Genomic DNA, 144,179 nt, shown 5'->3' on the forward strand with positions numbered 1-144,179 from the left:
CCGTCGCACTGACAACGTTCCTCATGGATGATTTGGGATAAACTACACACAGACATAAAAGATTAGTCCATTAAGAGCACCAAACTGCGCCGTCTCATTGATATTCAATGAAGGGCTAGTGGTAAAACAGATTATCGGTTGATGGGCGCGTTCATTAATTCTGTTCGGTTTTTGGGTTGCCTTCATCCTGTTTGCTTCTGAAACAACGCAATTTCAACCGATCTAATAAAATCACGAGATAGGAAATGAATAAATACTTGAACGTCTCCGGCTATGACATAAGCTGACAGCAATAAATTGGAAATTAGCCACAAAGCTGTGGTAAAAATGCCTTATTGTGCCGGAGATCTATTTGATTGGATCTGACACGGATGTGAACAGGTGCGCGTTTATCTCCAAAGTAAAATGAAGCGACATCACAACGAGCGTGTTAAAACAGAGGACAAATTGAGAGTCGTTAAAAAGGAAGAAATCTAAATGATCAAGAGGGAAAAAGTGTAACTTCGGAGTTAAATCAAAGCACCCGGTCTGCATTTAGCTCTGATTGTGCGAGACATTTTTCTTCGGTGGCCTTTTTGATATTATAATAACAGGCGGTGAGCTGGACGCAGGTGTGGTGTTCTGGGCAATAACAAGGCCTGAATAATTACTGCCGCCATATCCATAACAGCCCCAAAGCTCAGAAGTGTGTTCAGTCTGTGGAGCCCCTTCTCTCCGCTGCGGAATCCGCCCCTTCGATGGTAAATGGCAGAACTGGGATCTCTTCCAGATTTAGTGCTGCCCAGTTAGAGGGAAATAAAGCTGGCAATTCTCAGGAGGACTCTCTAATGTCTCTGTTAATTGTGAGTTATGGGTAAACATTGCAGGCTTCCCGAGGTCAGACCTGTCAGCAATAATACTTTTCAGGAGGAATTTACGAGATGGCACTGTTTATTCCGCTATAAAAGGAAGTAACAGAAGGAATTAGACACGGTCTGTTGTTGTCATTTCTTTTCGCCGATGTTTGCTCATGTCAATCCCTCTTCCTGTCATCTCTTGATTCCCGTTGCGCGGAGAGAGCTACTTAGCTGCGAAAGTGCCAGTCTTGTGGAAGTGGTACTTGGGCAAAATCTCCCACAGTCATGTCCAACAAGCTCAGCCATAATGACAATTCACAGCTTTTGCCTTATTTTTAAAGAGCCTTCTCTTAACAATGTTTGCGTTGTCTAACAAAACACACCAACAGATGGGGAGGGTTGAGGAAGTGCTTTGAAAGGTCCTCTCCTGCCCACCTGAACACAAAAAAGCGTGGTCTTAAACGCCTTGGTGTCCCTGCTTGAAACAGACCTACATTCTCGCACACAATCAGTGTTTGGGAGTGATAAATGTTGGAGACCAAGGGACTTTGTGAAGTCTTGAATTGTGTTAGTTTGAGAAGGTGAGGGCGGTCCGCTCCCTCTAGACTGAGCCAAATGGAAAGATCTGGGGATGCGTGGTTATTAAGGGAAACGGTTCTTGGCACTCTTGCGTGGGGGCATCCTCTCTGGGATAGAGTGGAATTAGAGCCGTCTAGATTCAGGCCCGGTCCATAGAGAGGTTGTGTATGAGGTAGCATTACTTTAACAGCTGTGTAAATAGCTTTAATTCTAGAATTGGCTGGCCTGCCGGCCGCTCAACAGCTCATGGAGTCAACACAGAGCTAATGATATCAAAGCCCCCCGACTTTCAACAAAATCCTCAAGTTGCACAATGAACGTCTTTCTACCTCCTCCTAAAGGCCCAGACCATACGGGCAGGAGGTGACGATGAAGACGAAAGCACACGGTGGAGAAATGTTAATAAACCCAAGGACATGAAGAACATGTGTCTTTCCATCCATCTCCATCAGCACCAGGACAGCAGATGACAACGTGAAAGACAACAGCCCCACCTGAATTATCATTCAAAAGGTGTTTGATGCAGGAAAAAAAGAGAAGTCAGGTACGATACGAGAGGAGGAGACAAAGAACACAAAGCACACTAGCCTGTGGATGTTTGATTAATTTGTTGGCTATGACGCCAGTAAGGAAGTAAAACAGGAAACACCCATGATGACAAATGTGGGTGCCATGCTACATGATATAAACGCCTTGCCAATTACCTAACATTAATAAATCATAATGAAATGCTAACTAGACAGGTTTTGTTAATCTTGAGGTAAAGTTCATAATGAATGCATGCCAGTATGTTTCATTATGTATCCATATGTGTGCCTGTTTGAATCTTTGTTTAGCAACACACAGAATATATCTTTAAATTAGCATTTTAAAATATGATATAGCTAGACAGGGACTTTCATTTTTAAGCCTTGATGCAAATGAATCATTAAATCGTTTGGGAAATGAGTCAGTTTAAAATGATTCATCAAATTATTTAAACCGCTTCAAAAAAATCAAAGTTTCCTGCTAAAGTTTAATACTCTCATTTTTGCTAAATTCATATTTAAATGTATTTATGTTGCTATTAAAAGGGATTTTAATATGGTGACCATTATGCATTTTTGCTCAATTGAAAATTGAAAATGATTAGAAAACTGGTTACCGTATTTACATTTTAGCACTATAATTACATTTAAAATGAATTTAGCAAAAAAAGAGAGTGCTGTATCCACAGGTATTACAGGTTTAAAATGACAAGTACGTAAATGATGACAGGATTTTCATTTTTGGGTAAACTATCACTTTAAGCCCTGTATGGGAAACCACCCCCAAGAATGTTCTTCTCTTACTTGGGAAAAAAATATAAAAAATCAACTAATATACAGTACATGCAAACACACAGAATATTTTTGAAAATTTGAGAACATATATGAATTGTCCAGCCCTGCCACACAGCACAACCATTGAGCCACACATTCACATATGGTTACACAAAACAAACACAAAGGCATCAGCACCTGCCCGTGTGCTCCGAGCTCATAATAATCCAAACCACCCGCTTCACAAGACACCATCTCAGGAACAAACGGTGACCCCGCGTCACCCTGTCACCCGTGTGTCCATCTCCAGTCCACTTTTCCGATCCGAGTCCCCCTCAACCCCACCTCAGCTTACTGCCAACCTCTCCACCCCTCAGCCTGCATGAAAGAGACACTCAGGCCTCTAAATATATAAAAGATGCAAATGACGCAAGTGACTGACACAGCATAAATAATCCATAAAGGCACATGAGAGGGAATGTGAGCAGCAAGACTGACTGTAATGATAAATAATGTATTACAGGAGACAGGGCTTGTTTATTTTGGTGGCTTGTGTGATTCCTCACAGACAAATTATTCCACCTGTGTGACTGAGAGGCAACCGTAACAGACAGTAGTGTAAGGAAAGCATTCATCTTCTATGTCTGTAAGTGTGTGTTATCAGGGACTTGTGCTGCACAGGTGTACAAGAACAACCGGGTTGAACATATACAGTATGCTTAAGAACATAGACAGAGCTTCTGTTTTGCATTTTTCTAATTTGATGCAATACTTTTTTATTATTTTTTATTATCAGCATAACAATGTGATTATTGGAATTAAGAATTTGATCATGTCATTGATACTTCCCCTTTAGCTTAAAGAGATAGTTCACCCAAAAATTTGAATTCTGTAATAATTTATTCAACCTCTTGTCATTTTCCTCCTGTAAAACTTGCATTCTTCTGAAGAATCAAAAAATTTATATTTTGAAGAATGTTGGTACCCAATCAACGCCGGCAACCATTGACTTGTATTGATTTTGTGTCCATACAATAGAAGTTTGTACGGTTACCAACATCCTTCAAAAAAAAAGGATTTTCTGTTCTGCAGTCACACGGTTTGAAATGACAAGATACCGAATTTTCATTTTTGGATGAACTATCAATTTAATGTCAACATGACCACAAACAGACATTAACTTAGTTGATGTTATTCCCTTATTTGAGAGTGTTTTTATTTGCTTCAAATAAAGACAAATAAATATGCTGTTTTAAACCAATCTTTTCGATTAGCAACCTTAAAATAGTAAAGGATCTTATGTATTCTAAAATGACTAAACTTTTCTTACTTACTTACTCTTTTGACCATTGTAAAAGTCTTACTATCAGATTGTGAAATGAAAGCATTAAAACACGTAAAACCCCGGCAGATGATTACAGAGATATTCCTGTTGGGAAAAAAACAACCACAACAAAACATCTCTTCCCAGAATTTAATTTCCATCCCAAGGGAGCAGTATCTAGGTAACCACATCAGTCCGTGGCTCAGAAATGGTGCTGATGGTGACAGTGTTAAATATGCCCAGTGAAGCACACCTCAAACACTGACACACACACACTTGCCACTCTGTGTCGCATCACTACTATCCTGGACACCCGGAGGTGTGAACCACGCATTGGGCTGAGAAGCAGAAACACTGTGAAATGTCCATACAGAATTAGCAACAGCAATTAGACGCATTTCAACACAAGGATGAAAAGAAAAAGGCCGGACCTCAAAAGAACCTTATCGAGAAGACTGACAGCTCCGAGACAACGTGTGCCGAGCGGAGCTGTGCGCTGATGTAAAGATGGCAAAAGCTCAGTTATCTTCTGCCTTGTTTACAACTAAACATTCTCAGCTAAGGGCAACTGAAATATTTCAAGAGAAACACAGTCCTCAAAGACTAACCAGATGCCACAGGCTGATGGGTAGGGAAAAAAAGACATAAAAGCACAAAAACAGAACTGAAGTAGAAAAAATAAAATGGGGGTGTGTGCAGAATCAAACTGAAAAGAGATGCATTTGAAAAAGAAGCGTGCATATGTGCGGGGGTTTCAGAAAAGAGAGAGAGAGATGGTGGGAGATTAAAGGGAAAGAGAGAGAGAGAATTCCATCAACGCAGGGGTGAGATGATGGGGGGGTGGTATGGGATAGTGGAGGGAGGGGGCACATCTCGGAAGGGCAGAGCAAAGCGGGCACAGGTGACTGTCATGTGTGATGATTATTATTACTGTACACCTGCTCCTCCACACTAATTAACTTTGGCTATGCAAATCAGCCCTATTGCATCATGGCCTCTCTCTCCTCCCCAACAGATAAGAGGATGTTCAGCTGCTGGATTTAATTAGGATAATGAACGGTCGGACCGCTGAGGGAGAGAGAGATAGAGAGGAGGAGGAGGAGGAGAAAGAGATGAAGAGAGAAAAAGGAAAGAGGGAGCGAGGTAGATGAATGAATATGGGGAGGTATGCGGAGATGTTAAAATCAGGGGAAATGGAGAAATATGTCAAGGGAGAGTCAAAATTAGACAAAGAAAGAAACAAAGACGACGACGGAGGGGGGAGAAGTCTGGAGTTTGATTGAAGGAGCGATAGATGGAGACAGTGGTGATGGAGAGCATAAAAGAAGCAGGAAAGTGAGGGCGGAGGAAGCGTCCCCACGCAGAAACTCTCCCTGCTTGAATTAGAACAATTCCTTTGAAAAAAGAACAAACAAACAAACAGTACACGCTGAAGAACACTCTGACATACTTTTGTAGACACTATACATGCTAATGTGCATACTTTCCGCCATGCTGATCGCTTTTCTCATGTCTCGTTGGCGGTAGGAGTGGCGAGCCTAGGGTGCTATGATGGGACTGGATTGATGAGATCTTTGGGGGAGGCTGGGGAGGAGACAGCAGGTGTTCTGACAAGGACACCGGGCCTCACGCCTTCATGCCAAAGTCTCGTATCCTTCAACGGTACGCCTCTCTGCTCTCTATCCGCAGGCGCATGGGTCCACGCCAGGCCTGTAGTTCATCTTCAGTTGGCCATACTCGCTGCTTTGTCTGCATATAGTAAAAACACCCCTGTCATACCGTAGCGACACATCTGCACCGAGACAGAAAAGTTCAGGACCTCATTGTCCAGTTTTACAGCACGGCAGCTTTTTCGAATAGCAAATCAGCTGATGAATTGACGGGCCGCAGAATGATAGCATTGCCAGCAGTTTAGAGATCTGCCTCAGACTAATTGCCCTGTCAACACCAGGGCTGGAAATAGCCCTATCTCTGAAATGGCGAGAGAGGATGAGACCACGACCGAGAGAAAGAGAGATGGAACGATAGAGAGAGTGATGTGTGTTCAAGGGTGTGTTCATCTTATTTCTCATTCTTACATGTGCAGAACACCCCTAACTATCTTCTTCTACAGGGTCAACTCTAAACTCAGATGACAGCATCTGAGTCACAGGTTATTTGAATGTATTTAAAATTTCCATAGAATTTAATTTTGTTTTGGAGAAATTAAGCATAATTCAAAACAGTTGGAAAACATAACATGTTCTGATCACAATTATTCACAAATATACAGCCACGGTAAAAAATATGGAGAAACATAACAGAGAACAACGTCAAATGTCAAAATAACAGAATTCTTTTTTTAGACCACAAATACTGCAAAGGAAAAAATGGCATATTCACTTTTAAGCAATACAACACTAATATTTGTACGTGTTTTTAGATTAAAAAAAAAACATTTGTTAAGACCTTGATTTTTTTGTCATGTGTCTTGTCATGGTGTCAGTCCTTCACATTGCTATTGGATGACTTCAAATCATTTTGTTGAAATTCAACAGAAACTGGACTGGAATGTTCAACAAAGAAATGGGTGCGTATATTAATTTACATTTTTATTTATTTACAGCTTTATTTGGAAGGCTTTCCACTGCATCAATCTGGTCATGATCAGACACAAGTGAATCAAAGAGTTGAGGGTTATGAGGAAGTTTTTCCATATCAGTTGCAAAAAATTGTTTCTGATTTTGGCATGAGACCCAATAGAAGTACGAGAAAACAGTAAAACTTGCAAATAGTAAAACTTTAATTGGGAGTAGGAGTTCTAATACCTTTGGCCTCGTAGCGTGCAGTACTTCATATTTTTGTCAAGTACATTTTCATATCCAAATCGGTGTCCAAGCAATATGCCTTACAGGAAGTGGATTACACCAGTATAGTTATCAAGTTGTTATTGTTTTGCAGGCGGACGGTTCAGATTGCCTTGCACCGCTTGCCTCTCCGGAGCGACCTGCAGCCTGGAGTTCCTCTCCCCCACTTTTAATCTTTCTGCTTCAGGTGATTGATTGGAAAAGGAATGAGCCGTTTATTGGATGCAAGGGAAACAAATTGCTGTTTTAAGTGTGTTGCCTTGATACCAGACATGACTTAAAATGAAGCATCTAACTCTCTCTCTCTCTCTTCACTCTGTGTGTCTCTCTCTCTTTCGGCAATGTGCTACGTGCAACCTTCATTTGGAGAGCTGCCAACACAAACCCACTTTCACCCGCTGCATAAGTGTGCACTCTCACACGGCAGCCATTTAACATGGCATCTGTTTCAGACGCCTTTTATCAACCTATAAAATCAGCCCTTAGGTTTCCTGGGCACGCAAACGAACTCGCGATCTGCGTGAACTGGGGATTTTGCTTCGCTCACAGAGCCGTAACCGTCCCCATGTCACTCCCGAATAATCTTGGATGTGATCTCCGGGTGAACAGCGAGGAACATGGAAACACTGATAGCTGGTCAAGGGTTATCATAAAGGATTCTGACTACAAGAAAAGCTGTCAGCTTAGCCGTACGTTCATTAACACAGGTTGGCAGATTTCATGACAACTCTACACATACCTGTCTAGACACTCCGATGGGCTTGGATAAAAGCCAGACCTCCCATATTACTGGCCCATGTTGTGTGAAGGACATATGGAGCCATCTTGGCACAGGCTTGGTGCAGGCTGCGAGGGCAAGCCCCACTGCGGACTGGCCATAATTAGATTGCAATAGGTGGACAGGAAGCCAACTGGAGATGGACACAACTCACGGTTCTCACTGAATGAGATAACAGACCCATGGCTATACGCTTAAAAATAAAGGTGCTTAAAAGGTTCTTAACAGCAATGCCATAGAATAATCCGTTTTGGTTCCACAAAGAACCATTGAGCTATAAAGAACAATCTCTTTCTTACCATTTTATAATCTGAAAAACCTTTTTTCGCCACAAAGAACCTTTTTTCCCAAATAATTTATAGTTTAGGTTACTTTATGAAACTATTTAAACAAAAAAGGTTCTTCTATGGCATCGTGAAGCACCTTTATTTTTCAGAGTGTAGCATGATACTACAGATACATAACCATCAGGCTAGAACCATAGAGTTTTATAGAATATAATAGAAAGTACACAACCAAGATCTGCCAGAATAGTGTGTAAAAATGTTAACAGTGAAAAAAGAAACATTGAACCAAAAACAGAGATTCATACAACAGTCTACAATGACAGCAGGCTGTCAAAAAAAGCTATAAAAGTGTCACAGATGATGTTAACTTTTGATAACTTTTCATATAAAAGCGTTGTGTAATAAACAATAACAGCAAACATAAACAGCAAAGTCATTACTCATGTCTAATCAAATCAAACGTAGCACAGATGTGACGTGACGATTGATAATAAGACATAAAAAAAGATAACGTTCAATGTTATTGACCTCCAACTTCCACCATAGTCAGGCTGCAGTGGAGGTGAAGATTATCAATAAATCATGACTGCAATCTTGACTAGTAAAAAAAAATGGTACGTTCACCACATGGCTTTAGAAGGCATATCATACGGTCTACTTTTCTCACACTTTAATGCTCGAAAACTGACAAAAACATCATAGTCAGTGGTTTGAATGACATGCGGGCAAACAAATATGAGGATTTTCCTTTTTGGGTCAACTATTGCTGAAGAGACTATAATTCTTGTACTGGAGTCAAACTTTCAAACAATCAGAGAAAGAAATATGAAAGTTTTCAGAGACAATATAACAGCACTACTCATTGCATTTAGATGAATCACCATGTCTTTGTCAATCAAAATGAGTTCTACTTTCATGAAATTTATGAGGAAAATCCCCCCAGTTTCTCCCTCATTTTATAATTTTCGTACCCGCTCTTTTATTTTATTCCTTCACCGCGAACAAATGTGAGCATTCTCTAGAGGAAGTTGTCACGTGGCCTACTTAACGACAATCTGTCTCTGTACTCACATTTCTCCACTCGGCTTATTTATTTGATAAAGTGCGATGCTGTTCCTTTTGTTGCCCTTAATCGGAGCTTAACGTCTTTACTCCGAGATCAATAAACGTTATGAATTATTTTGCCAGCGTCTATTTTTATGGTTCCTTTTGCTCATTAGCATGGCTGGCTTTATTAGCTGAGGCTGCCAGTGTCTTTAGCCGGTCCTGTGTTCCTTAGGTACAGTAAATATCACTCATGTTGTAATTAATATGCACACCCTCAGCACTAATTAAAACAGAGACCCCTCCAACCAGCTGGGCCCAAGCAGAAAGAGCGGTAGTCGTGCCGTAATGAACTTGTTGTAAATGTGAGCCCAGCCATCGGATATCATATCCCTGGGAGCTGACAGCATGCAACGGAGGGAGGAAGTAATAAGATCCATGAACTTGTTAATACCTACCCAACCATCCAGAAGCATACCCCCACCATCTCTAGAAAGAGAGGATATTTTAATGACACATCTCTAATTAAAGCCTTACTTTATCTCTGGTGTTTGCTTAAGAGCAAATGAACGGCACGGAGCACGAGAAAGAGAGAGATAGAAAAACCAACTTCGAGATGTTGGCAAAAACCTTTTTTATAGGCTACCTGCTGACATAAAATGCATACAGACCCCAGCAATATATATACGTATACATATAATTATGCATTAAACTGAAATATCATTACAGGCATGTTAATAAACACACAGAAAGCCAATACATAAAGGTATAACCCAACATATTAAAATGCTAATTATTGCTCTTCATAGAAAGATGAGTCAATACAATCCATTAATTTTAATAGAGGGATTTACATACCTCGCTTTTTTATTAGTATAGAAAGTTTACTTTCGCTGCATGTTATAGAGACCAATCCTTATACCCCCCCCCTGCCTAAACTGTTATAAATGTAATTTAGATCATTGAGCAAACAGTGGGAAAGGTCAAGGCCATAAAAGCAGTACTGTTGTGAATCTGAAGAAAACCAGAGCCCTCACAAAACCCTGTCTCGCCACTAGTCCCTGCTGTTGGATCACTTTTCAAGCATGCTTTACAATCCCCATATACACAGAGACCGTTTCACATAAACCTATATTCCTGTGCTATTTTACTTCAGAGATTTGAGATTAGAACGTATGTGTGCATCCCTAATGCATTTGGGCTCTTGGGGGAGCAACATATTTCATGTGATTTACTACGAGGAAAGTCATTCGGCATTGGATTCTTTTTAGTCAGGTTTTCATAATCACACATCCAATTCAGTAACAATGTGTGTGTAGAACAGTTTGAAATGAAAAGGTCTGTGTCAAAGTCAGTTAGTGACTTATTTTTGTATGAATGTATTTCTCTTGGAAACTGGTGCAATGCTTCCAACTGGAAACCTTGTGTGTGATTCTATATTCACATTTTGTAGCTGTCCTCTGAAACCTTGTACGTTGAAATTTGCTGTTTTTCAGGAAATGGAAAAAACACTGAACTTTCAATGATTCCTATTATACTGTGTTGTCAAAGTTGACAAGCACTTTTTTAATACTTTTCATTGGTTGGATATTTGCAGTGACAAACAGAAATTATGATTTATGGCAAAAAAAATGAATCATGATATATGGAGATACAATGTTTCAGAAGGATCAGTGATTTATTAAAAATAAAACGAATCGCTATTTGCTTAAGAACTAACAAAATGCATATTGAATGACAACAATGCTACAATTATTTGCACATTTTACTCACATTTTTTGTCATCTAACTGTCAATTGGCTCATACATTGTTGGATTTCAGAGGCAGCTAAAGATTAATCCGCCTTGCCATCAGACAGATTTGAGCGTTTCTTGAAGAAATCCTGGACTCTTAAAAAAGGGGAATCAAAAGGTTATTCGATGCCACAATTGAAGAACCCAATCGGTTCCATAAAGAACCTTTAACATCTGTTCCACAAAAGGTTCTTTGTGGCAAAAAAAGTTCTTCAGGTTATAAAAAGTTAGAATGGTTAGATGTTTCTTTTCTGAACCTTTGACTGAAAGGTTCTTTGTGGACACCAAAAATGGCTTATTTATTTTTAAGAGTGTGTCACCGTATGCTACCGTAGCCGCCTTAAAAATACATTTCTATACTTGTGTTTATATCAGTCAAAAAATGAGAATGGAAGACTTGAGACTTAAAAAAATGCTATGAGGTGCTGATATCACACAGAGTTTCTTTTTCGATGCAGCTAAACATGTGGTCCACGCTGAAACTAATGAAGTCTTTCTAATTCGGTTATAGTTTATTAATGTCAAAGACACAAGTCCATTAATCAAGTTATAACACAACTGTGTGCTGAGAGAAATGGCTGGATTTCACGTGGTAATAAGATCACATACATTTCAAAGGTCTGCGATTATCACTGTGGGTTCCTGAGCTCGAGTAAGAACTCCAAAAACGATTTTCATTCCGAGCTCATTAATATGCAAAATTATTCAAATGAGATTGTAATTAAGCATCTACTCAGTGGAAACCCTTTTCATGATAATTTATGATAAACTCTGTAGCTACTTTGATTGAGATTGATTTTTCGGTGCAGAGAAACTGTCATGAATACAAAAATGATTTCTTCCCCTTTCTCTCTTCTGCTCAGGTATACAGATGCAACATACCCTGTGATTATTATTATGCAGACAGCTTATAGAGGTATATTAAACTAATCTGAATAAATTCATTTGGCGAATCCTAGGAAAGACATGAAATCAATTTTCATGGATTTCAAATGTAGAAACTTTATCTGTCCAATATGTTTCTGAAGCCTTAAATACTACAAACATTATGTTTCATTTAAAAATCAAAATAAAACAAAAGCTATATAAGTTTTCTACATTTGATATATGGCTTAACATGTGCTTAGACAAGAAGTAAACGAAGGTTGAGAATGAGAGAAACAGATAAAGTAGAAAATTATTACAGCCCAGGGGTTTCTGTGATTCTCATAGTCATTCTGTGCTCCTAACAAACCACTCGAGACCAAATTAAAAGGACTGTTAACTTACGAGGTTCACAACTGAACCACACACTGTCTAATACTCGCTAATGCTTTTTGTGTGATCTGATGGTACTGAGAGGCAGTAAAAAAAGCTAGATTAATGCCCAGTGTGTGAGGTCGGAGTCAGACGGCTTGGCTGATGGATTTTTAAAAGTTATTCTAAAATAAATGCTTAACTTGTTTTTAAATTAATGAATACTTTTCTTTCCATGCCTCTCCTTTATATATTAGACTACAGCATTGTATTATGTGACCACTGACTATCCTTGTCAATCGCCCATCTCTCATAATCTAATGAAATTGTATCTGAAAAATAATTAACCATTTATGTAGAAACCTGTCGGCTAATCCTTAAAGGTGCAGCTTCTATAGGTGGACACAGAACGTGTTGAGAACAGATGAGCAGAGGCTGGATAATAATAATCATCATAATTAGGCAAACCTGAGCAAGCACCTATGGGATTCAATTTCCATTGTGGTTAAGGCAGAACATAGAAGGAAAAGGTAATGCTAAGTAAATAATATTATTGTAATGGCACACAGGTGAATATTTCAGCGTAATTCTCATAGCTTGTTAGTGCTCCCTGATGTATGCGGCGAGACATACTGTCATTCAACTCACAGTTTGATCCTATTATAAATAAAAACGAATCAGATAAACAAACAGATGTAGCTGTTGCTTTAGAATGAATAATTGCTGCTCGATTTGGGTTTATTTTCTGTTCTAATTTGGTTTGTTATTCCCATGATACAAGAAACAATGTGAACTGCTGTCATTTGGCTATAAACAGCTTCCATGTCACATTTCATAATAAAGTTAATAGCCCGTACAACCACAATCTTTGTTGCCTTAATATTTTAAGTACAATCAACTTGGCTTTACATGTCAATTCAGCTTTTATAACATTACTTCAACAACAAAATAAGTTAAGCATTTTTAACAGATTTTTAAGTTATATCAACTGAATTTCAATATTAACTCCCCACTGACCAAAACCTACAATAGTAAGAAAACTTCAGGTAGAAAATGATTTTAAATAGTCATTCAGAAGAAATTATTTTTATCTATATTGTTAAGAATCAATAACTATGTTGAGTAGTTTTAATTTAGTTTAACACAAGTAATATACAATAAAACATTAATATTAATTAATAACAGTTAGTAATTAACAGTAGAATTGGTTTGGAACCTGATGCTGCAAATATGTTTAGAGGCGTTACATTTCTTTCACAGGCTTTCAGAATTCCACCAATCACTACACACTGGTTAACTGGCCATCATACCACACTTTGCTTTTCAGAGCGTTAAGCTTTGCAAAAAATCTTTGGAAAAAAAGAGATAACCGTATATACCTAACATTACTGATATTGTTGTTGGTTTTTATAAACAAAAACAATTTATTCTCTAGCTTCTGTAATGAATATATAGACACCAAGGTCAACGATTTGCAAGATACAAGATGTTGATATGGCTTAATTGTGAGATGTTAAGTCTAAGTGGTATGAGAGGAGACACTTGTGGTCTGGCTGACAGAACTAGAGAGATAGAGATCATGATGAGGAAAGTGAGCAAACTCAATGGGGGTCACAGAGGTCTGACCAATAAACTAGACTCCACAGACCTGCATGTTGACATTCATCACAAAGTAGCAGTTCATCCTACACAGCTTCAAATAAATATTGAGTTCTCTTTTAGAGGATCTATTCCAGTTTAAGGCTGCTTTTCTCTTAGAAAATAGTGCTCATAACTAGAGACTGGGGCTAGATGTCACGCAACAAATTTGACCAAGGGCTGTAGTTGACTACTATGTAATATGTTGTTAAAAAACAAAATGCAATTGAAAGGTTGGAAACTAATAATCAACCATGTCATAACATAAAATTTGATGTAACATGAAGCATGTTTGCTCACAACACAATGCACCAGGCATACAAACTCTCAAATCTTGCAGTCCAGCAATGATGAAAGGCTTCGGAAAGACAGTAATCGCACTGGTTTCCTTCACAACCAGCAGTGTGTGGTTCTAATTGGCTGTCCTGCAGGGCAAGGAAGGGTGCCCATGTCTGGGGAGACCATGTCAAAGCACCACAGAAAGTGTTCAAACACGATTTCAAACAGAACTCCCCTGTGTCTAAGGCTGTCTTCATCTCTCTCTCTTTTTCTCACCTGCTCTCAGTCTGTCTGACCCCGGGATCGATGAGTGTCACAGAGGCAGGGCCTGGTCATGTGGACTGTAGGGTTGACACAAAGCTAAAATGCTACACTTGCCGTCTCACCACACATACTGAATGTGACACAGAGCACCAGACAGCTTAATTAACCCTGAGATACAAGAACCACAGAATAGAGCAATGCTTTGCTACACAGGTGGTAAAGATGAGACAAAATGTGTAAAAGAAGTTAATAATTTGAGAGCTGAAATGTTAATTATTGTATCTGCCATGGATCCGATTATGACAGAGTTAATCAGAACTAACTGATTTAACAGTGTTTTGAATATTGAGGGGCTTGTGACCCTGCAATGCAGCATAGAATCTCAAAGCTCATTGCTTAAAGAATTTCTAGTATTACCGTGCGCAATCAGTAAATCAATTTTAAGAAAAAATAAAAAATTTAATTAATTTTAAGTCTTTCTAAAGGCAGGTCACCCTTCTGAATTCTGGAACTTGGATGAACGGCTTAAAATGAGCTGGAGAGATGTTGGCAAACCCCAAAATGATATAGGAAATAAGAATAACATAAAACACATTTAAAAATCAAGAGGAAATTTTTGCGAACATGCTGTACACCGCACTCAGACAACATTAAGTTCATATTTCAGGAATAAAGAAATATCCACATAGCCTAGGTCTTGCTCTATCCATTACTGCAAATATGATGGACTCTTGCTGGATTATTGCTATACAATATTCTACATTTTCTGCGTAAATATTTTATTATTTGTTTATCTAGGTCAAGAAAAAATATACACCACTGCTGCATGTACAGCTCTAAAAAAGGAAAAAAACATCATAACCAGCACCAATCTGCACAAATAGTGACACATCATGAAGCAATATACGGCCCTAAATGATGTTTGGTTTGGGGTTTTACATTTCAATTTAGCCCAAGGCCTTAGAGACATTAAGACCCTAATGTACAACTTGGTCAGTGGACGTTCCCTGCAGCAGTCTCCATGCTTTATTAGCACATCTCTGGCCTCTCCTTAATAGCGACCCAGTCTCTCATTACTGGTCATTAGAATCATATTACTTGTATTTGAAATAGCAATACATCTTACGACCATAACTAGTTTTTAAGGCCCCGATAATGCGCTAAAAAGAAAGAAAATACTCGGAGCAAAACAGTTTGTAATTGGAACATGGTGTAGAGGCTGTTTGCTTATTGTATGGACTGCTAATGTGCTTCTCTTGTATAATAACTTGTACAATCAGTACGAAATGTGCAGACTGAAATAATCTTGCATTTAAGGCATATTTGGGGGTCTGAGCAAAGTATAATTTCACGGGCAATGCCTTGGGGTTAGAATATGATAAGTCTTCATGTAACGCAGTCGCAGACAATATTAAACAGCTTATTTTAGTGGGACTTGATAATAGAAGCAATGCAATAAGATTCACACTGGGAAAACGAGAGACATTTTAGCATCCACACTTTTCCCCCACCAGCTAATAAACATCTGCACAGATGAAGAGTACTAAATATGCATTGAAAGTCACACAACAGCCATTGTGCTTCACCTAGACGCCTCGGCTTCCGCCCATGTCATTGTTATGATTTGTGATAAGTCAAATCATTATGCCCTTTTACATATGCATGTATAAATGCATTTTAATCTGTAGGGTTATGTCATAACCTATTCAAATGTATTTCCTTAGTCTGGTAGGCATATCATATCGTTTTTATATCTGAAATCTTTGGGTGAAGTAACCCTTTAACACATATATGGGTGTATATAAGACGTACTCTCATTTGTGCCCATTGTCGAGAAAGTGAGATGGACAGAGAAAGTGTGGCATGCATGTCAGTACATTTTTAAAAGACCTCATCTGTCAACGCTTGATGCCCTTGGTGAAAATTACAGCCTGTCCATTTACACTCCATATTGAGCATACATATCACATTATGAGACTCATTATCAGTTTCATACCATATGGACATGGGCTGAGGTGGGTCATTGGAAGGCCACCCCAAGCTGATCTCTCTAATTACAACAATTATGCCATCTTCATTACAAGGGGCATTTATGGAAAATGATGCCATGGCCTCTCAATATTGGTGTCATTGCATCTTGAAAGACAAGAGCTATATGCCCTGCATCCCACACAGAGCCAAAATGGGCTCCGATCGCAGCACTCTGACCTGAAAACAAAGGGAAATTCCTATTCAACAAAAAAGTTGAATTGCTGTTCAAATAGAAAAAAATATAAGGCAATATTAAAAATTGGTTCCAGCAAAAAAGAATAACAACCAAATACTAAAATAAAAATACTATTTCACTACAAAGACAAATCAACTAACAGTTACTTAAATAGTTGCTCGATAATAAGGTGTTTAATCTATCTTCAGTTTTGGCTGCGCTGAAATCTGTAAAATTGTAAAATGACTTTATACCCTTTAATGTATAAAGGTCCTACAAATGGTCCCGACTCTGTGTGAATTTGATTGGTAGTTCAACTTGAAAGACTGCTTTATGATTGGTTGTGATTAATTTCCATGTGATTTCGCGGGTGTGTCAATACCTTTCAGGAAGTTAGACACACAGGAGCTGAGAGAGCAATGTTTAGAGCTTTGACAGGATTTTGCTAGAAGGGAAACAGTCAGGCCGTAAATCGTGCAAAATCTCGCCATTGAACAACAACAAATTACATTAGCTAACGGCAACACCTACCCCTACCATAAACCTAACCTTACAATAATACAAAAATATGAATTAACTTTTTTCAGCGTGAAAAAAACTATGCGGTATTGAAGTGCGCATGCCCAGTGGAGGTTGCTGTATCCCTTCTAGTCAAAACCCTGTGACAGGTGTCATGTCAAATTCGGTCCCCGTGTCAATTGTGTCCGCTTAGGACCCAATGTAGCAGGTAGTTGTAATTCCTGATTACAAAGTTGTTATCTCGAGTTGTTGTATGGCTAACCGAAGTTGAGTTAGTTTCCAGAGAGCTAAATACGTCGAGTAAAATAAAAGCATTTGAAAGACATCTTAAAATTAAAGTTTACGAAAAACATATGAGCTTAAAGCTTGATGTAACAAACAAGCCAGTACTTCTAGGTCAACGTCTGCTTAACAAACAAAAAACATCATTTTTGATATTTTTAAATTACCATGGTTTTAATATAGTAAAGAACTAAAACAGTAGAACGAGATTTGTTTGATTTCACATCCCATAGCCTTTATATGAAGAATTTAGTGAAAAAGACAATAATTGTCATTTTAACAAAGTACAACCGACATAACTCGTATTGTAATTTTGTAAGAATTGCAATCAGGCGCTAAAAAGAGTACCCATTACAAGTTATTTTAGGCAACAGAATCACGCGGGGTCCTAAAGGGGACCGATTTCGAGAGGGGACAACTGTCTTTGGATATGAGTTTTAAACTCTGTGACTTTATACAGCAATAATATTTTTCCAATTCAATTTTCTTTTTGTACGGTTCTTTGGCACGTTATTTATATGTATTGCTGGTTTGTAAAACAGCTGGAAAATAAGCCTGTTAGTTTCAGCAATGACATTTTGCAAAATCAGATCCTTGTTTCAGTTTTGTTTTGATTGTTTGTTAGTGTAGTTCATGTAAATATTAACATTGACAAGTCGTTTCTTCTCTAAAGTTTACACTATCGCAACCTACCACGTGATATTTAAGCATAATATGCCTCCAAAGAAATACACACTATCTAGCGAGCTCCCAGACGGATGGATTTTGACAGATTCAGAAAAGAAGAAATGGCGCATCGGGAAGATTATTGGGAGAGGTGGTTTTGGACTGATTTACCTGGGTAATTGCTTTACCTTGCATACGTATGTCTTTTAATTCTGTGTGTCATATTTCCATTTCATCTATAGCAATAAACATTATGGCAGAATATGTTTGGTACTGTGAAAATTGGTATTGCATAAAGTGAACCTTGAATTTGTATCTTTAAAGTGGTAGATCTCTGCCACAGTCTTTAGTTTCTATATTACTACCACGTGCCCTCACTTCTGCTTTCATGACAATACAAAGTACAGAATGTAAAAATATATTAGATTTCTCATAATAAGAAACATTTAAATTGAGGTTCCTGGCTGTAACAGAAGAATATAGTCCACGTAGTAAGATGTAAACACTGGTCCAGTAGCACTTCCGGTTCTATTCTTTTTTTTTGTTATACATGTAGAAAATCAATCGTAAAGATATTTGTTCAACATTTTGATTTGGTTATAAATGTTTATACCACAGAAGGCTTGTGCAGTGTTAAAAACTGAAACCGCAAGTTCCTCTGGACCAGCATCTTCTGGAATGTTGTCTAAACAGATACATTCATAAATCTTAGTGGTACAAAGAATGATGCAAGTTGAGATGTGATGTAATGTGTGTTGTTGTTGTCACTCAGTTAATTTACCGATCAAAAGGCTCACAATGTCACTCAGTATGATATTTTTAGTATAATTACGATGAGATTTAGTAGATTTTTCACCTTTTTACACATGTTTTACAGCCTCTGGTGATGTGCATGTCCCTGTACGAGATGACACTGATTTTGTGATCAAAGTGGTGAGTAGTAAGTTTGATGAAATGTGATTCATAACCATTTAAATTATGTTTTTACAAAGTGTGCAATCTTTATATAAATTTTTAGGAGTATCATGAAAATGGACCTTTATTCTCTGAGTTGAAATTTTACCAGCGAGCAGCCAAGCCAGATACTAGTAAGCATTTTACGAATTTGAAGATGTTCCGAACTTGAATTATTGTTCTGTAATGGAATTATTTCTGTTGTTATGCAAGAACAATTAGCCATCAAAATCCACATATACACTGACATTATTATGGCCAAAGGAGGGAAGAGCACAGATGCACTCTTTTGAGAAGTGTTGAATGAAAATGCTGAAGACCCCTCATCTTCATCTGAGAGTTCTCAAACATGGAGTGCATGTCACTGATGAAGTGGCTATAGATGTAAATTAGCCTGGCTGTGTGAATTAATAAATCAAAGCAAACATGCACCTCTGTGGTCGTTAGTGCAATCCCGGCTTGTTTGAGCTCTAATTCAGAGAAAGTGACCAAATTGCTGATGATGAAGCTGGTTTCTCAAAAGGGCCTCTGACCACCTGTCACTCTGGTGCACAGCCAGTCAAGGCTAGACTGGAGGAAATGTGTGAAAGAGATGTGTGATGTACAGCATTTACTGTTTGTACAAACTTATAAATAGTCTTCTTTACCAAAGATTTATAAATTTCGACCTTACAGTGAACAAATGGAAGAAGTCTAAATGCCTGGAGTTTTTGGGGATTCCGACCTATGGGGGGTCTGGATTGTCTGAATACAAAGAAACAAGGTATGAATATTTAAATGTAGCAGTTTGACATTAACCAGTCCTTCAAAGAAACATTTGGCCATGATATTCTTCTGTTAACGTGAGGATAATTTGAGCTGTAATTTTAAATTTGGTCGTTTTGACTTTGGGGTTGTGTACGTTAGGTATAGGTTCATGGTGATGGACCGTCTAGGCACAGATCTGCAGAAGGTGATCGAGGAGAATGGTGGTCAACTAAGAAAGCCCACAGTACTACGGCTGGGTGTCCTTATGGTGAGACCTCCTTAATATTAGACTTTGGCAATCTTTCTGGACATCTTAACTTATATTAAATAAGCGCGTTAATGAATTGTAAGCTCGACAAGTGAATTTCAGTATTTAAACAAAGTCATTAATTCCTCGTTATAAACATTTTATACTCTTTCAAGATAGGTTTAAAACCATAGACTTGGTAGGATAATAAAAGTTGTATTATTTGTTACTGTTTACATCACCAGCTGAATCCATACTAGCCAATTAAACATATATTAAAAACTTTATTTAGTGTACACTGTTTGTAGTAAGATTTGTTTCAACATGAACCGGCTTTTCTTTATATTTACTTATTATGGAAATGTTTTAAATCAATAAGTATATGATCTATAGGCTTTAATTGATGTGCCTGGACATTAAACTGCCTTGCATCCAGCTTATCTGCCTCCAGTCATTACAATAGGTCATCATGAGGTTACTAAATTATTCATGTTAACCTTCCCCTCTATCTCTTTGCCCTCAACAGATGGACGTTCTAGAATATATTCATGACAACGAGTATGTCCATGCTGACATTAAGGCTGCCAATCTTTTATTGGGACACCGAGATCCAAACAAGGTGAGTCAGCTGCATGCACGTTACCACAATCAATAACGGACATTCTAAACTATTGGTTATCTTTTCCGTGTAAAGTATTCAACTGCAATACATACTCTTCCAAGTGTGTTTTCATTTCTTTTATTGATTTTCAGCCAGCATTGACAACATTTGAAAACCTTAAATATGATCAATTAACATCTCAGACACACCATGTAGGACAGAAACAGGTGGAGAGAAAATGTCTTTGGGATGACTGATGGTGACTTTATCTCCAACAGGTGTACCTGGCTGACTATGGTCTGTCATACAGATATTGTCCTAATGGCCAGCATAAGGAATATAAAGAGAATCCAAAGAAAGGACACAATGGCACAATTGAGTATACAAGCATTGATGCTCACAAAGGAGTAGGTAATTTGAAACATCGTCTTCTTTAATATCTTGAAACAATACTGAGAAAGAAACATGTCAACATGTAAAAACGGCTATTGACAATTCTAGCGCAAATATGAATTCACCGTGTATATCACTCTCTCTGTAATGAGGTCTTGTATATGTGGCTGGAACTCTTCAGTATCATGTCCTTAACTCCGGGTCATGCTATTGGAAACACATTAAGTCGTAAATTGCGTACAGTCCTTTTTATTGGATATCGATTGTTCTGTCCATGCTTACTTGGGCAGACTTAATTCAAGAATTCCCTAATTAGTCAAAGTCATAACCTGCATCTTGTATGCATTTGCTATTAATTAAAGCTTTGATGTTTTGTTGCACCGGGGCTCAAAGTCAATATCTTTACCTGTGTCGGCCATGTGACATTACAGGGGTTCGATACTGAATACACAGAGAGGTAAAGCTCGCTTATAGTTACTGTTTGGAAAGAACACATGATGGCCAGACAGCAGAAATATATACTGTATAACACATTAAAGTTTAATGTTTTAATTACAAATTAAGAATTTCTTATTTTATTTTTCCTGAATGTCATCAGGGTGGTTTAATATGTAGAATTGTATGAGAATGTATTATTCTTGTTCAGTGATAGAAATGGGAGAAAACATGATTTAGTGTGTTTCATATTGTGGGATCAACATTACATATTGTTTAATAGGTCTGAAAGTAAATCACGGTCAGGTTCAGACCAAGGTCTGGCTGCTTTCAGGCAAGATCAAGTTCTGGCTTGATACAATTTGTTCACATTTTCATGTGCAGGATTTTACATATGGTCCTGATTCTGTCTTACCGCTCCATAACTATATGGCCCGTTGTACAGTATAAATCACACATGGCAAGTGATATAACAGACGAGAGTTTAGGAAAACACCATCCCATCGACACACCGACTTGAGAGTGACCCGATTTATTCCCGAATCAAAAATCAAAGCAGACGGGCCGTAAATCAACAAAGCCCGTGTTTTCGCCATTATCGAGAATATCTGCCTCCGAGTTGACGTCACTGCTTCAGACGCCTTGACCGAGGACGCCGACAGCTGTTGTGTAGGTCATTAGCGCCATTTGCCCCATAGATGAATGCAGATTGCAGAGTGTTCCTTTTCTTCTGGCCCCTGGCACCCCGTGTAGATGTTGATTTGTTACCATGGTGAGGAGTGCACAGACAGGCACTTCATGTCCCGCTAAACCCCTCGCTAAAGGCCTAATTATCACCTGTGGGGTTGAAGTGAGCCAGCTGAAATTCAGGAGGAGAGGTTCAAGAGTTTGACATGGTGCTTTGGATAATCAGAATAACAATAGGCCATAATTATGAACAACAGCTTCCGTCTGATGGAAGGTGTTGTGCGAGGCCTGGAATGCGGCGTTCTTAGATCTGCCTTTTTTATGAGTGAATCGGTGTCAGGACTAGGCCAGGCAACCCACCCCTTCTGCTCCCTATTACAGAGGCGTACAAAATGTTTACGGAGTGTGTCTTATCTTGTGCACTTTGGTCTTAAGTCGAGGTGCCCATGTTTTACATGCGTTTTCTCCAAGGTCGCGTCTACGTAGTTAGGATGTTAAAGTCTTTTGGAGTAAATTTTGTGTTTGGTAAATTAGTCTGGTCAAGGGTAGAGGAAAAATAAAGAAAAGCTATATACTCGTCCTAATGGGTCTAGCTGTTTTAGTGGCTAGCGGGCAGAGAGGTTGACTCCGTAATGGGCATGGCAGGATCAATGACGGCCATGGATTTAGGCTGAGATTTTCCCTTTTGATGAATGCAGTCAATAAGTAATTTCTCAGGAGATGGACTGCAGTTACAGTATTGAGTTAATACACTCTCTAGGCACGAACAAACGACGTGCCTTAATTTACCCATATTGATGAAGTTGGAGCTTTTCATGAAGAGACATGCTTAACGGGAGGTTAACTCGAGACAGACAAAACCATCCAATTCGGATATAAATTTAGGCGAACGTAATTCATAGCAAGTGCTTAGTTTAAAGTCAACCCGTAATTGGTCAGCCTGACCCAAAATGTATTTCAGTTTAATAGCCGGGATCCAAGATCAGTACCAAAATGAATATTTCATATCTAAATGCTGCCGCTATTCGTCTGGATGGCGTAAAACTAATCAGGGGGTTGAAGTGAGGCCATTTCACACTCAATGGCCTGTTCATAAGCAGATGCTTTCGCAGTAACATTAGAGCACGGCTTAAAGTGCCGTTGTTGAAGACGGACTGGGATAGACTTCCATAGAGCTTTTTAAAAAGTGTGAAACCCACTCTTGGCATGACTTTAGTAATAATCTCTTGGGTTTATTTGAAGAGCGAGGAGGGGGGCTTCACTTACTCAAAAGTATTTATCTCTTCTGCTCCTGAATTTGAAGACAATTGCATTGATTCCATGAAGTGTCTAGCATTCCCAGACAAATAAAATATGCCTATAGGGTGAGGGCAGATGCAGAGTGTTTTTAGGGGAGATGAAATAAATGGGAGGATAGATGAAGAGGGTATTTTTTCTTCTTCCTTGCTTTTTTCTAAATCTGTCTAAAACCTAATTTATACAGTGGAAGATGCTAATCTTATCTCCCCTGATTGGACTTTATACTATATTCATTTTTTATACGCAAATTATATGGAACATTTAGGATTGTTTTTCTGTTTGCTATCATGCGTAATGTAAATAACAAATGTCAAGTCGGTCCAAACCACACCCCGAATTAGTTTCAGCGAATCAACACTGTTTGTAGTTATTTCAATAAATGGTTATCATTTACATTTACGCATTTAGCAGATGCTTTTATCCAAAGCGACATACATTGCATTATACTATACGTTTGTGCAATCCCTGCGATCAAACCCATGACCTAGGTGTTGTTAGCGCCATGCTCTAACCACTGAGCTACAGGAAAGCTTATCATGGCCAGAGATTCACAGTAATCATATTAAGATGATATATATTGAAATGTTTTAAATGCAATAGTTCACCCAAAAATGAAGAATCTGTCATCATTTACCCTCAGATTGTTACAAACCTGTATATATATTTCTTTGTTCTGTTGAGCATAACAGTAACCAAACAGATCGCATCCTCCATTTACTTCCATACTAGGAGATCTGTTTGGTTCCTGACATTATTCCAAATATCTTTTTTGTTTTTAGCAGAACAAAAAAATGTATACAAGTTTGGAACAATATGAGAATGTGTAAATGATGACAACATTATCATTTTTGGGTGAACTGCCCCTTTAAATAAATAATGCTATCAGTCAAATTAATCTTTAATTTTGTTTATTTTGTGTTTGCTATTTTTTTGCTAAGTGAATCACACTCAAAATGAGTGTAGGGAGGCAGAGAAAGAAAGAGAGTAAACATTGGGAAATTTGTGACTCTTCAAGCTAGGTCAACATGGTTTCTTATATCACGGTTATTGTCACAACAGGTATATTGTGACACCCCTAGTGCTAACAAGTGAAATTATCTTTGCGAAATTAAACCACCAATGTATTTGTAAAAAAATGTAGTCAGATAAATGGTCGGCTAAATACTGCTCTTATAAACTCTACAGCGTTCAAAACCCCTTTACGCTAGATGGCAGTTGTGTAATGTGCTGCGGCCGAGGTGGATATCGAGCAGGTCTGAGGAGCACATGCACACTCTCAAGCTCTTCTTTTAAGGCCAGTAGAGACCCCACGGAATCCAGAAACATGTGGGAACAATTTGGGCCCAGACATTTATTTCTTTGTTTTACTGCTTGGCTCTCCGTCGGACAGAGTGTCGGGCCGGGCCACAGGCTGTCTGGATCATGTCAGGGGCCGTGAGGATCAGGTTTCTGGGACGAGTCGCCAGGCCAGACGGAGAAGGAGGGTGTGCGAGAGAGAGACTTGAGGAGTTCGAACTAGACAGAAGGATCTCTGGTGGGAGGAAACTGACCTACTCTTTCAACCCTCAACCCCTCTTAGAAAAGCCACGTTAGCCTGCGAGCGAAGCCAGGGCACCAGCTGAGAAAACAAAATACTCCTCTCCATCACTACCACCGCTCCCTTTTCCACTTTTTTTATAAGGACATATTTCAGCAGCTAGTGGACGGGCCATTGAATTAAAAGATTATTCACTCATTCACTTCTGAAGTTTTATGTCCCCCTTTCTCAGTTTTTCTTATCTTTTCTGTCTCTTATAGTCCCGTCCAGACGAGGAGACTTGGAGGAACTGGGCTACTGCTTGCTCCACTGGCAGTGTGGAACTCTGCCCTGGCGGTCTTTTCTCAGGAACCCAGCTGAGGTCCAGGATGCAAAGGCCAAGTATGCTCTCCCCCCTTTCACCGCAGGTCTATGCTTTGAGTTGTGTGTAGTGGCCACTGATCAGAGGCCCCATTTGCTTATTCAGCCTAAATTATTCACTCAACTCTTTGTTAAACCTGCTTAAGTTGGTGGAGGAAATTGTCCCAAAGCCATATTTGGCAGTTTAAAATAGATTTAAAAGGTCTGTTCTATTTCGATTTGAGATGTACAACACAGTCTGATGCATGTAAAATGATGATAGTTGACCTCTTCTTTTGTCACTTTGACCACAGGCTAATGTCTAACCTGCCAGACTCCGTCACGAGCATGTCCACCTCTGGCTCCAGCACAGGTATGTATACGTTTGGTTCAGGGACTTAGTTGCCTCACCATAGCACAATCTCCTTGCTTCCCCTTCATCAACGGCCTCTAGCGTTCCTGGAGTATCTCCCCCCCTCCGCAGGGAGAGAGGGTATGCGTGTCTCCTGAATGGGGGCTTTGTGATCTATGATTATGATGAGGCCCTGTTCCCCCAACCTTGAGAGGCTGGCTGCAGCTGGACCAGGAAGATAAGACCTCTAACATGCATCACGGCCACGCACGTGGCGTACATTCAGTCGGGCTGCCACAAAGAGAACGTGCGGTGGCGTAGGACGGCACCCGAAGTATTTATTACAGTGAAGAATGGAAGGTGCCCGTATTAGATGCACATTTGTGTTCTGGAGGGTCTTCTACATAGGGCTCCTGCCACCATCCATTTGTTAGGATGATATGGTTTTTGTTTCCTTGGAATGAAAATGTAGTCCGTTGTCAGTGGCCCGGACGTTTCTGTAAGCATCTAGGTCAGCCGCGGGATGCATCCGCATAAAGCATGCGGACCATTTCAGCTGGGGTTTATCTGTGAATTATGCAAATCTGCAGATGCAGTCTTCATGGCTATTAGGAACTCACTTTTTAAGGAGGACACGTCTTGGTGGTTTCGGAGGCATCACGATGAGGCATCTTGTAGCTTGTCCTGCTAAACACCAAATGTACGTTGTTTAACTTTTGCAATATTTTATCTTGTTACCAACAGATGTCTTTCTTTTATTCTTCTCAGAAGAGATCGCCAGGTTCCTGTTATACGTAAAGGGCCTAAGCTACAATGAAAAGCCGGACTATCAGGTCCTAAAGAAAGTTCTGTCAGGAACGGGGCTGCAAGGCCCACTGGACCTCTCTAGGCCGAGAACGTCTGAGACATCCAGGCCAGCCACACAAAGGGTGAGTGTGTGATGCTTTGGCACAGCAGCCTAGTAGTCTTAATAGAGACCAGATAAGCTAGAGCTGGAGCATTCAGGGAAGCCGGTGGGCTGCGGCAGATTTATCTGTCTGGGAGAGAGAAGATTCTTAGGTTTGGGAGGCCTCCCGTGACCCTTTCCATGCTACACTGACTCCCACTCTTGTTCTGGGATGTCAGATCGGCCTGTTGGCTGTGTTAGAAGTGAGATTTGGGAGATTTACACAGTGGTCACAATCCTTTAGTTTAGAGCAGTATACCTTCTTACATTTTTTGTATGCATGCATTTATGTAGTTGCTATACATGTATTAAGCGCTTAAAATACATCACGCTGGGTTTCTGCTTACCCTATCCAGCAGATGATGCAGGTAATAATGGCACTTTTCCCTGTTTAAGGGGAACGACTGGTGAATCTTGACCGTGGTGTCATAGGTTAACCTCCGCTCACCTTTCCAAAAAGCTTATTGGATGACAAGAGGTCTGAAATGGAGAGGGCTTAATTTCAGTGAAATCACTTCACAGTTCACTGCGAACTTGAACCGCTGAACTTTACGAAAACCCAAGCAACCCAATTTGGGGCTGTTGAATACACACATTTTGCCGAGGCTAAAAGATCACCGGTTAGAATTGCCTCTTATCTTCATGTGGAGATGTCCAGCAGTTTGATCCGTGGTTCAATGGAGAGGGCTCGGCGTTGAGGATCTTGAGATGGGTTGTTCACCATTTGCTAGTGCTTCGATATGAAGCCAGTCTGCGCAATAACTGATCCTATGGACATTTAAGTAATGCATGTTTAGATCAAAAGTGTTTTGAAAAAGAACCAGGAATCATGCTCTTGTGGAATTAAACAATACATGTTCAGAAACTTCAGAAAGGAATTTAAAGGATTAGTTCACCTTCAGAATTAAAATTATATCATCATTTACTCAACCTGTTGTCTAATTTTCTTCTGCATAACACAAAAGAAGATATTTTGAAAAATGGTAACCAAAACCATTGGTCCCCATTAACTTTTATTGTATTGACACAAAACCAATGCAAGACAATGGGGATCAACGATTTTCTTTAACCAACAATCTTCTTTTGTGTTAAGCAGAAGAAAGTAAGTCATACTGGTTTGAAATGACAAGAGGGTGAGCGAATAATGACAGAATTTTTATTTTAAAGGTGAACAGTTCCTTTAATTTTGTCTGGTGTTAGATTTGGAATGTGTTGCATAATATAAAAATCATGTTAATGTCCTTAAATATGGATTTAACGTCGGGATTTGTTTAAACAATGATTCTTCTGTTTAAAACTTTGGTAGTCTGGGTGACAGTTCAGTATCAGCATATTTCAGCAGCATAGAAAGATGAGAGTCCTTGATATATAGTCCTTCCAAAGCATTCTGAAGAACTCTGTGTCTTTTTCCTCTGACCGTACCTTTTAAACACATGGAAAATATCAGTGTCAACACCAAGGGCATTAGGATTTGAATCCCCTTTTCTTTGTAGTCAGATTTTTTCTATGGTTCTGTTCATCTTCTAGAAGATCTAGCTATAGTTCATTTGAATAAAAGCTAAAACAACATCATCAATGTCCCCCTCGTGTCCTAGCTCTCCCGAAACCACGAGGCTAGCCGCTACTTGTGTCGATCCAACACTCCTGGAGTTTATTTTGCCTACAGCTGACCTCGTGGTGATCTGTGGCCAATTTTAGTTTGGACAGTTGCCACCTTAGGGAGAGAAGGAGATGTCATCAATCAGGTTAGGTCCTCTCCTCTCTGGATCCAGGTCAGGGAGAGAGCATTGTGCATTCACAGGAGAGCGCGCTTAGAGACAAAAGTAAGTTAATTCCTTTAAATCTAATTTAACTTAACCTCCCACAGACCACAAGCCAACCCAAGCGTACTGACAAAAAACCTGCCAGATCAAAGCCTGTGGCAACCGTGGAGGAAGATGATGAGGAAGAGATGCCGGGGTCAACACCGAATAAAGACAGGAGCAGGACGAAAAGAGAGACACAGAAGCAGGTATAATTATACAAAAAATTCTCAAATGGCCCATTTGACAGAATTTCGAGCAAACTGCTGTCCCACATCAAAAAAAAAAACAATTAAGAAGCATTCAAGTATTCAAATCTTAGTTTTTTATTAAGATCCCTTCTATCATCTTAAGAAACCCACAATAATACTTATAATATCAGTAAGCTTAATATATATAAAATCATAATTTATTGGGTACTTTCATTTGGGAGATGGGTGTCCTGAACCCAAATATCTATATTTCAATTTATGAAAATTACATAATATTATTATTTTTTCTATTGTTGTTTTAAAAAAGTGAAGAAGTTCTAAAAAATATTTATTTTATTTTTTATTTTTAAACTTTATGTAAAAATACGTGTCCCGGATTTTAATGTCAGTACCAAAACTGTGCGTGTTTTAGTCCATTGGCTGATAGTGATTTTAGCCACAACCCTACATTTTTGATCAAGAATCATTATTGTGTGCCTTTCTCTAATTGCTACATGGTGAGTAGATCAGGCTAATCATTTTGAAGTAAATGTGTTCAAAAGTCAGAAAATCTGGGTATCACTTTAAGGAACGTCATTTTTGGGCATTATTCCATAAAAATAGTTTTTATGTGTGTAGATCTGTTCATAACTGAGCTTGCAAACCATGTGTTGATTAGCATCTTTGAGTTAGGCTCAAAAGTATGAAAAAATTGTAGAGAGAAAAAAGAACACTTAATCCTTTGTTTGAAAAAATAAACAAAATTCTGTACAGTTATGCAAATCATTAGTATTTTAGTATGTTTTGCTAGTTATATAGAATGTGAGCTGTAGGTTTTCTATTATATATTAACTGTCAGATGTGTGTCTGCTGTATGTATTGGCTGCGTACGTGCAACATAGTTAGTTATTTGTATCAACATAAAAAGTTGAAAGTCTGATTCAGTTAAATATTGTGATCACTACCAAAACATTACCATCACTACTGAAAATGTGTGTCACGACCGAAACATGGGATGTTTGGTCAAAAATAAAGTATTGAAGTATCAACAAAGATGTTATGATAGTGTTTGGTATAATGTATATATATACTATAATGAATCCTTAACTATGCAGTTGGTATTATCAATTTTATGCCTTTTACAAAGAATGATTGTATTCAAAATACAACAAATCTCATAAATGACACTTTAATTATTGATTTACATGTGGATTTCTTTTAAATAGCTAAAAATATATTTAAAAAGTACATTTAAACAAAATCTTAATATGTAAACACAATTGTTCTTTTAAAATGATTTAATATTGTGTTTTGGCAGTGACACAATTTGGGGAGAGCAAGAATTTTCAGAAACTTTTTGAAAAATAAATATGAAAATTAACTGCTTAATTACTAGATTTTGATCCTCTGATATTATACAACTTGCATACATTAAAAATTTCTGGGGAGAAAATCTGTAAAATGGCCCATATAACAGACAAAATAGACATGTTTAACGTAGTAAATCAAACCATTTTTTCTTATGCAATCTTAAAACAAACACAACACTTATGGTGGGACAACCATCAAACACCAACAAATATCGATAACGATATCGGAGTGATTTAGTTTTGTTTGTTTTGACTTTTACAGAGACCACACAGACCTATCACAGCCACTAAAGGCAGTTCTCAACAAAGGTCTGCATTCCTAGACAGTGATGAAGACTCGAGTGACAAAGAGAGCCTACCTCCACGAGCTCATCCTAAAACAAGAGCGGGAGGAAGACAGAGACAGACGCTACAGCAAGTAATACCAACAGCAGAGCACATCACAAATGCCCACACAAACCACAATCAATAATTCTTTTCATAGCAATCCAAACAGATCGAAGTTGTAAATGCATCACAGTCGCAAGAAATAAAAATATGCTGGGCGAGTTTTATTTGACACAAATTATAATAACAAATTATCCTCTCATTTACATTTAATGAGAAAAGATAAAAACTGCTCCTACTAAACAGGAAAGGAGGAAAGCTGATTTTTATGGTGAGGCACGGGGAACCGAAAGGAGAAGAAATAACTATGAGCATCAGCGTGGATATACTGGGGGACTAAATGATGACCGTAGAGAATCCGGCAGAGAAGACGACTACTGGGGAAACTACAGTAGAAAACATAACTGTAATCACAACCGTCGGGAAGAGGCTGTTTATAGTGAAGATCACTGGGGGAGTTCTGTTTGTGAATGGGAAAATGAATGGACTCCACACGGTTACAGGGAAGCAGATGGCCTCCGAAAATCAGTGAATGGTCCAAAATGGGGCATCAGGTCAACCAAACACAAATGGATCTTGATTCTTTTATTTATTGTGATATTGACTGCTGTTGGTATTGTCATTCGACTCCGACTGTTCCGATGACTCCAATGTGTTCAATTCTCTCATCATGACAGTGGAGCTGTTGTACCACATGAATATGGCTCTGAATGAAGAGACTGTGGTTATGAGGTTTGTGTGACCATTTTCACAGTAATGGGCTGGAACAATAAGAAATCAAAAAACAATTTTTAAAAGATTATTTTTTTGAAGTATTGTTTAAATAAAATAAATTTTATAAGCAGTTTGTATATTCTGTTCTGTGAATTGGGTAAGACTTTGCAGTAAATGCAATAACTAGCAATATCAGTTTGTTAATGTCAATATTATTCATGCTAGTTGCATGTGCAATAACCAACATTAATAGATGCAACTTTTGATTTAAAAATGTTTAAGTAACTGATGAAATTAACACGAAGAGTAATACATGCTGTAGAAGGTTTGTTCATTGTTAGTCATGTTTGCTAATACATTAACTAATTGTTAACAAAAAAATATGATAAAGGGTTATCATGAATCTATGAACTAAAGCCTAACTCAGACTACAGGAGTTTAAAAATCTTGACAGATTCTTTTATTTCAAATCTAAATCCTATTCAAACTTAAGATTCGAAACTCCTGCCTCATCACACAATACAAGATAATATTAAGATTATCGTACCTGAGAACACGCACATCACGTGATTTCACCTGAAAGCTGATCTAAACAATAGGCTTGTTCGAATTGATGCGGGGCAGCAAGATCAGACTGGCGGATGACATCAAAGTACTGCAAGAGCGATTCAAAAACCATAAAAAGTTTGCTTTGGAATCGCTTTGTGGTACTTTGATGTCATCCGCCTGTCGGATCAATCGGTGCCGCATCAAGTTAAACAAGCCTATTGTGTGTATTTGACGTGACATGGGAACATGTAGTGGTAGTGTGGCATTATGTAAACTGTAAGTTATGTGGGGATGTTTTGTTTCTGGTAGCAGTTGAATAAAGTTGTGTGAGGAAGCGGCAGCTCGTAAAAGTAGGTTTAGTGGGACAAGAAGTTAAGGACATACTAGAATTTGTCAGAAGTGTTCAATGTAGAAAATACCTATTCTGGTATCTAGCTAAAACAGGAATTAAAGCAAGAAGTTGACGATCACCAGAAGATGGCAGTAGTGCAACACAATGGATGCAAGCTGGCAGATAAAACCAAGAAGAAGAAGCAGCAGCTCGGGTTCACTAATGTTGCGTGTCTGCGTCCCAATTCGCCTACTTATACTATGCACTAAAAGTATGTACTGTTTTTGGTATGTATAAGTCTATACATTTTAGTGTGTAGCAATATGCACACACTGGGACATACTAACAGGAAACGCAAGTGGTCGTTGTTGCCTAGACAACATTGTGGCAATTAACTGTCAAACCCATAAAAATACAGCTCTTCTTTCCATTTAAGTATTTATTCATTCATTGTTTCATAAGTAATGATAACTCTCTGCTTATATTTATTAATTTAGTGACGCATCAGTTATTTAATTTTATTATTGCAGTGGATCCTCACTTAACTCCGCCTACTCGCAGTGAGTTTTGGGTAATATTAGCCATTAGAGTGTGCATCATTCTGCACTTCGAATTTCTATCGGAAGTAGTAGACCCATCCAGGAATCTTTGGAATACTCTTTTCAACATACTACTAATTCTATTTTCTAATACAATTTAGAACGGATAGTATGCAAATGTATGCACTATTCTACGGCATTTTGTAGTATAAATAGTGTGAGTAGTGCGTTCACATTGAAAATCCTCAAAAAGGGAGTGCACTTTAAGTACCCGATGATGCACTTTTTCAATCGAAAATATGAGGTGTGGAACTGTGGACACTTCACGCACTCAACGGTCGCAGTTTCGCTTACGTAGCGGATGGGGGGCGGGGCTATCAGATGCTGCTGGATAACTCTTTAATCTGATGATGACTAAAGTAATGCTGGGCGAAACAGATGAAAACCACCTTAATTATACAATATAAAAGTTGATTTTTATTCCCATGCATTGTGCCATGCGATTGACGTCATTTGGGCTCATCTGGGCTTCCGGTTAGTATAAAACCGTTTGGTATTCCATTTGGGTTGATACTACCCTTCTAAAATTCGTACACTTGAGTGCATAGTGCATTTAAGTGCGTCATTGGGGACACAGCTAACAGACATTGCAAGCAACAACTTGAATTATGCATTTTAGAGGTATTTGTTCTGTTGCCACATTTCAACACACTGTACCACAGCAACTGTTGCGGTTTACATTTTTCCGTCAGTCACTCCGTCATCTTGCAGTCTCGTGTCTCATTGTTTTTTGTAAAAGTACCAACATCATCACTCCGATTTGAAATCCTAAATATCAAACATGTTTGATATGATAGGGGCGGGCCGATTGTTCTCGGAGCGGATCAGGATGTGTGAGATTTGATCTGTGAATGCCTCACATTACGCGATAATCTGGACCAAACATCGGATCCGATTGAGGCTATGGATAAGATCTTTTCAAAGATTCTCAGAGGGACTGGAAAATCATGGTAAAATCTGGCCGAGAATCCTATAGTCTGAGGCAGGCTTAATTGTTAACAAAACCAATTGTATTATCAAGTGTTATCCTGAGTTGTTACCAGAGAACCGTACCTTGCTACAGTAAGGACATTCTCCAAATACGACATTGAAGCTTTGGCGACTGGTGGTCAGACCTCTCAACCACTGGTGACAAACAGACCAAATTATATAAATGTAATAGAAAAAAAGTTATTTTTGAAAGAAGATAAGTGCTTTATTCTTACCTCATAAAGACAGACCTGATGAAATGGCTGACCACAGCGTGGGTCATTGCAGACCTGATCTGGAATGGCTGATTCCAGACGGTAAGAGTAGCAGATACCACATTCCACACTGAAACTCTACCACAACCACAAAATAAGACAAGACGAAGTTTAGGTCAAGCTATCTATAGGCTCTTTTCACAAAATAAACTACAAATTAGTGCCTTGAACTACGGTATTAAATATATGTGACCCTGGATCACAAAACCAGTCTTAAGTAGCAGGGGAACATTTTTAGTAAAAGCCAAAAATATATTGTATGGGTCATTCTTTTTATGCCCAAAATCATTAGGATATTAAGTAAAGATCATGTTCCATGAAGATATTTGTGGAGTTGATGACCAGTAACAGTGCCTCTTATTGCCAACTTCAAAGGCAATTTTCTCAATATTTTGATTATTTTGCACCCTCAGATTCCAGATATTTCAACAGTTATATCTCCACCAGATATTATCATATCCTAACAACCCATACATCAAAACAAAGCTTAATTATTCAGCCTTCAAATGATGTAAAAATATCGATTTTGAAAAATTGACCCCTAAGACTGGTTTTGTTGTCCAGGGTCACATATTCTTTTTTAAAAAGGCACATATGTAAATATGAAAACATAAATCAAGACGAAAAAATATTAATTTACCAATCATCTAAGAATTGTGTACGTCTAATAATAATAAATGTTAAACATAATTTCTTCTCTAAATGAATATAGCCGAGTTTGATGTAAAAGTCTGCATTTGCATTTCACTCCTCCCGCTGGTTATGAGTCTATAATAAATGGTTCTTTGTCGTTGTTTTCCACAGTATGAGGAGACTATATACTGTATGCTTCACAAAAACCTTCTGTAAAACCGCTTCAACTAGATTGAAGGATCTTTACACGTGCCTTCATTCCTGCGTTTCTGTTCTCCTCTACAGTCTATGTTTGCATACCGCTGTTCAGATAATTAGAGGCTTTTTTCCTCAGCAATTCATTAAACGGATGTAAGATACTGTATCTTCTACAATTTCAACATTTGGTCAAGTAAACTTTTCTCACTTTATAAAGTTAATGATGGTCAAGTATTAATCTGCGGAACAGACTGTGAATAAACACTGCGCCCTTTCAACCCCCGAGCCGAAAGACAGAACGCATTAAACATGCACAGGGGAAAAAAAGATAAACGGTAGCGCTATGATTAAACAGCTCTTGATAGTGCTGAAGATTTTGCCACCTTTGTTATTGTAATGATCTTATCTGTAAACAACCCATTTAAAAGAAATCCATAGCCACCTCTCCCGATGGTAAAAACATAAAGAGAAAAGCAGGGGGAAAAAAACACAGCGAGCTTCAGATGTGATGGCGCTGTGAAACTAATTGTAAGTGGCAGCGTATGAGACGAAAATATGCAATGTACAGATTTTTCGTGGGTGGTAGGCGATGGAAATTCTATCTCCAACACATCCTTCATATTCTGTAGGACACTGCAGTCAGGGTTCCTATGAGGAGAGGAGGAAATCATACCTTTATGCACTAATTAAACGCATACAACAAAGTCATAATGGTATAATGAATACATATCAAACATTACTGCCCAGAAAATTTGGCCATATCATTCTGTGAATCAATGTTCTGGGCCAAGAAATATCCCACTGCGTGGTATAGACTTCTAATTCATTTTACGCTATATTAAAACATCCACTGTAAAATATCCATTCCATGCATACTGCAGGAAATATGCATTGCATATTGAGCAAACCACATTGGTTTGACATGAATTACCATTCATTTACATATAATATTCTGTAATTACATAAAGCATTCTTACCATAAATGCATATTGGCATTCAGCTTATTCCTCAAAGGAGTGACCACTAAAAGATAAAACGAGAATTACAATCATAAACACAACTGCATAACAATAAGGATGCCCAACAGTCATTAATACTATTGTTCCACTCTTTGTACACTATCACTATAAAGCCCACACGTCTCACTGACAGGCAGCTGTTCAGGCAAGTGTTCGGTTAAATTGTCTGTCTTCACAAGACTTTAATGTAAAGGCATTTGGTTTGTCTTCAGTAAACGGACACAACAAATGAGATTCGTGTCAAAACATTGGGTCTGTTCTTTGATTTTGGGCAGTGCAGCAATATCAACACTGGATGGATTAGAAAAAGAAAAATATATTTGGAAGAATGTCATCAACTGACATTTGAAATTTATAGTTTTCCCCTAAACTCAAAATAAGATTTTTTTCCTCTCACACATCGATTGTTTCACCTTAGAAGACATGTATTAACCTCCAGAGTTGTTTGGAGTCATTTGACTAATGATGCAAGTCATATACATCCAGAATGAGGGCGAATAAATGTTCATGTTTATGTGATCTGATCTTTGTTCAATTTTTTATTTCATAACGACTTTAGTTATCCAGTAAACCAGTTTGTTTTGACATCTTTCCTACAATATTTATTTTAAAAACATTAATTGACGTTTCCGTAAAAGCTATATTACACACATGGTACAGACTTTAAAATGTTTGCAAAGCAACGGGAGACAAAAATGTCATCAACATAAATCATATCAATCAATCTACATGGCAAAAACAAGCCTGAGGGAGTGCACCGTATGAAAGCAAGAACAGTGCTCACCCCCTTAATGTAGCCGAGCGGTTTCAATTAACTTGACCTCATCTCTCATTCAGCGTTCCTCACCTGATCGTCGAGTGCTGACAGACAATGCACAGCGCTTCATTTCTTACCTCTAATCTCTGTTCTCTCTAAGAAATGCCACAGCAGAGCGGCGAGAGAGCCGGTCATTTCCCACTGTGACAAACAGTCTGACAAAAAGGGGAATATTCAAATAAAACGTGCTCATCACGGCTGTTCCACCCGAGAGATCAATCTGGGAGAAACGTGATAGCTGCTCTCTCTGTTTGTCATTTGTAAATGCAAAAAGCAATATTTCTGTCTGACCCCACGCTCGGAGGGTCCGCGACTGCCACCGTCTTGACTATTGAAGTGTGGATTTAATATCAATGAATAACATTGCTAGGCAACCGACAATGTGTTCTGTGTGCCACTGTCAGCCAAGCATGACCTTGGATTTAAAGAAACAATCACGCCGGCTTAAATAGTGCAAACTGACCTCCATTCAGGCATCATCTCACTCTAAATCTAAAAGCGCCAACATATTGCGGGCTGTCAGCCTGGCCGGTCCCGCTGAACCGGTCCTGTCTAAATGCAGTAAAGCATTTACAGCATGCGCGTTTATGTACGGAGGTAATTGAAAAACAAGAGCATGCGAGCGAAGAGCGCCTTTCTTGCGTATGAGCTGCCGCTCAGATGGAGAAAACGGCGTCCGTGTGAAGATAAACATATGGACGGATCTGCAGATATGAAGAATGCTTACCGTGCTCAGCCCCGAGCAGGCAACATTCCGGCAGCATTTTGGGGTGTCTGGGGTCAATTTGTACCTTTATTGAGACGTTGTTTCCTGGAAAGAACAACAACATGGCAGCTCAGTTGTTTTGATATGACATGACAAACAATATTTAACTCATCCTTATGTCATTTCAAATCTGTGTAGTTTGATCTAAAATGAATTTTAAATGCAACATTACTTTTTTGGCCTTTTGGTGCTTGACAGTTTTTGGTCACTAAGATAGCAAATCACATATTTAAAAAAAAAAAGCTAGTGTTGTATTTCACAAAGAAGTAACAGTATAGCAGTGTAAGGGCGAGTACATTTCTAAAGAGAATAATCCTAGTAAAGAGAAGTCCATCTAGTTACCAACAGCGATTCTTCTCATCGAATCTGCTTTAGTTGGTTTTTCTGGTTCCAACACCCATGTCTGCTCGTCTATTTCATCCATGACCGACCAGAACTCGGACAGAGCCTCCACATTTAGCAGGAACTGACTGTGGACATGCGCCAATGTGCTCTAAGAACAGAGAAATAGGGAACATAATGACTGTAAATCAGTTTAATGCTTTAAATATGACGAAAGTGATAGTTCAACCAAAAAATTTAATTCTGTCATTATTTTGTCACCTTCTTGTTATTTCAAACCTTTATAAATTACCTTCTGGTGCAGAACACAAAAAAAATATTTTGAAGATGGTTGGTAAGTGAACAACAGCGGAACCCATTTGCTTCTATTGTACGGACACAAAACCAATGCAAGTGAGTGGGAATCACTGTGATTCATTTACTAACATTCTTCAAAATATCTTCTTTTGTGTTCTGCAGAAGAAAGTAAGTCATACATGTTTGAAATGGCAAACTGGTGAGTAAGTGATGATAGAACGCCATTTTGGGGTGAATTATGAAATAAATGTTGAAATAAACTTGCTGTAACAAAAAAGGTGCTGTAACAATTTTCACAAGTTCCACAATCATTAAGCACCAGAATGGATCAGGAAATCGTCTTGCTTAGCTTTTATCCAGAACCATCATAAATAGTAGTATATAGTATTAAAATGTGGTACATGGGGGGAAAAATTGTGGAAAAAATCTTGATGCCTAGACAAATGTAGAAATACAGCCGCTCAAGTTAACCAAGTGCATCCTAATGTTTCAGAAATGTTTGGTTCTTAGAAAAAGTGTCACCCGTGTGATATTGTGCAACTCGTATGCTGAAACGGCAGAGCTTTTTCAGACATCGGCTGGGCTGTCTTTAATATCTACAGTATACTACTGAACGCATATGGAAAGTGTTGATACTGCCCACATGAATGGTTTCATATCACTTCTTTATACAAACACGTAAGCCCATCCAACTTAAAGAGGAAAAAGTCCCATTGAAGTTTTGCCAAGTGTTCATCAACTACCTGTCAACAAACCATTGATTAAAGCCGCAGGAACAAATCAAATAGAAAAAGTGACTGAACAGGAAAAGACCCAAACTCATACATCAGCAAACAAGAGAAATCCAGCCCTGGAAACCACAGGCGACCCATCTACAGTTCACCAAAGCAGCTTCCTCTAATTCGAACATACACAAACACAGTAGGCCTCTGTTTCCACTAGAGCCGTCCGGTTGTAAGGCCTAATGGTTTGAGTATGGCCGCTCTTAAATTACAGCTGATGATTGACAGCTGATAGGGTTTGGCCCCTTTTCACTCGGTTCTGTCAGAGCGAGGGGGTGCCATCGGCGGCTTTTTACCCAACTGCCCATTCGAGGTCTTTAATCTCAGCCCAGAAAGAGAACACTTGGAGTCTGGAAACCAGAGCCACGTCCAGCAGTTTATTTTTAGCGTTGCTCAAGAGGTCTCCGGCTTATTCAGCGTCAAAGATGTGTCAGCTCGCACCTGTACTGAACTTTGGAGGCGTGAGAGGAGTGTTATCGAAACTCAACATTTTCAGCTTTTGCGATGACGCCACTTTAAGCAGATGTCAACATGAATAGTAATACCCACATTTAAGATTATTCTCTTGTTGCTCAACTGCAAGTGTGATAGATTGACAGCATGACAAGACACATGAAAACTGTGATAAAAATCACATAAAAATGATCAAAAATGTATTTCTCCAGTTGTCATTTTCTTCAAATAAATGCAAATTGAAACATTTTCATTTGAAATTTGGGAGAAATATTGTTACTAGTTCATATTATATACATATACATATTACATATTGTAATATAAAACAAAATAAAGATTTTACCTTAAAAACATACCTATACATAGTACATTCAGAAAAACTGAAAATAATTTTAAAATGGTCTTTTAATTCCTGACATAGTAAAAGATACAAACATGAACCTCTTTCATCAAATTGCTTTGGCTAAGCATCAATTGCGTCTTCATTTTCTTAACTGTGCTGTACACACTAAGTTTATTTACTTGCCTGTGTATTTCTGACGCAAGGTACATTGATTTTAGGTCCTCCGATGTTAAATCCCACTTGTCAACAGTAATTTCGCACCATTGTAATATCTCAACAACATAATACAGCCAATCTCAGCTGATTTAAGAGGGAGAGGACTTTCTGTATTTAGAAGATGAGATCTCATGTTTTTGTCTTTTGTCACATAATTTGCATGCTGGTGTTGATTATGTGCCTGATACATTTCCATACATGTTAAATTGGAGAGCGCCGAGGCAGAGCTGAATGCTGCAGCCAAAGCTGGTAATTGAACACAACAAAACAAATCAAATGACTTCTGTTTTTTTAGACCGTAGCACTAAGGCAAAATATACAGCATCAACGGGAAGAGAGAGATAAAAAGGAGGAGTACTGTCGTATTTTGTGTTCAGTTGAGGATTTGAGACCAACAACACGCATTAATGTGCATGAGCGTTTTCCAGCACCACACAGGAGAAATTATTCCGACATGAACCTAATATGACGGGTCATTGTGCCAATACAGCGCACAATTTAACATTGCACAGGTGCAAAGACACAGCAATTATTTTCCAATTAATGCCGGTCGTGTGATTATAGTTATGCTTTTATTTAAATAAACGGTACAGGTGAGATGTCCTCATAATTGAAGTTCTGTTGGAAATGTGCCCAAAATTAGAACAACAATGGATTTGTCTATAGTGAGGTGACACATGCTTACTGTTCTGTTAACTCTTCCAATTAGGTCCCTCCTATTAATGTTCAACGGTGCATTTTCAGTCATTTAGTGAACAAGTGTCAAGTAAATAAATCAAAAATTGCACACAAAGAAATGTTGTTTTTCCTTAATGTTCATAGTCTATAATTGTGAGGAACCCACCGCCAGCAGCAAAGATGTTTTAAACTGATTGTTTATGTAGAACAATATAAAAGTTCCTAAATAAATTCTATATCCTGTAGAGGAGCGATGATTGTTACTAATCGAAAATCAAATCCATTTAGCAAACAGAATCGGAAGGTAAGGAATCTTATTGGAATCTAAAAGAACAGCAACGGGATACTTAATATTACAATTTTAACACCTGTGTTGATATTTTCTTGTGATAATTAACCATATTTTTACTATACTAAGCATAGTTTAACTTTATTATTTGCAGTAATCCACAGGAACTGCAAATGTATCATAGTTTCATTAAGTAACTACACTTCATATATATTGCAAAGCAGTTAATAAGCAGGCTAAATGACCATACAGGTTGATATTTAAATGTTTTACTTCAACCGTGGAATCAAAACTGGGAATCGAAAAGAATTAAAATTGATAAGCAGAATCGGACTCGCTAAAATTAAAAGGATACTCAATCCTAATATAAAAGGTACCATGATGCTACTACAATGGTTAAATATTTCTCATGCTCCGTGCAATTATATTTGGTCAATTCCAGCATTATGGATAATTCCTCATATAATGTATTTAGTACCAATATTTAGAATTATCTGTTTGTAATATACTAAATCGCTGGTGATAGTGTCCATCAAAAAATATCATTCACTTAATATATTTTTTTAAATGTATGCGTTACAAATATGAAAGTGACAAAAAAGGATGCGCGTTTTGAAGACAACATAATTTGTAAGATTTATATGAACCTGAAGTAATCAAATTAAAACCAAAAGCAATAATACCCAACAAATGGAGAAGGGATGGTTCTTCATAGGACATATAATAGTTATTAATAGTTAATTTTCATGTGCCCATTTATGAGGAATATGGACAGTTATGGATGTGACAATTCCTTTATGGATATGACAATGCGCTTAGATAACTATGGAAAACTATACTTTAAAAACGAGAGACATGTGTATTTAAACGACCAAATGTTAAACCTGACATTTACGTATGGTAAAAACCTTTGCTAAAACTTTTTTATTCATCTTAAGGTTGGTTTTTCCATGAAATTTGTAGCTTATATTTTTGTCTAATAGATAGAGAACCTAGTGCTACAGTAAGTTTTAACATGCTTAAAAACCTCCTGCGAAAAGAACCTGTGTACAAATATACATGTATTGCAGTTAATTTAAACAGGTTTTACATTATCACAGTATATTGAATCTTACAAGTTCAGCTATGTTGTACTTGAAGCCAGTCTAAGAAATAAAAACTCAAGCAGTGAGCATCATCGCTCTCTGCACACCAGGAGTCTGGCCGGGTGACTTGCTGAGCGTAAATTGGGCTGAGACACAACTGCATCCATATAACGCCAAATCTCCTGATCCACATTATAGATTACTCACACACACACACACCAGCGCAGGTAATCATCGCTCATTCAAATGTACGTGAGAGAAGCTCGGACAGACCTTTCTCTTCTCTGAAAAGAATAGATGCATCAAGACATCAGCAGCCCAGCATGACTTCACCCAACAGAAGGCTGCGGTGTGCTGAGCTGGTCTCCTCTGTCAGAGAGCCATGTTCTGCTGCCATCTCTCACCCGACACAGCTTCAGCTCCCTCCCCAACTCACTCCACTGCTGCGTGGAACGCCAAGTCGCTTTCATCCACCTCAAAGTAATTGGAGCAAACGTATGACTGAAGCGGAGCCTGTTTTCAGGGTGGGAGGTGAAACCAGAGGACGATGATAAAACGAAAACGACAGTGAAAAATGGGTCTCCGTTCTCGCTTTTAATTGTTATACATAAGAAGAAACTTGCGGAGGCTCATTAGAGGCCGCTAATGTATGTAGCTTTCCAGATCGCCGTCCTGTTGGTTTATTTGGCACGGTTCGAGCCTTTGTGAGAGGAGGTATTGTTTTTATGGAAGCAACATCAAAGCGACAATGCAGCACAAAACACCTTTCATCAACAGAAACACCTTCATATGCCAAAAAACTTTGGTAATTAAACTAATTGTACTCCAATTGTGATTAAAAAAAAAAGTGGTACAAATAAACGAAAATAACTTTTTCATGTTACTTTGTTCAGATTTTTACTTAGAAAATAATACTTCAAAAGTACCTGTGCGGTCCATGTGATGGTCAATGGAACAGGAAGATCTGCAGAGAATTCTGGGGCCTCAGCTGGATACTGACAACAAAGTAAAAGAAAGTGATAATTTGAATGTTTAGACACAGAATCCTTGTGGTCAAGTTAATACAAATAAATAAAATATATAATCAAAGTTGGCATCAGTTGACATCTACCATTCAAGTCATTTTTAAAGTATGAGTGACACAAATGGCACTTCCCGGAAGGACAATTTCAACGTCCTCAGTACTCCAATAACAACCAATACTACTTGTTTGGGTAAGAGCTCACAACCCTCTGAGCCACCATGACCAACTACTGTTGCGTGAGCCGCTGTTGGGTGACGGAGGCCCTTGTGAAAGGTGCCGGGCTCTGGGAAGATGAGCAGATGTGAGGTGGTTAGATCACTGCTATTTTTAGCTCACTGCAGGACGGACGGCAGGTGGGCACAGGGGGCTTCTCACGCCCTGCTGAATCTCATCAGAACTCTGTGCGGACGACCACTGGCATCTACAACACATCCATACGTTTGACGGCTAGCCGAGCTCACGTTCATAGCCCAGCACACAGACAAACCACTCACGTCCCATAATTTTCTGCTTCTGCTGTGGCCCCTGTAATCACCTTATGTAGATCACTCACGGTCTTATCTCTGTCACCGCATCCACGCGGGCTTTCTCGCCTCTCCTTCAGGCCTTGCTGCAATCTCACCTCTCCATCTCTCAGCATAATCTTACATTCACAGCACATTAGTGCCACCTGCTTAAAGTTAGATACTTAAACCGAAGTTCTGCTCTTTTTTGTAGTCCAGTTGTTTCCACGGAGAATCTGGATTAGGAAAGCTGTACATTTGCATCTGTGACCCACAAAAATGCTAAGTCTGCAAAATGACAAACGCTATCTCACCGAAAAAATCTTCACACACAAAAACTAAGAGCTATAGGGCCCGATTTACTAACAGTTTGTGTCATTGTTCTGGTATTTGCGCCTTTATTTAAAGCCCCAAAAAAGCTAAGTAGATTGTGTTGATCATTATGTGAATGAGATATTGCGCCTGTGTTTTTAAATGTGCGCCTTGTTAGTAACTCCCATTGGCGCTTTTTTAAATTGTTTTTCATTGTTTACCTTAGAATGATAAATTAAATAATCAACAATGATAAATCAAGAACAACAATATCATTATTAGGGTTTCGAGCACGAAGTGCTGAAAACCTATTGTTTTTGTAAGGATTTTTATTCTTATTAGGGTTCGAGCCCGAAGGGCTAGAAACCTATTGTATTTGTTAGTTTTATTAGGGTTCGAGCCCGAAGGGCTAGAAACCTATTGTATTTGTTGGTTTTATTATTAGGGTTCGAGCCCGAAGGGCTAGAAACCTATTGTATTTGTTGGTTTTATTATTATTATTATACTTCTTCCCTAGAACTGATACTGCAGCCCAAACCGTAAGGCCGACAGAGCTGAGACTCGGTCAGATGGTAGTAGTCCTTGTCGCTACTCAGATACACGGAGCCAGCCAAATCGACCCATAGGTGGCGCTACAGCGATAAAAAACGCGTTTACGCTTGTTACTCCTAAACCGTTTGTCGCACACCCAAGTGTTTTATATCAGAGTAATCACTGGCTCAAAACTTAAAAAACGTATATCTCCGATTTCATTTCCGCCATTATAGATTTTTCGCTAATTAGCATTTTATGAAAAAAATAAAAAATGAACTAGTCCCTGGATTTTTGCCCTATCGGAACCAAACCAACGCTGATGAGTTCTGTGGAGTGTGAATATGAATAATTATTAAAAAAAAGTTGAAATTTTCATCCCCCATCGCTAGAGGGCGCAAAAATGTCCAAAACGGAAGTAACATATTGAACTAAAATGGCCATAACTCCTGAACTGTTTGAGATATCTTCATGGGGCTTGGAACATATGTGTAGACCCTCAATCCGGGGTCAAGGTAAAAAAAATGTTGCGTTTGGCCACTAGGTGGCGCTATAATTTGAATGAGCTAGAAAATGGCCATAACTACGCAACAGTTTGCCCGATTGACTTATTATTTGGTATGGTGTGTCTTTGTCTCATTCTACATGAATATCTAAAAGGACATTGGCGTATCTTAAAAAACATGGCCGCCATTGGCCAATGAAGTTTGAGCACTTATTAGACCGGGTTAACGGAGGCCGAACAAAACGACGCTCGCTGGGCTTATTCGTCTCATAGTCTTTAAGGTCTGTAAGAAATGTGAACTCATTCGGCCACCGGGGGGCGAAATAACGCTTTAGGAGTGCTTAAACAATTGTGTATCACGTGACATTTGACATATACAGAAACTATTGGTATCATATGATAGTACTCTTCATTCTGAGCAACTTTGCCTCTGGAACAACTTCTATCGATCGAACGGTTCGTGAGTTATTGCTGATGATGTCAAAAACCTACTTTCGCGAACTAGTCGTTGGATTTTCGACCGATCGGAACCAAAACAATGCAGATGACTTCTTTGGGAAGTGTTTGTAAATAATTATTGAAAAAAAGGTAAAATTTCCTTTCACGGTCGCTTAGGGGCGCCAAAATAAAAAAATGGGTGGAGCCTATCACATTTAAATGGCCATAAATCCAGAACAGCTAAACATATCATCATATGCCTCGGGAAATATATGTAGACCATCACTCCGAGGTCACATACAAAATAACGTGGCGTTTGGACACTAGGTGGCGCTATAATAGTAAAAATGGCTAAATGTACATGTCTTTTGGTGGCCTAGACAACGGTGTGTCACGTGACATTTGACTAATACACAAACTATTGATATCAAACGATAGATCTCCTCATTCATAACAACTTTGCCTCTTGAACCATTGATGTCTATCAAATGGTTTGTGAGTTATTGGTGATGATGTAAAAAACCTACTTTTGCAAACTTGTTCAAGGATTTTCAAGCAATTTCAAAATTTCCACCACAGTACATTTCTCTGGACTCTCTAGGTCAATAATCATCAAAAACATGTTGAGTTTTTTTTGTTTTGTGACCATAACAGGGTCCTTTATTATATTAGCGTGAAACGAGTACGGTGAAGGTCGCTACTCCTTAATAATTAATCCAACTGACTTGCCATTAAGTACTATTATACATATTATGACACAAAACAAGCATGCAACATGTGATCCTTATCGGAAGAGGCATGCCTTCACAACAGTCAAAAAGGTGAAATATCATACATTTAAAATTACTGTTTTAAACTTGTCTTTAATAAGTACATCATTTGCCAATCAAATTGCTAATCAGCCAGTCACATAGCATAAACTCAATCCATTTTGGCTTCTAGACGTGGTAAACACACTTGCTGAAGTTCAAACCGAGCATCAAAATGGAGAAACAATTGGATATATGGTATGGGATATATTAGATAACACATACCACCTGAGGATTGTTGCCAACCATGTCCATGTTTTGATGGCTACTTCCAGCAGTAAAAAATGGACCATGTCAGAAAGGTCAAATGATCTCAAACTGGTTTCTTAAACATGATAATGAGCTCACTATACTCCAATGGCCTTCAGAGTCACCAGACTCAACCAAATAAGCATCACTTAAATGGCAAGGTCTTCTGGAATATTGTTGCAGACCATGAATGTGAATCAATTATCTATTTAAATTGGTCGTATTTTTTTTATCAATTCTTCAGAACACAAAATAAGCTATTTTGAAGAATGTGCATTGTATTAAAAAAAAGACCTATATATGTGCAATAGAATGTTTTAGAGACACAGGAGTTGCTTTGTTTTGCTAATGGCTTCATTCTTTATCAATTGACAGCTGCCAAGCCACGCCCTTAGCAACCAAACAGATTATTTTTTGCAATCGTCTAGCCAGACCTACATCTCTGCAGTAGAATATTATAAAGACACGGGGCTTGGTTCGTTTGGCTTGTGGTTTGATGTGTTATTAATTGACAGCTATTAATTGACACCCATGGCAACCGAACAGGTTAGCTTAGCAACCGTTTAGCAAGATCTCTATCTCTGCAACAAATCATCATAGAGACATGAGAAATGGTTTATTGCACTCGTCCCTTAGGTATTATCGGTTTACGCCCGTTTTTGCATACGAGTGTACGCATGCATGGTCTGTATTAAAAGTTACCAACCATTTCTGTCATATTTCTTGGTGTGGAAGAGTGTCATTCATTGTGGATTTGTTACGGTGCCATTCCTGAGCCTAGTTGACAATGGCAAGGCCAATAGAGGCCTTAGACTGCTCGAACCCGCTAAATGCTGCTTGCAGCTTTAATTATTATTATACTTCTTCCCTAGAACTGATCGTGCAGCCCAAACCGTAAGACCGACAGAGCTGAGACTTGGTCAGATGGTAGTAGTCCTTGTCGCTACTCAGATACACGGAACCAGCCAAATCGGCCCATAGGTGGCGCTACAGCGATGCCGAACGCGTTAACGCTTGTTACTCCTAAACCGTTTGTTGCACACCCAAGTGTCTTATATCAGTGTAATCACTGGCTCAAAACTTAAAAAACGTATATCTCTGATTTCATTTCCGGTATGCAAATTTTTTCGCTAATTAGCATTTTATGAAAAAAAATAAAAATGAACTAGTCCCTGGATTTTTGCCCTATTGGAACCAAACCAACGCTGATGAGTTCTGTGGAGTGTGAATATGAATAATTATTAAAAAAAAGTTGAAATTTTCATCCCCCATCGCTAGAGGGCGCAAAAATGTCCAAAACGGAAGTAACATATTGAACTAAAATGGCCATAACTCCTTAACTGTTTGAGATATCTTCATGGGGCTTGGAACATATGTGTAGACCCTCAATCCGGGGTCAAGGTAAAAAAAATGCTGCGTTTGGCCACTAGGTGGCGCTATAATTTGAATGAGCTAGAAAATGGCCATAACTACGCAACAGTTTGCCCGATTGACTTATTATTTGGTATGGTGTGTCTTTGTCTCATTCTACATGAATATCTAAAAGGACATTGGCGTATCTGAAAAAACATGGCCGCCATTGGCCAATGAAGTTTGAGCACTTATTAGACCGGGTTAACGGAGGCCGAACAAAACGACGCTCACTGGGCTTATTCGTCTCATGGTCTTTAAGGTCTGTAAGAAATGTGAACTCATTCGGCCACCGGGGGGCGAAATAACGCTTTAGGAGTGCTTAAACAATTGTGTATCACGTGACATTTGACATATACCCAAACTGTTTATATCATACAATAGCTCACTTCATTCTGAGCAACTTTGCCTCTTAAACCACTTCTGTCGATCGAATGGTTCGTGAGTTATCGCTGATGATGTCAAAAACCTACTTTCGCGAACTAGTTCCTGGTTTTTCAACCGATCGGAACCAAACCAATGCAGATGACTTCTGTGGAGTGTGAATGTAAATAATCATTGAAAAAAAGTTGAAATTTTTCTTTCACCGCTGCTTAGGGACGCCAAAACTTAAAATGGTCTGAGCCTATCACATTAAAATGGCCATAAATCCAGAACGGCTTAACATATCAGCAAGGGGCTCAGAAAATATGTGAAGACCACCACTACGATGTCACATACAAAATAACGTGGCGTTTGGACACTAGTTGGCGCTATAACAGTAAAAAGGGTTAAATGTACATGTCTTTTGGTGGCCTAGACCACTGTGTGTCACGTGACATTTGACTAATACACAAACTATTGATATCAAACGATAGAACTCCTCATTCATAACAACTTTGCCTCTTGAACCATTGACGTCTATCAAATGGTTTGTGAGTTATTGGCATGATGTAAAAAACCTACTTTTGCAAACTTGCTTAAGGATTTTTAAGCAATTTCAAAATTTCCACTACAGTACATTTCTCTGGACTCTCTAGGTCAATAATCATCAAAAACATGTTGAGTTTTTTTTGTTTTGTGACCATAACAGGGTCCTTTATTATATTAGCGTTAACCGAGTACGGTGAAGGTCGCTACTCCTTAATAAATAATCCAACAGAATTGCCATTAAGTACTATTACACATATTATGACACAAAACAAGCACGCAACATGTGATTCTTATCGGAAGAGGCATGCCTTCACAACAGTCAAAAAGGTGAAATATCATACATTTAAATTACTATTTTAAACTTGTCTTTAATAAATACATCATTTGCTAATCAAATTGCTAATCAGCCAGTCACATAGCATAAACTCAATCCATTTTGGCATCCAGACGTGGTAAACACACTTGCTGAAGTTTAAACCGAGCATCAAAATGGAGAAACAATTGCATATATGGTATGGGATATATTAGATAACACATACCACCTGAGAATTGTTGCCAACCATGTCCATGTTTTGATGGCTACTTCCAGCAGTAAAAAATGGACCATGTCAGAAAGCTCAAATGATCTCAAACTGGTTTCTTGAACATGACAATGAGCTCACTGTACTCCAATGGCCTTCAGAGTCACCAGACTCAACGAAATAAGCATCAGTTAAATGGCAAGGTCTTCTGGAATATTGTTGCAGACCATGAATGTGAATCAATTATCTATTTAAATTGGTCTTATTTTTATTAATCAATTTTTCAGAACACAAAATGAGCTATTTTGAAGAATGTGCATTGTATTAACAAAAAAGACCTATATATGTGCATGGAATGTTTTAGAGACACAGGAGTTGCTTTGTTTTGCTAATGGCTTCGTTCTTTATCAATTGACAGCTGCCAAGCCACACCCTTAGCAACCAAACAGATTATTTTTTGCAACCGTCTAGCCAGACCTACATCTCTGCAGTAGAATATTATAGAGACAAGGGGCTTGGTTCGTTTGACTTGTGGTTTGATGTGTTATTAATTGACAGGTGCTATTCCACACCCATGGCAACCGAACAGGTTAGCTTAGCAACCGTTTAGCAAGATCTATATCTCTGCAACAAATCATCGTAGAGACATGAGAATTGGTTCATTGCACTCGTCCCTTAGGTATTATCGGTTTACGCCCGTTTTTGCATACGAGTGTAAGCATGCATGGTCTGTATTAAAAGTTACCGACCGTTTCTGTCATATTTCTTGGTGTGGAAGAGTGTCATTCGTTGTGGATTTGTTACGGTGCCATTCCTGAGCCTAGTTGACAATGGCAAGGCCAATAGAGGCCTTAGACTGCTCGAACCCGCTAAATGCTGCTTGCAGCTTTAATTATTATTATACTTCTTCCCTAGAACTGATCGTGCAGCCCAAACCGTAAGACCGACAGAGCTGAGACTTGGTCAGATGGTAGTAGTCCTTGTCGCTACTCAGATACACGGAACCAGCCAAATCGGCCCATAGGTGGCGCTACAGCAATGCCGAACACGTTAACGCTTGTTACTCCTAAACCGTTTGTCGCACACCCAAGTGTCTTATATCAGTGTAATCACTGGCTCAAAACTTAAAAAACGTATATCTCTGATTTCATTTCCGGTATGCAAATTTTTTCGCTAATTAGCATTTTATGAAAAAAATCAAAAATGAACTAGTCCCTGGATTTTTGCCCTATTGGAACCAAACCAACGCTGATGAGTTCTGTGGAGTGTGAATATGAATAATTATTAAAAAAAAGTTGAAATTTTCATCCCCCATCGCTAGAGGGTGCAAAAATGTCCAAAACGGAAGTAACATATTGAACTAAAATGGCCATAACTCCTTAACTGTTTGAGATATCTTCATGGGGCTTGGAACATATGTGTAGACCCTCAATCCGGGGTCAAGGTAAAAAAAATGCTGCGTTTGGCCACTAGGTGGCGCTATAATTTGAATGAGCTAGAAAATGGCCATAACTACGCAACAGTTTGCCCGAATGACTTATTATTTGGTATGGTGTGTCTTTGTCTCATTCTACATGAATATCTAAAAGGACATTGGCGTATCTTAAAAAACATGGCCGCCATTGGCCAATGAAGTTTGAGCACTTATTAGACCGGGTTCACGGAGGCCGAACAAAACGACGCTCGCTGGGCTTATTCGTCTCATGGTCTTTAAGGTCTGTAAGAAATGTGAACTCATTCGGCCACCGGGGGGCGAAATAACGCTTTAGGAGTGCTTAAACAATTGTGTATCACGTGACATTTGACATATACAGAAACTATTGATATCATATGATAGTACTCTTCATTCTGAGCAACTTTGCCTCTGGAACAACTTCTGTCAATCGAACAGTTTGTGAGTTATCGCTGATGAGGTCAAAAACCTACCTTCGCAAACTAGTCGTTGGATTTTCGACTGATCGGAACCAAAACAATGCAGATGACTTCTGTGGGAAGTGTTTGTAAATAATTATTGAAAAAAAGTAGAAATTTCCTTTCACGGTCGCTTAGGGGCGCCAAAATAAAAGAATGGGTGGAGCCTATCACATTTAAATGGCCATAAATCCAGAACGGCTTAACATATCATCATATGCCTCGGGAAATATATGTAGATCATCACTCCGAGGTCACCTACAAAATAACGTGGTGTTTGGACACTAGGTGGCGCTATAACAGTAAAAATGGCCAAATGTACATATCTTTTGGTGGCCTAGACAACTCTGTGTCACATGTCATTTGAGTAATACACAAACTATTGATATCAAACGATAGATCTCCTCATTCATAACAACTTTGCCTCTTGAACCATTGATGTCTATCAAATTGTTTGTGACTTATTGGTTATGATGTAAAAAACTACTTTTGCAAACTTGTTCAAGGATTTTCAAGCAATTTCAAAATTTCCACCACAGTACATTTTTTCAGATTCTCTAGGTCAATAATCATCAAAAACATGTTGAGTGTTTTTAGTTTTGTGACCATAACAGTGTCCTTTTTGATATTAGCGTGAATCGAGTACGGTGAAGGTCGCTAGTCCTTAATAAATGATCCAACTGACTTGCCATTTAGTACTATTATACATATTATGATACTTAACAATCATGCAAAATGTGATGCTCATAGGAATAGGCTTTCCTTCATAAGAGTCAAAAAGGTGAAATATCATTCATTTCAATGGCTTTCTTATAGAGTCACCAGATCACAATGCATGTAGCTTTGCTTAAGGAACGATAAATGTGTGCAGGATAAAGGTGTGTAGTGTGCATGTGTGTATGTTTCTGGGTATCATTTCCCTCTTCAACCTGTATATGCTCCCAATGAGCCAAATAATGAGAAAGAACAAAATTGCTTACCACAGCTATGCAGACGACACACAGATCTACTTAGCTCTATCGCCTAACGATTACAGCCCCATTGACTCCCTGTGCCAATGCATCGATGAAGTCAACAATTGGATGTGTCAAAACTTTCTTCAATTAAACAAAGACAAAACTGAAGCAATTGCATTTGGAAACAAAGATGAAGTTCTCAAGGTGAACGCATACCTTCACTCTAGGGGTCAAACAATTAAAAATCAAGTCAGGAATCTTGGTGTGACACTAGAGTCAGACCTTAGTTTCAGTAGTCATGTCAAAGCAATAACCAAATCAGCATACTACCATCTGAAAAATATTGCAAGAATTAGATGCTTTGTTTCCAGACAAGACTTAGAGAAACTTGTTCATGCTTTCATCACCAGCAGGGTGGATTACTGTAACGGACTCCTCACTGGCCTTTCCAAAAAGACCATTAGACAGTTGCAGCTCATACAGAACGCTGCCGCCAGGATTCTGAGACGAACTAGAAAATATGAACATATCACACCAGTCCTCAGGTCTTTACACTGGCTCCCAGTTAAATTTAGGATTGATTTTAAAGTATTATTACTGGTATATAAATCATTCAATGGCCTAGGACCTCAATACATTGCAGATATGCTCAATGAATATAAACCCAACAGATCACTCAGATCACTAGGATCATATCAGCTAGAAATACCAAGGGTTCACTCAAAGCATGGCGAATCTGCTTTTAGCTATTATGCCAGCCGCAGCTGGAACCAGCTTCCAGAGGAGATCAGATGTGCTCCTACAATAGTCACTTTCAAATCCAGACTCAAAACGCATCTGTTTAGCTATGCATTTAATGAATGAGCACTGTGCCAATGTTCGTCCGACTGTCTGTACTGTACTGTATTTTACTTTTATAAACTGTTTTAATTACTCTTATTTCTTTTTATTATTTTAATTTCTTCTATGTAAAGCACTTTGAATTGCCACTGTGTATGAAATGTGCTATATAAATAAAATTGCCTTGCCTTGCCTTGCCTTTATCATAAGAGTGTGAATGCACTGTATAGTTCTGTGTGTCTTGTGTGATCGAGACCGTGCATGTGTGTGTAATGAAATATGTCTCACAGGAAGACAGTGTTAGAAATATAATGTATTACAGATTAAAAGTTGCTCCATATTTACACATCTATAAATATAGCACATGTCTGGCTGGTTTTAAGATGCTGTGTTGATATATATATATATATATATACAACACACCTTTATCAGATAAAACCAGTTTAATTGCATGTAAACCCAAATTGCTACTCAGCCAGTCACATGGCAGCAACCCAATGCATTTAGGCATTTAGATATGGTAAACATGACTTCCTGAAGTTCAAACCAAACATCAAAATTGAGAAGAAATGGGATATATCATGTGAGGTGTGTCTACCAAAGAAACATAATTTAAATGGCACGTCCTTCTAAAATATTATTGCAGACAATGTCAATGTCCTACTGACCACAATGTGTTCATGAATATGAATCAATGTATCCATTTAAAATTGTCCTAAATTTTAAATTCAATTTTAATTCTTCAAAACACAAAAGAGGCTATGTTGAAAAATATGCATTAAATTAACAAAAAAGACCAATATCTCTGCAATCGAATGTCATAGAGACAAAGAAGTTGCTTCGTTCTACTCATGGAAAAGTGTATTATAATATGACAGGTGACAAGCTATGCCCATAGCAACTAAACAGATTAGCTCTACAATCAGTTACACAGACGTATATCTCTGCAGTTGAATATTGTAGAGACACAGGGGTTCGGTTAATTTCACTTGTGACTTAATGTAATATCAATTGGCATTAACCATTTGATATCAACCAACATCAACCATTAAGCTAGACCTCCATCTCTGCAATAGAGCATCGCAGAGTCACTGGAGTTGTTTCGTCACATGTAGTTTGATGTGTTATTAATTGGCAGGTGCCATTCCACGCCAATAGCAACCAAACGGATTAGCTTAGCAACCTTTTAGCAAGATCTATATCTCTGCAACTGTATTAAACGTTTCTGACATTTTACTTGGTGCGCTAGAGTGTCGTCCGTCCTTGATCTGTTATGGTGCGATTCTTGAAACTGATCGGCGATGGCAGACGTACCTTAGATGCCTTAAATCGCTCGAACCCGCTAAATGCTGCTTGCAGCTTTAATTGTTAGTTTTTTAGGGTTCGAGCCCGAAGGGCTAGAAACCTATTGTATTTGTTGGTTTTATTATTATTATTATACTTCTTCCCTAGAACTGATACTGCAGCCCAAACCGTAAGGCCGACAGGGCTGAGACTTGGTCAGATGGTTGTAGTCCTTGTCGCTACTCAGATACACGGAGCCAGCCAAATCGACCCATAGGTGGCGCTACAGCGATAAAAAACGCGTTTACGCATGTTACTCCTAAACCGTTTGTTGCACACCCAAGTATTTTATATCAGAGTAATCACTGGCTCAAAACTTAAAAAATGTATATCTCCGAATTCATTTCCGGTATGCAAATTTTTTCGCTAATTAGCATTTTATGAAAAAAATAAAAAATGAACTAGTCCCTGGATTTTTGCCCTATTGGAACCAAACCAACGCTGATGAGTTCTGTGGAGTGTGAATATGAATAATTATTAAAAAAAAGTTGAAATTTTCATCCCCCATCGCTAGAGGGCGCAAAAATGTCCAAAACGGAAGTAACATATTGAACTAAAATGGCCATAACTCCTGAACTGTTTGAGATATCTTCATGGGGCTTGGAACATATGTGTAGACCCTCAATCCGGGGTCACAGTAAAAAAAATGCTGCGTTTGGCCACTAGGTGGCGCTATAATTTGAATGAGCTAGAAAATGGCCATAACTACGCAACTGTTTGCCCGATTGACTTATTATTTGGTATGGTGTGTCTTTGTCTCATTCTACATGAATATCTAAAAGGACATTGGCGTATCTTAAAAAACATGGCCGCCATTGGCCAATGAAGTTTGAGCACTTATTAGACCGGGTTAACGGAGGCCGAACAAAACAACGCTCGCTGGGCTTATTCGTCTCATGGTCTTTAAGGTCTGTAAGAAATGTGAACTCATTCGGCCACCGGGGGGCGAAATAACGCTTTAGGAGTGCTTAAACAATTGTGTATCACGTGACATTTGACATATACAGAAACTATTGGTATCATAGGATAGTACTCTTCTATCTGAGCAACTTTGCCTCTGGAACAACTTCTGTCAATCGAATAGTTTGTGAGTTATCGCTGATGAGGTCAAAAACCTACCTTCGCAAACTAGTCGTTGGATTTTCGACCGATCGGAACCAAAACAATGCAGATGACTTCTGTGGGAAGTGTTTGTAAATAATTATTGAAAAAAAGTAGAAATTTCCTTTCACGGTCGCTTAGGGGCGCCAAAATAAAAGAATGGGTGGAGCCTATCACATTTAAATGGCCATAAATCCAGAACGGCTTAACATATCATCATATGCCTCGGGAAATATATGTAGATCATCACTCCGAGGTCCCATACAAAATAACATGGCGTTTGGACACTAGGTGGTGCTATAACAGTAAAAATGGCTAAATGTACATGTCTTTTGGTGGCCTAGACAACTCTGTGTCACGTGACATTTGACTAATACAAAAACTATTCATATCAAACGATAGATCTCCTTATTCATAACAACTTTGCCTCTTGAACCATTGATGTCTATCAAATGGTTTGTGAGTTATTGGTGATGATGTAAAAAACCTACTTTTGCTAACTTGTTCAAGGATTTTCAAGCAATTTCAAAATTTCCACCACAGTACATTTCTTTGGACTCTCTAGGTCAATAATCATCAAAAATATGTTGAGTATTTTTTAGTTTTGTGACCATAACAGGGTGCTTTATTATATTAGCGTGAAACGAGTATGTTATAGGTCGCTACTCCTTAAGAAATAATCCAACTGACTTGCCATTTAGTACTATTATACATATTATGACACTTAACAAGGATGCAAAATGTGATGCTCATAGGAAGAGGCATTCCTTCATAAATGATAAAAAGGTGAAATATCATTCATTTCAATGGTTTTCTTATAGAGTCACCAGATCACAATGCATGTAGCTTTGCTTAAGGAACGATAAATGTGTGCAGGATAAAGGTGTGTAGTGTGCATGTGTGTATGTTTATGGGTATCATTTCCCTCTGTATCATAAGAGTGTAAATGCACAGTATAGTTCTGTGTGTCTTGCGTGATCGAGACTGTGCATGTGTGTGGAATGAAATGTGTTTCACAGGAAGACAGTGTTAAAAAATATAATGTATTACACATTAAACGTTGCTGCATATTTACACATCTATAAATATAGCACATGTCTGGCTGCTTTTATGATGCTGTATTGATATATATATATACAACACACCTTTATTAGATAAAACCAGTTTAATTGCATGTAAACCCAAATTGCTACTCAGCCAGTCACATGGCAGCAACTCAATGCATTTAGGCATTTAGACATGGTAAACATGACTTCCTGAAGTTCAAACCAAACATCAAACTTGAGAAGAAATGGGATATATCATGTGAGGCGCGTCTACCAAAGAAACATAATTTAAATGGCACGGCCTTCTAAAATATTATTGCAGACAATGTCAATGTCTTACTGACCACAATGTATTCATGAATATGAATCAATGTATCCATTTAAAATGGTCCTAAATTTTAATTCAATTTTAATTCTTCAAAACACAAAAGAGGCTATTTTGAAAAATATGCATTAAATTAACCAAAAAGACCAATATCTCTGCAATAGAATGTCATAGAGACAAAGAAGTTGCTTTGTTCTACTCATGGAAAAGTGTATTATAATATGAAGGTGACAAGCTATGCCCATAGCCACTAAACAGATTAGCTTAACAATCATTTACACAGACCTATATCTCTGCAGTTGAATATTGTAGAGACACAGGGGTTCGGTTAATTTCACTTGTGACTTAATGTAATATCAATTGGCAGGTGCCATACCACACCCATAGCAACTAAACTGTTAACTTAGCAACCATTAAGCTAGACCTCCATCTCTGCAATAGAGCATCGCAGAGTCACTGGAGTTGTTTCGTCACTTGTGGTTTGATGTGTTATTAATTGGCAGGTGCCATTCCACGCCAATAGCAACCAAACGGATTAGCTTAGCAACCTTTTAGCAAGATCTATATCTCTGCAACTGTATTAAACGTTTCTGACATTTTACTTGGTGCGCTAGAGTGTCGTCCGTCCTTGATCTGTTATGGTGCGATTCTTGAAACTGATCGGCGATGGCAGACGTACCTTAGATGCCTTAAATCGCTCGAACCCGCTAAATGCTGCTTGCAGCTTTAATTATTATTATACTTCTTCCCTAGAACTGATCGTGCAGCCCAAACCGTAAGACCGACAGAGCTGAGACTTGGTCAGATGGTAGTAGTCCTTGTCGCTACTCAGATACACGGAACCAGCCAAATCGGCCCATAGGTGGCGCTACAGCGATGCCGAACACGTTAACGCTTGTTACTCCTAAACCGTTTGTCGCACACCCAAGTGTCTTATATCAGTGTAATCACTGGCTCAAAACTTAAAAAACGTATATCTCTGATTTCATTTCCGGTATGCAAATTTTTTCGCTAATTAGCATTTTATGAAAAAAATCAAAAATGAACTAGTCCCTGGATTTTTGCCCTATTGGAACCAAACCAACGCTGATGAATTCTGTGGAGTGTGAATATGAATAATTATTAAAAAAAAGTTGAAATTTTCATCCCCCATCGCTAGAGGGTGCAAAAATGTCCAAAACGGAAGTAACATATTGAACTAAAATGGCCATAACTCCTTAACTGTTTGAGATATCTTCATGGGGCTTGGAACATATGTGTAGACCCTCAATCCGGGGTCAAGGTAAAAAAAATGCTGCGTTTGGCCACTAGGTGGCGCTATAATTTGAATGAGCTAGAAAATGGCCATAACTACGCAACAGTTTGCCCGATTGACTTATTATTTGGTATGGTGTGTCTTTCTCTCATTCTACATGAATATCTAAAAGGACATTGGCGTATCTTAAAAAACATGGCCGCCATTGGCCAATGAAGTTTGAGCACTTATTAGACCGGGTTAACGGAGGCCGAACAAAACGACGCTCGCTGGGCTTATTCGTCTCATGGTCTTTAAGGTCTGTAAGAAATGTGAACTCATTCGGCCACCGGGGGGCGAAATAACGCTTTAGGAGTGCTTAAACAATTGTGTATCACGTGACATTTGACATATACAGAAACTATTGATATCATATGATAGTACTCTTCATTCTGAGCAACTTTGCCTCTGGAACAACTTCTGTCAATCGAACAGTTTGTGAGTTATCGCTGATGAGGTCAAAAACCTACCTTCGCAAACTAGTCGTTGGATTTTCGACTGATCGGAACCAAAACAATGCAGATGACTTCTGTGGGAAGTGTTTGTAAATAATTATTGAAAAAAAGTAGAAATTTCCTTTCACGGTCGCTTAGGGGCGCCAAAATAAAAGAATGGGTGGAGCCTATCACATTTAAATGGCCATAAATCCAGAACGGCTTAACATATCATCATATGCCTCGGGAAATATATGTAGATCATCACTCCGAGGTCACCTACAAAATAACGTGGTGTTTGGACACTAGGTGGCGCTATAACAGTAAAAATGGCCAAATGTACATATCTTTTGGTGGCCTAGACAACTCTGTGTCACATGTCATTTGAGTAATACACAAACTATTGATATCAAACGATAGATCTCCTCATTCATAACAACTTTGCCTCTTGAACCATTGATGTCTATCAAATTGTTTGTGACTTATTGGTTATGATGTAAAAAACTACTTTTGCAAACTTGTTCAAGGATTTTCAAGCAATTTCAAAATTTCCACCACAGTACATTTTTTCAGATTCTCTAGGTCAATAATCATCAAAAACATGTTGAGTGTTTTTAGTTTTGTGACCATAACAGTGTCCTTTTTGATATTAGCGTGAATCGAGTACGGTGAAGGTCGCTAGTCCTTAATAAATGATCCAACTGACTTGCCATTTAGTACTATTATACATATTATGATACTTAACAATCATGCAAAATGTGATGCTCATAGGAATAGGCTTTCCTTCATAAGAGTCAAAAAGGTGAAATATCATTTATTTCAATGGCTTTCTTATAGAGTCACCAGATCACAATGCATGTAGCTTTGCTTAAGGAACGATAAATGTGTGCAGGATAAAGGTGTGTAGTGTGCATGTGTGTATGTTTCTGGGTATCATTTCCCTCTTCAACCTGTATATGCTCCCAATGAGCCAAATAATGAGAAAGAACAAAATTGCTTACCACAGCTATGCAGACGACACACAGATCTACTTAGCTCTATCGCCTAACGATTACAGCCCCATTGACTCCCTGTGCCAATGCATCGATGAAGTCAACAATTGGATGTGTCAAAACTTTCTTCAATTAAACAAAGACAAAACTGAAGCAATTGCATTTGGAAACAAAGATGAAGTTCTCAAGGTGAACGCATACCTTCACTCTAGGGGTCAAACAATTAAAAATCAAGTCAGGAATCTTGGTGTGACACTAGAGTCAGACCTTAGTTTCAGTAGTCATGTCAAAGCAATAACCAAATCAGCATACTACCATCTGAAAAATATTGCAAGAATTAGATGCTTTGTTTCCAGACAAGACTTAGAGAAACTTGTTCATGCTTTCATCACCAGCAGGGTGGATTACTGTAACGGACTCCTCACTGGCCTTCCCAAAAAGACCATTAGACAGTTGCAGCTCATACAGAACGCTGCTGCCAGGATTCTGAGACGAACTAGAAAATATGAACATATCACACCAGTCCTCAGGTCTTTACACTGGCTCCCAGTTAAATTTAGGATTGATTTTAAAGTATTATTACTGGTATATAAATCATTCAATGGCCTAGGACCTCAATACATTGCAGATATGCTCAATGAATATAAACCCAACAGATCACTCAGATCACTAGGATCATATCAGCTAGAAATACCAAGGGTTCACTCAAAGCATGGCGAATCTGCTTTTAGCTATTATGCCAGCCGCAGCTGGAACCAGCTTCCAGAGGAGATCAGATGTGCTCCTACAATAGTCACTTTCAAATCCAGACTCAAAACGCATCTGTTTAGCTATGCATTTAATGAATAAGCACTGTGCCAATGTTCGTCCGACTGTCTGTACTGTACTGTATTTTACTTTTATAAACTGTTTTAATTACTCTTATTTCTTTTTATTATTTTAATTTCTTCTATGTAAAGCACTTTGAATTGCCACTGTGTATGAAATGTGCTATATAAATAAAATTGCCTTGCCTTGCCTTGCCTTTATCATAAGAGTGTGAATGCACTGTATAGTTCTGTGTGTCTTGTGTGATCGAGACCGTGCATGTGTGTGTAATGAAATATGTCTCACAGGAAGACAGTGTTAGAAATATAATGTATTACAGATTAAAAGTTGCTCCATATTTACACATCTATAAATATAGCACATGTCTGGCTGGTTTTAAGATGCTGTGTTGATATATATATATATATACAACACACCTTTATCAGATAAAACCAGTTTAATTGCATGTAAACCCAAATTGCTACTCAGCCAGTCACATGGCAGCAACCCAATGCATTTAGGCATTTAGATATGGTAAACATGACTTCCTGAAGTTCAAACCAAACATCAAAATTGAGAAGAAATGGGATATATCATGTGAGGTGTGTCTACCAAAGAAACATAATTTAAATTGCACGTCCTTCTAAAATATTATTGCAGACAATGTCAATGTCCTACTGACCACAATGTGTTCATGAATATGAATCAATGTATCCATTTAAAATTGTCCTAAATTTTAAATTCAATTTTAATTCTTCAAAACACAAAAGAGGCTATGTTGAAAAATATGCATTAAATTAACAAAAAAGACCAATATCTCTGCAATCGAATGTCATAGAGACAAAGAAGTTGCTTCGTTCTACTCATGGAAAAGTGTATTATAATATGACAGGTGACAAGCTATGCCCATAGCAACTAAACAGATTAGCTCTACAATCAGTTACACAGACGTATATCTCTGCAGTTGAATATTGTAGAGACACAGGGGTTCGGTTAATTTCACTTGTGACTTAATGTAATATCAATTGGCAGGTGCCATACCACACCCATAGCAACTAAACTGTTAACTTAGCAACCATTAAGCTAGACCTCCATCTCTGCAATAGAGCATCGCAGAGTCACTGGAGTTGTTTCGTCACTTGTGGTTTGATGTGTTATTAATTGGCAGGTGCCATTCCACGCCAATAGCAACCAAACGGATTAGCTTAGCAACCTTTTAGCAAGATCTATATCTCTGCAACTGTATTAAACGTTTCTGACATTTTACTTGGTGCGCTAGAGTGTCGTCCGTGCTTGATCTGTTATGGTGCGATTCTTGAAACTGATCGGCGATGGCAGACGTACCTTAGATGCCTTAAATCGCTCGAACCCGCTAAATGCTGCTTGCAGCTTTAATTAGGGTTCGAGCCCGAAGGGCTAGAAACCTATTGTATTTGTTGGTTTTATTATTCTTCTTCTTATTATTATTCTGCCATAAAACTGATACTGCAGCCCAAACCGTAAGGCCGACAGAGCTGAGACTTGGTCAGATGGTAGTAGTCCTTGTCGCTACTCAGATACACGGAGCCAGCCATATCGACCCATAGGTGGCGCTATAGCAATACCAAACGCGTTTGCGCTTGTTACTCCGAAACCGTTTGTCGCACACCCAAGTGTCTTATATCAGTGTAATCACTGGCTCAAAACTTAAAAAACGTATATCTCCGATTTCATTTCCGCCATTATAGATTTTTCGCTAATTAGCATTTTATGAAAAAAAAAAAAAATGAACTAGTCCCTGGATTTTTGCCCTATTGGAACCAAACCAACGCTGATGAGTTCTGTGGAGTGTGAATATGAATAATTATTAAAAAAAAGTTCAATTTTCAATTCACGGTCGCTAGGTGGCGCTAAAACATCCAAACCGGAAGTAACATATTTAGCTAAAATGGCCATAACTCCTGAACTGTTTGAGATATCTTCATGGGGCTTGGAACACATGTGTAGACCCTCAGTCCGGGGTCACAATAAAAAGACAGTGGCGTTTGGCCACTAGATGGCGCTATAATTTGAATGAGCTAGAAAATGTCTATAACTACGCAACAGTTTGCCCGATTGACTTATTATTTGGTATGGTGTGTCTTTGTCTCATTCTACATAAATATCTAAATGGACATTGGCGTATATCAAAAAACATGGCCGCCATTGGTCGATGAAGTTTGAGCACTCATTACGCCGGGTTAACGGAGGCCGATCAAAACGCCACTCACTGGGCTTATTTGTCTCATGGTCCTGACGGTGTGTAAGAAACATGAACTTATTCGGCCACCTGGGGGCGTAATAGCGCTTTTGGAGTGCATGCACAACTGTGTATCACGTGATATTTGACATTTACCCAAACTATGGTTATAATATGATAGTACTCTTCATTCTGAGCAACTTTGCCTCTGGAACAACTTCTATTGATCAAACGGTTCGTGAGTTATCGCTGATGATGTCAAAAACCTACTTTCGCGAACTAGTTCCTGGTTTTTCAACCGATAGGAACCAAACCAATGCAGATGACTTCTGTGGAGTGTGAATGTAAATAATCATTGAAAAAAAGTTGAAATTTTTCTTTCACCGCTGCTTAGGGACGCCAAAACTTAAAATGGTCTGAGCCTATCACATTAAAATGGCCATAAATCCAGAACGGCTTAACATATCATCATGGGGCTCAGATGGTATGTGTAGACCATCACTCCAAGGTCACATACAAAGGAAGGTGGCGTTTGGATACTAGGTGGCGCTAAAACATTAAAAAAGGCAAAATGTACATGTATTTTGGTGGCCTGGACAACTTTGTGTCATGTGACATTTGACTAATACACAAACTATTGATATCAAACGATAGATCTCCTCATTCATAACAACTTTGCCTCTTGAACCATTGATGTCTATCAAATGGTTTGTGAGTTATTGGTGATGATGTATAAAACCTACTTTTGCAAACTTGTTCAAAGATTTTCAAGCAATTACAAAATTTCCACCACAGTACATTTCTCTGGACTCTCTAGGTCAATAATCATCAAAAACATGTTGAGTTTTTTTTTGTTTTGTGACCATAACAGGGTCCTTTATTATATTAGCGTGAAACAAGTGTGGTGAAGGTCACCACTCCTTAATAATTAATCCAACTGACTTGCCATTAAGTACTATTATACATATTATGACACAAAACAAGCATGCAACATGTGATTCTTATCGGAAGAGGCATGCCTTCACAACAGTCAAAAAGGTGAAATATCATACATTTAAAATTACTATTTTAAACTTGTCTTTAATAAATACATCATTTGCTAGTCAAATTGCTAATCAGCCAGTCACATAGCATAAACTCAATCCATTTTGGCATCTAGACGTGGTAAACACACTTGCTGAAGTTCAAACCGAGCATCAAAATGGAGAAACAATTGGATATATGGTATGGGATATATTAGATAACACATACCACCTGAGGATTGTTGCCAACCATGTCCATGTTTTGATGGCTACTTCCAGCAGTAAAAAAAATCGACCATGTCAGAAAGCTCAAATGATCTCAAACTGGTTTCTTGAACATGACAATGAGCTCACTGTACTCCAATGGCCTTCAGAGTCACCAGACTCAACCAAATAAGCATCACTTAAATGGCAAGGTCTTCTGGAATATTGTTGCAGACCATGAATGTGAATCAATTATCTATTTAAATTGGTCGTATTTTTTTTATCAATTCTTCAGAACAAAAAATAAGCTATTTTGAAGAATGTGCATTGTATTAAAAAAAAGACCTATATCTGTGCAATAGAATGTTTTAGAGACACAGGAGTTGCTTTGTTTTGCTAATGGCTTCGTTCTTTATCAATTGACAGCTGCCAAGCCACACCCTTAGCAACCAAACAGATTATTTTTTGCAATCGTCTAGCCAGACCTACATCTCTGCAGTAGAATATTATAAAGACACGGGGCTTGGTTCGTTTGACTTGTGGTTTGATGTGTTATTAATTGACAGGTATTAATTGACACCCATGGCAACCGAACAGGTTAGCTTAGCAACCGTTTAGCAAGATCTCTATCTCTGCAACAAATCATCATAGAGACATGAGAAATGGTTTATTGCACTCGTCCCTTAGGTATTATCGGTTTACGCCCGTTTTTGCATACGAGTGTACGCATGCATGGTCTGTATTAAAAGTTACCAACCGTTTCTGTCATATTTCTTGGTGTGGAAGAGTGTCATTCGTTGTGGATTTGTTACGGTGCCATTCCTGAGCCTAGTTGACAATGGCAAGGCCAATAGAGGCCTTAGACTGCTCGAACCCGCTAAATGCTGCTTGCAGCTTTAATTATTATTATTATTTTTCCGCCATAGAACCGGTCGCCCAGCCCAAACCGTAAGTCGTAGAAACTTGAGGCTTGGTCAGTTGGTTGTATCTGTGCAGGCTACTCAGATACAGTAAACCAGCCATATCGGCCCATAGGTGGCGCTACAGCGATGCTGAACGCGTTTGGGCTCGTTACTCCTAAACCGTTTGTCGCACACCCAAGTGTCTTATATCAGTGGAATCATTGGCTCAAAACTTAAAAAACGTATATCTCCGATTTCATTTCCGGTATGCAAATTTTTCCGCTAATTTGCATTTTATGAAAAAAATAAAAAATGAACTAGTCCCTGGATTTTTGCCCGATCGGAACCAAACCAACGCTGATGAATTCTGTAGAGTGTGAATGTAAACATTCATTGAAAAAAAGTCGAAATTTCGATTCAGGGTCGCTAGGGGGCATCAAAACGTCAAACCCGGAAGTAGCCTATTTCATTAAAATGGCTATACCTAGAGAACGGTTTGAGATATCTTCACGGGGCTTAGACCATATGTGTAGACCCTCAGTCCGGGGTCACAATAAAAAAAACTCGGTGTTTGGCCATTAGGTGGCGCTATAATAGTAACAAACTCGAAAAGGGCTATAACTATCCAACCGTTTGCCCGATCGACATATTATTTGGTATGGTGTGTCTTTGTGTCATGAACCTTGACTGTATAAAAGGACTTTGGCGTTTCTCAAAAAACATGTCTGCCATCGGCCAATGAATTTTGAGCACTCATTAGACCGGGTAAACGGAGGCCGATCAAAACGACACTTGCTGGGCTTATTTGCCTCATGGTCCTGAAGGTCTGTAAGAAACATGAACTCATTCGGCCACCGGGGGGCGAAATAATGCTTTTGGAGTGCATGAACAACTGTGTATCACGTGACATTTGACATATACAGAAACTATTGGTATCATATGATAGCTCTTCTCATTCTGAACAACTTTGCCTCTGGACACGCGTCTGTCAATCAAACGGTTTGTGAGTTATCGCTGATGATGTCAAAACCTACTTTCGCGAACTAGTCCTTGGTTTTTCAACCAATCGGAACCAAACCAATGCAGATGACTTCTGTGGAGTGTGAATGTAAATAATCATTGAAAAAAAGTTGAAATTTCTTTTCACCGTTGCTTAAGGACGCCAAAACTTAAAATGGGCAGATCCTATCACATTAAAATGGCCATAAATCCAGAAGGGCTTAACATATCATCATGGGGCTCAGTTGATATGTGTAGACCATCACTCCGAGGTCACGTACAAAAGAAGGTAGCGTTTGGACACTAGGTGGCGCTAAAACAGTAAAAATGGCAAAATTGACGTGTATCTCATATCTTAAACAATTGTGTATCACATGACATTTGACACTTACACAAACTAATGATATCATTTAATAGTCCTCCTCTTCATTCTGAACAACTTTGCCTCTTGATCCATTGATGTCACACAAACGGTTCACGAGTTATCGGTGATGGTGTTTAAAACTGACTTTTGCTAACTAGTTCTTTGATTTTTTTAAGCAATTTCTAAATTCTCTATTGCAGGTACATTATAATTGATCATAAAGATTATGAAATGACCATGCCAGTAAACATTCATAACATTTAGTTTGATAATTATTCAAGGGAATGTATTCAATTATACAACACATCTCTTAGATGGTGTGTGACTATGTTCCACATTATAAATCTGGTGGCGAAATGGCCAGGCTCTGTTCACGACTCAAGTATCGGAGAGTTATGCACATTATTTGGACGTGGCAAGTCAAATAGTCTTTACAAACTAACTGGATTACTAATTTTGGGCCTAACAGAACTGCATGTTTCTATTATATAGGTGACTATGATGGAATCCTGCTAGGGGATAAAGGCTATGCCTGCAGGCAGTATTTTATGATACCATTACCTGACACCAACCAACTTTGAATTAGTTTATTTTGTTGTTTTATTGAGAGAAAACAGCTAGTCATGAGTGTGTAAGCATGCAATGCTTCTTTGAGCTGATACTAATAATTTCTATAATTTTTCTGTGTTGGTGGGAGTTTGATCCGTCGTGGGTTCGTTGGGGTCTGACCCCTTACACTGTTCGTGGATTCACTGCTCCATTGAATGGCATAAATACTCGAAACCCGCTTAAAGGCTGCTTGCAGCTTTAATTATTATTGTTATTTATTTGGATAATGTGTTTTAGTGTGACCCAAAGAAAAAAGACTGATTCATAATAAATTGTTTACAAAATATATATCATTGAGAGAAAATAAGAGATAAAATAGGTCTTGACCCTTGGCTTTACCTTGGACTTGAGTTTGATTGTAATAGCGTGTTGACGTCCAGCAGAGTCCTCTGCCTTCAGCTTGAGCGTGCGGAACTCTGCATCGATGAAAATCAGCCTGCCAAAACAGAACAATAGCGTTACACATAAGACCACATACACTTCAGACCTATCAAAACATCATTGTTATAAATAAATGCAACAAATATTTTAATGCGTAAATGTGACTGTTACATGACAAAGAAATCAGCCAGGTACTGGGGATGGGAGGAGGGTTATGGAGCAAAAAATCCTTCCGTGCTATTTTTTTAATCCCTCACCAGTGTACATACATATGCATCAGACATTGAACGGCCGTTTGGGAGTCTCATTTCATATATGTTTAGTGTTTTTATTAAAACACACCAAAAGCAATCATATAACATCTCTTCATCACTGCACATTGATCAAAGTTGGATAAAAGCGTCTGCTAAATGACTCTTATCATGGTCAGGATTAGTCAGGACAAAGGGCCCAGACCTCAAAGCCTAAAGCAAATTGATTTTCGTTGACTTCTCATTTTAAGATGCACCTCAGACATACACAGTCCTTTCTCCTTCCAAACAGTGCTGAAAGTCTTGAATCGACTACACCAAACCACAACAGATTTATGCCTGCTAATGTTCCAGCACTTCACATGACACGCTCGTATTTCAACAGGTTATTTACGAGTCGTGAAACACAGCGTTTTGTGGTTGGAATGTGCACGCACACTTTGCTCTGAGGGTTCCCGTCGGCAAAGATTGCAGGATCGCATATCCACATGTACCTCTTAGCACTTACCACATAAAACATCGTGGAGAAAAACCTCTATACTTCTAATCTATTTCTGCAGAATATAACCAACTCTCAATGCTGTACTGTATATTTACATCACAACAGTTTTCTCACTACAGCAACTCTCTAGTGACAATTATGTAACTTATACTTGAACTGTTTGCAACGGATCACAACTACAAATTAGAGAGAATTCAAATTTATGACAACATTCATATTTTAAGGTTTTAAACAGGGATGTACCAATATGTTTGGCTGATAACAAGAACTGATAATTCTAAAACATTGGAAGCCGATAACCGATATATTTGCCGATAAAAATTATAATTCCCGAAGACTGAAACAAAAAGCAAAAAGTGGACAACTGCTTTTATTTGAAAACATTCACTGCAGAAAACAAGCTAACCATTAGTTCTATTTCCCCCCTGAAAATCATGTACCAAGCCTACTTTACACTAGTTAATGATTCTTTAACCTTTCTGGTATATTTTTATTTAATAAACAAATTATAGATGTTCTTCATGAGCAACCCAGAACAATTTTCTTAATAGCCACATGTCTCAAGAAAGAAATAATTCAGACACCGTTCTGATATAAACAATGTGCTTTTGTCTCTATAATTTACACATTCATAAACACTGTATCTAAAGGATGTACCTACATCAACAATGTTTTGCTAATAGCAGTAAGTGAATGATCTCGGCTGAAATAAGGAACTGTACTGTATTTTAACTGTGTGCAGCTTGCAGCGGAAGAAGTTTAACCGGAGGAAATAATTTATGATTTATCAGCTGTAATATATTGACCTAAATTTTATTAACGGCCGATAACATTCAAATGATCATTTATCTGCCGATACCGATACGGTCGGTAATTTATTGTGCATCCCTAGTTTTAAAGCTTTATTTCTTTTTTCTTACAAACTACATATTATTAACTGTGCAGATTTATTTCTTTATTATGCTTATCTCTTCACGTTCAATTCAAACTGCAACCGCACAATTCAGACAAAATTTCATTTCTTTTGCTGGGGTGCAGAAGATTCAGCAGCAACTTCAGACTCTCTCTCACAACCCACGAAGCCATGGGACAAATCTTGTGTATCACATTCAATTACATGAGCTTTTGGCACAAAATCACACCAATCATTCATTTGCTCAAAAATTGAGATCTCCTTTCCGAGCTGGAATCCCATTCAGTCACTTTGCATTCTACAGGGATCGGCTGCTACAGTATCAGACCTCGGCGCTGTTCACCTCAGCTGATTGAAACAGCTTGACAGCTCGACGTCTTGCTGGGAGGATTGATGAGAACATTACATTTGCAACTAGAAATCAGCTTCCTTCATAAACGGCACAGGAACATTTGGAATGTTTGCATACAAACAGGCCACAGGTGAAAGCAAAAAGCCATACAAAGAATTTTTGTTCGAAGAGCACAGGAGGAAGAAAAAACCCAAACTGTAATACAGACAGCGACGCTTTCTGACCAATTCTTATCAACTATCCAGATATGCAAAAACCCAGCTCCTGAAAATAGTACAGTTATTCCATTCTCACAGGTGCCACCAGGGATCATGGGTTTTAAAATCTAACTGCTGGCTAGAGTGAGATGGTGAGAGGACTGGCCAATAGGAAACCTGCTCAGGTGTCATTATCTTGGCGGGGTGTTAAAAGACCACAGCGAGAGGCCCGCGTTTCTCTCTCATACATGTGCAAGGTGTGACAACCTCTCACCACGGCTCCTATGCATCAATAGGCTAAAAAAAATCTGAACAGTTTTGGATGATGATGTCAGACAAAATGCAATATCTCACCGTAAAATAGGAGCAAAATGGGATCAAAGTCAAAATATTCCACTTTGATTTTCTTATGACCCATTGCTTTCTGTGATCGTCCAAATGGCACACTTACATACCACTTTAAAGCGGCGAGAAACGGATGTTTTGTAATTTCCTAAATATCTGACTCTTTTGAACTTTTCTGAGGATAAGAGGGGAGAACTGGCATGACCCCATCTATACAGTAATTAACTGTAAATGTGGCTTCTTCAAGGCAACTAAAACTCATTAAAATGACCAGGTTCTGCGGCACATCCCCCTTCCTAAACCAATCAGAGCCCACAACTGTGCCGGACTTGAGGCTATTAACACAGACACGAATTAAGCATCTTAATTAATCTCAAGTGCATTTACAGATAGCGCTAGTGTATAATGCTTCTGACCGCAATTCAGGTCTGAAATGTGCACCTTATTTCCAGACCAACTTCTACATTTCCCCATTAAACTTGTGAGTGGGTCTCCAATTAGACCAATTTGCATCTGCTAATATCATAATTATATCTCTGGACATTAATAGAAAATGGGAAATGAGAAGCCTACTGAAATCCCAGCTTGATACATGGCTGACAGACACCACATTAGCCCCCTTTATTACAAAGCAAGATAGATGAATGTTTGCATAAAACATTGATGACAGACATACATGCCACTTCTGTCCTTTACACTATCTAATGCAAAAGAATCGGAGGAAACTATACCGAACACAATACTTTTGAAAAAAATGTGATCCTAGGGAGGCCACAACTCAAAACATCATACTTATCCCATCCTAAGATCTCCATCTCTGTTATCAGCTGGGAATAATACTGAGGGGGCGAAAAGGACTGGTATCCTGGTTGGCTCTTTAACGCCACTTCCTGATAAAGAGAAGTTCATAACGAGAAGAACATTATTTATTCAAGAACAACCCATGCACTTATTATGGTAATCTGATGCTGAATATAACATGATGTAAAACATTTGTCAACAGCCCCAGGGATAAAAATCATATTGCTTAAGCCATATTTACCAGTACAGTCCTGAGTTCCAGGATAAAGCCCATCAAATTTGTTGAATGGTGTAATCTCTGTTAAAATAAAACATACATGCTATTACAGAATATCAAAACCTTTACCTGTTCATTTGACTAATGAGGGTGAACATCAGAGTTAATTATTAATCATTTTAAATTCATAGGAAAATAATGAATATGAACCTGTCAGGGTACAACATAAATCCAGGCAGGGTACAACATAAATCTAATCTTTTTATCCTACAGGCATATGGGAAATGATTATTTTTCCTCAACAAACATTACATGTTAATTAAGACGCATTTCTTGAATGATGAGAAATAGCTGGAAACTATTTCCCATTGATTTACTGTACCTGTTTCACAATATGTTGATAGCCATGAAGTAGTCGTTTCATTTGCCAACAACAGTGCAATCTACAAAACAATAAGAGACAAGTCAATGAATATGACTACACAGAATGGCACTGAAACGTACTATTCATAGGTAAAATATCATATTAAATGGTGATCATACTTTGCCCGTTTCATCTGATGATCAGGAGGTAAAGTTATTCTTATCCTAAAGTCTTTTTCCTGTCAAAGACAAATAAGAAGTGACATCTGAACTGCTCGCTATTGGTATGGCATTCACATAATATCATACTGCAGACCTCATTGATAAAATAACAACTTGGACACGTTAAACTAGTTAACAGCATGCCCTCACTCACCAGCGCTGTAATGAACCCATCGTAAACTGTATTCTCTTTATTAAGAGAAATAATCATAGGGCTTTCTTTCACAAGCAAACAGTGCGACATTATACATACAAAATGTACAGTATTTTGCGGGGACGCGTATAAACCTTAGGTAAAATAAACATGTAACGTTATACATTAAAGACAGATGCTGTGAGGAAGTGACAATCGATTACTACAGTCAAAACAGTTACAATACAAACAGATCGAAGCGAAGCGAAAGTACTTCCCGCAAAAAGACTCAAGTTTCGCCTACGTCAGAAAAGTTTGAATGACCAAACTTTATTTAAACTCAGTAGCTGCATTTCAATAACATGATAATGTCTGTGAAAAGTAACAGAAAACGTTATCAGTTGTTTTTACAATAAATATAAATACAGGTAAACGATTGATAAGATTATTGTAAATGACTATTGTTTATTTTTAGTGCGTTAATCAATCGAATATAGTCTCTTGTTGTGAATTAAAAATGTAAAAAAGTAAGGACCTTCAGTTGGTTAAAACAAAGGGAAGTTAGATTTTAAGCAATAGATACAAAACCATGTAACCACATAAATGACATCAGCCTTAAAAAATTAAATCACGGGACGCTCTGACTCGTATCACGTGATCACAAATTGCAAAACAAGTTTTTAATTCGAACCATGTTATATGCCAAACGCCGCAGCAACAAGAACAATTTTGCTTTCTTTCGTTTGGTAACAGCGTCCAATTCAAGGGTGCAAAGTCTGAAATTTGTCATTACTTACTTTAAATAACGTCCAAACCAACGAAAGGATGCGTGTTGCGCTGTAACAGGTAAGTTTAACTGCCCCATTTTGCCCCAATTATCGTAATTATTGTGTCAATGATGGATACTGTACAGACCGTTAACCATAATATCTTTTACAGGGTCATTGAGTGTTGCAAGACATTTTGATCATGAATCCAACGTTACCATATTTCTTTGATACAAATTAGTTTAGAATTCTACCACGTGTGCTGCGTTAAAGACACCTCGAGACACGATTTGTATTCTAATAAATGTTTCAATGCAAATAAATAAATTACTTCTAAGGTTGTTATGCTACTTAATCAATAGTAACATTAATGTTTTAAAGTTAGCATTATTTTTTAAACTTTTGTAACCTAGTTTTACAATTCGAAAAACAAACTTCTTATTTTTCATTTATTCTGGTCATGATATCCCCAATCACCACCCATTTTAACTTGTTCGTGAACATAAGCTTTTTGTAAAGATCTAATTAAACAAGAGGACTTGCTGATTTATAATTCCAAATTTCACAATCATTGTAAGACGAAAATGCACAACTTTGATGTAAACCATGTGCAACAGTAATTGTAATCCTCTTGTTAATATGTAGATGGTTCAGTTCACCCAGTTACAACACTCCCTGGCCTCCCCCATACTGTATAAATATATCAGCTGTTTAGTTCTCTAGTTTCCTCTGGCAACACTGAATCCCTTTTCACTCTCTGCCATCCACTGCTATAAATGCAAATGTCTTTGTATTGTTTTAACTACTCTGCTGTCATTAAACCTTACATCGTGTAATACGCACGATGTTCTTTTTGTCCAAAATTGATCAAAAGTGCAGTTCTTCTCTAAAGCTGCCTTTAAGCAAATAAACCCAGCGTTAAAGCTGAAAGCACTGTGCTGGAGTGTGTGATTGTATATTGCTTGTGTAGAGTGTCAAGCGTGTGCGTGCTACACATTGTGCCTGGAGAGATTGATGTTTTGTCATCCACCTGCTTCTAAGCTGTAATAGCAAGCGCAGCAAAGGCAAACCTGCCCAGCTTCAAAATCCAAACAAAGAAATCTTAGTGGGGTGTTTACATATCTGTGGAAGGAATATCTGGCTTGTGTTGATGGGGTGCTAAAGTGCTTGAGAGATCAGTTCCCGCACAATGGGTGAGTGTTAAATGCTTTTTTGTTTGCGACAGTGAGGAACAATTTCAAGCGATTTTGGCTCTGACCGTGGTTTGGAGAGGGTGAGCCTGGCAAACCCACATGGGGAGAGAGAGACATTCTTTTCCCTTCACATGCAGATCATGTCAGCCGCGCACTGCACAGGGTTAATGGCAGTCCTGCATTTCGGATTTAAACAATTATCCTTTCAGAATTTCAGGAGAAATGCGGATTATTTCTTTTCTACCCGCTCTTGCCTTATTCCTGCGGCGTCTGCCTTCTTTTATACCATTTAAGGAGAGTGATCTATTGTGCATTGTTTATCTCCAGCCATGGTCACTTTTCTGGAATGCAATTGGCTGGAACTACATCGTGTGGGTCTTGCACCCTGCTTTTTTTCCTCTCTCTCTCGCTCTCTCTCTAACAGATTCTTTTGAAGCGAGACAGGAGCAGGGGTGGCCGATTTATCGCGCCTCTCTTTTCTTGCCATGCATTCATCTGAATGAGAATAAGGAGCTATTGTTCTGTTCCGTTCGTGGTAGACAAGCTTTAATGCCAGTTTAAGAATCTCTTCGAAAATATATTGTTATTGCTAATGTATATTGGTGGGATCCTTTTAAGGGCGTTGCTCGATCCAAAATTCCTTCAGTTTGTAATATGTATATATTTTTTTACCATACTATTGTTATGCTTAACATTTATTATATTATATTATATTATTATACAAGAAAAAACAACATTTAGGTGTTTATCTTCATTCCCAGTGCTGGACACCTGTGCTCACTGAACAGAGAGAGAGCGAGAGAGAGTTAACCGCTGTGATGTAGTCTTTGGCATGTGTATTAGTTGCAGCTTTACCAGAGCTCCCATAGCTGCCCATTATATGAATGACTGGTGTAATGGGACGCATCAAACCTGGTGCGGAGCTGACCAGGGAAACAGTGCATGTCAACTATTTGGCCAGGGTCCTGGACCATCATTACGCTTTCTTTATGGAGCCATTCAGAATGTACATGAGGCACAATATGTCAGTGGAAATTAAAGTGTCCCAGCACTCTTCCTCGTTCCTGCTCATTTACTGTGTGCACCGGCCGTTAGGCTTCGCATGTCTGTAATGGGACTCCATCCCATGTCTCCCCACCTGCCAAATACTTCAAAGTTATATACCGTAGTGCTTGGATAAAGTTCACTAGTGGCTAAAAGTCAAACCAGGATAGAAAAGGTAAAAATAAGCACTGTACTGTAGCTGTTTTTTAGACCTCAACCAGTGGTCTGTGTATCGAGGGGGTTCTTAAAGGGGTAGTTCACCCCCCCAAAAAAGGTTTTCTTCTTGAAGAATAATGCAGTCGGAGTTATAATATCAATTTCCAAGCGGTAGAATGGGAGTGAATGGGTGTTGACTTTTTGAATCTCCAAAAAGTGCATCCATCGATCAAAGAACTGCTCGACACGGCTCTGTGGTCTTAACAAAGGTCTTCTTAAGCGAAAGGCGATGTGTTTGTTTAAGAGAAATATCCACACATTGTTGGCAACGCTGATGTCTAGATTCCGTCATATCTCGAATGCGTGAGGCTTGTTTTTCCGGCAAATGACAGTGACGAAAGCTCCCGCAAGAGAAGACGCTATCCTATTGGACCAAAAAATCCAATCTGCTGGAAAAACAAGCCTCTGCTCAGTAATAATCCAGTACAGTACTGTCTTTCTGTCATGATTATTGACTTATTGCTATTCACAACACATTGTTGATAAAGGTGCAGTGTGTAGATATTTATGAATGTGTGTTAATGATAGGAACAAAAGCATTCTGAAAAAATATATTAAGAAAGTGTATATCGGCCAATATATCGGTTATCGGCTACCACCGTTGAAGAATTATCTGTTATCGGCCACAATTAACATATGAGTGCATCCCTAGTTTAAATGCTTACCTGCTGATTTATTTTTTATTCCAGAAATTCTTTAAATATAATTAGTTTTGAATGACTCTTGGTTTTTTTTCCACTTAATTAATTATACTTTTTATTTTTATTAAAATCAATTTAGTGAAAAAGTTAGAAACACATTTCTGGGGTTGATAAAGTCTTACTAATGGAGCATTAAGTGGAACATACTGTACGACAACAAAGGTTGGCAAACACTACACCGCAGCGTTGAGTATAGCAGGAATTATGTGTAGGAATTACTTGAATGCACCTTATCCCATTATGCTTAGTTGTTAGCACGCTGGCACCCATCCACTGCAGCGTGTCTGAACGTACACTGCGACTAATTTGCTGTATCACGCTCCGGACCAAACCCTTTTCTTGTGGAGGTGAGGCAGGCAGTGTGAAGACTTAGCCTGGATTACAGGACTTCAGAGATAGCGCTGAATCCAGCCCCCTGTCTGACATGAATTGATCGGATTAGAAAGGGTGGATTCCATCCTTGAGGGGAAACCAAGCACGTTGTATATAATTGACTTTTTTCCCCCTCCATGTCTTGTGGGTTGGCAGAGCTAGCAAAAGGGAATACTTTGGTGGGTAAATATCAGAAAGGACTCTGGTTTGACCAGGTTGGTGGAGGCTTAGCAAGCCGATCGATATCGCCGGTGTTGAGTTGCGGCGGCAGCCCAGGGACACGGTGAGGAGGAAATGTCTCTGCGCCGCGATGCTCGACCTACACATCCACCGAGGTCCGTGCGATTCCGCCGCGGGTCTCGTTTCAGAGGGTTTTGGTTGTTTACCGCTTTTGTGTTCCTTTTCATCCACCTCCCCACCACCCCCTTCACTCTTAAACCTGGCTGCTTGCTGCTACACAGCGGAATAGACACACATGCTCCAGCTCATCAGAGTGGTGTGGATAAGGTTTCATCTCTTTTGGTAAATCCTCGTGTCAAAAGTGGAACTCTCACTTACAGCCTTGAATTGGGCACATCCGGTAACCTTTGAAGTATGTGTAGAGAACGCTAGCAGTCATCTGAGAAGGGCTCAGTAAATGTTAGGTCACTTCAGGTAAAAAGACAGAACGGAGGAAAAAGGTTTAAGAAATCTTTTTGCTCTAACATCAGTCTCTGCTCTGAACATGAAGGATGGCGCTCAGCAGTCGCTGTAGACCAGATTGAACTTATTTTTTGAGGTCATTAAAGGAAATTCAATTACATTTTCTAGCAGATGTTTTTGGGGGTATGTGTCCGTCAAAAAGAAAGATGAGTTGTGTTGGGTTTTAATGGTCTTTATTAAGTATCTTTTTTAATTAGCACGTGAATGGGGGAGGGGTGGATATGCCCAAGAGAGCCGCCCAATGTATGTTCTGCAATTATGCTGAATGGGAGGGATGTTTTAAAGCAGGGTTTTAAAGGGTTTGCTCATATATTTAAGTACTCAAAGCAGAATAACGTGTAGAGATAAATCTGGATATTACTATTGGATAAAAGATGCAAGACAATGTAGGAAAACAAGTAATTTTGATCCCAGTGTAATTTGAGTACATTTTTATCTTTTTTTGTTGCTAAATGTATTGGGTCAGAATTTGTCAAAATAATACATTTTTAATTGGGTTGATTTAAGACATTGTTTGAAGGCATATGTTGAATATATATGGGCTATATCTAGTTTTGAAGGGATAGTCCACCCAAAAATGAAAATTCTGTCATGAAATACTCAACCTCAAGTTGTTCCAAACCTGTATACATTTATTTGTTTGGTTTTGCATAGCGAAATATATTTCAAAGAATATTACTGACTGAGATTTCTGGACGTAGTCATTAAATGGTTGTCAAAGAAATTCATATAGGTTTGGAACCTTTTAATTATGAGTAATTAATTTAAGAATATTTATTTTTGTGTGGACTATCCCTTTGATGAGCCCATTTCATCTTTGAGATGTTGTTGTTAGACTAGAGTCTCTGTGAAAAATTGCGATTCTCCACATAACCATGTGTAGAAAACAAAGCACCTCTACCGTTTTGGCAAAGAATTAGGTTGGGCTTAATGGATCAATTTTTTGATTATTAAAGCCAGGTCTCTGTGCTGAGGCGTAATGCGTTCAGCATTGATCTCTCGCCAATCTTTTATTGCCGTTACTCCAGTGCCTCTCACATTTAAAAGATATGTTCACACGAATAAAGATTTTACAAAGTGACACAAGGATAAATAAGATCTTAAGAGTGCAGAGATCAAATTCTTGGAGAAAGGTACAGTGCAGACTGGAGAGCAGTCAAGGAAGCACTTAGAGAACCTTGAGGGATGCCACACATTTTACAACTGCATCATATACAAGTGTTTCTTGGAAAACATGAAGCGAAGAAAGTGTAGACCAGTCTTCAAATCAATTTACATACTGTATACTGCCAAAGTTTCAGCAATGATGGGAATCAAAGTGTGCAGACAAAATATATTAGCTTGATCTTGGTTTAAATAGAATCGATGTGAAGCACGTCATCCTTGTGACATTTGAAAAACAGTTTAGCTTTAGAAAATGTTTTATTACATTTTGATTCACGCACAGGTCAGTCGGATGTCGGAGTAAACCGGAGTCGCTTCTCTGGCAGATTTTGAGGACAGTATAGAAAAAGTGCCCTCATGTGTTTAAAGGGCCGAGAGCATATGGAGTCTTTATTGAACATGTGAGCAGAAATGAACACGCGTAATGATTGTTGCACGCTGGGCCCATGAGCTGTGCTGCTAGCTGAACGATCAATATCCCATCAATAGCTTTTTATTAAAATTGTTCGCAAGCAAATCAAAATCTATATTGTTTTCACAGAAGAAAAGAGTGTGAAAATCCCATTTATATATTAGTCAGATGAACAGAGAGAAATATTGGTTTCTATGCATGATGGAATTAGGGCTCATTGCCTATACGTATTGTTATTAGAATATCTTGCCGAAATTGATTTTCCTAAGCGATGCGTTTGTGATTAACTTATTTTCATTCATTTCAACTGAGCTGAATTAACTATCATATTACCCCGGTATAAAGATGAGATTAATAACACAAGTACTCATTATACTTATGAGATGAATGATATGCCGCACGGGCGGTATCGATTCGGCTGAGGGGAGTCAGTGCGCGCGGAAGAGTCGCTTATCGCCACGCTCCGATCGTTTATTTACTGCTGTATATTGGGAAGTACAGGCCTTTTAAACAAGTCCATTTTAACAGCTTGAAATATGAGGCAGTGAAATTCTCCATAGTGCATCTGTCACCACAAAAGTCGTTTTTCCACTCCTCCTTCCCACTCAGCATTGTTTTGAATTTAAAGCAGATCAGTAATCCTCCCTCTGTGATAGACCATTAGACATACAATGGAATTTGAAGAGCATCTTTATTTAGATCAACCATTCTGGAGATTACTGAATAAACTACCCACCTCTTCACTTCCTCCTGCTCGGAGATGAACGAGGGAGGAAAAAAGGAGAAAGCAAAACAGATAGTTGTGGAGGCTGAAAAGGATATTCACTGAAATTTCCCTTTGCTGGGGTTTGTTTCCTATCTTTGCAGACGAGTGGGAAATCAAAGCCTGGAATGCTGGGTGAGCTCCGGGGAAACTGATGGAGGGGTTACGTCTGGACCGGAGGACGGATACTTCCTGTTCCTGCTGGAGTGACCTGCTGGTCTAAGGAGGGGCGAGAGACAAAGAAAAGAAACTGGAGAGAGTGAGTATAAAATGAGCAGTAATAATGAGGAGACGGATAATTTGATGAAGGAATTGAATGTAGTCTGGCCTAGTGAGAACTGAACCACTTTTCTGTGTCATCTTGGTCATTTTTTAATCTAAGATATTTTTGGTGGCGTTGGTTTACTGCAGCCTGGTGAAGTTCAAAATTGCATTTTCAGGTCCTTGAGGGCATTGAAGTTCATATACTATTCAAATACACTTATTTTTATATTTATTATATGTAGAGAAACCACAATATCATAACTCGTATATCTGCAATAGAGTAATATAGCTAAATAAAAAACGTATGTTCATATTTAACGTTATTCACTGCTGGAGTTGAATACCAAGCATATCATGATATTACGCTTTTATCCCTTTTTAAATACCTTCCCATATTTATCCAGCAGGAATTGTAATTAATCTGTAGTTTCACATGCCTGCCAAAAGAGGGCAACATGAGTTTAGAATTCCGTCACTTAATAGGACAGTGCAGTGGCTAGAGGGTTAAATGTGTATGTAACAACAATTTACATTTGAATTTGGAAACGCTTCTCTACTTTATCAGTCGCCAGTTCAAAGCAGTTCGACTCTTTTGGCAACAAAGGAGGGTATTGTCACATCTGCGAGACGTTCCAGCTGAAATGAAGTTTCCTAACCATCAGTGTGTCATCATGAAAGGACCTCACTATTGCGATGTCTGAATGAAAACAATAGAGAAATTACATTTAACCTATCATTGCTGAAACAACCTGCTGTCAGGAGATAGCCAGACATCATGAGCCTCATTATTTTTAGCCTCCACCGTTTCAGAGTGAGGTGATGAGACTTTTTTATTTAGTCAGCTTAACAAAAATGTAGATTTAGCACTTCTGAGAAACACTGGTGATATTACATTCCTTATTTCCCATTATCACTCATAAGCTTTCCAATATTACTGCACTCATGATTTGCATCAATCAAAAGACATTCGTAGAAAGTTAGTTTTTTTTCCCAGTGCAGTGATTATTTGGATAGAATTTCAGTGATCTATAGAGTGTAATTCAGAATGTTGGTGTTCATTTATCTTTGTGTTTATGTGTAAATTATGTAGAAATTAATTCATGCTTCTGCGTGGATGTATGGTAGTATACCTGAAAGGAAGAGGGTGTGTTTAAACCACAACCATTATGGTGAATTTATACATCTGAGCAACAAACACTGGTACATAAACACATCTTTCTTTAATAAAATTGACAGCCTGGTTTACCACAGGCTGCTGTCCTGGTTAGATGTCAGAGGCCACATCAGGAGACTTTAGAAGGGTCAGTTGCACTTCAGTGTCTGACCAGCAGAGGGAGATCTTTACAGTCTGGGCAGCCAAAATGAAGTTTTAGGGTAAAGACGTTACTTAGTTTTTGGCAAATATTTAGGGATTTCTTTACTTTAAAAAAAAACTTACCTTAGGTTTCTTGTATTTAATAAAAACAAATGAAATTGTTGTTATTTTTAAATGTATCATTAACAATTGATGTCATAGTCATGCTGTGGCTAATTTAAATGTCTTTGTTTTTATTAGCATTTTTAAATGTATATTAAATCGCAATTAAGATTGTTTTTATTACCGTTTGTTTTTATTACTGTTTATTTTTATTCATTCAGTTCATTGCACATTTTACAGAAAAGCTTTTCAATGTGTGTGTGAGAGAGTGTTTTTTATTTGTTTTGTCTAATAATTCTGTTCTCCTTTTAGTGACTCTGCTTTCAATCTCTTATCACTCCTGCCCATATTATTTCCATAACAGTAATGCACATGTAGAACAATTCAATTACGCTGGACATGCTGTACAATTAGGTTTTCCTGTTATGGAATTTAACGGTAAATTACTTGCATATTTCCCAGTCATTTGCAAGTATGCAGGGCCCATTTCATCCGTCTAGATAGAACAAGAGTGAAATCACACAGCTATTTTCCTCTATATTCACGTTCTCTTTGGTATATATCGGAAAATAAAGGTCGTACACAACTCTTGAAGTTGAATGTGGGCAATTTAAACCTGTTTAAACTTGCTGTGCTGGTGCAGATTTCGAGATTGTTCTGAATATAACATTTCTGTTTTATCAAAACCATCGCCATCATTTGCATGTGCATTGATGCTTGTGAGATGCTGATCTCCTGCAGAATGTCACATCAGACAGGTGTGTGTAAACACACTGTCTGCTTGTAAAGTGAAGTGCATGCTTATTGGTTTGTGCATTCCTGCGATAGCTAATTATAAACTTCATATTCTTCTTCGTCTGTAACTGTGTTAAAGTGTGAAAGTTTAGTGTAGGGATTAGCTGACGTCTGCATTTTGTATTTTAAAAACAAGAACAAAGAGACGATTGGTTGTTTCTTCGCATTAAGCAAATTGATCACTGCATGTCTTTGATTGATATAACTATTGTTTCGTAATACAGGATGTTTTTGTCTGTAAACACATGTATATCTTTGTCATAATGGCTGTACAACTTGTATTAACTTAAAAAAAGGGTTTATTTAAAGTTGTAGAACAATGCCTGGTTTCTATTAGCACACTGACGTAAAACAATCTGTGAGCTTTGTTGTATAAATCCTTTCTTGATAGTCATCCTCGTTTCTAATTGCCGCATGATATTTTAGTCTTCAGAGCCAAATCAAATCATTTCTCCACACAAGCCTTTTCGCTGTGGCACAGATGTGCGTTGTCTTCTCAGTATGCCCGCGTGGACCGTCGCGTAGAAGCACGTCTCTTCTCGGAGCCGTAACTGACATGACACCTTCTTCTCAGCGCGGATCCAGGGATGTGTCTAATCGGCGCTGGCAGAACACTCTCTGCTTAATTTTAGCCATAATGGCTGTGAGGGGTGAAATGATACTTTAAAGAGGATAGAGAGAGAGAAAAGAAGTGAGCGAGAGGGAGAGAGCCAGTGAGAAAAAAAAAACGAGGGAACTTGAAGGTGATTAGTTGTTCTGCAGAATCTTGGCTGTGGAGGCAGGAACACTAATCCTTGCTTTGGTTGGAGCCATTTTGCGCAATAGGTCCCTGATTCCACCCCCTCTCAATTTTAAGACCCGTGTCAAGCTCAAACTCCTCTCCTGCGCCTCGCTGCTCTCATTTCCTATGCCTTCTGGCGAAGCCTGCTATTTATAAGAAATCATTTTTCTTCTCGCTTTTATTTAATTCTTTCCTACTTGTTTGATTTTCTGCCCTGCTTAGGAAGGTGGCCAGATGAGTGGCAGGGATCCAGAGGGTTCCACCGCTCGCATTCTCGCACCCAGAATTCTTTGCAATGTTGTGGACCAGCTGCTTCTTTGGCTACCTGAGCCTAAATAACACCCCCCACCAAACACAAGACATGTACACATACATATGCTTAGAGTAATCTATATGTCCCGGAGCTCAAGGCCTTACTGTTCATATGCCTTTGTTGAAATCGCCTACATTGTCTTGTCGGTGCCATAGGCTTCTGACTATTGTCTGGTTGCAAGCACAATAACAAGCTCTCTGATCCAGATAATATATGTGTTCATTATTGATAGATATATTCTTATCAAAGCAAAGCTTTAAGCTCTTTATTTCTCGGTCTGCATCTGCTTTGAATGGACATCTATTTTAGTTTTAAAAAAAACATTATTTCTTGGCAAAGAACAAGTGTATTGCATAAACAGACATTATTGATTTTTAATTTTTCCAAAAATATTTAGTCATCGCAAACCTGCATGATCTATTTTTTTTGTGGTGATTTAATGTTTTATATTTTTTTTAATTTTGGAACAGCTGGTCAATGTGAATTGCCTTTGAATTTGAAGAAATTTAATAAATACTTTAGGCAAGACATTTTCAGGAAACAAATTTCTTAAATGTATGTCTTTGAGTCGAGTGCGCTATTATTATTATGCTATATTTTTTAGGAGTTGATTAATCTTCTTGGAAAGTTTGTGTCACACATTGAATGATACATGTAAATTGCTGGGTAAGATGAGATCAGCGTCAAGAGCTTGAGATCATGAACTCTGCGCATTTCTATAGGAAGATGAAGCTCTCGTTGCTTGTCTCGTTCAGCTGTCAGAGATGCGCCTCAATCCTCACATGCAGGTTGGTGAAATAGCTTATGCATAACATACAGAAACCATTTGGAACAAAGAAAATGTTGAATTAGCTTCTGTCAAAATATTTTTTGTGGGTTTACTTTTTCTTCCTCATTTCAGATGTCAGTAAAATTAATTTCCCTGACCTTCGAGTTTCCAGAGCAGCAGGGTTCAATTTCCACATTTTCCTTTTGTGGCATTTCATTTTACTATGAAATACATAAACAGGATAATGAGGGCTTGGGGAGTCTACTTATTGATTTTCATTTCAAGGCTAGAAATAATAATTAAACTAGATCAAACTAGCACCTGGTCCTTGGGAGAGTGGTTTTGGAAATAAATCTGAGTTTAAAGGCCAATTTAAGTTGGTCCGGTAGAATTTGCTGGTTACACTGGTTGTATGTTGGTGCTAGAATTTGATAGCTGTTATCCAGTTATTTTTCTCCAATCAAAATCCCCAAAATTAGTATAGAGAGTTTAATTAGAACTTTAAACATATATTTGATTTTAGCCTTGCAGTATTAAACTTTTACCAACAAGTATATTTTAAGAGTCTGTTTCCTGAAAATGCTTTTAGGGATTAGTATTTCAAAAGATGAAAAATGAGAATTGACTTCATAAATGTTGCCAGACACCATCTATGAAACATTAACTGTGCCATTGTGTTGAAAAAAGAAAAGCTTGTCTCTATTGGACCATTAATAATATAATGAATGGAGTAATGCTTTTGACGCCTCGGAGAGTCAAGGCATGAAGTCTCTATTTCTGCGTGTTGTCTAGAAACGCTGCTCTTCTGTCCTTGCCAGCCACGTCTAATCAATCGACAAGCGACTGGCAGAAGTTGAAGAAAAGAATTAATGAACGAAAAAGTTTTTTAGACCTCGTGTCACCTGATGCCAGGAAACTTCGTCTGAAGCCCCTAATGTGAGCGGGAGACGACCGGGGACGACGGTGTCCACTGAAGGATATTGATATAGATTTTAATAAATGCACAGGCGATGACATCTAAAATGCGGCTTCCACAATGCAGGTTGACAGTGTATTTGTACTAATAACCCCTAAGAGTGGAGATGAAATAGTGGGTGCTCCACTGTAGCCGTGATTAATGTGGCTGAAGTAATTAAATTCCATTAGGCCCTGGGATCACCTGCCAGTGGAAAGCGGGTGGCAGGCCGCGGTGAGACAGCCGTCCAGGACCCAGAGACTAATGCTTTTTAAAGCAGCGCTCCCGATCCCAGCCAAGGATACGCTAACTTAGGACATCTGCTCTCTGTTGATGGCTGAAGGTATTGATGCATTGGGTCATTAAGGGGAAGGGGGGACACCGGGAAGACGGAGCCAGCGTAAAGCCGTGATTTTTGGTGCTGACAGGAGAGATGCACCATATGAAATTCATCCGCCGTGCCCGCGTTGGCAGCGTTCTGTAATCTCAGGGTGTTGCGGGCAGTAGAAGTCTGGCTACGGGCGTAGCTTTGCTCTGGGTGCAGTGTCGGGCTGTTGCTGTTGTTTTTTATCTTTTTCCTCTGTTTTCCATCCTCCCGGTAGATTGGCAAAGCAACGCCCCTCGTCCCCTGCTGTGCTGCGGCAGATTCCTGAAGACTGGCATCATTGCGGGTGCAGAGAGGCCCATGCCCTTTGCAAATGGCTACAGTAATGGCCCACTTGGGAAGCAAAGGGTCGCCATGGATGCGGATACGTCCAGGTGCCACAACATAAGCATTTCATTAAATATTAAAGCAACCGCTTTTGGTTACAGAAGCGGGGGATAAATTGGCCACGTTCCAAAAGTGCCTAAATGTATGTGAGATGAGAGAACATCTCACTCTGTGTCTGTGTGTGTCTCTCTCTCTCTTACGGTTCTTTTTTTTTCATGTCTCCTCTCTCTAATCACTTTCTGGTTTTACTTGACCTTTCTTCTGCTAATTAGTTGCCTTCTTGAAATGCATTATGGGTAATCTATCTTGGGCGATCCAACTTCCCTCTTCTCGCTTCGGTAATCACTCTAAACGTATGAATGATTTATTCAGCGGAGCCATTTCTCACAATCTTAAAATACACAAACCATAAAATACAACCCAATTATTACCTCACGCCTGCAGACCGGACCTAGCGCGCTCCTGTGTTGTGTAATTGTGGTGACATTGAACGAGAGCGTTGTCTAGAATTCGCACAAGCAAAAGTGGGCAGGAACTTGCAGCTGTCTCAGGAATGCAATTGCACAGATGAGCGCAGTAATGTGAGGTGTTGAGATGTGCAAACGCGCACCCATGCTGTGTTAAATGCTACATGTGTGGCGGTCTGAGCGCGACTAGTTTTTACAGTGGCTGAGGAAAGAGCCGCAGCCTGAGAATGTCCCTGTTACACCCGTGAAGTAAAATAATACAAACCGATGTTCACAATTTTCTTAACATTGCATTTGTTATTTTTTTTTTCTATGGCTCAAGTGATATCAGCTTTTTAAAATCTATGCATCTTAAGAAAACACATATGCAACTGAAAATCAAAATGTGACACACTCACATGAACGGGATGTTGTGCATTTGTGTGTGTGTGCGCGTGAATGGTTTGTGTGTTTTGATATGTTCACCCAGTGGAAGTGGATATAGCAGATGTGTGGACCTGGGGCCCCCGGCTGCTGCCAGCTCCTGGGATACTGTGTTGACAAGTGCCTTCAGGTGCACAACTCTCCCCATTACACACATAACAGAGTTAGTCCCTTACACAGGATCAGAGCCAGGGAACACTGTGTAAGCTTGTTCGTGCGCGTGTGTGAGTTTGTGAGAGAGTTTTAACAGACTGACAAGGAATGGTGGTGATTTGGAGAGAGAAGTTTGTAGGTAATGCATTTAAGATCACTAAAATTCTGTTATTATTTACGTGCCACTTTGTCATTTCAAACCTATATGACTTACTTTCTTCTGTAGAACACACAAGAAGATATTCTGAAAACCGACAACCATTGGTCCCCATTTACTGGCATTTGTTTTGTGTCCATACAGTAGAAGTCAATGGGGACCAACGGTTTTTGGTTACCAACAATTTTTTATATATATTCTTTTGTGTTTGGCAGAAGAAAGAAAATCATACAGGTTTAAAATGACAACAGAATGAGTAAATGATGATAGAATATCCCTTTACCTAACAAGGAAGCACTAGAAAGTATTTACAGAAGCCTATATCAAAATATTTGATGGACATTTCATTTAAACTGTTTATCTTTCATTTCTAAGTTTAATAAAAGAAAAAAACATTTAAATTTCTTAAAAGACAAATAAATAAAAACTAGCATAGGTCCCCTTTTAAACACGGTTTTATCTTTGCGTTCGCATATGCTCAATTTATTAACGACAGGTCAGTCCATGCTGTATATATTTTCACATTGTTGTTTTACTTTCTTTATGTATGTGAAATTGTTACTGAATGTGTCTGAATAGATGACACATACCATTGTTTCCCTGAGAATGATATGCGTAGGTCTCCATATAAATATGCATCAATTAAATCTGATGTAAAGAGAAAGGACAATTTATTGCTCTGAGGATTTATTCAATTTAACTCTGTAATTGCTTGCAATTCACTTGCTCATTATAGTACAATTTAGTGCATTTAACAGCAGCTGTTATAGAGTTAATGACAAGAGCTATAGGGAGGATCTACATTATCCCAAATGACTCTGTTCAAGGTGTAATTCCACACTCAAACACACAGCATGAAGGAACACCACATGAAAGAGCTTTAAAGAGAATGGGCATTTTAAAACAAAAAGATTATTGATTTGTATGCTTAACTCACTATAAACGTATACAAACTGATCCCAATAATAGAATGTGAAAACTGAACCCAAAAGGACATTTCAAAGAGACTTCAGAATTGTCAGTAAACCGGGTCAGATATGTGGGTGTTTTTCTTACGAAAAGGTCTCGGTCATATTTGACTCCATCTCCCTAAATTTTTGTGGTGGATAAAAATGTTGCCTACATGTTAATTTTTTTTTTCTTTCAATCACATTTTCCTTCCAAAATGTTGTTACCTTAATAATTGCTTTGGCTGAATTTCATTATTTGCGATGATGTTTCATTTTTTTTATTTTCAGACCTGCACAGGCGCATTTTCTGATAAATTAACGAAATTCCTCAATGCAATGTTTTTTTTACAGACAGAACAATTTTAAGGCAAAACAGATACTAAATAAAAAACATTATCATTATTAGTATAATATAATATTCAATTACATTTTATTTAAATAGCTCTTTTTACAATGTTGCATTGTTTCAAAGCAGCTTTAAAGGAAGACAGACAAATCAAATAAAAGTCTTGGTCTTAGTATTAAAGTAACAAGTGGCCCATCTTTGCTCTGAGTAATGTAAATTTTTTTGGTTATTTGGTAAAATATGACCCATTTTGTGAGATTTACCATAATTTTTCTAATTGAAAAGGCAATCTATACAAATTGTTTTGCATGTTTATTTGTATATTCTCATTTGTTTATGTCTGTATTAACCTGTGTGTGTGTATCTGTCTTTGTGCGTGCGTGTGTCAGAGGTGTGTGAACTGGCTGTGAAGATGCCTTTGAGCAGTGACTGTGTTTTTTGTCTGATTGTTTACCACTCCTCTTTCCTTACTTCACACACTCTCTCTCTCTCTCTCTCTCTCTCACTCTCTCTCTTTCTCTGGCTCTCTCTCTCTCTCTCTCTCTCTCTTTCTGTCTGTCTCTCTCTCTCTCTCTCTCACGGCTGTAAGTCTAAAATTTTAATTATGCTGCCTGACAGGCTCGGTGCGTGATGCACGGCCCTGCATCCATCACAGCGCGAGGGCCGGTGGCGGCCCGTGCCTCGCCTCGTTCCTGAACGACGGAGCAAGGGCTGAGCAGCAGGTGCCATATTACTGTGTACAGAAAAGCAATTAGGAAGCATATTGGATGAATGAGGAGTGCATTAATATTAGCGAGTACATTTGTCAGTGGGCTTGATGCGAGTCTTTTTCTTTTCTTTATGCAACATTAAGATTGTGGCGCTCATAAATTCTCTGCTTAAATTGCCATCTGTTTCCCTGTCAGGGTACTCGGAGAACCTGAGAGGAGGGGAATATAGGAAAGTTTTCTCTATTTTGTTCGCTCTCCCATCCAATTCTTTTTTTGTATGCTGGGAGAATGTGGTTTTGGACATGTTAACTCTCGTGTGTCTTACTCTTCTCTCATTCCTTGTCTTGGTGTATGGTCAAAAAACAGATTTTTTCCCCCTTATAGTGGATATATTTTGAGCGAGAATATGCAAAGTATAAAATGTTCATACTCTACTATTTGATGGATTGCCCAATGCCCACCGTAGTTGACTGAGCCCTGTAAAATTAGTCCGGATGCCTTTTTTATGGAAAGCAATGGAGTGGAACAGAATGCAGAGGTCTTGAGATGTTTTTAAAGGTTGGTCACTAAGACATGCTGTCTTAGAAACTGATGTTGTCAGGCATGAAAACTCGCATCCTTATGATGGTTATATTCCTTTTGGGTTTGGCTTTTAACTTTTGGTTGGACTAAAAGGTGAAAGTGTCTTTGGAGTGTAACACCTTTTACTTATGTCTAAAATCAAAATGTTTCTATTCTCTCTTCTTACGTTCATCCTTTTTTTCCTTCTCTCTGTCTTTCTCATTGTCTTTCAGCTGTAGTGGAAGAGCTGCTCATCACTCGCTCTCTTTGGCATGATGGCCACATTCTCAGGGCTATCATCTCAATAACACGGACGGCTTAATGATGGCACGTCCAAGTGCTGTCACAGAGAGATTACTGTCAGTGCGTCCCATGCCCGCAGGGGATGTGGGGGTGTGCTCAGCTCGATTTGGAGGGGGGAGTGGGGGGTGGCATAGAACCACATGATAATTAGCCTGCAGTGTGCATAAAGCAGTCTGAACGGAGTGTCACAGGAGCCACCGCGTTCACTCTTTGTGTATAATGTATAAGTAACAGGAAACTGTTGGGTTTGATCAGCATTGATGAGTTCGCAACAATATGCTTTGTTTCCCCTTCCAGATTGATTCGAGTGTGTGGGGATTACAGGAAGATATACGGATTGTAAAATCAGCAACACCGTTAAGACTGTCATCTGGCTTTAAACAACATATCATGTGTCATTAAACAGCCCTAGCAGCACTATCACCGCAGAGAGTTAATATATACTTCAACCACACACACACAACACACACTGGGCCGAGTTAGTTGTTTTAATGCACGTCAGTGGCCGCCAAATCTGACCGTCCAGTGCGGTAGTGCTCGCGCTGGCTGTCTGTTATTAAAACATTCTCCCTTCTGAGAATTATATTCAAATAATGCTTTTGCCAGAGTTGTCAGCCAGCTAAGATTCAACTGACTAGTCAGTAGCTCGCTGCCATAATCTGTATTACAGGCATTGGCACCAAGATTAAAGATCAAGAGATCTTAGGAAATTGAGAGAAAAACTAAAAAGAGAGTGTTTGGCCAATACGTGGCAAAATTCCCCAGCAGATCCTAGTGTTTAATGTGGGTAGCTTTTAAAAGACCTCCCTGCACACGGCGGCTGGAAAAGCTCCTGTGTCCCTTTTGGAAAAAGAAGGCAAACTTGGCACATTCACTACCTGGTGTTCTGAATTAGTGTGCGCTTTCTTTCTCCTTTCATCTTTTTTATTCTTTTGTTAGCTTTAGGATTGCCTAAATGCAGACTTAAAGTGATCGTTTACCCCAAAATAAAAATATATTTTACTTTTATTCACCCTTTTGTCATTTCAAAACAGTATGACTCATTTTCTTTGGCAGAACACAGATAAGATATTTTGAAGAATCCTGGTAAAGGAAGAGGAAGGGTACCAATTTACTTCTGTATAGAAACTAAACCAATGCAAGTGAATGGGTACCACCGTTGTTCAGTTTCCAACATTCTTTAAATTCATTAAATCGCATACAGGAAATAGTCGTATTGGTGCAAAAATCGTGACACAGCAGCTTCATCGAAAGCAACATATTTACCATGACAATGTGTGTTTTACTCAGACTTTAATGCCACACAGTGGTACTGTAAAAAACGTACAAGAATCACAATTAAGGGAGAAGTGTTTATTAGCTCATTGTGTCTGCCGGTTGTTAATTCTCATTCACTGCCAACAGGAAACAAGATGTGCGCCGATTGTCATGACAACGCTAACGTTAAAGGTTTGATGCAACAGACTTGCTTAAAATATCCGTTCTGCCAACGCTACCTCTATTTTACGAAAAGTCTGTAATTAACTCCACTGTCACTCATCTGTAGACCCACAAATCATACTCAAGATGTGTGCCTAGACCCCCTATGGCTGATATCACTTTTGCAACGAATATCCTTTAATCAATATAATTCATAAATTGACTGCAATTGATACTGCAATTAAAGTGATCGTTTACCCAAAAATACAAATTCTTTCATCATTTACTCACCCTCTTGTCATTTCACACCTGTATGACTTACTTCCGCAGAACACAAAAGAAGATATTTTGAAGAATGTTGTTAATTGGCCCCCACTCACTTGCATTGATTCTGTGTCTATACCATAGAAGTGCATGGGTGCCAGTGCAATTCTGTTACCAACTTTCTTCAAAATATCTACTTTTGTGTTCTGGAGAAGAAAATTAGTCCTACAGGTTTGAAATGACTGACAAGAGGTTGAGTAAAAATGACAGTGTTTTGATTTTGGGTTGAAATATCTTCTTAAAATTCCACAATGGCATTGCTTATTTTAACACTTGCATGGCTACGATTGTTTGGAGCTTTGCTGGGTGGGAAATGTGGAAAGCAGACCTCTTGAAACTAATTCAATACCCCAGGTATCCACGGTCTGTTTGATAGTAGTCAATCGGTGTGTGCATATGTATGTGTGTGTCCACAATTGCGTGTACCTGAGGGTTCTGTGTCTTTGGCATAAATCACATTGGTAACAAGACCAAGTTTCTCTCCTGTATAATGCAGCTGAATCTCTCAACAGGTCCGTGCATGATCCAGTGCTATTACCCTGTCTAATACAGTCTCATTGTTATTCATGGGCTATAACGTGGCTCGTTTTTTTCTCGGCTCTTGCCTTCCCTCACAGCTCCATTTATGAATTGCTCTGTAACCTCTTTTAAGAGTGCCGTCTAATTGATCTAATTCAGTGCTAACGGATGTTCTCTGTTATTACAGATGATCTTAGAGGCAAAGTTGGTAAAAGCATTAATAATCCGCACTCGTTGCGTGGTACCGTGGCACGCCTGAACGCGCCGGGGGTAATCACGCAGTCCATAGGGGGCGCATGAAGGCATTATTAATATCAAGGCTGATTGGTCGGCCCACAGACGCTCACCTAGGAAGGTGGTTGGTAGGATGCATTCAATTCAGCAACAAACCCACACCACTGCTAGATCCTTAGACTTTCACACACGGTTGCCGAGACTGCTGCTAGACATCGATGTATGCGACACCTTCCTGTTTTGTACCTGACATGCTATCACAACCCTACAGTCAAAAAGCCTCTGTTCAACAACACGATGATGCTCTGGGGCTGTGTTGCATCACGAAACCAGGAGAATATTTTGCTAGCCCGGTGAAGGTTGTTTGATATTTCCCATCCTCTCTCGCCTTCTTTCTTTCTCTCTCCTAATTCGCAGTATGATGACAATAACATGCACGACAGCCTTAGCGAGACCTTTCGAAATGCTGCCGGCCGCCCACTCCCCTGCCAAGGTCGCCGCTAAAAGGCGTCTCACTCTTCCGCAAGTGGCTTCTTCTTCGCGCAGACTCGCTGGCTAGCCGTGAAAGATGTAATTTTCTTCAAATGCACCTCTCTGACTAGTTTGTCTATTTCCGCGGTGCCCTTTTCCAATACGAGACGGAGACTCTACATCGCAGCTACTTGCGCAAATCACCCGGCGGGGCGGGGATCTGAGAGGGACAATTTGCCAGCAGTATGCATGAGTAAGCAGGGAATTTCTCCATCCATTTAGAGTGACCAGACTGCTCCCTGACAAGCAGATGAGAGAAGAGAGAGAATATAGAATTCTTGTGCCTAACATGGTCCTGTGAGGGAACTGCCTTTAGGTGGCTTTTGCCATGTCTGATCTTTCTCCGGCGCAGGCTGGTTTTCCATTATCTGTACTTGTTTGGTGTAAACTGGTTCAAATTATGAGAGTTTTAATCGTGATATGTAAGTGTAATGTATTAATTTCTTGCTTGTGTCTTGCTTCTATACTAGGTTTCATCGGAAGTACGCGCTTGGCCCAAAGTTAACTTCCGGTCCGTGTTTGTTTATCAGTCTGCTTATTGGCTAATAATATAACTATTTATATTTTAATCCATTTATATTAATTTGAAGCCCTTCTTCAGAATCTCTAAATGTGGTGTGGTTTTTCAATTAGGAGGGCAGTTTGCCTTGTGATTTTACCCATGCAGCCAGAGTAGAACAGCAGACAGAATTGGCAGGTATAGTAGCTCACTACACAGCACATGAATTCTTAAGTGTTCCCACATCTTGTATGATAGACTGTGTAAATTCTCCCTGTCCTGCTTTAAAAATCACACCGACTCAAGAGGTCACCTCTTCCCAGTGAATTCTACTTCAATGAGATGTTTAATGATACAGACATCACAACCAGCATTACTGCTGTCAAACAGGACAATAAAACGCTTGCTGAACAGTTAAGAGCAGGAGGCACTTTTTCAGACATAATCCTAACACTTCTCTGAGAATTTTAACTGGGTTAACCAATCATACACCAGTAGATTTATTTTCTATTTACTGTTTGTTGTGTTCTATTTTATTTAATTAATATGTTTGTAGTTCTGACTTTACGGTTGCCATTTCTTTTACTAATTGTATGTGTGTCTACTAATTTTACTCAAAAAATGACTTTCTTACTTAGACTTTTTTTTCTTTGTTGACATTTTTACTGGAAAACAAGAAAAAAAGACTAAGTAAGAAAGTCATTTTTTGCAGTGTTGTACTTCAAACCGAAAACGAAACCATAAAGATAACATGACTACATCTGTCTATTGGCAACTAATGCTTGAACGCTACAATTAAAATGTTTGAGCCCTTTAAATTCAAATGGATTTTGATTGGCTGTCAATGTTTTACTGTTTATTCAGTATCGATATTGTTATAGTTGTGGTATGGTCTATTTCTGTTTCTTTTATTATTCACCATAAAAACAGGACATATTTTGTTTCTCTGTCCTTGGTGTGTTATAAGTTGCCCATGCATGTATTAGACACGAAAATAGCAAAAATTTTAAAGTGTCGCAACAAAATATGCTTTCTATCTAAAAGAGAATTCTCACCCAGAACTGCCTGAAATGCCTCATGTAACACACCCACAAATCTACGTCAGTTTGTGGTATGAGTTGACTAAGATCGCCCAAATGTATACGCAAGTAAGGTGGGGTCAAACAAATCTGTACGCAAGTGGCGGGGCAAAGAGGAAAGACAAACATGCAGGATCTGTGGAAAATACAGGGTTTTTTAACCTTTAATTGTGTATACACATTGCATTACATCTACTACAAATGATAATATTTGTTTCAGCCGTGTCATATGACTCCTTTAAATAGCTTAATACGAACAGTGCGTTAAAAAATTTTTAAAACGTTTGTCCATGGTGTGAATAATAGACCTCAAAAGGACAGTTCACCCATTTATTAAAAAAAGATATTCTGAATAATGTTGGTAACCAAACAACATAAGCCCTGTTTGACTTTCATTGTATGTGGACTAAACCACTAACACATCTTCTTTTTGTTTTAGACAAGGGTCATGCACAAGTTTTATGTGACATAAGTGTAAAGATGACAGAATTTTAAATGTATGGGTAAATTATTATTTTAAGGCACCCGTGTGAATTTTTTTTTACTTTTTCTGTTAAAAAAAATTCAACTCCCAGATTCTCTTTGCCTGTGAGATTTCCCCGTTACTTTAGATGTGGAATACTGTTTTTAGAGTACACAGAGTCAGAACTGCATGCGTGCGAGTGTGTGATGCCCTCCAGCCAGTGGTACGGTAGGGATGATGCGCTCTCTCACAGAGCGCAAACCTTGATCAATACCCCACTATGGATCGCTCCAAACCCGGCCGCTCCTGCTAGCTCTTTATTTCAATATCACGGCTGTTTGAACACTGTAGCCAGAAGCCCTTGCTGAAATGGGCTCATTCTCTCTTTTTCTCTCTCCCTCCACCTTCCTCGCTCTTTATGGGTAGTTTTGTAGAGGATAGATTGCCAGAGGCCACAGGCAGAGGACAGCTGTGTCACTTACCTGTGTTCTTCATTCCCGTCCAAACTAAGAGGAAAAAGTTGCCGTTTAGTTCTACCGCAGCCTTGCATATCACATAATTTGTATTTTGGAGTGTAGTAGAGAAAGAAGGTCTTTAATCATTTCCCACATGACCTTCAACCAGCCTTTTGAGCCCTCCTGGGCTGAGAGGGAGGGATGTGTTTTTGTTTGCCCTCTCGTTGTAAGATACAAAGGAAACACCAGAAGTGTTTTTTTTTAAATCCATCTCTTAAAACCCTTTCCGACACATGAATCTGTGTTTGAAAGAATTCGCACAGAAATGCTCATACAGGTGGAATTCAGTGTGAAGACTCTCAGTGGAGTGTTTGTATTAGTATTTACCTCACACAGTAATATGATACAGTGGATAAAGTGTGAACATGAGTTCACAGGCTGACCCAGATGCATAAAAGTGGGTCATGGGAGTGGCCAGACCTTGGGTAGGAGGCGGGCGGTGAGATGTGTGGGACACTCAGTGTGGGTTGGGGCTCTTTGCCCTGATTTAACCAAATTCGAAATTGGAATTGTTGCCCCGTACTCATGCTATTGGTTAAGCAATGTTGCTATGCCAGGCTTGTTTAACATTGACACTAATATAAGCGTTACTGTGGCTAAATTGGCAGAGCATTGTGTTAGAAGAGCAAAGGTCATTTGTTTGACCCCCACGAAATACACATTAAAATGTATACGTTAAAAGCGATCGCTGTAAAAAAATCCTGTAAAAAACTACTCAAATAAATAAAAAATGAATGTAAAATTCCATGTTTTTCATATTATTCTTGTACAACTACAGTTTTTTTCCTGGAATGTTTTAAGTTTTTTTTCCCTGCTTGTGCAGCAGGACAATGATCCAAAAACACACCAGCAAGTCCACCTCTGAATGGCTAAATAAATCTAAATAAGGGTTTTGGAGTGGCCCAAGTCAAAGTTCGGACTTAAATTCAATTGAAATGCTGTGGCATGATATTAAAAGGACTGTTCATGCTCGGAGATCCTCCTATGTGGCTGAATTAAAACAATTCTCCAAAGAAGAGTAGGACAAAATTCCTCCACAGCGATGTGAAATACTTTTGCAAACACTTGAATGCATTTGTTGCCGCCAAGGGTGGCAAATCTAGTTTTTAGGTTTAGGGGGCAATTACTTTTTCACATAGGAAATGTTTGAATTGTTTTTTCCCTTAATAAATAAAACCATCATTTAAAAACTGCATTTTGTATTTACTATGGTTTTCTTTGTGAAATAAAAAAATTGTTTGATCTGTATCATTTAAGAATGACAAATGTGCAAAAAAAAAATCAGGAAGGGGGCAAATACTTTTTCACACCACTGTATATTTATATATACATATAACTTCTTATTTTTTGTTTGTTTGTAATAGACAGGAACGGTGTCATTATATTAGTGTCTTTGGTTGACAATGCACACATTGTTCTTAATAATTTGAGACGATGGTGTATGGGTTCATTTTCTGTCTATTTACGATGATACACATTGTATACGGGCTGTCCAGTAATGCCATTTACTCTGTCATCTCCTAGTAACCTCACCACCCTTGTCAGCCCATCTCCCATCATGCAACGCTCCCTGATAGTGAGTGCTATAGGGCAAGCAGCTTAGATGCTGTCATCCGTCTGTCCTGTCTTCATCCTCTTCTTTCCTCTTTTCCATCCTTGCTTCTATATCCTGGTGGAATGTGGTTTATCTGTCAGTTTCTTGTGACTGGTGCCTTCTCTCATTATAAAGTAACCTTGGTCCAGCTCAGTCCTGCCAAGAAACCTCAATTTGGGGGAAGGGCCTTCATAAGTCAAAACCCAACAAAAAAAGGCATTGTCATGCACTTCATGTAGATTTATTAATTTAGGGAAGGTCTATATAAGAAGAAAAATCATTTACTGACCCTCATGTTGTTCTGAAAAACTTGACCTTTTTGCATGGGCACCATATAATATGCTGTATATGTTAAAAATAATGTAAAGGCGAAATGTAGTTGATACTTCTTTGCATACAATGCAGGGAAATGGGCAGTAATGTCATAAAGATTAAAATAAAATCTAAAAATAAAATAAGTGCTCTACAGCTTTCTGAAACCTTAAAATTGTGTGTGACAAACAACCTTGACATTTAGAAAACAAAGTTTGTTCATTTTTAGGTGAACTATCCCTTTAAGCAGCGTACATTTTTACACTGTTGTACCAGCAAATCTGTTTTCTAATCATTCTCTTTCTTCTGTGTGTGTCCCCAGAAGTCATTTCACAGGCTGTTTATGGGGATGAGAGGCTGCTGTGAGCTCACCCGATGGCCAGTTAACCGGCTGGAGGAATGCCAGTGCGGCTCAAACAGGTAGGAGCCGTGCCAATCCCATCTTGTCCCATTCTGTCCTGCCTGCATGTTAACCTTTAATAGAACACCTATCTACTTTTATTTGAAATGAAGATAATGTGATTTGGGTTGTGTTCTGCTTGCTTTGCCACATTGAAACTAATTACTTTTATGGAAAAAAGTGCTGTTGGAGTAAGATGCTCTGAAGGATCTAAAGTGTGATGTTTTTATTACTCGATTGACCTGACCATTTCCTTTTCTCGTCATTTGTCAAATGGCAAGATTTTGTTTATTTATTTGCCACTTGTATTGATAGCTATAGCAGGGAGCTTAATTGTGTCATCTGTGTCATATTTCAATGTGTTGGAATGTGCATCAGGGCCAAGGATATGACAATTGTAAGATTTAGATTTTCCACCACGGTCAGGTAGTTCTCCTATGTGCATTCAATACAGCAGGATTGCATTTACACAAGAAAACAACAAACAAATCAATGCTCTTATGTCTTCCTTTAGGCCCAGGTATAAAGTATCTGCCATCTTTCCATTGCTGATATAAATCACGTCCATCCCCTTCAACGATATCAGCAGATGACAATTACTTTGCCTTCCATTATTTATTATAGAGATGATGGCCACAAGGGTAAATGTATTGATTTATTATGCGTTTCCAACCTCCATATTTAAAGTTTCAAATACAAGGCAAGAATTCAAGTAGCACCTCTGTAAACTAGTTTAAACAAGTGCGTACGCTTCTGTACCCCTCTTTTAAAATACGATCAACCGTGTTGTCGCCCGTCAAGTAATTACTGTGGTCAGAGAGTAAATGTGGCATTTTAGTAAATGGTTTGTGTCCGGCCTGGTGCCCAGCTTGAGTCTGCCGAGACGTGCCGAAACAGATTGAGGGGGCCAGGTAGCCCATGACATCCTGTTTAAACGCTCGGCATATCCAAACGGCCCTGCGGACATCAAACCTCGCCAAGCTGTTCCCACGGCCCGCCTGTCAACTCATGCCAGGCCAGCGGCGGCCAAATCCAACACGACTATGTGGGGTGAGTGTAAGGCGGTATATTAGCTTACCCGCTGCCCATTGTGTGGAAGCCGGGTGCGGGGTAAGGTCAGCTCTCACGTGGGGCCTGCGAGGGGGGACTGGACCTGGTTTGGCTGGTCTCTAAACAGCCTCGGGCCCATTGGGAAGAGAATGGCCGGTGAGTTTGGCTGAACTATGTTTACTCAGGACTTTGTGAGTTTTGGAATGGAGAAAGAGAGAAAGAAGAGAGTGAGTAAGACTTAGCCCTTGACTGTGTTGGGTAGTTAAACATCCCCAGGCTGGGATTGTGGTGGAGTGCAGCTGGACTGTGGAAAGCGGGAGTGAAAGAGAGTGAAGGCAACTGCGCACATGTGGCTTTCACATTAGTTCTCTTTCTTTAACTCCTCCTCTCTCGCACTTTCTCTCCTGAGAGGCCTTTCTCTGTTCTGCTGAACTCCCTTGACCTCGTGGTTGGAATCCCTTGCCACCCACACTGGCATGCTGCTTTGCTTTGATATGATTCCAGGCCCAGGGGTAGAACACAAATGGCTGGAGTTTCGCTGCCCATTGCTCGCTGGTGCCCATGTGACTTGGGTGCAACACGGTGCTCAGGTGTGTGGAACATGTCTGGCTGTCTCAAAACTCTCATACATGTCGAAACCAGAGAGTCCGGCCAATATCCACCCTCCTCTTTATTGGCTTTCTGTATCGGGCCAATGCCATACCCACACACGCAGGGAATGAAAGCTTTACAAGGGACGCTGCAAAAAAAAACATAAAACAAGAACTTATAAGTAGAACTGGAATAAAAGAAAACAACCCAGCTAGGCATATTAAGGTAATCGGGAACGCTCCTTTAACGGAATACAGTATGCTAAACTCGACCAAGATGAAGCGGCTCGTAGAAGTAACTTATTAAATAACAGGCAGCTAATTACTTTGTCTTCCTATTGTCCTGCCACTGTACGCGTTATTGAGTGTTTTATGTGTCTTAGAGTAATGAGGAAGACAAGCCTGGCACCTGCACTGTGTAATTAAACATATAAATTCTCCCCTCGCAGAATTATTTGTGGTCACAGGCTGATTTATATGGCTCGGTAAATTGCAACGTTGAGCTTATTTTCTTTCCCTGAAAGGGCTTAAAAAGGAACCCCATCCATCAGGCACCTTTGCCAGAATAAGCTTAGCAAAAAGTTGACTATCTGTACATTCATATATACTGTATATAAGAAATCTTTTTTGTTCTTGCCCTACTCCACGCTTTGTTCGAACCACCCAGCATTTTTCCTTGGGGAAAGCAGGTAAATGTGTATTTCTGGCACACAAATTAGTTTCACGAATGGATTATCGGAATGACGGTGCTATCATTTTTGCAGTGAGGATTTGCATAACTTTGGAGGTCGTATGTTTAGACTGCTGGTGTAAGGGGAGAGACATAAAGACGTAAAAACAGCACGGACGCCGCACCATAAATAGTTAGCCATGTGTGCACGCTGTTCATTACATTTGTATGGGTTCAAATGGGTCTTTTCATAATGCAAAGTGTCATCCCTTATGATCTTTACATTAAAATGTGTCTTCATGACCATGTGTCTTCATGACCATTCCATAGAATGTTTTGTAAATTTATGTTAATGTTAGTCTTCGAGAAAGCACGAGCGGATGCGTAACCATTACGTTGTGAAGGAACATGTCAGTTTCACACACAAACAACCCAAGGAGGTCTGAAATGCATGGAAAGCAATGGGCATTAATCTTTAGCAGGTGCTCTGCTGTTGAAGGACCCCTGTTAGTATGCAGTTTAGAATATGAGATGAAATATTTAGCCTATGCTGATTTAAAAAATGTTTTTTTGAGAAGGTTCATTTTGAATTGTTGTCAATGGAGAAACATAGATCTTTTGCTCTAACCAAGGAAATGAATCATTGGCACAACCCAGAAAGCATGTCAGTTTTTACTTTTTGCTTACGAAAGACATGTATTTATTTGTTAGTGCAAATATTTAGCATTGACTTGTCTCTGAAAGTTCACCGAAAAGGGAATGTGTCGTTTGAAGATCATTTATTGAGGAGTTTATTTATTATTTCAAAGAGATTATAATATGATAAAATCTTAATGAAATAGATAAGCTACGGGTTGGAGTGTTCAGCTGAGGGACCTTTTGTGTATTTCAGCCCCCGTTGTGCACTTTTGATAAGGAGCAGTAATACAGTGTTTTTCCTACCTATTTTCTATTCATCAGATGTTTCCTTCTCGCTGGAGTCTCTCAATAACTGTGTTCATGTTTAGTCTTCATTTCATTTCTCCTTCCTGCTCTTTGAAATAAAAACTGTTCTCCTCCAGCAATTTGGGCTCTGGCAGTTTTGTAAATATTTGATCTAGAGGTTTAATAAGTACTAAATGATGAAGATCGCATTTAGAGGTGGTGATATCCAATAACTGAAGGAGGAGATAATGCAAAGATGATGATTTTTCAATTTTGTCTTGGCACATTTTTAGAGTTATTATTGTGCCAGTGCTACTGTGAGGAAGTGTTGGGGAAAAAAGAGTGAAAGAGAGAATGGAAGGAAGAAAAAGAGCAGCACCCCCACCAAGTGACAAGCCATCTCACTTGAGCAAGTAACTGTCATCAACACCAATATGGTGTATTGTTTCTTCACATTGAGCATATGTACTCTATGGTCCAAAATTAACATATTCGACAAATGCCAAAGTGCAAATTTTTGGTTACTTGGAAGATGGTTTATTGTGTGGCTTAAATGTGTATTGTGCAAGTGTGACCTGCACTGTTTTTATCTGATAAAGTAAAATCAAACTCATAAGAAATCTGCCAAAGTGACAGTCTGATAAGGATGGAAGTGTTTATGTTTGTCCATTAACCCATAAGGAAAAAATCACACATGATATCTCTTTAATATCTCAGTTATTTATCCTAGACATTAATAAGACGAAATGTAGAGCAAATGGAAAGCTTTGCTTTAAGGTCTAGGGTATGAAATTTAGCAGCATCTAGCATTGATGTTGCGAATTGCAACCAATGGCTCACTCCGCCCCTCCTTTTTGAAACACTACGGAGACTGACACAGGGCTAAGAAGTCGTCCCGTTTTCGCTTCTTTGCTGAAAGAGATAACGTATTTACGAAACGTGCTCATAGAGCAGCTTGTCCGTTTAGGGCTACTTTAAATAACATGGTGAATTCTATGCAAGGGGTGTATGTAGATAGAAATAGCTGATTCTAAGATAACAAACACATAATGCATAATGGTCTTTATACGCCTATAAAGACATAGTTATGTATATTGTATAGCATTTCTGTTAATAGTTCCTCTAAAAAATTATACACAGCACCTTTATGTCTTCTACATTTCTAGATCCACAAATGTCTCCACAAGAAATTCAGAAGAGAATGTCACAAACCAAGCTCAGTTTGTCTGCAATCAAAAGTCAGTTTATTAAACACATCGATTTCTCCTCTGCAATTTTAAGAGAAATATCTGAGATTAACTGAGAAGTTATATTTAAAAAGAGAAAAAAAATGAAAAATCAAATGTCTTAAGCTAAATTATTATTTTGACAAGATAGATTTTAAAACAAAATAGCTCATGGCTGATAATGGTTTACATATTGCTATTTGCAGGGGTCGCAAAATGAGTTTTCAACCTATACTGTTAGTTTTGGACCCTGTGATTTTATGTTTGTGCATATTGTGTTTGCATGTGTGCAACAATGTGTGAATGCAAAGCATGCCAGGCCAGTAATTCCATTTAAATGAGACATTTGCATGTTCTGTGTTTACCGTATTAATTGCACAGTTAAACTCTATGATGTTTGTGATGGAATCAAGATCACCTTATTGACCCCAGGCTACATTGCAAATCATCTCTTTTGCACGCTCTCTCGCTCACTCTCTGTCTCTCTCCTGATTTACCTCTTTTCCCCTTCGATTTAGATTTATTTATTTTATTCTGTTTAATTTCTTCTATTTTTTTATTTTGGCATTTTGTGGGGTCCTGCTGCTTTTATTACATTCCTGACACTTTTGTTAATAAATCATTGCAAAGTTAATGAAAATTGCATTCAGGCATATCCAAAATGATTGTGTCCTTTGTCATGCTAATAAATTGAAAGATGTTGGTCCAATGGGTGAATGCCTGCCCATTACTGAGAAGTTTTTGATGGGTGCCTGTTGAACCTCTCATTTTCTCCTCTTTCTCTCGCTTCCTAGCCGTTGTTCTTCAGTCAGGGTTTTTTCTTTGCATTTATCTTTAGCTTTTATCAACATGAAACTAATAGGTTTGAGGTCCAGTCATTTCCCTGCTTTAGTTTGCGTGGTGAAATGTGAAGATGGAAACATATACAGTCTGCCGGAACAAAACAAATACACGAATAAAAAAACATGATGACAAAACACATTATTTCCATTCGTGTCGCATTTTGGTTATTTTACAGGCTAAACTTTTACTGTTACCTCGTCTTGAATTTATATCATTTGATATTCTAAAGCATTAAAGGAATCTCTGTCGTGGCGAGTTATACATTTCCAGCATTTCATTTTGATAAGCATTTTCTTATATCTTGCTTTCTCTCTCCCTCTAAGCTCCGTTGGTTGTGGACCGTCTTATCGTATTCCGCACTCGGCAGATACCGCATCAGTGAATGAGTTGAGGACTATGCGGACGGTTTACAAATCTAAATGCAAAAAGAAATGGAATATTTGATAGCCTTCCATAATGGCCCTGAAATCTGTGTCATTATCTACTATCAGATGTGGCTTTTAAAAGCATCGGGAGTTCCGGGCGTTTTACATGAATTTCAGCTGAGAGCAGTTATTGAGAGCAGAATACATTTAGCGGGTCAGTTTGCTGGGCCTTCTTTCGCTTGTCTAACTCTTTGCTTCGATGGCATGCAGCACGAGAGGAGGCCACAACAATACGCATAGCACAGGAATTCTGCCACCTTTTTGATATTCAGCGGTAATGTGCATAATCATTTAAAAACCTCTGGTTATGTTTCCACCTGATGTTTGATTAGAAACTGTAGAGAGATATTGTTTGTGGAATAAAATATAATGATTATTTATTGACAGACACAATTAAAAACCTCTCCCTTGTTTGTATGTTGAGGAGAAAGTAATGACAAATGCAACATGCAAAAACATTGTAGCATTTGTAGTTTTTGTGATGAATATTGTAGTTCTAGGCAGCGTGTGCTTATCACTGCTTGTGAGCGCGGAGTTGTTTTTTCAACTTGCATCGAGAATTTAAGAACATCAAAATAATACTAGAAGTGAAAATAAATCCTGCTGTATTCACCAAATTTTACAAGACAAAATGACAAAATTTGCCCTCACCCATCATTGACTTTACTGTTATCTTGAGAATTAGTGCACCTTTTGTCTAAAAAATAACATTGCACAACACTGGGTATATTTCAGTTTGCGTTTTTGTATTGGATAATGGAGAGAGAGATGCCAATAAACGGTCCATTGAGAAGATCCAAAGGGTTTATATTTAGTGACTGATAGCGCTAATCTCTCCTCATATCTAAAATTCGATGTGTTTGTTGATTCTCGCTTTTAACTCGTCCTTTGATTGATGTGCCACGGTTGCGTCAACACCGGGGAAGGTCTTTGTATCTCTCCCGCATCGCTGTATTTCAGACTGGCCGTGTGTGTTGATAGGGCTGAGCCGAAATATCAGTCAGCTGCACCAGATTCGATTAGCAAGCTAATGTTTTATTAGAGAGGAGTGCGAGGGGGGGAATAATTAAAGAGCCCTTGTGAGGGATAGACAGGCAGTCCTCTCTGCCTGGGCTGAGGGGACATCTGTTTGCCTGGGGGTCAGGCACTGAAGCGGTGGGGCGCTGGGCACGGAAGGGGGAGTTTGAGGGGCGACCGGGTAGAGGCATGCTGGAGCCGGAATGGTGGCCGTGCTGGAGTTTGTTTCCTTTTTACACTACGCTGAAACATGAAACAGCAGGTCTGCTAGCAAACAGACACCAAATTAAACAACTATCCCAACTTCATTAACAGAATAATGATGGGCTCAGTCTGAGCACGGCTTTATTACCCATGCAAAAACACATTCGCATCAAACCGCGATAGGACGGCACGTGATCGGGCGCACCAGGATTTAGAAATCATTTAAAACTGTTGTTGGTCGACAGACTTAAGTAAATCGAGAACAAAGAAAAGCAAAAAAGAATTGGCCCAAAAAAAAAGTATCTCCCTGGGTATGTTTCCTGTGTGTACCTTGGGTTGCAAATGGAGAGACGATGCCAAGTTTTCTCCTTGTGTAAGTGCCATGGCGTGACCCGGGGGGTGTGAGGTGTACCCGGGTCGAGAGGTGCTTTGGTCTGCCTAGTGGCCCCTCCCACAATTCTCACCTCCGTTCTGCAACCTTTCAGTCTAAAATAACTTAAAAGCACTGCGTCTGTCGGGAATACAGCTCCAAACTAACGGCTGGTCCTATTAAAACCACCCTAATACTAAGGAGGGGGATGAAAAAGTGAACTGTGGGGCTGTATTGATGTGAAGAAAATGAGTAGCTCTTGCTGTGGAAGAGGCTTGACTCTGCTATCGATTTAAAAGGGAAAATGTAGAAATAGACTCGGTAAATCTGGCGCTGCCTAACAGGTTAACAGCGACCATCTTTTCATGTAAACTCATTCGGTATGCTTGCATTGATGTCGGGAAGATGAGCTGTAAAGCAAATCCGTCGACCACCCCTCCACCTTCCCTGCTTTGTGAATTATAGTGTTTTTATAGATCAATACGCAAACACAATTATCTGTATTATTATATTGTGATAAATGGTAATTGTAGTCATGCTGGTATTTGTACTACGGGAGGAAATGTTTGATTGATTCGCTACAGACTAACAGACTTAAATATTAGTGCCGGAAATGTTTGTTACTGGAATTCTCACGTGTATTAGGGCTGTGTGTCTCTGGGACCGGTGGACAATGATGTTAATGTTTTTCAAGCCAGCGGTAGTTCACATGCATGATATGTGGATTGAAGGGGTTGGAGTGCGCAGCAACTGTGACTCTGTGCTAAATTGCTCCTTATTTCCTTCTCTCTGGAGTGCATGTTGGGTGCACTGGCAACATTATCATAACAAAAAGAAATGAGTAGGATTTTATCATACGCACTCCTCTCCGAGCACATGATTCAAAATGCAGACAATCAAGCCAGATGCCTTTTTTGGAATTAGTATCATCTTGCTCATGTTCTTATCTCTCTCTGAAAATGCATCGGTCCTCAGAGCGGCCATGTATTGGTTTATGTGCATCATGTGTCCATTCAAGAAATCTTTGTTCATAATTGTTATACTTTATGAGACCAGAAACATTTTTTAAACCTTTTTAAAATGTGTCTTAAAACATTGTTTTGAATGTTGAACACTGTTGTCTTGTTTCCCAAGTACGATATGCATTTACTTGACAAGCAAAGTGACCCAAGATATTTAGTCTGGGTTTATAAAGTAAACATAAAAATGTATTATGTGTATGTTTAGAACAAGCAAAAAATTCCAATGGTGTCAGAAAAATAAACTTATTGAAGTTTCATTTTCTCGTCCCCCATTGGTAGATTTGTTAACTTCTTATATTTTTGATTTTTTTTTAATACTATTTTATTTTTTTGGAAAACAAGATAAAATATCTTTGATCAATTTCCTTCTCAAGTAATTTTGTTCTTTTAGATTTTTATATTAAAATGGACCAAAATGCTTTGTTGCTTTAAATCAGATTTTAAAAGAAAACGTTAATCCACAAAAACAAATTATGTCATAATTTTTTCCACTCTCATTTCGTTCAAAACTTGCATTACATTTTTTTGTGGAACACAAAGGAAGATATTTTGAGATGCGTCAGTAGTTTGTGTGTATACAGTGGAAGTCAATGGGGGCCAATGTTGTTTGGCGACCAGTATTCAAAAATATCTCCTATTGTACTTTGTATAAAATAAGTCATACAGGTCTGCAATGGTGAAATGATTTTCATATTCGTGTAAACAATGGCTTTAAACTACATTAAGAAATCTACATGAATTACCTCCTCAACAATCTTGACCCATCCCTGCTCTATATCTTTCTTAAGAAAAGACAAAATCTCAAAACATAAGCTGTTCAATTTGATGGACATTTATTATTTGTCAGAATCTGAATTGATTGGGTTTGGCTGGAAGCGTAACGTGCTACGATTCTATGCAAGCGAGTTCCATCCTCTTGGTCTGCGTTCGACAAGGCAACTACGTGAGGCACAGATGGAGGGGTGGAGGAGCTGGACAGCGTGGAAGAGATGAGTGGTGTGGTAGGGGTTGGATGGATGGACCTACAGTCTGTTCAGAGAGAACGAGTGGGCGGACAGCAAACCTGTGAGGTACATCTTGATTGACAGGACGTCGTGACACGGCGCACCAGAGAGCAAAGCGCTGCTCTGAGGATCAGCCTCTTCACGCAGATGATTCTCGGTGGAGGGTCGGGGTGAACGGCTACCAGTCGGGCACCCTCGTAGAAATCGGAGTCTCCTGTACGTGGACTTCGCCACCGCAACAATTACTCTCACGGTGGAGTTTAGGGACGAAAACAGATCTCTCATATCGAGAAGGGAAGGGAGGATGGGGTGAGAAATGTGGCTGTAATTAATGAGTAGCTGGAATGAGGGAGTCCCAGATGGAAAGGCAGAGTCGCCTGGCATGATTGTGCATCCATGGCTGAGCTGTAAGATATACCTGGCCGCACGCACGGCTCTCTGAAGTGGCTAGTTAGCATACGCCGCTCTTGTTATTTGTGTACTCTGTGTGAGAGCGGGTCTCCTCAGCTGCCGTTCGCAAGAGACTTGTTTTGTAAGATTAATGAAGGTCACCGATATTCTCAGAAGTATTCTGATAATTAAGGCTTTGTTTATCAAAAACAAGTTATATTAAGAGCAAAAAAGATTCATGGTAATTATTCATAATCTTAACAATTCAAGTGTAGCCACCTCATTTGTGCTTTTAATTCTTCTTGTTAATGTTTTGCATAAATCTGCATAATTACTTGAGATGCCTGTTGTAATTTTGACAGCTACTCAGCTCATGTGCACTAAAGTATGGCGAACGTTCCACGCGCTGCATACTTATAAACGGACGGACGGATGGCGTCGACGTAATGTTATTTGGATGAGTTTTACTCTCCTTGTCGGCCGTAATGCTGGGAAAGAATAGGTGTTTATATCACATATGCTAAATGAACGGTTTGGCCCACATCGGGGAAACGGGGACAGAATGACTGGTTTTATGACCGAGGCGCTGCCGCGATCACGCTGACAAAACAAATGCCGACATGCTTCTATAAATCCTTGGCACAAATGGTCAGTCCCCCTCTGCTGTGTGCCCAAATGCATCTGCGGAAAGCAAAGGCTACCGGGCCTTCTAATCGCAGTCTAATTTCTGCCGCAATAATCATCATGTAAATGGATGTGAAATGGTAATGCAAGCCCGGAGTTTACGTAATCTTGTAATGACCTCTTGTATTACACTGTCTGTGATGTTGCCTGTAATAGATTGTTAGTCACTAATCTGAAAAGAGAGAAAAAAATCAAGAACAGCGGCTTATGAAATTAAATTTGGAGTGTGGCTGGACCTATTAGCAAGCTGACATAAGTGATATAATTTCTTTCGCTCCTCTGTGCACACACACACATGCAGGCTGGTGCTTTTGGATGGCTGATTAGTATTCACTAAACAGGAGAAATAATGCTCTCATCACCGGCTTAGACCTCAATGACGCTGCTCGATGTGTTGCACGACGAGGGTTCACAAGTCATTGACATTAAAAGGCAACTTATGTGCCAGTCTGCATCAGCAGCCGAAACCTGAAAAAGTGTTTTGATGTGTTTGTGTGTGTCGTAGGATACTGTTGAATGAATTAACAAAGCAAGGTTCATATTATAGCCTCTATTACTTACTCCGCTATAGTAGCTAGTAAAAGGCTAGTGTGAGTAGGCCAATCCGGAAGTTGGCGCCTTACTGGTTCCCTCGACCGAATGCATTTTTTCCCTTCGATTTTTGGATTATTTAAAATAAAAAAAATTGTGATTAATAAAGTTTTATGATGTTTACACATGTTGTCAATCACGTTAATCTTTACAAATTAACACAACATTGTTACTTTTGAAGCTTCGATACAATCGGCAGATGTAAAAAAATAAAAATAATAATGCTTATTTAAGCTGAGATAAACTAAACTTGGCTCTGTACCCTGTAGTAGGCTTTGTGATACATGTTTATATTGCTCTTATGCTTTTTGTTGTCCTAATGTTTGACCCAATTTGTTTCCATTGTTTACCCAACTTGTAAGTCGCTTTGGATAAAAGCGTCTGCTAAATGACTAAATGTAAATGTAAAAAGGCTAACAGGAGGCTGTAAAGAGACTACACTTATGCCCAGCAAACACACAACGTTGTCACAATGTAGCCAACCTTTTAAGCACGTTGTAAATAAGTGATCAAAAGGTTGATGTTTCTACGTTGTGTGGTCAAGTTGTCACACCGTTGACACAAAGTAATCTTTTAACCTGCCTTCGGGGCCATTGCTTTAGGCTGTGTGTATGTTGTATGGCAAACCAGCAAAAGACATTTAACCTTCACTGTAGAGAAGCGTGAATATCAACCTTTTAAATTTCAGATGACAGCTGGGCTGTCTGCTGGAGAAGAGTCCACTCGGATTCATCGGAAGAATACGTGAGTATTGCCTTTCATTTCTGTCACCAAAATAGCTTAAGAAAATTACTGAATCAATTTAACAAGGTCATCATAACGAGAATAAAAACGTGGGTTTTATGTTTTCTTTATAATTTCGAAATATATGTGTGACTTGCAGGTCAAATGCTTAGAAATTGCTCATAACTTTGTTGTTTTTTCGATAACACTGGGAGGTTTTCGGAAAACTCTATTATGATGCTATACTTATGTGACGCATCTTTTTTCAGTTGTCTAGTCAACTGAAGGCTGCTGAGTTGCCAGTATGATGGTTTACAGCTATTAATTTGTTTTTTAATTATTATTAATGAAACCATATACCTTTACTTATAAATATTTTTTTTTGGAAGTGTTATTTCATTTTACAATACCCTTGTATTGGTGTGCACATTTTAATGATAAAGCTTAATTATATAACGCTGCTTTGATACATTTTAAAGTTTACACTGGTTGGTGTTGATTAACGTTATAGAACCGTAATCATTATTAAATGTTCAAAAATCTATAATTTTGTGGTTATATAACTGCAAAATGTGGCGGAAATTCACAGAAATTTGTTGCTATGGAATCAAGAATTAAAGAAAGTAGTCTGAATGACGTCTCACAGTTAGTGAATGTTACAGAGCAACAATGCAACAGCCTTCTAGCTTCTTACATTTATACAAATGCAAGCACGTAGTGAGCAACGTTGCCAGAGAAAAATGGAACGTGGCACCAACTTGGTCACAACGGAAATGTTTTTTATGGTGGTGGCTCGATATCAACGTCACCACCACCAAGCATCAGACAACTTTTTCAAATTTTATAAAAAATGTGTTACCTGATAAGTCATTACTAACTACAGTGATAATAAAACACATTGACTTTGGGACGATGGAACCGGAAGTGCTAAAATACTAACAAGCTTCCGGGGTTTGCATACAAAAATACATCGTCTTTGAGGTTCTCTGTTTGCCTGGCAGGTTTATCCAACCTGATATCATGGGAAACTATTTTACAAGGAGGTAATTTTGAATTTGAATACAAAAATGTGTAAAAAACGTATGCAAGAATTATGGCTCGACCCTAACCTGATGTCACTGGGGCTAAAGCATATCATACTAAAACATACAAAATGAGGTCATACAAATTCATACGAATTATCCATAATTATATCCTGTATATTGTGCTGTAATCTGTGGATATTTGGCCATATTGAGATGTGTGCTTGTGTTCATTTTGTTTCAGCAGCATCAACAAAAATATAGAATTTTTGCAAACAATTTTTTTAACTACATTTGGTTTTTCAAAATTACAGATTGAATTCAAAATACTGGTTTAGTCAATCTTTCTGTAATACACGGCTAATATAGCAGAGCCACAAAAACAATTGACCAATAGTTGTATATAGATATTAAGATTATAAAGTGTTTAACAATCCACCATCATCTGCTTGTGTTATACTGTATATCACAGATCTCCATTGGTCATCTGGGTCTTTAGATATTGATATAAGCTGTAAAACCCTGATCAGTTAACCATTACTCAAAGCAATAAAGGAGCAGAGAGCGTTTTTTCTTCTTCCCATAATGTATTTTCACGGAGGAAGAACAAACATGTAAACACTGAGCACCTAATGTTCCTCCCTCCACGGACCCAAAGACCTTGACCCCTCTCGCCAGCCTGCTGCTCTGCCATCACGGCGGGTGCGATGATGTGCGTAAGGCTCCTTCACGGCGCCGTGAGCCGTTCACAGATCTGCGCGTTTTACGGGAGGGTCGGGAGTTAAATGAAAGTTGTCTAATGAAGTAAACTTGTGAAGACGGAGAGAGCGAAGGCAAAGTGACAAAGAGAGGGCAGGAGGAAAAAACACAACTTTCTTTAATTATGTTTACCCAACAGGCCTTGCCTCCTAATTTAAATAGCATAAACATCTGGACTGCAGCAGCATTAAAATCATGGCTGTAGTCAAGCAAATCTTGTGGAAAATAATGAAATTAGATCCCTGGTGCTGTGACAGAGGAAGGGCAGGATACATCAGCTCCATGTTAATAAAATTTCCATGAATGACTGAATACAATTAAGAAATTGTCAGTTGTGGCTGTGAACTTTTGTAACTCGTGGCTGTTTGCATCATTTGATTATGGTGGCAATTTGGAATTGTTTATTAGTGTCTGTGTTGGGGTATTAATTATGACCTTTTTTATTGGTCACGATTAAAAAAACACAAACGCTCGGGGAGGGCCAGGAGTGGAGGTCTGTGCTGAGCACAGCAGGGCTCATTCACTGGAAATCATCTCTGTAAACTCTGTGTGTTATATATGCTGATATAGGGTTGCGTCGACACGTGTACATACGTTATCATTTTATGAGCTTCAATTAGCATCAGGAGCTAATATTTAGGTTAAAACGTGCAAACCCACCTTGCCGCACGGGTTATTTCAACAGAGTATGTGTCCTGAATTAACTCAGCGTTGGGTTGCCAGTTTGGTCCTTATTACCCAGGCATTTTTAGAGAAGGTGCAGCCAGGTGTGAGGCACGGCTCACAGTTTGGCTCAATGAGAGTTTTGTTTCTGATTGGAACCTTAATCTTGAGTTTTTTCGTTGTTTGTCTAAATTAAGATTCAGAACGAGGTGCTTTGCAAATTGAAATATGAACCTCTGCCTCTGTCCTCTCTCGACTTCAGCATTTATCTTATCAGCCGGCGCAAGGAAGGGAAGATTGTATTTGTTGAAATGATTTGTCAGTTTAGGAAGTAATAATGGATTTGGGCTGAGAGCTGTACAAACAAGGCCTTCAGCATGGAGAGAGATTGAGGAGAGAAGGAATGACTGCTTCCTGTGCATTCTAATGCTCTGTACATGTGCGCGCGGAGACGAGGGATAATCACAGATCTCTAAATAAAGATTTGTGAGCCTCCTTACTTAAACGCTGGGATGCGGGGGATAAGGAGGAAGTGCTTTTAAATCAAGCACAATTTAATTTAATGTGAATATTAAAATAAGTAGCTGCCCTACCTATACTGTATTAAGTGAGGTTTAAAGGCATGATACAAGTTTTTTTTATCTCTCTTTCATCATCATAAAATGTCCTGTCTATTTCTGAGTTTAAAAGAGTTTTTTTAAATGTGGTCTGAGACGTTTGCTATGAAAATGTCTTATCAAACATCCCCTTTTAAATGTCTTTATTTTTAACTCTGATGCACTCTTTCTCGTCTGTTTTGGATGTTGGCCATCTCTAACGTATGGTAACGCTTGCCATGTTGTCCCCATGTTTACTTCATTACACCGGCCTTGCCAACCTGCCATAAATCATTAGCAGGTGGGACGTGGGTGAGTTTACGGAGGACGTAAAGACACTTTTGACTAACTATGGACATTCTTTAGTAGCCATAGCAGGACCATGACATGTCATTTAGGGTGTTATTTTGCTCTGAAGTGCTCGAAACTTCATCTTAAAATTCATAAGAATTACGTTTTCCACACTCCCTCACGGCAGATTGTGGATGCATTGAGCACTGTTAATAGTTAATAGGCCTAAAAACTGTAAGTAGAGAGAAGTTCAAAGCTAACAGGGTGATGGATAAAATTGTTTCCATGCATATACCGCCAGATCCAGGGTTAAGTTGTCATCAGCACTTGTCTGCTCAATGATGGTTTTATCTTTCAATTGCTTTTTGTCTTGCTCCAAAGACTATTGTGTTTTATTCTGATTTGGAGAGGCTTTTATGTTCACTTCACATTTCTTGCTTTTCTGTTCCAGGGAAACCTTTTCTTTACCAGTTCTTTTCCATTTGACCTCACCTCAGATTTTACAGCCCTATAAAGTCTTTCCAACATAATATGGAGCATTACTTGCCACTGCTTTTAAGCATAGCTTTATAGAGTCATGTAGGCCAGATCCATTGGCTTTCCCAAAACATGAACACAAATCATTAGTGCAATGTAATATAATATAATATACATTCTTGATTTTTTTTAGATGTCTGCAGTATTATAGTTTTTTCACCAGACTCAAAATAGTAACTATACCAGTTCTTTTTATCGGACATCTTGACCAGTTTTGGTCTTATGGCCTTGCAAAATATGTATTTGATGTTTGTCTCCTGTGTGACATTTCAAACACTCAAAAAAATTGTTCTTATGAACACAGAGCAAGGTATTTGGTAGAATGCTTGTAACCAGACAGTTCTTGGCCACCATTGACTACCATAGAAGAAAAATTACAATGGTAGTCAAAAGCGCCCCGGAACTGTTTGCTTTCCAACATTCTGTAAAATATCTCATTATATGTTCAACTGAACAAAGACATTTATAAAGCAATATTTCCTACTATGGTAGTCAATGGTGGCTGAGAGCTGTTTGGTTACAAGCATTCTTCCAAATATAAATACATTTATACAGATTTTGAACAACTTAAGGGTGAGTAAATAAAGACAGAATTTTCATTTTTGAGTGAACTATCCCTTTAACATACATTTGGGAAATGTGGTAGAAATATATATAAGACATTTGCACATTGTGGTAGAAATGTATGTACGTGCGAATGCAAGCACGATGACATAAGGCTCATCTTTGGATCCACCCTTATATTTGCTTTATCACACATTGATCCTTGTGCGGTACTTATTCATATACTGATGTCAATGTACAATTTTCAGATTACAGACTGCAGGACACTTGTAGAGCAATTTACAGACTAAAGCATTGATCTTACCAGAACGTAAAACCCTGAATCACGCACAGCGAGTGAAGACGAGCAAATATTAAATAAGATATAACCTAAGCAAGCAAGTCTGAAGTGGTTGGTTTACTGAAGCACACTCGAAGTACACAATTGAATCCATATGCGTCCCATCTCCTGTGTAATGTTTTGTCCTGACATACATAATAAATACTGTACCATGAAGGCACTCCGAATGTGTAACCCCCTCCTGTTCGGCATTCGAGCGAGTTAACTTGTTTTCAAGGATTTTAAAAGGACGGGTGACAGTATAACATGCACGTATTGCGTTATAGCATAAACATGTGATAGCAGGAAAGTTTGCTCTGTAAATGCCAAATTGAAATTGTGTTGCTTCCTGACACACATTGTCGAAACGAATATCCTTTTTAAAAAGGGTTAGTTTATAGTTTCCCTAAACAGGATATGACATCACAGATCCTATGATCTATAGATATATCTATATGAGAATAGAATATTTGAACAGATGAAGGCACATATCCAGATTCCAGAGGAAATCAGGAGAGCCTCTTGCTTGAGCTTTGAGGATCTGTGAGTGTCATGAAAGCACTGACCTCTTGCAGGAAGGTTCATGTCTCTCCGTGCAGAAACAGATGGATAATAGCACAATGCTGAAATCATGCAGCACATATTATGGGCACTGTGATTGCCGACCTGATTACCTGCCATATGCTTGCTGAAGGGTTGAGCTGAGAATGGGGGAGTATGCAAACCCTTTTAAAGCAACGTTTTTATAGCGCTCTCATTATACCAATGTGGAGACTTGCACAAATGAAAGTGAGCGTTGCGGGAAAGGAAAATAATGAAGTCATAAAATTCAGGGTTCACGGTGCATGGGTTCCACAAGGGCCTTGACGCTGTCCCACTGGTTGGTTCTGTTTTGTGTGTGTATGTGTTCAGAGTATGTCGAATAATGCGTGCCTGTATGGACACTAGAGAGCCCGTACATGAGAAAGGAGGTTGTTTGTTATATAAAAGTATTTTGAGTGCCATGCAGCTTTATTTTTTTAGATATTAGATGGTTCTGTATCATTACATACATTATATTGTCAGCTTTTATACAACATTAAAGGTACAGTGTGATTTTTTTTTTTTTGGTGGTTTTATTGACAGAAATGCAATATAATGTACATAACTATGTCTTTAGAGGTGTATCAAGAGCTTACATAATGAAGTGTTAAGTTTTTCTTACTTAACAATGAGCTAGTTCTATCTACATACACCGTGGGCCCCCTTTGCATGGAATTCGCCATGTTTTACAGTAGCCCTGAATGGACAAACTGCTCTACAGAGTGCGTTTCATAAATATGTTATCTCCTTCAGCAAAGAAGCGAAAATGTGACAACATCTTAGTTCTGTGTCCACCTCCGTAGCCATTTGAAAGGAAGAGGTTAATTGTTGGTTGCAATTCGCAACCTCACCATTAGATGCGGCTGAATTTCATACCCTGTACCTTTAAGCAATTTTTATCAAACTTACTATTTTTCCAGTAAATCCAAAATGTACCCTCTGTCATTCCCTGGGGCACTCACAAACGCATACATAAAGAGGTGGGAGGGAGATTTGCCTGTCTTTCATTTCTCCATGTCATCCATTAAAAGAGAATTTTGCATAATCTTTAAGTACCTTTATGGCCTATTTAGCATAACACGTTTCCTCTTTTGGGGAGATGATATTTGGGTCAGCTTTCTTCTAATTGTCGTTCATTGGCTAGCTTTTCCAACATGGCGTCCTCTTCACTTCTCTGGAGTGATGTAAAGTTAGATGCTGTCAGGCTTTAAAGGGATAGTCACCCAGAAATGAATATTCTTTCATCATTTTCTCAGATTGTTTCAAACCTCCTGCTAAACACACCAGAAGGTATTCGGAAGAATGTCAGTAACCAAACAGATCTTCTCCCCTATTTAATGCCATATTAGCGAAAATAAATGGGAATCAATTGGGGGTGAGATCTGTTTGGTTACTGACATTCTTACAATTATCCTCCTTTGTGTTTAGCAGAACAAATACATTTATACAAGTTTGGAACAAGGGTGAGCAAATGATGACAGAATTTTCATTTCTGGGTGAATTGTCCTTTTAAAATAACCAATAAACACTTTATTACATGAAATCACAGAAATGTAAGTATTGTTTTGAACAATAAACTGCTAGAGTGAGTAAATCTTGTAAAGTTTGTGTTTTTTATATGATGGACGTATGGCCGATTGCCAACAAAAAACAGACATAGGACTTAGGATGCGTTTATATTTCTAGTTTGGTTCTTTTGGTACGGACCAAAACATTTAAAAATACATTTACTCCATGTTTCGCTTAGCGTTCACACTGGCATTTTACTGCGAACCTACAGATGTCAAATCTAACAGCTTACGTGTAAAGTCGCTTGATTTTCAGATTGTGTATTGTTATGAATTCTTGTTTTTGGTTCGGTTCATAGCCTATGGTCTATGTTACGTTCATATTTCAATCGAACCGCGTTCCAGCAGTCGGTCTGCTTGTTTGGTGCGCACCAGGGTTTGGGTTACAGCATTCACACTTAAAATAAACCGCACTAACAGAGTAACTGCACCAGAGTTCATTTTAATCAAACTGAACATGGCATATATGAACACACCCATAGTTTGACTTCCCGTGCTCAATGTCCGGCATCTTTTAGCACTGGGAACACGCCATCTATCAGTTTCAAACGGTCTCCAAATCTAGCCATTATATCCAGCGTTTGTATAACATCCATCATTGAAATGCCGTGAACAAACAAACACACCTCAGCTTCTCTCACTATCGCAAGAGTAACGATCTGCAGCTGCAGGCCAACAGCGCAGACAATCTTGATATCGGGTCTTCCTATCGCTCATCGTTGGCACGTGGGTGGGCTATTTCTTTCGCCTTGCAGTGGCCGTACTTTTCCGGGAGAATTGCCCAATAAAAGGAATAGGATCCCTGTTACGAAACAGGGAAACGGACTTATAAAAAACTTTCTGGAACAAGTTGGAGTGTTGCAGTGTATCAAGCACAGAAATACTATGTCATACGTCCAACTCGTTTTTTAGCAAGTTGACCATGTTAAGCATGAGAAGCCAGCATGTTTAACAGTGTAAAGAAGTCAGAATGCTTGAAATAGCATGTTACCCGATCATTAAGTGAAAAAACTTAAAAAAATCCCTTTATCTGTCTGTATTGTGTTACTCAATAGTTCATATTTCTAAGAGCAACAGAGATGGCCGTATGAATCTGAATGTCATGTATGAATGCAAGGAGTGTGTGCAGTTTAGTGCGATTTACAGGTTTTCAACTTTCTGAATGCGGTTCTTTGACATCAGCAGTGGTCCTATTGAAATCCCTCATGAATGAATGAATAATAGAATGTATCCGTGGTGTTACGCAGACTCCTCTCCAATGCCACAGATGTTGAATGTATACATGTGTGTGATGCTTAATGGTTGAAGAGGAGAGGGCCCGGTGTATCAATCACCATGGTGACCCTGTCAGGAGAATTGCAGCCAACCCACTGGACAACATCATGGAGGAAATGCTCACCTACACACTTCAGTGTAAATTAAGGCAACATTAAGGATTATTTTTCTTCTGTGGAACCCAAGGGCATGTCTAAAAAAGTGAAATTGAAAATGTCGCTATGTAGGGAATCTCATACTTTTTTTTTTAAATCTTCCAGTTTTTGTGTGAAAGGTAACAAAGAAATGCACAAACAAAACATTCAGCTTATATAAATTATGATTATTGTAATGTTGTCTCTTATTCTTTTCAGGCTTTTTATCTCATTTAACATGTGTGTCTCTGTTCGAGGCTATTACAAAGCATGTGGGAGAAACTTACTCCTTAAGTATGCAGATCCAATAATAGGTATTGACTATTTTTTTCTTGAGCAAATTGCACGTTTCCTGCTTAATTGCTATCGGAGATTGTATCTTGAAGCTGATGTATTGTATCTTGAACCTGTTAAGCGGTGATGATGCTGTTAGTGAGGGAGAATAGGGTACAACAACTCCATTCTGCTTCATTAATGACCCTTAAAATGTTAAAAACTTGTTTTTCTGGTCTGTATGGTCTGGGTTTTGCCAGGTGCCCACTTCTATTGACTTTCACCACTTACTTCACAAGAGCACATGTGCACAAAAACTACTGTATTTTACAGTAAGTAATCATATGTGAAGTATTGCCTTTAATTTTTTTCGAACATATTTTCAAAAAAATTGTCAGCATTATTTAACCCCCTTACAAACAAATGTATACTGGTCATTTTGACCAGTTTTTTGGGACTGTTAAAGACTGACTGGCACATCCTCAAAAAAAGGATTTAAAACAACATGAGGGTCAGTTAAGATGACAGAATTATCATTACTGGGTAAAATACACCTTCAACTATAGTGAGCCGAGTAGTTGGAATAACTTCTTTAGCCCTTAGCCTCCACCGAGAGCAGCCCAACACAGAGAGCTGTGTTATCTGTTCTTCCTCTCAGTGTCTGATGAGAAATCTCCACCGGCACACAGGATGGATGTGGACTGACATCGGGCAATCTGACAAATCTAAATCGTTATATCTCATTTGACATTAATATGGCATTTTTGGTGGGGCCGGCTACCAGTAACGTACAGTTCAGGGATTCATCATGTTGGCAGTAGGAAAATGGCATATTCATATGAGCGGGGAATTAGCTTTTGGGATGTGAAGGAAATGCAGTGGGTTCTGACTGAAAAACAGGAGGCTGGGGTCTGCCTTATCTTTCCCGTCTATGAGCAATATGTCAGAGAGCCGGAGCCCATTCTGAATGACAGTTATCTATTTAATTCTTTTTGACATTTGCCGATTAGAATCTTAACAAAGCTGCGCGACTGGAAGTCAGAGTTTGTGTGTTAACAGAGCTGAATGCTTTCAAAACATATTAGGGCTCTTTTATCATGCGAGCAATTTGCTTAACACTGCCTTACTTTTGGTTCGTTCGTGTCTGTTTTTTTATGCAGCACCTTCTTAGCAATATTTAAAGGGATAGATCATTCATAACTTATGAAAGAATTTTGATTCAAGCATCCATATCCTTCCAAACCTGACTTTCTTTCTTCTGCAAAACACAAAAGATATTTTCAAGAACGTTTCTAACCGATCAACATTGGCCCACAGAGACATTTCTCAAAATATCTGTTCTTTTCTGTTTAGGTAAATGTAGTAGAGTAGGCGGGGCGAGACCGTGGTTCGAGTCCGGTGAGTAATTGTGAATGAACGCCAGCTGTGCGCACACCGGCCTCGAATCACGTAGGAGATTGTGAGCATATAAAAGGAACGAGCAAACGGACCGTTGAAGAGAGAGAACCGGGCCCGAAGTGTTTGTATATGTATTTATGTTTTACTGTGTTGTTGTTCAATGTTTAAAATGTCTTCCGTTTCCCGACTCCTTCCTTCCCTTTTATGAGGATTTTCTACAGTGGACTTTAATAAATTCCAATATTCCTAATGTTGATGACACTTTCTATCTGTAAACAGCAACTCACCATAGGAGTCTTGATAAATGACCACAGATTTGATAGATTTTACCATCTCTGAGTGTTGCTGCTCATATTTAATTTTGTTGCAGGTGAATAAACGTGATGAACATAATATACTTGGATTAAGCTTAACCTTTTATCATTGATGAAAGCGGATGTACGTGGAAAAGCCCGAGAGCTTATTGTAATAACTGCCAGGGTGCAGGCAAAGTCAAACCAGTGGGGAAGAGGAAAAACAGTTTGTCAATATTTATTTGGCCATTCATTTGCACTTATCAGACAGTAAGGGCAAGAGGGACAATATCCACTGTTAATGGAGCCGCTGAACCGGGGTGAAAGTGTTGCATTATGGGAATAATAAGTCCCGAGCCTAAATGAAGGGGCAGATAAAAGGAAATCAAAGAGGTAGATGAGCAAAGTTGGGTTTGCCTGTAGCCTTCTTGTATCCTTGAGGAAGGGATCTCTCTTTGTTAATGACAGGCTTTTTCAGATTAGACCTGGCTCCCCTAGGTAAAAGGCCAGTCAGGGCTTATCTCTGTTGATAAGAGCCCAGCACCTTGCCTGTGTGACTGCATGTGAAACTATGTGTGCATGCAAATATACTGAGCTGTCACAACCCGCAGCCTCCCCACCTCCTTTTAGACGCTGAGATGCAGGATGCAAACTTTGACGACGGAGCGTTTGAAATGCTTTAGTGTTGGTTTGTTTGCTGAATTTTTGCTTCAGCTTTTGTAACTGGGTAGGAAAGCTGTTTTAGTGATTTCAACTTCTGGCAATCACTGTTTGTTTCCTTAGAGAGTGTGTGTTGATGTACAAGCAAATATAGATATTGCAAACAGTCCAAACATTTTAGATAATTACTCGGCAAGCTTTTATTTTGTTTGTTTTTAAAAAATGAATAAGAACATTTTTACTGTTCCATTTTCATCATCATTCAATATTCACTTTAACTGATGTGACTTTACAAGTTGTAAAAGCTGATAATTTATGCTATACCAACCCAATAGTCTCACAGGAATTAATTAAATAAGTTTATTATTGCATTTGTACAGATGAATAAAAAAAGGAATTCATATCAATTATCCACTTCATAAAATAGTTTTGTTTTTCTTATGTGATAACATGGCTTTTTACTAGGGATGTACTTAGAAGTTTTACATAAACTGATACTGATACCTTCGTGATTACATATTTTTAAGTAAATTTTATGCCGTTTTTCTGTAATAGAAGGATGATTTGATAATGTTCCCTAGAGAATTTTAAAACATGTAATGGTTAGAAGTGCTTAAAATAGTGAATGATCTTTAAAATCATGTTTTTTTTTCCTTAATTTCCTTATTTTAAATATAGATTTTGAATTTCTGTGTAGACTCCACTGTAATATGGATGACATCATTCCTACCATAAAAGCTGATCTCAGATATCACATGTATGTTATCTTTTTTTACTGAGTATAACGATTTATCATAATACATAAATTATAAAATTACAGAAATTATGGAGAGAGGCAGCACGCCAACACACGAGTGCAAATATAGAATTGCTTGCATTGGCCTGTTCTTCCACATTGCAATTAACTCTTGAAAACATGTTGTATTGTTATGATTACTCAAGCAAATAATAGAAAAGCCAGGCGTTGACATGTCATCTCCACTGTGTCTCCCAGAAAATAGCTTTTTCTTTCCCCACTCTCTCTCAAGGAATTAAACATTTGTCATGTTTGCATGTACGTCCAGTCGAAACTGCAATTCATAATGCGTTTTGCCCCGATAGTCACCTTTCCGAATCTTGTCAGGTCATTTTAATGTGACCTGTCAGTTTTGCTTTCAGTAAACCCGTTCTGTTTCAAAAACACTGTTGTTTAAATGCATCAAGGCGGCAGTATGAATATGTATCCGGGCTCTTAGATGGGGGTCTTTTTGGCCTTTCAGTGTGGTCAACACAGTACAGATATATTTTCCTCTGATGTTTTGCCTTTGTTTTGCCTGAGGTTGTTGATCGTATTGAAAGGCCTCATTTATTATCTCTCGCATTGTTTAAATATGCATGGCGACTCTCTCCCCTCTTAATCATTGAGATTGCTTGCAAAAATGTGATCGATGTTGTGTAAATATTCATCATTAACAGAACGCTGGCGCGTTAAGGGTTTTTCTCTCCTTTAAAATTTGCAAAGTGCGATTATTCACAGAGCCGCAAGTCTGAAGAGAAAATCCAAATAGAAGGTGTCCACACACGCTCATTGTGTCTCTGCGTGTGAATACCATCTTTTTGCGTTAAGCATGTGAACGTGCATGCATATGTGGGAGTGCGTGGTCATATTTGTCTGTGATGCATGTGCATAGATAAAAGGCCAAAGCCCAACTCTGTACGTGCTTTCTCTCTCCCGCGTTCTCTCTCTCTCACCTCTCCTTTTGCCCACACCATGGCACACCCTCAATCATTATTAGATGCAGGCAGTTGAAGGCAAAGCCTTACCACAGTGATGTTTCCCAGTGTGATAAAATGAAAAAGCCCTATCAATCTTTATTGTCTGTCTTGCTTACTGTAATTGCATTCAATAGTCCACTGATTCTCTTGTCTGGGCTAATGTCACGAGCAGTGAAGAGCCAGATGCTCCGACTACATCATACACGGCTGCCGACCGCTCTGATAACTTGGCAGCGCCACTCTGCATCCCGTGATAAATTGTTGACAGTATAGATTGTGAACAGCTGAACATTGAAAGTGTATATAGAATAAGATTCATACCTTGTTGGAGCTCTGGCATTGTGATGTCAGCAAAAGGGCAGGTCATGTATTATTCAAATGCATCTAACACTGGAGAAGTGCCAACCGGCGATTGTATCTCAATGAATAGAATAAAGGAAGGGGGGGTGGAGGACAGCAGCGTTGCCAGATCTAAAGAAGAAAAAGGGAAAAAAATCTGAAATGTTTTCAGCCGTCAAACATGCATCACTCTATTATAATACACACAATACAAGGTGTTTATAATTATAGGTCTCTGTCCAGAACTCCAGCCCTCACCCCCCTTCCATACCCCATCAGCTGCTGTTTCTTCGTATTTTTGGTTGTTGTTTCACAGCCTCGCTGGTAAATGATTTTGTGTGAATAGGTTTGCATGTTTTTGTTTGACCGTCCATGTCACTGGCCTGTGTTAGTTATTGTATTACTGCCATCTAAAACCAACTGAGCTCTCTACCCTAGTGCCTTGTGTGACTTTGACAATCTGACTGTATACTTGAATGTGACTGATTTGGAACGAATTGCATTTTATAAATTGTGATTTTTATGTGTTTTGCATGGGACACTGGTCTCACATTTGATATATTTAATATAGTTGATGTAAAAGCACAATGGTTTAATATGCATGCCTGCACAGATTTTTGATTAAATAGTCGATTTTAAAGGAAATCATTCATTTTTATTTGTTTTGTATGAATTGGAAGAATATTTGACATCCCAAAGACACCCACAGAAAAATCACTGCCTGTAACCATCACACTTATTTTTATTATATTCGTTTTCACCAAAAATGCCCGTTATTTTTGTATTCAAATGTAATCCATCTAATAAATTGTCAACAGTACCATTTGATGGTTTGTTCCTCTTATTCCATCAGTTTTCCACATCCAGTCCTTGAGGTTTAAAGGTGATCTGTGACCCACCCACCCCCCCCGCCAGCTCATTATTACCTGCGTACAACCATGTACAGCCATGGTCACGTGTATATGTAGATGCGTCCAACCAGTCTATCTGTGGAAATAAATAAAGAAGTGAGAGTAGGGGAAATTGCCCTTCACCTCTGTGTATAGGAGATCTGCATTTCTGGAGCTGGTGGAATTGCTTTGTGGGGAGCCTCCCTGGGGGTTGTCGGCCTTCCTCCCCACACTGCGGCGGGTAAAGGCTATAATTTACACTTTTAGGATTCCATTAATCTCCTTGTTCCACAGATCCCGACACACGGGACAGAGCTTTTTTGCATATTAGCTGGCCGAGATGTGGACGTATTTACATGAGCAGCTCCAGACAGAGGCTGATAATCAAGAACATGCTGTTTCATCGGATGCATGCTGAAACAAAAATTATCCAGGTGAATCCTGTTTTTAAGTCGGCTTTTTCTGGTTTGTTGAGGCAGAGGTGTCCCATCAGGCAGCATTTTTAGTCTGGTTCATTTTGCATTTGGTCATAAATGAATAATGATGATATTGGTTGGCTAAACTTAAACTCTGGAGCGTGACAGAAAATAATTTTGTTGTTGACTGTTTGACCAAGACGAGACAGTGAGTTTGAGCCTTTAGCCTCACTCAGGATTGGAAAAATATGTGTTATCTCTCTCCCTGTCTCTCTCTCTCTCTCTCTCTCTCTCTCCTTCTCTCCCCATCTTTATGTCTCACTGTGAGAAAACAAACACAATCCATAAAGTTGAATCAATGCAAATGTAACGTACATAAATGAAACAACTGAACTTGCCCCTCCCCAAAATTTACATTTAAGTCATTAATGTGCTAAATCTGTAAGCGTAAAATGCTGCTTGCAGTAATGCAGTAATATTTTTATTTTAGGTGGGAAATGTCAAAATAATAAAGGTCCACTAAAAAACAGTTTCATTCTCATCCTGAAGAGTTTGGAATAAATATGAAAGATTAAAAGTCAAAACTGTCGTTTTATTTGGTAATAAGGTCCTATAATTAGCAACAAAAAACAGCCTAAATGCATCTAAAAAGTTTTGTAAGTGTGGCTCTTATAAAATATACACAATCCACTTCGGTAAACTGAATTAAATCCAAGGCTAATTTCAATTTCCTCAATAAGTGAATCGCTCTGTAAATAGTGTTGCATTGTCAAACTGTGTTTATACAGTGCTTTTCCTAAATGCAGTGTAATGCATGTGCTCATTAAATCATTTCACGGACTTCATTGAGCATGTTAACCATAGGGACGGAATAAAACACTTGAGATTTTACATCAGAGTTGAAACTGACGTTAAAGAATAAGTGAGAAAAATATGAACACATTCCCTGCAGCCCCATCTAAAGCATTCTGTGGCTGAATCATATTAATCTTTTTTTCCAAACAGATGTTTAATTGCACCTATAGAATCAGTGAAGGTGCAGCTGCTCGAAGCCTCCGAGAAGGAAAATGAACACATACTGTAATGACCTGCCGTGGATGGAAATGAAAGTGTTTACTCCGTGCACACTTCTCCTCCATATGGCAAATGAACAGGTGAGGAGAGCGTGTGAGCCAGAGGTGAAGATAATGGACTTTAGTAGTCACTGGCCTCCTCTGTGTTCTTTCTCTCTCACTGAGACAGACACATTTCCTGTAGCTGTCAGCACTGAAAAAGCAGTTGTGGGGAAAAAGGGGGAAACACAAAACAACATCCATCTGATCTGCAGATGCAAAACATCAAGGTAGAAATTATTCATACCAGTGGACTTGAGACATGAAGCATCATATTGTGCTTTAGTTGAAGAATTGTTCTTTTTTTCTTCTTTTGAGAGGCAGATGTTTTATTTATGTTTTCTATTTAAGGTGAGATCAGCCCCTCTAAATCTATCCCCTACACATTTTTAAATTTATTTATTCCCATGACAGAGATTCTAAACCACGACCACAGTAGTAACTTGGATACCTGAAGCAGAAATTGTTCGCTTGAAATAAAAATAGTATGATTTTTTTTTATATATATATACGTATTATACTTAATTTTTCAAATTAAAATCTCTGTAGAATCTGAAATTGAGTCCTAATGATGGAATGGGTACATGAACCACAGTTTGACGATATAGAAAACACCGTCTTGTGAAATGTAACGTCAAACACGATGCAAAATCTCGGTTCTCTTTCCCTATCCTTGTTAGCTCTCCCTATTTTGCCCAGATGCAGATGCACACCCGCTCCTGTTTAAGCGGCTCTGTCTTTTTCTGTAGAGGAATGTGTGCTGGAGCCTGACAGAGCCTGTAGTCCATTTAACAAGAGAGAGAGAGGCTGAGAGAGATGATGGCATTGCTCATTAAATAAACGCAGGCTACTTCTGAACACGCTGAGCCCAGCATACACATACACGCACCTGCTTTTGGGATGCGGTGTGTGTTCATCCTCTTCAGATCAGACATAAAACACAAGCCTCCTTTAGGATGGAAGATGCCACCTTGTGGCTGCCAACGGAGCTCAGCTGTCTCTCTCACACACACACATACACAAGGAAATTCACTCCTTCCGTGTCATCCGAATCAGATAGCAAGATTAGTCACCAGCAAGATTGTGTTTTTAATAGGTAAATGACACTCGCCAAAACAAGATTCTGTTTCCCGAACTGATTTTTTTTATTACTCCCTGTGTAATTTAAGGCAGGGTTATATCGCAGAAACAAAATTAAAGCAAGGGATACTGCAGCGATGTTAATGCGGTCCATCTCGCTCGAGCTCTTGATGAGATTTTTAAAGTTATTCTTTTATTTTCCCCTGGCGAATGCGTAATTGTTGGACTGATGGGAAGAATAGAGAGCGTACAGAGGGTCTGTCCTCTCCTGGCAGCTTGTACATGAGCACAGTCGCACAGCCCTTTGTTCAGGTGTCATCTTAGCATGCATGCTAATAGAATAAGCATGCAGTAGCTCGGCTTTATGTAATATTGAGCGTTTCTTTGAAGTGACATCTGTGTAATTATTCATGAACTTAGCATCTGAAAACAAGCCATTATGCACTTCCCCGTGTACTTTATTCTTTTATTTATTTGTTGATTTATATAATGTTGTTTTCATCTTTTACCTTCAAGTTTAGCGGATAACTGCAAACGGAGGAATCTTTGTTGACCTATTTTCATATAATGCGATTAATGGAGTGTGTCCACTTAGACATTATACTAACCTGTATTAGAAAATATGATATTTTTTAAAACATGGTTGCTTCCGTCACTGGGGTATCTGTTTTACAGTGATGTAGGGTCTTGTGAAAAACAGAAAGCAAGGTTCAGATGTAATGATAAAGGTGTTTGGATTAAAGGTCAACTGGTGATAAACAAGATATACATTTCTGGCTGAAGAAATAAATAGAAGCAATGAATGTATATATTATTGGTTTGATCTTACATGCATTTTAACATCTTTTTCGTGTTGTCTGCAACCCATCACTTGTTTTCCATTGTTTAAAGTGTGAGAGAGTGTGCGTAGTTGCTACATGTTATAGAGACACACGTATTTTCCACATTCACACACTTAGCCTGGAGGCTTTGCGAAGGAAAATAATTTAATTTACTTAATTAAAACCTATTTGCATATGGAAATTGTCTGAACATTGTATTCATTTAGACAACCTTTAGGCAAGGCAGAACGACTTTCATATATTAGAGTAACATCCAGAATGAGACGGAAATGACTAAGCATTGATCAAACACTTCGACGACAATAAACACACACACACACACACATTATTACATATTTTGAGTTTAGGGGTGTCAGATGTTTGTTATCTTTGGTTTCTTTTGTAAAGTTTCAAGTATTGCATTGTGTTTTAAAACATAATGTGTTCAGACTAAATAGAATCTGTTGTCCAGAGTTTTTAAGATGTACAATAAGTAGTATGATCAGTCCAGATGAGTGTCAGATGAAACTGTGATATTCAGAATATAAAATGATAAGAGGAGAGGAAAAGGGGGAAGAGGACAAACTGAACCCCATCTTCCTGTAATAGCTAACTTATACATCAAGAATAAAAGAGACCTAATTAATTAAGAACAGTATTAGAAGTAATGGGATATTACAATATAAATTGCTACATTCTGGAACCAATTTAATCCAATTACTGGAAATCCCTCATGAATACAATACCTCAAAAATCACTCTGGAATGGTCTCAGGGGATAGGGTTGTCAGACGGTTTAGAAAAAAAACGAGAGAAAAGATCCCATTCTCTTTAAAGCCAATGATAATTTGCTAATTGACATTTTGGGTCATTTCCACCTGAAAACCGCTCGCTCTGCGCAGTCAGTCTCGCTCAATCAAACCTTTAAATTGTTTTTAGTGGACAAGAGACAATACCGGTGGTCACACTGAAGAATGCTATTTCTCTTTCAACTTTCAGTGGAACTTTTGTGTCAAGACTCCAAAAGTTTCTTTTCCTTGCATTAGATCGAAGTTTCTTGAACGATAATCAAACATGTATCATTGTGACTTCAGTCCTGGTTCTTATGGTACTCCAAGGAAGTGTTCTCCATTAGTCTGTCTAATTCATTGTTTTGATTGTCTGAACATGGCAGCCTATGAGCTCGTGCTCATAATTCATCAGTGTTCAGGGGGATGGGAGAGTCACTCAATACGTCTGCATTGATCTAAATGACTAATCCAGGTCTCTTAATCAGAGAGAAGTATGTTTAAGTAGAAAAGTCAGTTGCACCACTAATTAAGGGTTATTTTTTACACGATAATGTTTTGGTAATTACAACCATTTTGTAGTGGCCCTCCCGGTTATAATTACAAATGAAATGCATAAAGACATTAATAGGCATTAGTTTGTGAAGTGCGAGGAGTGGAGGTGTCTCCTGTAGATGGTGATGGGGATATCATGTGACTAAGCTTTGGGACTGAGCGGTAAGTATGGGCCAATAAAAGATTAAGAAAACTGGTGCTCAAAATCTAACAGTTTCCATCTGACACTATCAAGGTCAAGTGGAAATTGTGATTTTCCTCGGCAACAGTAAAAAATGATATGAATGTGGTTGTAGGTCACGGATGCTGAGGATTTTTGTTTCTTTGACTAGCTGAGGTCAATTGTTTTATTCTGAAATCGTTTTTTGTTCTATGATACATATTGAAACAAGTTTGTTTTTAATTAATAAAGTATTTAGAATAATAAAACTTCAATGATATTAAAATAATGATTTTAATAAAAATGATTATTTATTATTTTAGTATCATTATTAATTAAGTTCATTTTAATAATAATAATAACAACAACAGTAATAATAATACATTTCACCATTATTGTTGTTATTATTAACATCATTATATATAATACAAATATTTAAAGTATCTAAAACCTTTTAGATGGGCTACTGTAGCGCGATATAATCCCTTGACTTGAACAACCATATTTGTCAATTGTAATGTTCTTCTCTTCTTGATGGCCATCGCAGTTTGGATTACTGACTCTATTTTGGATCACTATTCATACTGACAGTTTTTGTTGTACCCGGGCAATCAGTAATACCACACAGCATCTTATCTTTATAATGTATTCAAATTGTTCTGTATATATGTATTTTATGCAGCCTTTTATGGAGGATTATGTGTCAATGTGGGTATGTAGTATATTGTTTGCAGTGTATACAGTGTACTCATTCTCTTCCTTGTGTATCATTAACACTACTGTTAAAAAAAATTGTGTGCTTTGATATTTTTGTTGTGCGTGAACATTTAAGAGCCAGATGTTGTGAGGTGATGCGATGAGGATTCAAAGTCCCCAGGGGTTGGTTACCATAGCAGTTAACATTTCCCCGCTTCTGCACACCCATCTATCTCAGAAGATGCAAATGTCTTTGATAAAGCATTTTACAACTTCACGTGTGTCTGTTTGCACGCATACAATCATTTCTTAATTTCCCGTAAAGTAAGTAATCCCTTTTCATAAAGCACCCTGGCTGCGTCGACACCTTGAGAGATTATGTTTGTGAGAGCATGCAAGACCTGTATGATATTTCATCTTTTTCGTAATGAGTCCTTGAAACGATGTCTGAAATGAAAGCGAATGCCCATTTGATGGCTCGTTTTTCTCAAAAGCCTTTCGTACTGACAGATAGCGAATTAATGACAAAGCGGAAAATGTGCATAACAAGAAAACAACAGTGATCCTCAAGCATACTTTAAAAACATTACTCTTTGAATGCTGAATGTTTTGTTCGCATGCATCCATAAGAATTTCAACTGTGTAATGCACCTTATCATCAAGACTGAAAATGTTAAGTTCTTTTAAAGAATTAAAGGAGTAGTTCACCCTTTTATAAACCAATGCAAGTCAATGGGTACCGGCGTTGTTCGGTTAGCAATATTCTTCAAAATATCTTCTTTTAACACAATAATGTTAATTCCCCAAATAACTTTCAGTTCCAGGCTTTGTTTTGGGTGTTCATGATGAGTTCCAACAGCGAGTCTGCACTTCATTGCTTCCCGCGTGTGTTTGACAGCGAAAGCGAGTCCAAAAGAGCTTCGCATTTAATGCAAAAGGACCTCTGAGTGCTCGCAGGTTGCTGCAGGAGTGTCGGGTTTGGCGTAGCACCTGCCTGCTAAAGGTTAAGTAGTAAACAAAATGATGTTGTTTCACATTGTTCAAAATAATCAAGATAAAGAGTTTCATTGGCGGGTCAGGCTGCTTTTTGCGCTAAAATTATGCTAAACAGTCAGATCTCCATCACGGTTATTAATTTCTGTTAGCTTAGCCTCTTGGCTTATCTCCCTACGCCCACCCCACCACCCCCCGCCTCCAGCTACTGAGCATATCTGCGATTAGACTAATATTTAGAGAACAGGAGAGTGGGCCGTCAGATCGGGGGGCAAATCGCATTGCGGAGATGTTCATACCGCTGTAAAGTCACAATGATAAAGAGTTAATCACATCTTTCCTCTGCTGTCCTCGTGGGTGTGGATTTGTCCTTGTGCCGCATCCTGTGTCTCATGTAGCCTCTGGCTACAGCTCTGTCAGGTTTAGGGACCGTGGGACGGAGGTGAGGAGGGGGGAACATGTTTACCCAGAAAACAAATGGCTCCTTTCTGCACATCTTGAACTTAAAGGGATAGTCCACCTGCGGAGGAAAATTCTGTCGTCGGTTTTTGATGTATGGAGCACAATGTGTGTCGAATTTTCCAAGCAGGTGTCAAAACCGCTATGATCCAAAAGCATAACTATTGAAATACAAACATCTCAAAGTGCTTTTCCACTTGCGTTCATAAGCACATCATAAAGTATAAATGTTCACCCGGAAGTCAAATTTAACGTATTGTTTGTGACCCGCATTCAGTTTTAATGATGTATCTCTTTATCGTAACACTCCATCGTTTAATGGTAACGCTCCGTTTCCATGTCGATTATTTATAGACCATGTCAGAACAGTAATAGATGTAAAACGTTGTTAATGCGTTGCTAATGAAATCTGGACACCAGCAAGTCTACGAATTGATATAATTCAAACGGCGTTCGCCGTGGAGCGGATGGGTGTTTCAGAGTCGTAATTCAAAAAGCGTAGCAGGGTTCAGCGATTAGGTGTTGGACTAATTTGCTACAAAATAAGTCAATGGGTTTTCAGTGTCTTGGGCCAGCGTGAGCAGCAACGGCTGATTGCATTAGTGCTATAGAGAGCAGGGCTCATAAATATATTTATTAAGCTTGATATTTCAGGAGCAGTGGAGACAGATGTTATCTCCACAGACAATGTGTTATTAATCTCTTCAGAAATGCGGAGTTTGTGTAGAGAGCGGCGATAACACGCTGAAGGACTGAGAGATAGACTTTTACGTTCCCGCACTGGTGGGAGGCACAGCAAGGCCTCAAATTTTCATGAATTTATTGAACCACAAACTCCGAGATAATCAAAGATAATCATTTCTCAGATGGGGTGGCTCTGTGTGGGTTTATAGTCGGTAGAAGCAATCAATAGGAAACACTTACAGAAACAGCGGTTTGGAAAAAAATGAAAGAAGAGAAACAAAGATGGCATGACAAAGCGCAGAGTAAAACAGCACAGGGAAACAATGCTTAGTTGGGTCACGTGTAAAAAATCACGTGCGGTGTATTCTAAATGAATGGGTTTTATTCCAGTGCATTGTTAGTTGTGGGCTTTTCGAACGTATAATGCATTGTCCAAGCTTGTTTATTTGTTTCTTGAGAGACATCATGATAGGGTTTTCCTCTTGATTTCATAGGATTATATTGGACACTTGTATTTTCTTTAAGGGACACTTCACCTTAAAAATCAAAATACTGTCATCATTTACTCCCCTTTCAGTTGTTCCAAATCTGTGTAAATTTCTTTGTTCTGAAGACCACAGTGAAAGATATTTGGAAGAATGCTTTATACCAGACAGATTTTGCCTCCTGTTGACTCCCATAGTAGGAAGAATTACTTTATAGCTTTCGAACACAATAGAAGACATTTTGATATACAGTTCTGGGGCACTTTTAACTACCATTGTGTTTTGTCCTGATATGGTATTGAATGGGGGGAAAATCTGTCTGATCACACGCATTCTTCCAAATATCTTTCTCTGTGGTTATGGGAATAAAGAAATTTAACAGATTTGGAAGGTGAGTAAATGATGATTTATTTTTTAGTTTTGGGTGAAGTATCAGTTTAAAAGTTATCTGTAGCAGTCAGTGTTGGGTATCTATCTATGGACTCTGGGTTCATCTTTTGATATGACCATAAATTGTTTTTTTATCAAAAGATTTAGGCAAATATTTAACTTTGTTAAGTCGCTGAAGAGCTCTTGTAGAGCACTTTTCATTTTGGAATACCTTTTCTTTTCATTTGAACATTTCTGAGAACTTTTTGTATGTGTCATGGTATTATTGTATGTGCATACAGTAGAACTTATTTTAGATATTTATTCGTTTCAGAATTTAATTTAAATGAGCAAATGAGCAAAAGAAATAAAAAAAATCATATAAATATTTTATTGAGATAATAGTAGGGCTATGGAAATTGGCCATGTATCGGTTAGTGGTCAAAACATAAGAATTATTATCAACTTATTATCAGCTAGAATTTAGTTCTATTTTACGTTTATCTATTTTATATGTCAGATGCATTTGTAGCTGCTTTTGAGCTGTGTATTTCTTGTTAGTTTTTTTTGATAGTGACATAGATTTACTGCTGGCCTACAATGCCAGCTTCTCCTTTGAAATAACTGTGTCTTTTCATTCTAAATGTTGAAAACATCATGAAAAAACATGTGTGTGACTTCGTCTGATCAAATAAGACACAAGTACTAAACTCAATGTAGTTTTTGTAGTGGTGTGTGTTTTATTCTATATCTACGTGTGCCACATTCAGACACAGAACTGAGCGCCATTTTATTGCTTCTGTGGTAGAAATCCTTCTGATTCTTTTCACCCAGTCCCTCAGGCTAGACGTCTATATAGAGCAGATGTTCTCTACAAAAGGCCATGAATGTTTAATCATTTGTGTTATTGATGCAGGTTTTTGTTTGTTAGTTTGTCTGTGTGTGTGTGTGTTTGTGTGTGTTTGCATGTGAGTGTAATGCGAGCGCTGTGTGTATGTGGGGGGGGGTTATATGAAGGAGATAAACCTCCTCTAAATCCAACCCAAGCAGGACAGACTTGTAGAAGAAAGACATTATTAGATGTCATGTCTGTGCCAGCGCTCCATATCCTCAGCGCATATCATCCCAGCACATAGCGGAGCGGTGTGGACATGAATTCATGATCCTTTGTTTTTACACCGCTGCATCTGTGTTATCCTCTCAAAATTGTACAGCGTGGATGCTGTGATTCAGCTGTAATCCTGGATTCCAGAACTGCCGCTCACTAGCCAATCACAAATTCATTTAACGTTTATAAAATTGATCTGGAAATCTGATCAGATATAACTGATAAGAAGCAATGTTGAGAAGACAAATACACGAATGCTATAGCAATGTGTCACAGGTAAGAAACATCTTTGCAGCGTCTGACTGTGCATAATAGAGCTGTCATGATGTAAGATTTTCAAGGTGATTGTGACCAAAAGAATTCCTGGTATTCTTCAGTATTATCACAATATCTATTTATTTTTTGAACAATGACAAAACAATGCTGTCAGTCAAATTTTTTTATTTGTTAAAACAATTCACACTTAAAAGAAAAAAAATTGAATTACAGCAGGTTTGCCAGTAATTTACTGTAGATTGAATTACTACTTAATACTTCTTTCCTATCAGTACTGTTTTCAATTTGAGTCAAAACTTCAAAAAAAAAAACTTTTGAGATTCAAAATGAGCAAGATGAGACTGGTCTCATTTCTGAATTCATGTGAATTGTACAAAAACATTAATAAAAAAGGCAATAATAAAGCCCTACGATATAAGCCTAAATAAGATTATACTAAAACGTATGAATGAGATCATACAAATTCATACAAATTATACTTGCCACCTTCTAAAATACTTACAAATTGCCATGAGATTGTGTTAAAAAACCACGGTAATTCAAACAAGGGCTTTGAAAATATAAAATATAGAGAAAAATGATATAATATTCTGTACTTGTAAAATCAAACTTGGTAAATGGTTGAAAACATATTTAATGAATGTCACGCATCAGCGTGTGAACGTTTACGCTTCATGTCACTCTACCTAAACTGCACAACTGAGATATGCAAATGTGTATATCAAAACAATAATGGTTCAGGTACGAAAATGATCATAACTACAGTACTTTTTACAGTGTTCCATGGTATATCATGTAACCCTGTTGCACGCGTGCTTCAAAGGACACTGTGAAGCCATCCCTGAACATTTTAGTGGTTATTCTGTTCTGCAGAGACGATGCTCCTGCTGTTCTTTATCAGTGCAGACGCAGCCACCAAGGTAGCTTCTCCTCTGCTCTCCGCTCATCGGGGACCGCAGGCCCGTCTGATTTCCAAACAGAATTTTTATTCAAATAAAAAGTGGTATGTTAGTATTTGAACTGACGGCTGAAGCTGATAATTAGCCTGCATGGAGTCAGCTTTGATTGGCGTTGTAATTGGATTGTCATTGGGCTGAAAACCTATTATCTTTGGCTCATGCCCCATGAAATTTGTTGGAAAAACTTTGCTGCCAGTCATTCGAGCAGCCATCTTGGGCTTGCAAATGAGGTTTAAAGGGAGGGAGATCGGTACTGCTGGGAGGCTCACAGGACTGCGTCCCTCTGCACAATTCCATTGTTATTGATTAATGATATTAACTTTGCAGGTATCTGTTCCAGCGTGCTGTGTTATTGGCCATTGCTTTGGACTGCTGCTGGTAGAAGGGGGAGAGATGAGAACAGAGAGAACGAGGTAGAGGAATAATGAGAAAGCCGAGGAAAAAGGAGGGAGAACTTCAAACTGCAGGCGTCTTTTTATTTGCATTAATGTATATGGAGAATACTATATGTCTCGTAGCGGTGGGTGTTCTTCACCTAAACGTTATTGTCAAAGTGGGAATAGGGTTTTGTCTCAATACACAGCATTGTCGAACGCCGGCGCGCAAACAGAGGTGAACAGTGTCGCATAGCGGCTTTTTTAACACAACACGAAGCTCGAAAATGCATCAAACAAAACAGATTTGCATTTGTGGGGTTTGTCGGTGGCTGCGAGTTTAAAAGGTGTGACAGCAATCCCACGTGCCTCATATCCGAGGCCTAAAACAATAGGCTGCGGTGACGGCTTCTTCCTCAGGTGTGCGTGGGTGTGTGATTGGCTCCATGCCCTCTGTTTTCTCACTTCACATGCAGATGGCACTGATACATATATTCACACCCATAAGCCCTTGCGCTCAGCCATCCCGGCCCCCGGGACCACCGCCGCATTCATCGGAAAGCGGCATCGACATCACGCGAGAGACGTGCGTGGAGAACGACGCCCCGCGGTGAAAATGATTATTTTGTGTAAAGTTGAGAGGGAGCTCAGCGTGCTGGAATGTGTTGGAAAGAAGACGGGAAAGCAGATCCCCCAAGTCGATCCCACACAACCATGCAGCATTTAATGACTGCCGCGAAACAAACATACAGTACATATAAATATGGACCTTATAAACAGTTTTGAGTCAATGTTTTGGATAGAAGAGGTTTTGCATGGACTGTTGAATTTAACAGTTAAAGGCATAGTTCACCCAAATATGAAAATTCTGTCATCATTTATTCAAGCTTATTTTGTTCAACAACACAATTTTCAGAATAGTTTTGTGTTCAGTGATTTGTTTTTGCGATCAAAACCACCCGGTCACTATACACTTTTATTTACTCTTTTTTTTTTATTTAGCACTACCCATTATATGGATTAGGCGCAAATGCAACCAACTGCTAAACTCTTTATGTTCCACTGAAGTAACAAAATTGCAATGACACAAGGCTGAATGACAAAATACATTTTTCTGAGTGAATTATGTCTTTGATGTAGTGTAAATCTGTGTAGTCCATGAATAGCTTTAAATGAAAAATATAATTGATTGTATTGGTCAAGGACTGCCAGCAAGGACATGCAGTGATACGGTAGATGCCATTTTTGAAAACCCGAGCACAATACTTGTCAGTCTGTAACCTCTTATGCCAGCACTGTTGATCAGCCCGTTCCAACCGTCGTCTTATTTGCATGCGATGGACGCATCATTATTCACTACATTTGATGTCCGCAAAACACATTAGAACTGTTTCCTTGAGCAAAATATTAAGGGCCCGCCATAGCAGACATCATTTGTGTACCCAAATTGTAAAATGTAAATTGATATGTAAGAAAATGGCCCATTAACTTTTTCATTAATGGTTATAATGCATTTTGAGTGTCGTCTGTGCGGAGAGAGCACATGTTCATTTGAAATGAGAAGTCGGTGGCTCCACAAACACACTTTCGCTCACAGATTTATTTATTAATTTCTCTGCCCGCTGTGAAATCATGTGTCTGTCATTATGGTGTTACTATTAATCAAATCAAGTCACCAATATGTTCGGTGGTACTTTCTAGAATGAAGCCTGTATAATGAATCATAAGGGAACTCCTAATGCATCATGAAGACGTTCATAATGCATTATAGTCATTGTATTCTCGTATATCTTGGAATTCCAAATTAAATGGTTTTGTCCCGTGTGACCGACTTGTTTTGTGTGTAGTCTTTCAGTCTCGCATTATAAAAATATAATAATCTAAGTTTGATTTCAAACATTAAATTTCAGTGTGATTGTTATCTATGACATGCCTTAAAGGGATAGTTGACTAAAACGTAAAAATCTCAACCTCAAGTTGTTCTAAATCTGCTTACTTTATTTCATACAGGAACAGAAAGAAAGATATTTGGAAGAATATTAGCAATGAGATTTCTGGGTCACCATTGACATCCATAGTAGAAAGAAATAGTGTATATTTTATTGTTCTGTTATACACAAAAAGATTTAGAAGAATTTAGGTAAGCAAACAGTTAGATTGCTGACATTCTTCCAAAAATCTTTGATCAAATATCCAACAGAACAAAGAAATGTTTACAGATTTGGAACAACTTGAGGTTGAGTACACAATTTTAATTTTGGGTGAACTATCCCTTTAATCATTCAATATTAAAGATATCAAGGTAATATTTTCACAGAATGTTCTTAACATTAGTTAGGATCATTTTATGTAGAAAACCGTACATTACAAACAAATGGCAAGGTCACAAATACTCCTTTTGGGGATGTCTACATTTTTAATAATTGTAATAATGATATTTTTCTATTCGTTATAAAAACAAATTTTTTGTTTGTGTGTGTGTTCATGTGTTAGATTATAATATTTGTAACTACTGTACAGTACTACCTTATAAATAATACTCTGTCTATGGGTTGTGTATGGATCATCCCATTCAGATAGCCAAGTCAGACTTAGTTCTCTTCAGAGAGCCGTTCCTGAAGCAGTGAATGAGACACACTGTCTGTGTTGAATTCACTCTTGGACACAGACTGGCCTTCACTGCCACTAGACCCGCCATCATAGTGCCAGCACATCTCTGTATAGCGTCAGTCCTCCCAACTCTCATCCAACCATTGCAACTCTTTCATCATAAGTGATTAACACCGTGATCTTTGAAGGAGACCTCAAACTGTGGCCAGCCCTGTTGCGAGCCCACCTCTGTCCTTGCTAGAAGAGAGGACTATTCTTGGTACAAAGCGCAACACGGCTCACTGAAGTATGATGACGGCGTAATGGTCGTTCTTGTTCAGAGGCGTTTTGGTTGGCTGCCTACAATGGATTTAATGATCTGTTCTCATGCTAATACGTGCATATGTGGTGTTTATTGATGCGCGTTTTGTTTGTGCGTGCGTGTGTGTGTCTTTGATTGTTTTTAGTGCACAGACGTGAGACACTACAATAACCATGACTGATTTCAGAGGTAGCGCGTGCTGACGTAAACCTCATGTGTTGTGTGTAGCATGTTTTATCTCCACATGAGTAAACTCGCCAGGGGGGTTGCTCTTTACTGGGCGTGAGCACTAGTAAAATTGTATTATGCTGTAGTGATATTTTACTGACGAGAGATTTACAGACCTGAATCATTCAGATAAAAATGTGTTGGATTGTTTTTCTCAATGACGTTGGAGCTGAATGTTTTCAGCTTGATTAAAGGGATAGTGCACTCAAAAAGAAAAATACAATTTCTGTTATCATTTACTCGCCCTCTTGTCATTTCAAACATGACTTTCTTTCTTCTGATACACACAAAAGAAGATATTTTGAAAAACGTTGGTAACGGGTACAAATGACTGCTATTGCATGGACACAAAAGCAATGCAAAAGTCAAATGGGTACCACCACTGTTCTTCAAAATATATTCACTTGTATTCTGCAGAAAGAAAGTCATGCAGATTTTTAATGACAAGTAGATGAGTAAATGACAGAATTTTTATTTTTGGGTAACCTATCCCTTTAAATGTATCTTTAAAAGTCATTTCGACTTACTATTTTAAACGTTTTAATATTTTTACATAACTTAACTCATCAATTTTTTTTTTATTTTATACAGTAACTCACCACAAACATATAAATAATGAGTTGTAATGACCAAAAATATAGAAATATGATGGGAAGCCAGAGTACTGACCCTATTGAGTGATAAAAATTGGCGAACATTGGATTTCAGATCTGTGTAATTATTAAAGCTTAACAAATGACCAGATTAAAAATAAATAAATACAAGGCTTATCTGTGAAAATGATAAAACTTCTCTTAGACAGCTGTGAAAGGCTGAGTTACTGTTGGCTTAGCAACCGTCACAGCTCATCCCCGCCGCCCTGCTCCAAAATGATCGATTTTCTTTAATTTTCTTCTACATCTTCCACCATAGAAGGAGTGGGAAAAAATGAATAAATAAAAAAAGGAGGCTATCTGTAAGCTATCCCTTCATCGTGGCGTGAGCTATTCAATCGTGTCTATTAGATTTACTGGAGAGGAGCAAGGCATTAAGGCAGAGAGGGAAAAAAAGGAGAAGGAAAACACTGCCACAGATAATGTGCATGTTTCGTGCATAATCTGTAATATGAGAAATGTATTAATAGGGAAATTATTGTGCATTCAATTATTTTGAAATGGCTGGCAGAGATGTTTTGATTCGCCGGTGTCCTGATAGCAGGGGCGCAGCGGGGAGCTCGGTGAGTGATGAATAACTTAATCTCCTAATCCGAAAATGGGCAACGATCAACAGTACCGCTGCGGAGCGGCCAATAAAATGAAAGCACCGGAGAATGAAGGATGAGAGCGGGGAAAAGACGGGAAAATAAGAAATAGATAAACAAATAGAACAATAAAGCAGACGGTTTTAAAGCGGCGTAATTCTGCCACGTTCATTAAAGGCGGAGAGCGAAATAAAACAATGCGAGATGGTGTTGCGTTTGCAGTAACATTACCTTTAATGTGGGTGTCGTGTGGCGCGTTTGATGAGCTTCTGGCTCGGCATTTTATATCGCCTCTTCGGCGTGACTCTGAAGGAAATCAACAGAGGATTTTTAATCAACCTGGGAAAAAAAGAAGACGTCGAGCTTTACAGAACAGAATTAGATACCTGTCAGTGTTCCCCTCACATATGAGAAAATAAACTGTACACTAAAAATACAAAAGAATAATTATAGTTTGTGAGATTAAACAGTAAATCATTGTTTTTTTCTACGGTAGCTCTGTCTAACAGTGACATGATCAGAAAAGAGGCACAGAGGGAGGCAGAGTCTCTTGTTTTCTTTCAGGTTGTTGTGCTGTCATTGTGCTCCTAAAGTGTGAATGTAATAATACAGATGAAAAGTCACATGAGAAGATGCACACACTGTGATTGGCTTGTTCTGTCCCTCTCAATTTAGTTTACATTTTAGTGTGCTCACAAACATGACTACCTTCAAGAAAAATAAATATAGCCTGCTAAAATGTGTACAGTTTCCAAAGTCTGCTTTATTGTCAATTCTGCCACATGAACAGAACATACATGTAGAGGATTGAAATTGCGTTACTCTCCAACCCATGGTGCATACAAATAACACTACACAGAATCAAAAATATAAATATATATATAAAACAATGCAGATTAATGTAGATTATTATATATATTTAAAATACAACTATTACAAGCAGGGATATATAAAATAGAATATAGGTAATGGCAGCAAACCAGTGAAATATATAACAGTGCAGATGTAAGGAAGTGCAAAGAGTTCCAAAGATGGTACCAAACTTGTAAAAATGTCTTTGTTCTGCTAAACACAAAAGAAGATATTTGGAAGAATGTCAGTAACCAAACAGATCTCATCACCTATTGCTGCCATAGTATACTGACATTCTTAAAATGATGACAGAATATTCATTTTTGGGTGAATTAAGTTTTACTCCAAATAAAGTTTAATTAAAATTGTACATCAGTGAGTCTTAAGCGATATGTCAATACATTAAAACAATTACGCTTAGTATGAAAGAAATATATTTGACATGTACTGCTTTGGTAGGAATTGTATACTAAACTTTTGTGAAACATTTGACATGCAATGTGGACAAAAAAACTGAAATGCTAGTGGTAAACACGTCATACCAACTGAAACAGAAGTATTAGTTGTGCCAAATAAAAGTCAATTAAATATGTGCCAATCACAGAATTTAGAGCTTAAAACAGTCGCAGTCAGTGAAGGTTTTGAAGTTCTTTATTTTTATCTAAAAGATCTTTCCATTTTTGGTACATTTTTCAATTTAGGGTGATAAGAATAAAATTATAGGAACAATTTCCAGACTGTTGAGTATTTTTTGCATACTGTCAGAAAGTGCAGCTCTGGCCTGATTTCTCACCGACTTTCTTTTTGCATTTCTGTCCAATCCTGTCCTATTCAGAAAAAAAATATATATGAAGAGACAGATACTGCAGATCCACTGGAAGCCGAAGGGAATATCTGTATATTTTAAAGTTTTGTCACCAAGATTTATTCTTAAATAAGCCCACCTGTTATGTGTACTCATAATAAGCACATAGGATAACAGAATCTGCTGTGTGTCACAACAAACCATTATTTCATCTCTGATGGTGCTTGTGTTTAATTGATAGCACAGAAAAGGCATTTTTCCTCCAAGCAGTGTAAGTGTTGGAAGAAGAGTTGAAGTGTTGGAAGAAGAGCTTGCATGTGTGCACTAGTGTGTAATTATGTTTGTCTGTGCGTGTATGTTCATAAGATTGTGGTAGCGTGTTGAGGGTTCACGTGAGGGCTGAGTGACAGGCAGCAGACGGGCGGGTCAGGAAGCATGTGGTAGATGGCAGGTACGTTTTCTGTGTCTAAACAGAAGTGTGTGTAAGTGCAGCAGTGGCCCTTTCCGACAGTACAGACACCACGCAGCTGCTGGCTTGATTGAGACATCTGTATGAAGCAGATGGAGTTTGGGAAAGAACAGGGTTTGATGTCTATCACTGACATTAAAACGGCACAGCGACGCGCTCAGTCGGCTAGGGTGGACAGGAGACCACTCGTAAGATTGACTGCTGGACCTGGACCGCTTCTTCAAGATGTGAAGCCTGACTGGGCCTGCTGACTGCCTCAAAACTTCCATTCGTTTCATATTCAAGTTTGTCTAACTCTGAGTAATCATAGGATGAGCAGGAGGTGTTTTTTGCAGATGAGATATTAAAACTTGTTAGTGGTTCTCAAACTTTTTTGGCTTAAGTACTCTTTTATGATTTTTTTCATGCTAAGTACCCCTTGTTCAGACAACAACATTTTACTTTAAAATACAGTGAAATGAGAGTCAAACTGTTATTTTATCTAAATGTATTAATGTATTTTTTATGCATCTATGTGTAGTACTAATTTCATATAAGAATACTATTATCATATTTATTGATTTTCATAATTTATAACTAAATGTCTTTTTATGCGTTCCCCCATTTGAGAACCACTGATCAATGTGACATTATTTTCCTCAGGTGACAACAATATAGTTTCATGCATGTTGGATATCTCACTTACTTAAATTTGCAGACAAAATATTTTTTTCTGGATTAAAGTCTTATTAAGACTTCCGGATAAAAGAGGTGTGAGGTCTTACCTTTTACTTAATGTGTTTTTTATGTACAGGCCTATTTAGAAAAGAGTGATTCACTTTTTTTTCAAGAGAATTTTCCTGTCTCTTAATGCTGCAAATAAATAAAAGGTAGCATCTGGTGATACAGAAGGTTTCAGATGTGTAAAAGCTGTAAGTCTCACATCAGATCTGGATTTGTGTCTTCGGATCCCAAATACACAGTTCCTCAAAACATGAACACTCTTCTTCCATTTTCCTTCTTTACCACTTTCTCTTTCCTTGTTCATGTGAAATCTATTCCTCACTGCATTGACCAAGCAGGCCGTGATTCCAAATGAACGTGCCGGAGACTCGGGCAGCATGTGTCTATTATGAGGGGCACCAAAACAAGTCATTGGTGACCTTGCAGAAATTTTGAAAGGCACCTCACTCTTATTTTCAATCATCCCCTTTCTCCACATCTTTTTTTTCGCTAGGTTTTTGGTGGATTGGTGAGCCACCTAAAGTCCGAGGGCTGAGCATGCTTTTGGTTGCCATAGCATTGGGATTATTAAGAGATCCAGTGGCTGCCCGGCTCCTCTTTTATGATTCTCAGACTGAATAAAAATTTAAAAGGCCATTAAACACCATTACCCCCTCCATCGCAGGTGTCACAGCCAGCAACGCAGAATGAAGTAGCTTATTTTTCTATTAGGCGAATAGAGTGAGAAAGAGAGAGAGAGGCCATTTGTAAGGCCAGTGCAAATGAATCTTTGCTCTAGAATGGCCAGACGGTCAGACTCTAATTATCCTGCACTGCTCTTCTTTATCTAATGAAGCTCTGAGCGCTGAAAAGGGTAAGCCTTTACAAACACCCAATGGCTTATATTAGACTCGCTTGCCTTAGTGGGTTTTTGACCATTCTTCACTATTTTAAGAGCAAGAGATTTGAGTGTAAAGTTTAGCAACAGTAACCGCCCTGAATGAACATGAAGGATATTCATGATGAAATTTTTTTTATTTTATAGGTCCTTTGTTCATGTTTGTGCATGTTTGTTATTGACTGTTTGATTACATGATGTACTGTAAAACATACCCGTAAAAAAGGGTAATATTTTGGGTTAAATATTTTTGTACATTTCATGTACATGTTTAGACCTAACTTGTAAATCTGTTTCTTTGTCAATATTTCAAAAAGATGTGAAAATTCTGTAAAATAAAACAAGTCCTTACTTATTCTAAATAAATGAAAATATAAATACTATTCATTTTTTTTTAAATAGGCCACAATTGACGACAACTTTTTTGTTTTTACAGCTATTTCACCTGTTTGAAATTTGCATTGTGCTTAAATATACTTGAAATGAATGGATAGTGTCCTGGTCGAAAATTGTTGTTCTTCTTGGGATGACCTTTTATTTCGGTCCTCAAGGGGGGGACTCGAGTGGACTCAACCTAAAGAAAAGTTTAAATTGGTCACTAAGTTGTCACAAAGCTCCAGTCAATGTATATAATCTTTATGTATGTAATATGTGACCCTGGATCACAAAAGCAGTCTTAAGTAGCACGCGAACATTTTTAGTAAAATAAATTGTATGGGTCAAAATTATCGATTATTCTTTTATGGGAAAAATCATTAGGATATTAAGGAAAGATCATGTTCCATGAAGATATTTTGTAAATTTCCTACCTTAAATATATAAAAACTTCATTTTTGTAAGTGGATGGCCTGCCACAGTTCCCCTGAATAACAAGGCAATTTTCTCAATATTTAGATTTTTTTAGATTATAACAACTCATACATCCATTTAAATCTTATTTATTCAGCTTTCAGATTATGTAAAAATCTTAATTTCGAAAAATTGACACACAAGTCTGGTTTTGTTATCCATGGTCACATATATATATATATATATATTAATCTTTGTACTAGCTGTAAAAGTTGTGATTGCTGTGCACATTTCATTCATCCATAACAGTAATAGATTTTGTACATCTATTGTTTAAAAATATAAGTCACTAGAGTGCCCCAATGAAGCTCAGTCATTGGTGATTCTACATAAAACCTTCATCAAAGAGTCCAGAACAATATTTCTGGTTTCTTTGGTTTTCTTTGCTTTACTTTTCTTTCACTGCATTAAAAAGTTTTAGATGCGTTGGATTGTTTTAGAGCCTCCTAACTTTATCTCTTTTGTTGAACAGCTTCTCTGTGAATCCTCAGCTCACATTGAGGCAGGTGAGGAAAGGCTTGGACCTGCAGAGTTAGCTGGATGTCATCTTCTCTTGGCTTCAGCCTGGAAAAGTGCTGATCGTGAGAGGGGTGCAGCAGGGCTGTGCTGGAGGAGCTCTCTCTTGGGCAGATGGTAGGAAGACAGGGGGAATAGTCACCCTGCTGCTTAGCCAACAGGGACACACACACACAGACACATTCACACACGGCACACCCACACAGGAAACATTAGAACAACGATTTGTCATAGTCTTTCATTTCGGCAGAGGAGTTTTTTTGGAAATAAGATGTGTGAGTTTATTATTATCTTCCTCTGAGTCAGTACGTTCGGCGGAGATCTCTGGTAGCCCTCTCTTACGGACTGCTCTCGAACTGTCCACAAGCTATTTATAACTTACTTCAGAACTGGCAATCATAAAGTTTTCTTGTTGATCTCGGCAGCTGTTACAACGCAAAAGAAGCAAACAAGATATTTAATTAGCATTTTTTGGCCTATTTGGCCCTGCCCAAAACATAAACCAAAACCATTGTGCGAAGATTTTAACGAAAAATAATGGCACACTATGCAAAAATAATTGTTCATACATTTCAGGTCATATTAATGTTTCCAAAACACTTTAGGAATATGAACAAGTTATGAAATCACATGTAAATGATCCACAGATTTGTTGTCAAATTTGTTGGAATTGAATGTGGTTCCATCAGCTCACCTTAAACACTCTCAAACTGGCCTTGTCCCATCTTTATTGTTTTTACTGTGCTTAGAGATGTCCTTGATAACAAACAATGAGTGATGCAGAATGGCTGTCTTGTCTGTTAAACTGCTGGTATCAGAAGGCACGTCTCCGTTTTTGGGATCCCCGTGGCTAATCTCACACATTTGACTCAGTTCCACGTAACCCAACATGCTGTTCGACACTAACCATCCGCTCCCATATGGCAAACCTGGGCTGAGGCTTTGTCAGCTTCCAGGTTTTTTTTGTCTGTTTTTTTTCTTTTTGTCAGGTTTAAAAACAGACAAACACAGTGAGTGGTAGGCTAATTACCACAGGCCTTCCTGTAATTACTCTTCTGAAGCAGCAGACAGGTTGGGTACAGACAGATCTGCCGCTGTCTCTCTTTCATGCTCATCTTCTGCTCACCCGACAGTTCTCAAGTTCTGCCTGCATTTGAGGTTCAGCTCGTCCAATGAATGGAGATTCAGTTGTCAAACAGGATTATGGTGACTATGGTGATGGAGAGTAATTGGCTGTGGGTTTCATGGAGGTAATTCAGTGAAGTATCGCACTTTATTTTAGATATATGTGTCCGTCTCTTAAAAATCTGTTTAGCAGGGCTACAAACTTTTTCACTGAGAAAAATGGCACCTAATAGCACATCTAATCCACCCTTTAGAAACAGTAGCTAGTTACGCTAAGTTTGTTTAAAAATCATAACTCTGTATTTTTTATGTTTCAATGTATTTATGAGTTATTATTACTTAATCAAAACAACTCAACTGCAGTGTCATTTATATTTATTGGAATGCACAATAAAAAACATGATTTTTGATCAAATGGGGAGTTTTAAAAATCTGTTTTTGCAAATGAACTCTTCATTGATATCTGTATATATGAAAACTAGGGCTTTCAAACGATTAATCATGAATATATGTATGTGTC

General features: G+C 38.6%; 2 protein-coding genes and 1 long non-coding RNA gene across 5 annotated transcripts; 2 read left to right on the top strand and 1 right to left on the bottom strand.

The window, feature by feature from the left end:
* Positions 1-17,613: 17,613 nt before the first annotated feature.
* Positions 17,614-31,010, top strand: vrk2 (VRK serine/threonine kinase 2). 2 transcript variants are annotated; one of them, XM_056760140.1, is made up of 13 exons: positions 17,614-18,054; positions 18,757-18,812; positions 18,898-18,967; positions 19,509-19,596; positions 19,740-19,848; positions 20,354-20,446; positions 20,707-20,839; positions 25,040-25,160; positions 25,433-25,491; positions 26,239-26,399; positions 28,284-28,427; positions 30,042-30,197; positions 30,413-31,010. In XM_056760140.1, exons 1-13 carry the CDS (start codon positions 17,928-17,930, stop codon positions 30,809-30,811), a joined length of 1,716 nt encoding a protein of 571 aa, XP_056616118.1. In that variant the 5' UTR covers positions 17,614-17,927; the 3' UTR covers positions 30,812-31,010. The 2 variants fall into 2 exon arrangements, with proteins under 2 accessions (XP_056616118.1, XP_056616119.1); XM_056760141.1 differs by having other exon boundaries at positions 26,242-26,399.
* Positions 30,790-71,698, bottom strand: fancl (FA complementation group L). 2 transcript variants are annotated; one of them, XM_056760143.1, is made up of 14 exons: positions 71,578-71,698; positions 70,606-70,664; positions 70,445-70,505; positions 70,087-70,143; positions 69,837-69,934; positions 66,443-66,539; positions 42,448-42,516; positions 37,379-37,529; positions 36,998-37,081; positions 35,412-35,457; positions 35,001-35,082; positions 33,565-33,681; positions 33,413-33,484; positions 30,790-30,927 (listed from the first exon to the last, which is right to left on the bottom strand). In XM_056760143.1, exons 2-14 carry the CDS (start codon positions 70,617-70,619, stop codon positions 30,892-30,894), a joined length of 984 nt encoding a protein of 327 aa, XP_056616121.1. In that variant the 5' UTR covers positions 70,620-70,664; positions 71,578-71,698; the 3' UTR covers positions 30,790-30,891. The 2 variants fall into 2 exon arrangements, with proteins under 2 accessions (XP_056616121.1, XP_056616120.1); XM_056760142.1 differs by lacking the exon at positions 71,578-71,698 and adding an exon at positions 70,802-71,068.
* On the top strand, positions 71,449-82,077 carry LOC130431234 (uncharacterized). The gene is made up of 3 exons (XR_008908189.1): positions 71,449-71,626; positions 78,219-78,373; positions 81,594-82,077. It is a non-coding gene; the product is annotated as an uncharacterized LOC130431234 (long non-coding RNA).
* The last annotated feature ends 62,102 nt before the right edge of the window (positions 82,078-144,179 follow it).

This window comes from Triplophysa dalaica, chromosome 11 (genome assembly GCF_015846415.1).
Source record: "Triplophysa dalaica isolate WHDGS20190420 chromosome 11, ASM1584641v1, whole genome shotgun sequence".
Lineage (NCBI taxonomy): Eukaryota > Metazoa > Chordata > Actinopteri > Cypriniformes > Nemacheilidae > Triplophysa > Triplophysa dalaica.

What these genes read in the sequence shown, in the direction of transcription:
- fancl (XM_056760142.1), bottom strand. Translation starts at nt 70,891, where the DNA reads ATGTCGCACTGTTTGCTTGTGAAAGAAAGCCCTATGATTATTTCTCTT. An exon ending in ATCAACATATTGTGAAACAG is followed by an intron (nt 70,144 to 70,444) that starts GTACAGTAAATC and finishes TTATTTTAACAG; the next exon opens with AGATTACACCATTCAACAAA. An exon ending in AATGCCAATATGCATTTATG is followed by an intron (nt 35,083 to 35,411) that starts GTAAGAATGCTT and finishes CTCTCCTCATAG; the next exon opens with GAACCCTGACTGCAGTGTCC.
- vrk2 (XM_056760140.1), top strand. Translation starts at nt 17,928, where the DNA reads ATGCCTCCAAAGAAATACACACTATCTAGCGAGCTCCCAGACGGATGG. An exon ending in CACCTCTGGCTCCAGCACAG is followed by an intron (nt 25,492 to 26,238) that starts GTATGTATACGT and finishes TATTCTTCTCAG; the next exon opens with AAGAGATCGCCAGGTTCCTG. An exon ending in AAAGAGAGACACAGAAGCAG is followed by an intron (nt 28,428 to 30,041) that starts GTATAATTATAC and finishes TGACTTTTACAG; the next exon opens with AGACCACACAGACCTATCAC.